Source organism: Anastrepha obliqua, chromosome 1 (assembly GCF_027943255.1).
Source record: "Anastrepha obliqua isolate idAnaObli1 chromosome 1, idAnaObli1_1.0, whole genome shotgun sequence".
Lineage (NCBI taxonomy): Eukaryota > Metazoa > Arthropoda > Insecta > Diptera > Tephritidae > Anastrepha > Anastrepha obliqua.
Genome location: NC_072892.1, coordinates 75,593,741 through 75,737,919, shown reverse-complemented (window position 1 = coordinate 75,737,919; position 144,179 = coordinate 75,593,741). Strand labels below are relative to the sequence as shown.

General features: G+C 37.6%; 2 protein-coding genes across 3 annotated transcripts; both read right to left on the bottom strand.

Annotated features, from left to right (window-relative positions):
• Positions 1–38,401: 38,401 nt before the first annotated feature.
• Positions 38,402–40,301, bottom strand: LOC129250140 (protein distal antenna-related). Its single transcript, XM_054889784.1, has 3 exons — positions 40,128–40,301; positions 39,743–40,068; positions 38,402–39,667 (listed from the first exon to the last, which is right to left on the bottom strand). Exons 2-3 carry the CDS (start codon positions 40,035–40,037, stop codon positions 38,646–38,648), a joined length of 1,317 nt encoding a protein of 438 aa, XP_054745759.1. The 5' UTR covers positions 40,038–40,068; positions 40,128–40,301; the 3' UTR covers positions 38,402–38,645.
• Positions 40,302–70,580: 30,279 nt separating this feature from the next.
• LOC129245756 (uncharacterized) lies at positions 70,581–126,643 on the bottom strand. 2 transcript variants are annotated; one of them, XM_054884127.1, is made up of 12 exons: positions 126,370–126,643; positions 126,176–126,274; positions 114,351–114,721; positions 108,947–109,680; positions 97,832–98,004; positions 96,859–97,205; positions 96,638–96,799; positions 96,390–96,578; positions 96,206–96,335; positions 86,015–86,113; positions 78,915–79,065; positions 70,581–70,781 (listed from the first exon to the last, which is right to left on the bottom strand). In XM_054884127.1, exons 3-12 carry the CDS (start codon positions 114,623–114,625, stop codon positions 70,654–70,656), a joined length of 2,388 nt encoding a protein of 795 aa, XP_054740102.1. In that variant the 5' UTR covers positions 114,626–114,721; positions 126,176–126,274; positions 126,370–126,643; the 3' UTR covers positions 70,581–70,653. The 2 variants fall into 2 exon arrangements, with proteins under 2 accessions (XP_054740102.1, XP_054740110.1); XM_054884135.1 differs by having other exon boundaries at positions 126,546–126,626.
• Between the last annotated feature and the right edge of the window lie 17,536 nt (positions 126,644–144,179).

Here is a 144,179-nt window from a genome sequence, read left to right as displayed (position 1 = left end):
ATCTTATTTGGGCTCTTATTGTTTGACCGTTTCAGGAATCTATTAGGAAAAATTTGTAAATGAGCTAGAATAACTAACCATTTACATATTTACACTGTGTTTGGGAGTGCCAAAGGATTGCTCTTTTCTCTTAGCTGCTTCCGCACAGTTTTTTTATTTCCTTCACTTTCACTAGAACTAGTTATAAAAACAAAGTCGTATCCATGATTATATTTTAGTTGTATTTATTAAATTTTACAGCATTTGACAGTTTCATATCATTGTAACCTAAAAATACGATCCAAAGCATTGTGGAACTTGAAAATTATTGTGAATTGAAAACAAGTTACGATCAGTTTACGTTCGTTGGTTTGATTGCGATTCAGCTTATGTGATTCACGTATCACGAATTTTTCTTTCGTATGGTTGTTGATCGTTGCACGGTGCGTACATATATATAATATATCTGCATATAAACATATTATATATGTATAATACATATTATTATAGTATTGGTGCAGCACTCGTCGTCGCCAACGTCCGAAGGTCCACAAATTTTCCGTAGAATCTTTCTCTCAAACACTCCAAGCGTTGCTTCATCGGATGTTGCCATCGTCCTCGCTTCTGCGCCATACGTTAGGACGGGCATGTTGGGAGCCTTGTAGAATGTTAGTTTTGTTCGTCATGTGATATATCGCTGGATAGAGGATCCTTGGTCATTAGTGTGAATACATTAATTATTGCAAGAATTTTTGTTCTTGTCGGAAAAAGGACTCGTGCAGATTGGTGTAAAGAAATGCTGAGGTGTTGCAAAGTACGTCAATGATATGAGCCAGAAATATCTCCTTTTTTTAAATCCATAAATTCATTCCTAACTTATAGTTTGAATAAAAATATTTTGAAACATTTGAAATTATTTTTTAGAAAATAAAAATATGACTTATATTCTTTTTCATAAAAAGCCTGTACCCTAAACGAGCCAGGTATACAAGGATCTAAAAAAATGTTTATGGTGTTGAAATTTCTCAACATAAGCTTTAAGCAATGGACTTTGTTTCGACCCTGTCTAGTATACACGTTATTTTTTATATCCTTGTTCACTATGCTCGGGAGTACAAGGCCTCAACAAGACTCTTCCATGGTACACAGTTCTATGTTGTTGTTTTTGGCGGTCCCATGTGAGATCGCACAACATCGCCAAAGGATCTTTACTCCTTACATGCAATTACGAATAAAATGCCTATTTTATATTTAAGGGATTCCCCAATTTCAGAATTACTTGAGATCAGTGTAAACTACATTCAAATAATTGTAACGTTTATTGTTGATGTTATAGAGCTATTTGGGTTTGTTCACGTTTTAGAGTAGTCAATGCAAAAAAATTTCTGTTCACGTTTTAGGGTGTTCACGCTTTACAGCGTTCACGTTATCGAGCGTGCGCTGTATATGTATAAAGAAAAAATTTAAAAATATTTGAAAAAATGCTGCTTTTTTTATTATTTAAATCAAAATTAAAAAATAAAAGCACCTGTCATATGCGTAGTTACCATAGGTACATTTCGTCTCACATTTTGCTACAGCTTAAAAACATAAGCGTTGGCGAACTACATAGGGAATGCCAATATTAAACGAAATCGTCTGGAGGTGATCGTTAATGGAGTAGTAGTATCACTACTACAATAAATTCTAAACCAGTTCAGACCACCTGAAAAGATTTTTACAGGTTTAGCCAGCATCAGATCGTTTACCGGCTCCCAGATAATTTTACAGAATCAGCTGATGGGTTGACGTGGCTGGAGTTATGAATCGGTATGTTTACGAAAAAACTAAGATTATGTTTCTTATATACCTTGCTTCGTTTCCGTCTGAATAACGACATAGATAATAGGATGCGAGACTCTCACCAGAAAAAGAGTTTCTCATCTAGTTATCTATGACAATGATTGAACAAATGGGTGAAATGAGCGAGTCAAATTCGGCTGCCGAGTACCCTGTGGCGTGGAACCCGAAGTTGTTAAGATATGTATTTCATCGAAGTTAATGGCATTTATATGAAACATTGGAAAGAGTATGCCAAAATTGGACTAAGCGGATGGACCATTTAAAGCGCAGTCGCGGTCAACATTTGCATGAGATAATCTTGAAACATTAAATTATATGGACTGCACTATCGATTTAAATAAAAATTTCATGCATTTTTCTGAATTTTACGTATGTTTTTTTGAAGAACTTTCCTATAGCTCTTCAAAAATCACCCTTTAGTTCCCCGCTGTCGAGTTGAGCGAGGTGAAAAAGTCTTCGCGGTTTCACTTCATTTTTGACAATTCACACTACTCGTATTCGTAGCTCATGAGACTTCTCTATACATTAACGTTCTCTGTTTAATAAGTATCAGTAAGACCCCGAAACTAAAGCAATTGCAAGCAAGGGAGTTGCCGTGTATGCATGCGATTGCCAACACCAAAAGAGAATTCGCAAAGTTGAAGCAACAAAAGTAGCCCTGTATGAAAGCGATCTAATGAGACTTGTCTAATATCAGAAAAGAGGATTGACTGCATTGAATATAGTAGTTATACCTCTTTTACGAGGTATAACCATACTCTCTAGTAGCGAATCTTCGTGAGTGACCAGAGAAATGGCGAATCGAAGACACATATTGTTTTTCATGATGAAAATCAAAAATTTTAGATATTAGCGTCATGCACCCAGGAATGCTTCCAACCACAATCAGTGAGATTATGGAAGGAGTTCTGGTATTACTCAGCAATTGGGCCACGGACTGTGGTTTAAGTGTAAACCCGAGAAAAACTGAACTGATGCTATTCACCAAGAAAACCAAGGTGCCAAAGTTTAATCTCCCAAAACGGCGTCAGCCTCACGCTAACCAAACAGGCAAAATACCTAGGGGTTATCCTGGACCCCAAACTCAGCTGGAAGTCCAACGTAGAGTACAAGGTAAAGAAAGCGAATATAGCACTTAACACATGTAAGAGAATGTTGGGAAAAAAATGGGGTCTCCAACCAAAATTATCCAACTGGTCCTACACAGCCATTGTAAGGCCAATACTAACATATGCGGCACTAGTTTGGTGGCCTGCAACAGAAAGGAAATACAACAAAACTAAGCTGAACAAGATACAAAGAACAGCGTGTATCTTAACTACAGAAGCGCTTAGCATCAGTCCTACTGAAGCGCTCAATGTACTAACACATCTATTGCCATTAGATGTACACATTAAAACAATAGCTACTTGCAGCGCGGTGAGACTCAGAGACATAGGAAGCTGGACAACAAGGTCGTACGGTCACAGTAAGATCCTCCTACAGGGACCCCCGCTGCTCAAAAACGGATCAGACTACACAGTCCCCGACCTCAACTTCAAGAAAGGCTTTACGGTACGTTTTCCACCGAGAGCCGAGTGGAGCAAAGGAGAGGTGATTTGAAGACGCGATATCGAAATTTATACCGATGGTTCTAAGATGAGCTGTGGTGTGGGAGCTGGCTTTCATTCGGAGCCACTCAACCTATCTCAATCAATTCGTCTTCCTGATTATGCCACCGTGTTCCAGGCAGAACTTTTAGCGATCAGAGAAGCATGCAAATCCCTAGAACTCTACAAGGAAGTTGGTGCAAGAGTAGCTATCTTCTCAGACAGTCAAGCAGCTATTAAGGCCTTAGACTCCAACTACATTTCATCCAAACTGGTCCTACAGTGTAGAGAGGAGCTGAAACTGCTCAGCCATTGGCTTGAAATTACCCTGATATGGGTTCCCGGTCATAGGAACATACGGGGCAATGAGATAGCGGATGAGCTAGCAAGAAAGGGCTCGACACTAGACATAGCAGAGGCGGTGGCAGTCTCCACCCCACTGAACACACTAAAAGCATCCATTGCTTCATACTATCATGCTTTAGCCGAAAGAAGATGGAAGCAAATACCTGCATGTATTATAACAAAAAACACATGGCCGTCATACAAAATCCAAAGGACGAATGACCTGCTAGGATGTTCTCGGCCAAACATTTCACGTATCACTGCAACCCTTACAGGACATTGGAAAGTAGGGGATCATGCAGCTAGACTCAATCTACCCTTCAATCCTATCTGTAGAAGCTGTCAAGCGGAAGGGGCGAAGGAAAGTCTGTTCCACTATTTATGTGAATGTCCGGGACTTGCCAGGGCACGACTCCGATCCTTCGGTAAGCCTTTCTTACAGCAAATTAAAGAAATCTCAGACATAGAGATAAAGGATTTGCTGCTATACTTGGACCTCACTAAATGGATCTGACTTGGAAACAAAAAAAAAAAAATAACAACATCATCTTCACACGGGATAGTGGTAGTAAAACGGTGCTGGTCACTAATTTGGAGCATTTCAGCTCAGAAATGTTCAACCACCTCAACAACAACAACAACATGCACCCGACACGCACACATATAAGCTGCTGGACAGCAAATGCATGTGAGTGGCGCCGAAGCATAACGATGGCTTAATATAGAAAAGGCGTATCTACACTTTTCGTTACTTTTCAGGAGAAGGAAAAAACTGAATAAAACTTTAAAAACTTAAGATGCAAAAAACATTTCTATTGCAATTTTTATTCAAAACAGGTAACAAACTCAATTCTGGTATAATTTTGTTATTATTTTTAATTTCTTTGAAGTTATTTGAGATAGGGCTTTTTGTTATTATTTTTCTTGAAAATAAATTTAAGTTAGGGCTTTTTGTTGTAAGTTAAAATTTGGACTATTATAATTATTTTGGACTATATTAATTATAACTATTATAATAATTCATGTTTGAAGTAAAATAAATAAATAATTAAAACTGCACATAGTCCGGATTCAGCATTTTTGATATCGTTTTGCTTTTCTACACGCATTTTTCCGATTTCTTCTCTATTTTTTTCGTATTGCTCATCGGAAACATTATTAGCTTTATGTGATACGCATAAATTGCACTGATATTTTCTTGGCTTAAAAATAGAATAATTTAATTCCTTTCTTAATTGCGTAAATATTGGGTACGACAATTTTAGGCCTCCATTTTCTTTTTCGGATTCACACTCGTTGACATAAAGCTTGTAAATCGCCTGATATGAGGAAAAATCCGATTCGAAGTAAAACTTTTTGCTATCTTTTCGACAATAATGTGACTCCATTTTTGGCAACTCCTCTAGCCATTTTTTTAGAAAGTCACGTCGGTTTTTGTTGCGCTGACCTATAATTGATCGTTTAGAATTTTTGCGCAAAATTAAAGCTTTATCGGGACTGCATTTAATACCTTGTTTACCGCCACTGCTAATCCAATTTCGAACCATCTTTTCCTTTACTCCTAGTGTTGAATAAAACATTTCATGGCACACTTGTAATCGCTTTGAATTATGACTCAAGAAATATGATATGGACTGATTCCGTCTCGAATTTTCAAACGTTTTCCTTTTTGCTTCAGAAAAGCTTGTAAGACCTGCAACATACTGCCTCTTTTGCTCCCAGGACATCTCCCAAAACAAACTAAAAAATTCTTTTCGGGTGGACTCATTAAACGTCGAACACTTTCTCACCGCACTTTTTACACAAAATCGTGATGAACATGGCTCTCCTAATTGCCTAGAAGGTTTTTGATAAAGTTCTTTTTTTGATATACCCAAATATTCCACGCCTTCCATTTTTTTTTTATTTACATTTTGTTTCCATTCGGATTTGTTAGCAGTATTTTTCCTTTTTGGAACACCATCTGAATCAGAATTTTCTTTTGCACAATTCATGTTATAAACTTTCAATAAAAAAACTGTTTCCAACACAAAAACGCACCGACGAACGCAACGTAGCACAGAAAATATTCTTGTGCTAGACAAACTCGGGAAATCCCTTTTTCTTTTAAAGTAAATACAAAAGCAAAACAATAAGAATATACACACAATCAAGGCAACAAAAGAATTCGCCAAGCAAAAACCAATTTCTGTTGTGGCTTTGATTGTGTGTCTATTTTAAATTCAACTTTAAGTGACTTAGGGCTTTTTTCTTTCAAAAAAAACTTCGAATGAGTTAGGGCTTTTTTTATATACACTATAAATCCGTTATTTGCGATCATAGCTCACTAATTTTTTAAGGGGAGGTGTATTTGACAGTGGTCTACCAGAATACATTAAAAACGCGATTTCGAAAAAAATGTAGATACGCCTTTTCTATATTAAGCCATCGATAAGTAGGCATATAAAACCGAAGTATACAAATTAAATATTCCACTACTTACTTATTTGCGCATACCTATCGCACTCTAGTTTTAAGTATGTACATAAATCTGCAACAAGTATTAAGTAGTAATGGAAAAAATAAAACAAGTGTTAATTGGCATCGAAAATCCGTCTCATGCACTTAAATTTTGAGACAGGCAACTCGTTGAAGAACGAAATTTTGGTGTGTTAAGAAACTATAAAATATACATGTATTTTAAAACACGCAAAACCAAATACATATTTTTAAAAGAGCAGTTACCAGGAAATTCTCCTCCACAATTGCCGCTCATTCTATTCTATTCCAGTTGCTATTATGTCATCAGTCAACGTACCAGTTACGAAACTGCCGCTATTGCGCTTCCCATCTACCGCTTAATTTATTATACGTTGTTGTTGTTGCTACTTTCTGCTGGATTTAAAGGTTGTTGGATGTCTGTTGCATCATTGCCTGACGTGGAAATGAAGAGTAGCTGCCTACTATGCAGGAAAACCGCTATGAAATGAGTACGAGTAATAAAAGGTGTCACCTTTCTGCCAAAGAAGCGTCTTCAAAGCTTAAGTAGGATTTAATTGCCTATTCTCATTAAGTTTTTTTAAAGTTCTTTCTTGTGCCTTAACTAATCTTTCTCTAAATACATTTACATGATAGATTTACCAGTTAAGCCATTAACTTCGATGAAATACATATCTTAACAACTTCGGGTTCCACGGCAGCCGAATTTGACTCGCTCATTTCACCCATTTATTCAATCATTGTCATAGATAACTAGATGAGAAACTCTTTTTCTGGTGAGAGTCTCGCATCCTATTATCTATGTCGTTATTCAGACGGAAACGAAGCAAGGTATATAAGAAACATAATCTTAGTTTTTTCGTAAACATACCGATTCATAACTCCAGCCACGTCAACCCATCAGCTGATTCTGTAAAATTATCTGGGAGCCGGTAAACGATCTGATGCTGGCTAAACCTGTAAAAATCTTTTCAGGTGGTCTGAACTGGTTTAGAATTTATTGTAGTAGTGATACTACTACTCCATTAACGATCACCTCCAGACGATTTCGTTTAATATTGGCATTCCCTATGTAGTTCGCCAACGCTTATGTTTTTAAGCTGTAGCAAAATGTGAGACGAAATGTACCTATGGTAACTACGCATATGACAGGTGCTTTTATTTTTTAATTTTGATTTAAATAATAAAAAAAGCAGAATTTTTTCAAATATTTTTAAATTTTTTCTTTATACATATACAGCGCACGCTCGATAACGTGAACGCTGTAAAACGTGAACACCCTAAAACGTGAACAGAAATTTTTTTGCATTGACTACTCTAAAACGTGAACAAACCCAAATAGCTCTATAACATCAACAATAAACGTTACAATTATTTGAATGTAGTTTACACTGATCTCAAGTAATTCTGAAATTGGGGAGTCCCTTAAATATAAAATAGGCATTTTATTCGTAATTGCGTGTAAAGAGTAAAATATTTCAGTCGCGGTTTTGGTTTTGCAAAGATTGTTTCGTCTTATGTTTTCTGGTGAAAATGAATGCTCTAATGTTGAAAGAAGAGGCAAAAACACTGAATGCAAAATTTAAAGAAAATGAAGCAAACTTCTTCGCTAGTGATGGATGGCTCCAAGGATTCAAGAAGAGGTACGGTATTCGTCTTCTTAAAATTTCAGGCGAAAAACTGTCTTCGCAACCTCAGCTAGTGGATCCGTTTAAAGAAAAATTTAAAGCTAAAATGACCGAGTTGGAGTTGTGCAACAAGCAGTTATATAATGCTGATGAGTCGGGGTTATTCTGGAGACTTTTGCTAGAGAAAACGTACGCATCAAGTTTGGAGAAGAGACCCCCAGGGGTAAAATCCGAGAAGCAGCGAATCACTTTTTTATGCTGTTCAACGCCACTGGATCCCACAAGATTAAGCTTTTGGTAATTGGAAAGGCGAAGAATCCAAGCTGCTTTAAAAACTTTCAGTGTCCCACCGACTATAAGAGCTCGAAATCCGCCTGGATGACGTCGGCTATTTTCAAGCAATGCTTTCATGAGCCATTTGTTCCACAGGTGAATATGCTTTTTAAGTTTTGTCCGATTTTGAAGGTTAACTGTTTGTTTTTTAAAGAAAGCCTTACCAATTAAAGCTCTCCTCCTAATCGTCAACGCTCCTTCTCACCCAAATAAAGCTGAACTGACAACGGAGAATGGGCAAATTTTCGACAATGTTTATGCCACCAAACGTTACTCCCCTCATTCAACCGATACATCAGAATGCAATAAAAATCACTAAGTTACATTACAGAAAAAGCCTTCTAGCTTCAATAACAGCGACAAAATCTGATTTGCTCGAGTCGTTGAAAAAATTAAAAAAATAATGATGATCCCGAAGATAATGTTCCGTTGGCGGTGTTAAAAGAAAAATGGGAAGCTCAACTTCGCACCTTGATGAGCAACACCGTCGATCTCCTTAGTAATTTAAATCCTGAGGTTCGTTCGTGTTCGCAGATATGCTTAAACATATGTATGTGGTTTATTGAAAAAACTTTTTTTTATTAAAAATTTCAGATTGAATTCGCGTCACCAGCGATTCATGAATGGAACGAAGATATCGAAGAGGGCAATGCAGAAGACGATCATCAACAAGAGGACGAGCCCGATGATGACAGTGTATCAGAGCAACTGGAGAAAATTAAGCCGACTGAAGCAGTTGAAATTTTCAACAAGGCCTTAATATGGGCTGGTCATGAAGACGTCAATCAAAATGATATGAGTGTGCTAAGACAGTTAAGGGAGAAAGCCATGCTTCAAGTTTTAGAACAGAAGATACAAACAAAGATGATTGATTTTTTTAAATAAAATCATCGTATGACTTAATTTTCAATTAATATATAACGAAAACAAGATTACAATGTGAATTTAAATGTGAAACAATACATATTTACTTAGTCCTTTTGGGCATTCCAAAACGTGAACACTTTTCTTAACGTGAATTGCCTTGGTTTGAATTAGTTCGCGTTATCGAGCGTGCGCTGTAATCGTTTATTTACATTCGTGTGTTCTTGTTTTAATTATTAGTATTTTTATGCCTGTGAAAATTATTGATAATAGTGTCTTTTTTGGTGGTGCTGTTATAGATGGTGTTGTGGGTGTAGCTATTTCAAGCACGGCTCCCCTCAGTAGACTACGCTCGATGGACTTCTTTAGACAGAGACGGACTATTTCTGTTTACATTGAGTGACAGAATAAACTGCCGGCGACGGTGCTGAAATTTCTTTGGCTGCCAGCTATCTCCTGTTTAGTTTGACTTTTAAGGTCAGCCCAAATCTATGGATAAAAAGCTACACAAAAGAAACATTACATATATTCATGTATATTAATAAATGACGAATTCGTTACCGAAAGTAACAGATATTATCCAGCTCGTACCAGGCGCATACTCACCTTTTTCCTTTCAACTGCACTTTTTGCGGAGGTTGAAACGCATTTCAGCTCCGAATATAGGAACGCCTCTTGTCAGATTTGGTTTAGCCTCCAATTCTGTAACTAGCATCTTAAACTATATGCTAATGGGTTTTTTAACACTGAGAGAAGGACAATTACCACAAGACAAATATTTCTTGAAATTTTTGTTCTTTTAAAGAGTTTTTCATATCAAATATAACGATAGCAAAATTGTTTTCGTTTGAATTCGTTTCGAATTCGGAAATGTTATATTCTTACGCACGCAATAACCAGCTGTTTCCGTCTGCTTTCTTGTTCGAATTGCGGAATACAAACATACGAATGATACGACTCTGACACGAACCGAACGTTCGCTTCGCAATAGAGAATAATGGTTAAGGTGTACAATCTTAGTTAACTTTCCTTGTTATTTAATATAATGAGATATTTTTATTACTGTTGATTGAAATCTTTCAATCTGGCCATTACTTTCACTATAAACGGTAGAGGAAAAAATGTTTCTATTGAAAAATTAATTCTTAATAAAGATTTAATTACATTGATTCTTATTTCTGAAACAATAAGCTTTGTATTTTGAAATGTTATAACTGAAATAAAGTAGTTCCTACCTGCAATGAAAATATCAAGTTGGATAATTTCGCCTGGGTAGTTAGGGACTGGCGTTTTACCAATTTTCAATTACAATTTACTATCCGACTTTTTTGATATTTATAAAACATATTCATTAAAAATGGGAGGATGGTTCCATGTGTAGAAGTCCACGCAAGTGGGGAAAGTTACTGATCGCCATTCACTTGGGAATGGCCAGGACGATTCTTCTGCATATGGTTCAAGCAGCTCACAACGGCCGGGATTAGCCCACGTATCCTCTGGGTAGCTTCCGAACACCCGTTCGGGAGTGAGCTAAAGTGAGAAGGCGAAACATTCCAGGATAGCTGGTTGTGCGTTGGGTTTGGGACCCGCCACTTAAAAATCCCCCCCAATGAAAACTTTAAAAAAGCCTCGGATGAGACCTCCCTATACTGATGACGACCCCTGCAAACGAACTAAGGACTATGATTTGAGGGCATGCACCTGGAATGTCCGGTCCCTTAATGGGGAAGGTGCCTCTGCCCGGCTGGTTGATGTCCTCGTGAGAGTAAAGGCTGACATCACTGCCATCCAAGAGATGCGATGGACGGGGCAAGGAAAGAAAACCATAGGGCCTTGCGACGTCTACTACAGCTGCCATGTAAAGGAGCGCAAATTCGGTGTCGGATTTGTTGTGGGAGAGAGACTTCGTCGCCAAGTACTGTCGTTCACTCCGGTGGACGAGCGTCTCGCAACAATCCGCATCAAAGCACGTTTTTTTAACATATCGCTAATTTGCGCCCACGCCCCGACGGAAAAGAAGGACGATGCGACCAAAGATTCTTTCTACGAGCGCCTGGAACGTTCCTATGAGCGCTGCCCCCGCCACGACATAAAAATCGTGCTTGGCGACTTCAACGCCAGGGTGGGCAAGGAGGGAATTTTTGGTCCCACAGTCGGAAAATTCAGCCTGCACAACGAAACATCCGATAACGGACAGAGGCTGATCGACTTCGCCGGGGCCCGAAACATGGTAGTCTGTAGCACCAGATTCCAGCATAAGAAGATTCACCAAGCCACCTGGCTGTCTCCTGATCGAAAAACACGAAACCAGATCGATCATGTTGTGATAGATGGAAGACACGCTTCTAGTGTATTAGATGTACGTACGATCCGAGGACCCAACATTGACTCGGATCACTACCTTGTTGCAGCCAAACTGCGCACACGCCTCTGTGCAGCAAAAAACGTACATCTACCTACGCAAAGAATGTTCGACATCGAAAAGCTGCAATCACAACAGACAGCCAGAAGATTCGCCACTCGACTCTCACTCCTGCTCTCGGAGAGCACTGCCCAACAAACCGGCATCCACGAACAATGGAGCAACATTTCTCGTTCTCTACGTACCGCCGCCGAAGAAGAAATCGGATTCCGGCGAGCCCGAAAAAACAATTGGTACGACGAGGAATGTCATGCTGCCGCAGAAAGAAAGGATGCCGCCTATAGAGCCACGCTGCGATCGGGCGCAACGCGAGCCATGTGGGATCGCTACAGAGAGCTGAAAAAGGAAGAGAGACGTATTATCCGACAGAAGAAACGAGAGGCCGAAATACGTGAGTGCGAAGAGCTTGAGATGCTGGCCAACAGGAACAACGCCCGAAAATTCTACCAGAAAGTTCGGCGGCTTACAGAAGGTTTCAAGACCGGGGCGTTTTCCTGTAAGAACAAAGACGGCGAACTGGTGACTGACGTACAGAGCAATCTTAAATTATGGAGGGAACACTTCTCGAACCTGTTGAACAGTGACAGCTGCGCATGTCACCGAGAAAGTGAAGATCCCGATACCCCAATCGTTGACGACGGAATTGTCGTTCCGCTACCCGATCATGACGAGGTGAGAATAGCGATAATGCGGCAAAAAAACAACAAAGCCGCGGGCGCCGACGGACTACCGGGTGAGCTATTCAAACATGGCGGCGAGGAGCTGGTAAGGTGCATGCATCAGCTTCTATGCAAAATATGGTCGGATGAAAGCATGCCTGCCGATTGGAATTTAAGTGTGCTCTGCCCAATCCATAAGAAGGGCGATCCTGCAATTTGTGCCAATTACCGCGGGATTAGTCTTCTAAATATCGCCTATAAGGTTCTAGCGAGCGTATTGTGTGAAAGGCTGAAGCCCACCGTCAACCAACTGATTGGACCTTATCAGTGTGGCTTCAGACCTGGAAAGTCTACCATCGACCAAATATTCTCAATACGCCAAATCTTGGAAAAGACCCATGAAAGGAGAATCGACACACACCACCTTTTCGTCGATTTCAAAGCTGCATTCGACAGTACGGAAAGGAGTTACCTGTATGCCGCGATGTCTGAATTTGGTATCCCCGCAAAACTAATACGGCTATGTAAGATGACGTTGCTCAACACCAGTAGCGCCGTCAGAATTGGGAAGGACCTCTCCGAGCCGTTTGATACCAAACGAGGTTTCAGACAGGGTGACTCGCTGTCGTGTGACTTCTTTAACCTGATGTTGGAGAGCATCGTACGAGCCGCAGAACTTAATCGCTCAGGCACAATTTTTTATAAGAGCGTACAATTGTTGGCGTATGCCGATGATATTGACATCATCGGCCTTAACAACCGCGCTGTTAGTTCTGCCTTCTCCAAACTGGATAAAGAGGCAAAGCGAATGGGTTTGGTGGTGAACGAGGACAAAACGAAGTACCTCCTGTCTTCAAACAAACAGTCGGCGCACTCGCGTATCGGCACCCACGTCACTGTAGACAGTTATAATTTCGAGGTTGTAAAAGACTTCGTCTATTTAGGAACCAGCATTAACACCGATAACAATGTCAGCCTTGAAATCCAACGTAGAATCTCTCTTGCCAACAAGTGCTACTTTGGACTAAGTAGGCAACTGAGTAGTAAAGTCCTCTCTCGACGAACAAAACTAACACTCTACAAGACTCTCATCATGCCCGTCCTAACGTATGGCGCAGAAGCTTGGACGATGACAACATCCGATGAAGCGACGCTTGGAGTGTTCGAGAGAAAGATTCTGCGTAAGATTTTTGGACCTTTGCACGTTGGCAACGGCGAATATCGCAGACGATGGAACGATGAGCTGTATGAGCTTTACAACGACATAGACATAGCGCAGCGAATAAAGATCCAGCGGCTACGTTGGCTGGGTCATGTCGTCCGAATGGATACAAACGCTCCGGCTTTGAAAGTATTCGATGCGGTACCAGCTGGTGGTAGCAGAGGAAGAGGGCGGCCTCCACTGCGTTGGAAAGATCAGGTGGAGAAGGACTTGGCTTCACTTGGTGTGTCCAACTGGCGCCGGTTAGCACGAGAAAGAAACGACTGGCGCGCTTTGTTAAACTCGGCCAAAATCGCGTAAGCGGTTATAGCGCCAATTAAGAAGAAGAAGAAGAGATTCATTAAAAATGTGGTTGAAGTCCTTTAGGAAGCAACGGTGAGCATTGCGAAACAGTTGGAATTAATAATTTTCTGTTTGTTTTTGAGAACACAGTGGAGTGCATTATTAGTATTTACATTAGAGTGTCCCTTACATAACAAACAATTTTTTTTTTCTAATTTCGAAATGCATACCCTCCACATTTTTTACTTATGCTATATGCTCAAATATGGAATTTCATCTTGCAAGCATAATTGCAACCAGCGCCGACCGAGCTTCAAAGTTTAGTAATAATGGTGTTTTGCAATAAATTAAGTGAATAAAAGTAAAAATTAAATGAAATGGACATTAATATTTAATTAAAAACATAAAGTAATAGCAATCAGTCACCGTAACTTCTTTTTAGAGTAGTTGTTTCTGAAGTCCGGATACAATTTTCTATGTTCCAGGGCACGAGAGCGGTTTTTGGTCTTATTCGGCCGTAATAAGTCTGTTAAAATCTTGCATTAATTTAACAACTCTTTCAGCAGTATTAACTCACAACTCTCAAATGACTTATTCGTAATTTATAGAAAAGCAGCATTATTATCTCAAGAAGATACATCTTCCTCTATAAAGCTGTCGTCGATCTGCAGTCGTGACAGAAATTGTTTGCTCTTCTCCGATACAAAATCATCCAGAGCTTTGTCTGAAAATAAAAATAAATTAAAATTAAATTAAAATAAAATATCACAAAAATTTAATTTAACTTACCAAAAAACTTCTGAGTCAGTTCTTCTTTCGCTTTAGAAATTGTTGCATTCACTTTTTCGTATTGTACTATTTTAACATCTACAAGAAGCGTAAATCTTGGTTAGGTGCAGCATCACGACAAATAAGCAAACAACTTGTAGTACCTTTTTGCCCTTCGCAATCATTCTGCATGGTGACTGAAGGAAACATATTTTTAAAGAATAGATCGCTCTCACCATCCAGCGTGCCTTATGCATAGCTCTGGGGGACCTTAGTTTCAATTTTTCCTCTGTGTCTCCTCCCAAAAATATTAGGCTCAATTCGACCCATCCGCGGTAGTCATCTATTATAAAACATTTGTCAATTCTGTCTTATAAAAACATTAGCAAAGCTTAAACATCTGTCTCGGCGACACATTCTTTTATAAGAGATTAATTAAGAGATTGTTCAGTGTTACTAGAATCGATGTTTTTCCAATTTTCCCTGAACTTTTTAAGCATAAACTGCTTAATCTTGGTTTCAAAGACAATTTTTAGAAACAATTCATAAGCATGATGATGACAGGCGAAAAACAGCAATTCTCTTCCTCAAAAGTTTGCTCCAAAATAGCTCAATTGAAACGGTCAGTATTTATACTTTATCGTGAAAGTTCCAGTCAAAGAGATCTGTTGAGACGGTCGTAGCTTGATGTTTTCCAGAATAACTGTCTAGGTTTGGATCTGCAAGAAGCTATTCTCTATCGTCAAAAGAAGAAATAACTAGCAAGCGTTCTTCTTTTGAACTTCATACATCCAACCCATGTAATAGTTTTACCTCTCCATGGACTCTTGACTACTTCGAGTGCATTGTTCTGGAAGTCAGATTTTATAGATTCTGCTCTTGATTTTCTAGTTTCAGTACGAATTCGCTGAATCGAGGAAATCATCACTACTTAAACCAAGCGCTTCTAACACCGCATTAAGAATGTAAACGGAGTATCTAATGTTTAACTGGCATCGATCTAAAGCTGCAACTAGTTTAGGTGTTATGATTACATTTTTTTGCCTACACTACCTAAGCATCCATGGGGACCTGGCTCTCTCTGTTTCGTTAAAAATAATGTATCTTCCTCTATTTTCATTCACTCGAAAACATCAGCATGTGCAATATTAAACAATTTATCAAGATCAATTTTCAAATTGTTCTCACGTCTCTTGAACGTAACCTGAGTTTTCGTAAAATTTTTTTGTAACTCTCCCCAAACATGATATAACAATCAAGTTTCTTTACGCAGTTAGGAAATGCCCTTGTTGGAAAATAAAACATATATTTAGTTACAAGTCACAGCGCAGTACTCATGCAACTTGTATGGAGAAGTTCAAATCGCAAGTCGGCACGGGTTATCGTTTTTAAATCGATCTAATATTGTTTCTAGACAATCTAGGGTAATTACGTAACTTTTCAGAAGGTATGCGTAAAAAAATATTGAACTTGAAATTTAAGGGACACCCCAGTTTAGATACATACATATATTAATTGCAGTTTCAAGACATCATATTTAATTCACAAAATGTTTTGAAAGAAATTTAGTGGCGAAAATAATTTTGAAAAATAACTCTTGTGATTTCATTTCCCTTTTAATAAAACAAGTTGGTTTTTTAATTGGTTTGAATAGAAATTAACAGTTTTAATAACGTTAGGAAAGGTTTTTCGCTATACACTGTGTTCACTGAGAAACTGAGATTATAGATGAATTTCCGCGAAAGCCCATCAGCCATTATAATCCTTTTTCCTGGTTTAAAATAGTAAGTTGGTAAAAACTCTTCTATAAACGCCCGCTATCGATAAGCACTCATTTTTGTTTTAGAATTCTTCTCTGAAATTGAAAAAAGAGATATTGATTGTCGTAAAAATGTTGATATCTCTAAAGCTGTATAAGTAATGGCGCCGAGGTTTTAGTCTCTACACCCCCTATCATGTCACACTCATCCATGCCATAATCTTGACAACACGGCTCCCGAACAGCAAACGATTTCAATGAGGAGCTTTTTCATGGCAGAAATGCACTCGGGGGTTTGCTATTGTTCATGCACAGAGATACGAAACTACGCACTCCCGAATGGTAGTCGGCTACGGTGGCCGAGTGGTATAGTCGGTTTTATTAAATTATCGATACAAAAGATAATTTGGTCGTGAAGAAAAAAGGATATACCTGTTGGTCGCTTAATTGTAAAATCACTCCAGACTTTAACGTACCTTAAAAAGCTTAAGAGCAACCTTGGAAAATGGAAAACATATATAAATGATTACTCCAGATTTAATAAACTTAGTAGATTACGTAAATTGAGAGCAGTGAGAAAATTATGATACCATATGGTTGATTTCTTTTTAATTCAATAAGCTTTTAAAATTTTGATACGATATTAATTTTTTCCATAAATTTATTTAATGTGTCATCTTTAAAAAATACATATGAAGTATGTTGTAAAGTTATTATGCCCGGGCTAATTGTGAACGATGGGTTTACCATAATTGTGTATCTTTTAAGGTATTGCTTAGCTGCGGAAGAACTAAAAGTAAGAATGACTTTTTGTTAGGAGTATTTATCGAGCTCAATGAAACTGAGAGGTAAAAAACATATGAAAAAATTGGATGCTCTTACTTATTTGGCATGAAGCTGTATACGAAAGCTGATTTGACAGCTTGAGTAAAGATCTTTAAGTTTTTACTTAACGTAACGCCTACAGTAATTACACTCTACAGTGCATTATATTTTTTTCAAACACTTTATACATTGTAAAGGAAACGACATACATAAATATAGACATATGTACTCGTATATTTAAATATCTTCAAAATGTTCAGAATAGTGGGAGGAGTCGATTTGGACATGTCTGTCAGCCCATCTATTATTATTATTATTATTTATTAAAATATAATTAAAATTATAGATTAATCTAAGATAAAAGTCTAGCTACCAGGGCTATCGGCTTTCAGCCCATCTAGTCGTGAGCTATATTTCGAGCAAAAAGTAATATGCATTTGTACTCGTATTTCAATGAAAAGAGGTGAGCTCGGCAATAATAATAACAATAATTTGACTAATTCCTAGGTAAAAGTGATAAACCCAAAAACAAGAAAACGACTTAATCAAAACTTAGTGTTCTCGACTTCCTTTAGATCCGACAAAAATATTATTGAGATCGGATGAAAACCGCAATAACGTTTTCTTTCCTGATATAAATGTTGAATTCTGTTCTTCATATGGTTAAGTGTTCAAAAAATTGAAAAAGAGTCCAAATTAAATTGATAATGATAATGATTCTTGATAATGTTCCTTTCGGACTGATTTTAGCGCTTCGTTACTTAGTTGTTTTCATAAACAAATAATGGTTTTGTTGAAAAAAACTTAGGTATTTGCATTGGGACATATGCCTGGGCAAGCTGAAAAACTGCCGGCTGATCTATTCAAATATGGCGGCGAGGAACTGGTAAGGTGCATGCATCAGCTCCTATGCAAAATATCGTCGGATGAATGCATATCTGCCGATTGTAATTTAAGTGTGCTCTGCCCAATCCATAAGAAGGGTGATACTGTAACCTGTGCCAATTACCGTGGGATTAGTATTCTAAATATTGTTTATAAGGCCTTAGCGAGCGTATTGTGTAAAAGGCTGCAGCCCACCATCAACCAATTTACTGGACCTTATCAGTGTGGCTTTAGACCTGGAAAATCCACAATCGACCAGATATTCACAATACGCCAAGTCTTGGAAAAAGCCCATTAAAGGAGAATCAATACACACCATACGAAAAGACATTGCCTATATGCTGCGATGTCTGAATTTGTTATCCCTGTAAAACTAATACGGCTATGCAAAATGATGTTGCTGAATATTAACAGCGCCGTCAGAATCGGCGCAGAAGCTTGGACTATGACAACATCCGATTATGCGTACCTTGCAGTGTTTGAGAGAAAGATTGAAAATGGAATTAAAACTTTTCGACCTTTGCACGTTAGCGACGGCGAGTATTGTAGGCGATGGAACAATGAGCTCTATGAATTTTACGACGACATGAACATAGTACAGCGAATAAAGATCCAGCGGCTTCATTAGCTGCGAATGGATACAAGCGCTCCGGTTCTGAAAGTATTCGATGCGGTACTAGTTGGTGGTAGCAAAGGAAGAGGAAGGCCTCCTCCGCGTTGAAGAAATCAAATACAAAAAGACTTGGCTTCAAGTGGTGTTTCCAACTGGCGCCGGTTAGTACGAGAAAGAAACGAATGATGCTTTGTTAAACTGGGTCAAAATCGCGTAAGTGGTTATCGCACCACTCAAGAAGAAGGATTCATTTACGACAAAGGAGGTATTCACGATTACTTGACCTTCGGCAGGAATTGTCATGGAACATAGAAATTTCGGCTTTTGCTGAAACTAAATATGTAAACGAACACGTCTGATCAAAATTTGTAATAATGTTTAAGAATTCGTTCTAACCATTTGCCGCGTAAATGCGTTTATAGTAGAAGAGATATCACTAAATCCGACTACTGCGTATGTAAATGTATAATAGATATTGCAGTAAATGAATGTGTAGGTATAGTTGCATCTAGTCAACGAACGCTATTTCTTAACCAATTTTTTCACCAGTTCAAAGTTCGATTTCATGTCGGTCAGTACACTTGGTTTTAAACGATCCCGTAGGAAAGCATCGTTATACGAGTACATCAAATCTTGGAAAATATAGATTTCCATCAATTGTGTGTATCTTTATTGCACTTTCTCACCAAACCTCCAGAAGTTATCGCAAGCATTGTTAAGGGTATACTTTAATACATCTAAACATGAAATAACTCTTTTGCATCGATTTTCTGTTACGATCGATTTTTTGTTACTAATTAGCGATTCAAACATTATTGACGTATCCGCCTTGCCTACTTGTCCGTAACTCCTTCAGCTGACAGAAGGTAATGCGGAATCGAGTACTGGAGTAAAGGCAATTTGATCCTCAGTCAAAATATCTTGTCTGACTTAAATTGATGCGCACAAAGGCAATGGGAGCGATGCAATGAATGCTATGTCAGCTGCGTAATCATCATAATTTTCGTGATGCAAAGGCAACATGAAGTCGAATGGGAATTACCAACACGCGAAGTTTAATTTTCCACATTCAAACACTCTCTGAGCTTTTACATACAAACAAGTCCGCTCTATAGGCATGCATGTAGATATGTATGTATGTATATTTATTTACTGCTGTTGTCTTCAGTTGTTCCCCTTTTTATACCGATGTTCCAATTTCTCATGACTTCTGTTGCGTGTTGACGTAATTTCAAACTATTAAGTTTCTTTTCTGCGTGTTATCTTGCGGTTAGACAGCAAGTTCATATACTATATCTGAAGTACGTGTATACATATATGTATATTTATGGACGTATATATCGTATGTATAGCTATATATAATATGCATAAAGATCAAAAACTCATTACAATTCCCGTATATACTCGTACATATTAACATAATGTCACAAAAATCGCATTCTCAGAAAACTTGTTCACCCAAAAAAAGTTTCTTAGCGGTTTCTTTTACCGAAAAATGTTGCTATTTTTTGCTCTCGCGTTGAGCTGCGGAATGGGCATATTACTTAATCCGATTGTGGGTGTTTTTTCCCAATATTTTGTGCTTCTATGATCATATCTCTTAACTGTAAAATTGTTTCTATTACCATTAATGCAAACAAAATCATAATCAGGCTTGCCGCTGAGTCCAACTCGCTATGGAAGCGAAGAAAATGATTTCCCTGAATCCGTATGAATTTGAAACGTTGTTGCTCTTTTGACTAATTGTCGTTGATTTGCGTTAATGTTTAGTTATTTTTGTTTATAAATTTATTCTATGGCGTATGCGGATGGATACGGTAATAAAACAACTGATTTTGGATTCGAACCACCGAGCACCTTTCAAACGCCTACCCGGAAATCCAATTGGATGCGAAATCAATTCCGAGTGGAATCTGTAGCGAGAACAGTTGTAATATTTATAAACTTCCTCTCGCAATCAAAGAGGGAAATTTTCTCTGAAGCTCTACTTCGTTTCCCATGACAAAATACTTTGTTTAAAGGGTGATTTTTTGAGAGCGTGAGAACTTAAAAGGATAATTCAAAACAGATATATTATTGGAATGATTTTTTTTTATTATATTCTGGTAGATAGTTTCATGGCATTTATTTCTTGAATATGATATCCGGCGGATATACGCCGCGACTACACGTTACATGGTCCTTTCGATCAACCAAATAACTTGGTCGTATGGTGGCAACGATCGTTTGACTATGGCAATAAATCGATTTTCAAGTTGTTCCATCTTATTAAAACTAAACGTCGATGTTTAGCTGATTTTGGAAACAATTTTTGGCCGGATAACACTCAAGATTTACCATAACGGCGGCTCTTTCCTCATTTTGAAAGATATAACGACCGATGATACCGCCAGTACTCTTGAACCTCGCGAAAAGATTTATTTTTTCAAAGTAAATTTTCACAATTTAGAAGCGCTGTTCTGGCGTTAAACGAAATCTTAACACACTTTGTCATCCTCAGCTGTCAAACCATAATTATCGATATCGATTGTTCTCATGGAGCTAAAGAAACACTCTTCTATACTGCACTTTTTACGCCTTCTTATAATTACATTATGTTGCAGTGCTAAGATTGTCAGCAGAGGGCGGTTATTAACATAGCGCTGGAATTTATAATTGCGTAGATACCAATAAATTTATATTTATTTAAAAAAATCTGTCGAAAATTTTCCATCTCAGATATGCAAAAATTAGATTACCTGAAAATGAGCGATCAGAAAAAGCGAAAGGCAAGGATTCTACTCAAAATATAAGTTTCCGGTGTAAATTTGTATGTAGATGAAGTACAATTAAAGTTATTTCACTTGAAAAAATTATTTTTGTTTTATAATCGGGAATGATATTTCAGTGTCAACGCCAGGATTGCTTATAGGTATGATTATTACGCGGTAACAAAACGAATATAATATCTTGATACCAAAAACACGTTTTCCACAAATGGAATCCTAAAATTACAATATTTACAAATCTTTCTTTTGTTTATTTACCTGAAGTGATAACGTAATCGGTTTCCAAAATCGGGAAATATAAAGTAGCGATTATCGGAAGGCGCCACCTTCCGTATTCTGTATACAGTTGTATTTTTAATGTATAATATATTTTGCTTAAAATACTTACGAAAATCTATCGGTAAATTAAAAAACAATCCGAGAATATGTTAGGTTAGGTTTGGCGGCCGCATCGCACATAGAGATAACGATGCCACTTAGACCACGAAATGGGTCCGTTGTTAGCCGCGGGGCCTGGGCTACATTTCCCTCTCTATATTGAACCATCCTGAGCTTTTGACAAAGCGTAAAAGGTTGTTGATACCTAAGGTGTCACACATAATACTTATACAAGAACCATGGGTATGTCACAAGCGTATCTGTGGTCTAAGTGCTATGTCGTGGGGACAAATACTTCATTGTGAAGGGAATGTGAGACCGCGAGCATGTATTATCATGCCGAGGTTGATCGAACACACGATGTTAAAAGAGCTATGCTCTGGAGATATCGTTGCTGCAAAAATAAAGTACTGGAAAAGTGGGAACAGTGTCGAAGCTATCATAGTTTCGGCCTACCTACCCTATGACTCTGTACAGCCACCTCCTTCGAGGGAGCTAAGAGAAGTGGTCAAGTACGCAGAATCCAATAATCTGGGGCTAATAGTGGGCTGTGACGCAAATTCACAGAACATTGTGTGGGGAAGCAGCAAATGCAACTCCAGAGGTCTCAAGTTACTGGATTTTATCCTGTCATCCGATTTGGTCATCCAAAACACTGGTAACAAACAAACTTTTGTGACCAGAAGGAGACAAGAGGTGATTGATTTAACACTTACCAATAGGTCAGTTGGAAATCAAATCAACCGATGGCGAGTTTTGGAAGAGGACTCTCTTTCTGATCATCGTCTTATCGAATTCCGACTGGGAATTGACACAATATCAATACCTTCCGGTAGGAATCCTCGAAATGTGGACTGGGACAGGTATGGTGAGCTTGTAACAGAGCGATTACCAAACCTGAAAAAACTCAAATCAGCAGAAATGATTGAAGATGCTACTAAGAAATTAGAAGGTACTTTAATCAATTGCTTTGAGGAACTGTGTCCACTCAGGCAAAGCAGACAGGGGAAAGCGGTTCCTTGGTGGAACCCTGAACTGTCGAAGCTTCGTGTACGGTCCAGGAAACTTCTTAATAAGGCCTTGAAGACCAAAACGGAAGAGGACTGGGCCAATCATCGACTTACACAGAGAGAATATAAGAAAAAAGTACGGCAAGCCAAACTTGAATCCTATAGAAATTTCTGCAGTAGCGTCGAAGAAATGAGGGAAACAGCGAGACTTTGTAAGGTCCTTCATTTAGACCGCTCAGTAAGGCTGGATTCCATTCGAAAACCTGATGGTTCATACACCATTTCCAAATCGGAAACGTTTAATGCTCTACTCGAAACCCATTTTCCGGGTAGTAGAACTCTCTCTGAAGCTGAGAGTGGCATGAACAATGACGGTGGCAACGGTGGAACCCTAGGTACAGCTGGTATATTGCTAGTCGGATAGTGACAAGGGAATCGATAAGGTTTTCCTTATCTTCCTTTGACAACTTTAAGTCCCCTGGACCTGGCGGAATATATCCAGTAATGCTTAAAAAAGGAGGAGACAGGCTGATTGAGGCCCTGAAAAGGATATTCACAGCCTGTCTTGCATTTGGTTATATACCATCCCAATGGCGACGCGTAAGAGTAGTATTTATTCCAAAACCAAGAAAAGATGACTATTCCCTAGCAAAAAGTTTCAGACCAATCAGTTTGACATCGTTCATGTTGAAAAGTCTGGAACTAGTGGTGGAGAAACATATTCGAGGGGGGGTATTGCCGAGAAGTCCACTTAGTAGAAATCAACACGCTTACCAGAGTGGAAAATCATGTCAATCGGCCTTACACGATCTTGTTAGCAAGATTGAAGATGGGCTGGAAGCTGACGAATACACAATGGGCGTGTTCGTGGACATTGAGGGGGCTTTTGATAATGTCACTTTCGGCTCGATATGTTCTTCTGCCGAACGACACGGAGTTAATCAAGCCATTATAAAATGGATATACTCCATGCTCTCTGAGAGGCTGTTAACCGCTGGTGGGAGCGACGACGAGCAAATCACAGTCAGGGTCAAGCAAGGATGTCCCCAAGGGGGTGTTCTTTCTCCGCTGCTGTGGTGCTTCGTCGTAGACTCCCTATTAGCGGAGATGCAGGAACTCGGCTTTCACGTCCAAGCATATGCGGACGACGTCTGTGCGCTAACATCGGATAAATCCTTAAGGAGGCTTTGCACGAAAGTACAGAGGATCCTTGACAAAATCGATGATTGGTGCATGAGACAAGGTCTTTCCGTTAATCCAAACAAAACAACCATAGTCTTGTTTACGAAAAAACGGAAATTGGATGGACTCAGTCTTCCAACACTGAAAGGTGTGACACTTGGTCTTTCCAACGAAGTTAAATATCTAGGAGTAATCTTGGATAAGAAGCTGACCTGGGAGACACACGTTTCACTGAAGGTGAATCGTGCATTGAAGATTTTTCAGCAATGCCATAGAGCCTTTGGCAAAACTTGGGGTCTGAAACCTGCTGTGGTCCTATGGATATTCACGGCACTTATCAGACCAATCATCACTTACGCTTCTGTGGTCTGGTGGCGACGGAGCATGGTTAAGCCCACAATCCGGGAACTATACAGGCTGCAAAGAAGTGTATGTTTATGCATCACGGGTGCCATGAGTACAACCTCTGGTGATGCCCTAAATGCTATGCTGGCACGAAGATGGAACTTCGGGACACAGAGAAATCTTTAAGTTGCTGTCGGAGCAGTATCCACTGTTTTTGGCACCTAAAGATGACCTGATACCCACAGTTTCGTTCGGAAGGAAATTTGATGTCAGATTGTGAGCAATGGAGCAATCCAGAATGCATGCAGGGAGGTTTGACGGATATTTTCTTTACCGATGGGTCCAAGACTGAAATAGGGTCTGGAGCCGGATGGTACTTAAACGATAGTAATAAGTATCACTATGCTATGGGGGAAATGGCAACTGTTTTTCAAACAGAAGTTTTTGCCATCCTAAAAGTAGCCGAATGGATAATCGAGAGGAGATGGAGCGGGAAACAGATTGGAGTCTTCAGTGACAGTCAGGCTGCATTGAAGGCCCTGGAGAACGCGAAGCAAACCTCGAAGATTGTTCAAGAATGTAAGAGGAAGCTTAATTCTGTCGCAAGACAAAACAAGCTTGTACTTATATGGGTTCCGGGACACTCCGGTGTTCAAGGAAAAGTAATTGCCGACGAATTGGCCAACCGTGGATCAGCGGTGCCCCCACAGGGGCCAGAGCCAATAATCGGAATCAGTCCCGCAGGAATCAAGAATTGGATCAACGATTATGTAGGCAATCTACATAAAGAGCGATGGTCCGGTCTAGAACGCTGCAGAACTGCAAAGTGTTTTGTGACAAGTCCGAACAGAAAACTGTCAAACTTTCTACTATAACTTAGAAGGAAAGACATTCGGTTGATGGTCGGCATCATTACAGGACACAACCCATGGGGTCAGCATATGACCACCATTGGAATCATCGAGGACCCGGTATGCCTGTCCTGCTTGGAGGAGGCGGATAGCACTGAGCACTTTCTCTGTGAGTGTCCTGCCTTTGCTAGAGCGCGACTACGGGTATTGGGTTCCGATGTCATGGGAATGAGTAATATTCGTTCTCTCAAACTGGAGGATATTTACAGATTTGCCAAAGAATCTGGAAAATTCTCACAGGACTAACTATCTCTATCTCTGTCTCTACTCTTTCCTATCTCTTTCTCTGATACTTTTCTCCCTCCCTCCTTAACTATCTACCCCCTTTCCAGAGCTTTAAATACAATGGGATTTTTAGCCTGAGTGTTTTAGGAGCCACCAAATCTCCTGGTGCTCCTTGGCTCGACCTCTTCAAATTCAAATTCAAGGTGTATGGATTATCTATATTCGTTAAGAAGTAGGATTTTAAAAATCGGTTCCCGTTGCCTCTCATATCGGATCAAATTGCTAGACTCCGCTTTGCAAGATATTTCTCATGTGTAGATATGGTCAGCGGATTTTACCAAATTCCAGTACATGTGGATTCGATTGAGCGAACTACATGTGTAACGCCTGAAAGTCAATATGAGTTTTTGACTATGCCTTTCGGTCTTAAAAATTCACCGTCTGTTTTCCAGCGGGCTATAATAAAAGCATTGGGAACATTAGCGAATACTTTTGCCATTGTATACATCGATGATGTTTTGATTATAGCTGAAACCAAAGAAGAACCATTAAACCGGTTGCAGATTGTGCTAGAAACTTTAAGTAAAGCTGGATTTTCCTTTAATATAATCAAATGTTCATTTCTCAAAACTAGTATCGAGTAACTTGGGTTTGAAATTAGTGACGGAGAAATTAGGCCAAACGCTCGTAAAATTCAGGCATTAATAGGGTTACCACCGCCGCAATCTGTGGCACAGTTAAGGAAATTTATCGGTTTGCCTTCCTACTTCCGGCAATTCGTTCCCAAATTTTCCGAGATATTACAACTCTTGTACCACTCCATTAAAATTTTGTTTGCAAATCAGAGCATGAGCAAAATAATATCGATACTAACACAAGCTCCACTATTAATCATATTCGATCCTAAGTTCTCAAAAGCGTTGCATACAGATGCGGTTTCAATTGGCTATGGAGCAATATTGCTGTATAAAATTGACAATAAGCCTCATGTAGTTGAATATTTCAGCAAATGTACATCGCCCACTGAATCTAGATACCATTCGTATGAAATAAAAACATTAACCGTAGTTGACGGTATCAAACATTTCCGTCATTATTTACAGAGACGTAAATTTGTTGTTTATACGGACTGTAATTCTTTGAAATCAAGTCGTACAAAATTGGATTTAATTCCGAGAGTACATAGATGGTGGGCGCTTCTACAATCATTTGACTTTGATTTAGAGTACAGGAAAGGCGAACAAAAGGCGCACGCCGACTTTCTATCACGAAATCAAGTGTCAGAAAAAAATAGAAACGTAATCAAAGTATCAGAAATACGAATTAATTTGACGGAGGTAACCGATAATTGGTTGGTATCAGAACAACAGCGTGACAGTGAAATACTAAACATATTAACGAGACTCAAAAACAATAAAAATTTAGACAAGAGCTATGAATTGCGAAAAGGAATATTGCACAGAAAAATACAGAGAAATGGTAAAACAAAATGCTTACCGGCAATTCCAAGGAGTTGTAGATGGGCAGTCATAAATCACGTACACGAATCTATTATGCACCTCGGGTAGAAGAAAACGTTAGACAAGGTCTATAGTTAGGATTGGTTCGAAAATATGTCAAAATACGTGCGACGATTTGTAGACAATTGCATCAGCTGTAAAGTATCACAGCCACCTGTAGGAAAGTTGCAAGCGGAGCTGCATCCAATTCCCAAGATAGAAATTCCGTGATATAACTGGTAAACTAAGCGGGAAAAACGTTTTGAAAGAGTACGTCATAGTACTAATAAAGGGTTTTTCAGTAAGAGCGCTTCAACTTTTGAACTTTTTTGAATAAAACACAAACGGTTTGACTTTTTTAACTAATCTTTTTTTTTATCGAGTTTGAACATATACATTTAAGTATGAAATTCGATTTCTTTTGCATGACCACCGCGTGCACGGTTTACGAAGTCCAATCGTTGAACCCAATTTTCGACCACTCTTTTGCATAAATCGGCCGAAATTCCAGCAATTTCGCGTTCAATATTGGCTCTGAGCTCACAAATCGTCGCCGGCTTGTTACTGTAGACCAATGACTTCACATAACCCCAAAACGGGACGGCTTGTTAAATGGACCGTAAAATGGCCGTAATGCTCTTAAAGTAGCAGCAACAGAACGATTATTTTCATAAAAAATTTGCACGATTTGCAATCGTTGCTCAAGTGTGTAGCGTTCCATGATGAAATGTATACTAATGAAGTTTACAAATAACAAGCGAAAAATAAAAAATATTGCGTCGTTCGCCCTCCCTATCAGAAAAAAGTTGAAGCGCACCTATTGAACAACCCTATAGATTCCTTTACAAAGTTTGTGTATTTCTACCACACTTTGAATATAGATACTGAAAGTTGTATCAAGGCAGGAAAATCAGTTGTGTCAATATTCGGTTTACCCACAAAGATAATCGCGGATCAAGGTCGCTGTTTTGCGAGTTCAGGTTTTCGCGAATTCTGTTCTTCTCAAACGATTAAATTGCATTTAATTGCAACGGGAAATGAGCTTCATCAGAAAAGAAGAAGACTCACCACTTTGGAAATAGGTTTTCAATATTTCCCAATATTGTTCAAGTGTATAGCGTCCCATTTCGTAAATGTCAAACCTTTAAGTAAATTATGAACACATTTAACATGTCATTTGTGTTACCATTCTCAAAAAAATAGGTGGTTCAAAAAGCAAACGCTATATGGTCCACCCCATATGTTACATATGTTGTATGCTAAAATAGGGTTTTCCAAACAGAGGTGTAATTTTGATATTCAAAGAAAAATGCTATTTTTTAATATAAATGATCGGATGTGTATTTCATTGTAAAGAGGAAGGTATGCCGTTAATAGTGGAAAATAACATCAGACAAATGACAAATTGACATTTACGAAATGGGACGCTATACGCTTGAAAAAAATTGGAAAATATTGAAAACCTATTTCGAAAGTGGTGAGTCTTTTTCTTTTCTGATGAAGCTCATTTTCACATCGGTTCCTACGTCAATAAGAAAAATTCTCGGATTTGGGACTCTGAAAATCCACACGTTACTGTAGAGAAGCAAATGCATCCACAACGAGTCACTGTTTGGTGCGGTTTTTGGTCTGGCGGCATCATCGGGCCATTTTTTTTCGAAAATGAGCGAGGAGTCGCGGTTACAGTAAATGGCGAGCGTTACCGTGACATGCTCAACAAGTTTTTGCTTCCAAAAATTGAAGAGGATGACATGGACGACATTTGGTTTCAACAGGATGGTGCAACTTGTCACACTGCCAAAGTTACACTCGAACTTTTGGCTACCGTTTTTGAAAACCGATTAATCAGCCGCAATTCCGATATCAATTGGCCGCCTCGGAGCTGTGATTTAAGCTCGTTGGACTATTTTTTGTGGGAGCCGTTAAGGACAAATGCTATGCGAACCATCCAGAGACGATTGATTCTTTAAAACACGAAATCGAAGTTGCCATTCATGAAATTGGAGCCCAAACAATCGAAAATGTGCTTAAAAATTGGGTTGATCGAATGGCCTACTGTAAAGCCAGTCGTGGCAGTCATTTGAATGATATTATTTTTCATTCATAAATGACAATGTTCAATCCTCAAAATAAAAAATAAAGTTTGAAAAAATATTGATTCGTTTTTTTATAGCTGATTAAAAAGGCAAATTTTACATGGTCCACCCTATATATGAGATTTATATGAAAATTGCGCCACATATTGGAAACAATTTATGATTGTATTTTTTATTTATTTTTATTTATGTTTTTAAAAGCTTACGTGATAATAAAATTATTAAGAAACTCAAGAAAACGCAACGCTAGCAGCAGAGGCTTTCGGCTGATTGTATTAGACTTGGTTTTGATGGATAATGTACTATATTTTCATATACATATGTATACATACATGAAAATTGCGCCAAATATTGTTATTATCACATAACAATAATAAAATAAAACAAATAAAAATTACCATAAATTTCTTCCTTCATATATAATAACAAATTAATAATAAAAATCTTAAAATAACTGGTATTATTAACAACTTGTCGTCACTAATTAAAATTCAGTAAGGATGAAGATTAAAGCTGTGAGAGTGATGCAAATGCATGCTGCATGCATATTTTGCATGTTTCGTCCATAAAAGCCTATTTCGATTTAAAATGTATGTTTGCATATTTTTTGAGTTATATTATTTAAAGAAATTTAAATCATTATTTTAACCAAAACATCAAGAAAAACAATTCGTAGCTAAACTTTCGTTTAAAGAACAGATCTATAACCATTTACCCCGTCTGTTTCAAAATTTTCTCCAATGAGGCGACCCATTTTTTTTTTGTAAAAATGAGACTCGAAAACTTCCACGAAATGAGTTTGGCGCAATTATTGGATACTATGATTTGTGAAGAGAGCACAACGACAAGTGCTATGCGTCACTTGTGTAAGTATGAAAAGCATAGTAAACGCAATAAGTTACATCATATTCTTCCCAGTTATTGCATGGTATTTGAAGCAATCGGTTGATTGAAAATTGGGTTAAGATGCCAAAAGATAGAAAAGAAACGCCGGGTGAATTTATTGTGCGTATGAAAAACTAAATTCCCAATGTTTTTCGGTGGGGCAAATCAGTTTTATTTTGTTCACATTGCAATTGTTTGCTTTCTGCGAAAAAAATATTTCAAGTTGTCTCGTTCGATGGTCTAAAACAACATCTTGTTTTGACTTGCAACAATGAATTACTATAAATATATGGCTAACTGAAATAAAAATGTTTACTAGCCCGGGAGAAAAAACTGCCTTTTTTTGCATTTTCGGTATTTTTTGAGAGATTTTCGAATATTATTTTGGGCATTTTTTGCATGTTTTCATACATATTTCCGTGCATATTTTGTCTTTTGTTTTGCATTTTTTCGTGCATATTCCAGAGTTTTTCATGCAAGCATATTTTTTGGCCTTTTATTTTGCATGACTATCACAACTCTAATGATATTGATACATACCAGGTTTTATTTTAAATTCTTCAAGTATATCACATTAATAATCCTCATAGAGAAATGATTCAGGCACACAGGAAGACGGCATATGAGAATACAAATATGTAAATTTACTATATACTATATGTACATATGCGGCCGCGTGCACTTCCCACAGAAAAAATATTACGATTCGCAAAAAATGTCCAAGGATTTCAGCGCGCATTCATAGGCACAGCATTATTAACAGAGTTGAACAGTTCACAGAAGCTTCAATATAAAATATTTGGCACTTTGGGCTTCATCCGAATATATACAGTAACATCCAAGTAAGTCGCACTCCTCTTTTAGTGTAAGTTTCTAACTTTCCGGCTTTATACATATGTATGTTTTTGTGCACTTTTTATCAATTGAAGAACTACATACGCAAAGTAAAATACTAATTAACTATTTACCTATCAGAGAACATAAAATAATTGTTTGGAAATTTACTTCTAGTATTGAAATGTCCGACACAGAACTTTTTTATAAGCTATGATACATTGGGGTAGTAAATTACTGCCATCACTAACAGGTAAAGAAACAGTAGACCGACTTCCTGTTATTCTTTCAAATTGCAGTGCTGATCAACTTCTTGGTGTACCTGCATTGCAATCAGGGAGTGGAAAAGAACAGGCAACAGCTGTTTGCGAAACCCTTGCGGAATGGGGCCTTCAGGACTACGTAAAAGCATTGGTTTTTGACACTACTGCCTCTAATACGGGCGCCTTTAATGGTGCGTGTGTTTTGATTGAAAGCTTTCTAGAAAAGGATCTATTATATTTGCCTTGCCGCCATCATATATACGAAATCATTTTAAAAGCCGTTTTCGAGGAGAAGATGGATAAAACTACCGACCCAACCGTACCAATCTTAAAAAAGTTCCAAACTGCTTGGCCTAAAATAAATGTTAATAATTTTACAACCGGAATCGTGAATAAGAAGATCAGAAAACATTTGGATCCGGTCGATGTTTCCCGAGATCTTGATTTTATACGAAGCACGTTGCAAGAACAACAACCGAGAGAGGATTATCGAGAATTTTTAAAATTGGCTGCTATTTTTCTTGGCGAAATACCATCTCGTGGAGTATCCTTCCGAGCTCCAGGAGCTATCCATCGTGCAAGGAGGATGGCTAAGGCTATTTATTGCTTTAAGATATTCATGTTTCGCGCTGAATTTAAATTATCACCGCGTGAGGAAAATGCAATTTGTGATATTTGCATTTTCCTTTACAGTATATATATCGAAGCGTGGTTTTGTGCACCTTCTGTAGCCAAAGCACGATTTTTGGATTTCAGTGTTCTTTCCAAAATTTATAAATACCAGACAGTTGACGAAGACATCTCTCGTGTGACTTTACAAAAAATCAAAAATCATTTGTGGAATTTATCACCTGAATCCATCGCCTTGGCCTTCTTTGACCCAAATGTGACGGCAGAATCAAAAATTAAAATGGTAAAGGCGTTGAATCGTGAAATTGATGCTGAATGTGAAAAAAGTATTAAAAGGATAACCGTAAAAACAAGCAAAGTTCCTGAATTATTAAACCAAGGACTTGAACAATTTGTCTCCAAAACAAAACGATTCTTTGCAAGATTTCACATAAATGACGAATTCCTATGCACAGATCCTGCCCGGTGGCACAAACATAAAGATTTCGTCCAAGCTTTAAAAGTATTTAATAAACTTAAAGTAACAAATGATACGGCGGAGAGAGGTGTTAAACTAGTACTCGTAGAGGATTTTAATAAGTTATATACAAAAAACGAGCGACAAATGCAGTACGTGCTCCAAGTTGTAAGTGACTATCGACAGAAGTTCCCAGACTGCAATAAACAAACTATATCTAAAAATAAAGATTTTTAATTCATTTGTATTTTATTTTCTTCAATGAGTTATTTCTTTTTTTTAGTTTTTTTTATATGTTATTATTAAACTAAATTGCAATGAAGTAAGCGTCATATGGAACTATATATGCTAAATACTGTATGGATAATAATTTCCTTCTTCAATTTATATATGTATAATTTAATATACTTTACCAATTAAATTCTTTTACTACTTATTTTAGCTGTATATATACTCATGTAAAATAAAAAACACACTTTTAATGAAATTAAAATTTTTTGTCATTTGGGGGTAAATTTTGCATATTGAAAGGCTCGGGGGCACACCTTTCCCTATCCGATTGGCACCAAATTTCACAGAGGTCATTTTTATATAGAATGAAACCAAACTTGAGGGTAGCCCGCGAAAAAATATTGTATATATAATAAAAAAACAGGTCAAATAACTGCCACGCTAATGTATACATATATAAACATACATTATCCATCAAAACCAAGTCTAATACAATCAGCCGAAAGCCTCTGCTGCTAGTGCTGCGTTTTTTTGAGTTTATTTATAATTTTATTATCACGTAAGCTTTTAAAAACATACATAAATAAAAATAAATAAAAAATGCAATCATAAATTGTTTCCAGTATGTGGCGCAATTTTCATATAAATCTCATATATAGGGTGGTGGACCATGTAAAATTTGCTTTTTGAATCAGCTATAAAAAAAACGAATCAATATTTTTTCAAACTTTTTTTTTTATTTTGAAGATTGAACATTGGCTTTACAGTAGGCCATTCGATGAATGGCAACTTCGATTTCGTGTTTTAAAGCATCAATCGTCTCTGGATGGTTCGCATAGTATTTGCCCTTAACAGCTCCCCACAAAAAATAGTCCAACGGGCTTAAATCACTGCTCCGAGGCGCCCAATTGATATTGGAATTTCGGCTGATCATTCGGTTTTCAAAAACGGTAGCCAAAAGTTCGAGTGTAACTTTGGCAGTGTGACAAGTTGCACCGTCCTGTTGAAACCAAATGCCGTCAAGGTCATCCTCTTCAATTTTTGGAAACAAAAACTTGTTGAGCATGTCACGGTAAGGCTCGCTATTTACTGTAACCGCGGAAGAAGAAGAAGACTCACCACTTTGGAAATAGGTTTTCAATATTTCCCAATATTGTTCAAGCGTATAGCGTCCCATTTCGTAAATGTCAAACCTTTAAGTAAATTATGAACACATTTGACATGTCATTTGTGTTACCATTCTCAAAAAAATAGGTGGTTCAAAAAGCACAGCTGCGCCTTTTAATTCACATGCGCAGCGTAGCGACCATGGTGCTTTATAGTTGCCATGGTGCTGAACAGTCTGAAATAGTCGCGGCGGCGCCGAACAGTTTCAACTATTGTACTATTCAACAAAAACTCATCATCAAAAAATGCATTGATAAATTCGAGCTCTTTACTTTCGAGCAAAGTACTTTCATTCATAAAACGAGGCGCCCATATGCCAATTTTCTCGACCGTTCGAAATAGTCAATATTGGAATATTTCTTGTAGAACTATTTGCCAATATTTGGTAAATCTTGATTTTTTGCCATGTCGAATGGTCGCAGCTCGTTTGCACCCATATATGTATGTAAATATGCCTTCTAAACGCTCGTTAACCGCAGCTGCTGTGCGTCAAGTGCGCGCATGAGCATACAGTAAGTTGTAGAAAACAGCAAGAAGTATCTTATAAAAAAGTTCTGTTTCGGACATTTCAATACTAGGAGAAAATTTCGAAATAATTATTTTATGTTCTCTGATAGTAGGAAAATAGTTGATTAGTATATTACTTTACGCATTAGGTTCTTCAACTGATAAAAAATGCACAAAAACATATGCATATATCTGCAAGTTTAGAAATCTGAAGTATTTGAAGGATACTGTATACATTTGAAGGTTACTGTTCATATTTGAAGGTTACTGTACATACAATGCTGTGCCTATAAATGGCCTACGAATATGCATTGCAACATTGGATTTCTTGAGAAGTTTTACCGCAATATTTTTTGCTGTGGCAAGTACACATACATACACACATCATATATAGTTATATGCGCATATGTATATAAATTCACAAATTTAAATTTGCATATGACATCCTCCTGTGTGCCCATGATTCAATTATAGAAGGTTAGTTAAGTAAGCAGCTTTCTCGCTCCCTCTTGACAAATCGGATCCCTTATTTGAAAACATGTTGTTTCTTTACAAATATACGTATGTACATGTTTTATGAAAGAACCACCGGCTTGGGAATTTTCATACACGTAAGCCCAGATCAGACATTTGTGAAAATTCTTATTATACTTTTTCAGTCATAGGTTTGTAGAACAGCGTTTTACATATAATACATAAACCACAGTTAGTAAGTTCTGTTAGAATATTTGCTATTAAATTGCAAGCAAGTGCAACGAAAGGTGTGTGTTGAAGAGCTAGGCGGCACAACTATTGTGGTTTTTAGAAACAAAGGCAAGTAAGCGCGTATTTCTACCATTATCACATGTGGTTCTACGGACAATTTCATAGATGACATTGAACGTGCTGTGTATGATGGTGCAAATACCTAGTTAAGTGTTTGACATGTGACGGTCTAGTGCTGCTACCACTGAAATCAAATTTGACTTCCGAATTGGCTGTCCACGTCGATATCTTACCCGGTCTAGATCAATATGCTGTGCGTAGATGCATGCGCAACACCTACACCAGCAAGTCCTCTCGCTTTACGTCTACAATTACACGTAAGTTGTAGTGATATATTTGTGAGTTAACAATTTTTAAGATTTTTTGTTTACAGGGTTTTGATTTCTGCCCGAACAAGTGCAGCGTTCCAACACCTATACGAGCAAGTGCGCCCACTTTCTTCATATTTCCGCTCCGGTTCATTACTGCGACGCGTTGTACGAGTATTGATATACGTAAATTTACAAACAATCACAATTACTAATCTACTATCAATATATGAAATTTTTCGATGTTTTAGTTTTAGACCATACGAATGCACTTTTTCCTAACTCTTACTAATTTTAAGGACGCTAATTATTTTAATGTAGACAAATTTTAGACTATAAACTAGTAAATTTGTTGCCAACAATTTTAACTCTTCTACCTCCAATTTTTTTCTTATGTTTGAAAATGATCGACTGAAGTTCTGCTTTCGCAACGTCTTTACGGTAGCATATGTACATGTATTATTATGCACGAAGTACGAAATTAAACTTTCTGTTTTATCCCATTCCTGTCGTTTAAGTTTATTTTGACCTTTGGTGTATTAAAGGACTTGTAGTATTATAGAATTTTATATTCTTGTAGTAAATTTAATACATTATATTCCTTTATTATCACTACATCTTATTCTTTCTCACAAAATATACACAAATCTATTGTGAGATTAGATTCTTAAAATGTTCCTCGGAAATATTGCTGGTTATTTTTAAAGTATGATATCATGGCAGCCGAATCTGTGGTTTAACAAGTTACTCTTTCAATGCATAATATACATACATATAAAGGATGCTAAAAGTCAGTATTTATTTCAGGAATAAAAAAATGTGAAAACAAAGCAAAGGTTACTACGAGTAAACATGGCTTTGTATGCATAAGAGTGAACTAATTTTCCAAAATATTTTTGTTTACTAGCAGCATTTCCTTTTTAATGTAATGAAAGTACTCCGTTAGAGACTCCATTTTTTTACTTTTGTCTCGTTTCATATCTAACTAATTTTTTGTTTTCCAACTACGAACTAACTTGAAACACATACAGTTGCGATCACTGAAATAGTAGTGCCCACTAGCGAAATGCAGAATTATATTAAAATCGCAAATTATGTGATATCGATATTGATTTTTTTTTTAATTATCATCTCTAGTATATGCTTTAATGTATATATAAAATATAATCCGTTCAACAGCAACGGTTTAAGTTTTAAAAAAGCAATCTCTGCAGAATTTAAGGCGAGCAGTGAAATAGTAGCGCAGAGCAAATAGTGTCATAAAATTTAATTTCTTGAAAAAATAATTAATTTTTTCTAACAATAAGTAAGTTTGATCACGTTATTTATTATATAATATGTTTAGCGGGAATAGCAAAAAACAAAATTGTTTACAACTTTTAGTGGGACGAGGTGTGCATTGCACTCACGAGAAACACGAAATTATCAAAGCCCTTATTAAAAATGGGAAAACGTACAAAGAAGTGGAAAAAACTGTTGGTTGCTCGGCCACCATGATACGACACGCCATTACACATCAAAATAAACCGGAAAAAAGGAGCGGCAAGCATAAATTATCAACGACTACCACACGTCAAATTATTAAATATTCGAAGACTCATCCCACAATGTCAGCTGTCGAAATTTTACGCGACCTGAAGTTACCATGTAGTGTGCATACAGTAAGGATACGGCTTCGAGAACATAACCTCTATGCTAGAAGTCCACGTAAGGTTCCGCTTTTAAAAAAAAATCATGTGGTACCTAGATTAGATTTTGCCAAAAAAACATCTTGATTGGCCTATTTCAAAGTGGAGGAAAATAATGAAGGATGTTAAGCTCCCATTCGTTGAGGAAGAAATGCCACTCAAATGGGTACTGCAGCAAGATAACGACCCGAAGCATACAAGTAAGTTGGCAAAGTTGTGGTTTCAAGACAATGCAATTGAGGTCATGGAGTGGCCAGCTCAATCTCCTGACCTTAATCCCATAGAAAACCTTTGGACAGATCTTAAAAAAGCTGTGTGGGATGCAAAACCAAAAAATAACAGTGATTTATGGGATGTAGTGCTCCGCGCATGGCAATCAATACCACAGCAGAGATGTCAACATCTTGTAGACTCTATGAGAAACCGATGTGTAGCAGTGATTAAAAATAACGGTCATGCTACCAAATACTAAATATTTATGCTAAGTCTTAGCAATAATATTAACAATTTAAACCATATTTAATAATTTTACTAACTTACTACTATTTTACTGCTCGCGGTAATTTGCATGAAAACACATCTTACGTGAAATTGTTTTTGTTATAGCTTATATATGAACAATTTCTTTCCCCCTACACGTACTCATGAATTTGTCCTTTAGTTTTGCAATAAAATTAATACAAATATTTATTACTTTGGTTTACTTGTAATTTCAAGAAATATTAGCCGTACGTTCGCACTACTATTTCAGTGCTCGCAGCTGTACATAAGTAACATCACATAGTTCTGCATTCAAAATATTCTAAATAAATATTATATTTGCTTTTAAAAAAAGAATAATTTTTCTGTTGTTTGGTTTTAATGTAGATTAAATAACCAATATACTTAGCTTTTCTCTTATTATAGGACTAATTAGCTACTTTACGTACTTTTTTACTACCTTTGGGCAAAAAGGGGAAAGCATTTTTTCCTCTTTCTCCATTCTTCGTAAATGCAGCCCTAAAATAAGGCAGTATCAAAGCGCCCTTATCATTACTTAACTAACCTTGTATAATTGAATCATGCTGTGTGCCTAGTAATGAATGAGTTCTCTATGTATAGAATTATGGATAATTTGGAAAAAATTCAAATATATAGGCCATATTAAAAAGCTACCTTAACATTCTTTGCTTCTAATCACTAACAAATTCTTATCGACTGCTGCTAAATTTACATACATAATTCAGTCCACTACTGTTAACTTTTGGTGAAATAGTGTCTGTGGTGATTAGTCTTCGCGAAACGAGTACCCCTCAAAATTCCATATGTTTCAATCATTGAGAGATTAACGTTCTCTGGACGAAGAGTAGACGAAAGCAATGGAAACAACCAAGCACAAAAAGTAACACACACGCACACACACATTTTCTTGCCATGACGAAAAGAAACTCTTCCAAATGCAGTTAATTAATTAATGATTTCATAATTTAAAACGCTGTGCTTCGTTTCATCAATTTGTGTCACAAATCATAATATTATCCAGCCATTCACTAAATTTACGCAAAACATGCAATTTTTGTTTGCTTTGTATTGGTAAGGGACGTCAGGGAAGACGCTACCTATAGTACTCAATTCGCCTTGGAATATTAGAGTACAAGATTGCGTCTTCCGAATTCACTGCGTCGGCCACTGAAAAACAAATAAATAAAATGAAGAGAAATTACTTGTTTGTGAAGAAAAAAAGTAGGCGAAAGCAGTAGAACTCCCCAAATACAAGATATACACATACATACTCATACACCCACAATTTATTTATTTCGTTTATTCAAGTTAAAAAACGCTGCAACTAACTTAATAGTGCCCTTTATTTTGACTGATTGCCCGCCAAAAAATTTACATCAATTGTATCAACTTGTTTGCGCAGGTGGAACTATTTTACAAATGATTCAAATATCGATGTAATAGCAACTAGGATGATTGAAAAAGTACAATCATTAAAATTCTTATAATAAAATGTATTAAGATTATGCATCAGCATCACTTTGTGTGGAAGAACTAGATGCGGTACTTTTAGCTGGACTTTGGGACCGTTTATTTATGGACGTAGATATTTTAAACTCTGCTGAGCGTATGGAAAGGTCTTCCGGTTCACTTTCATAATAACTATCATTCGACATTTCATTTTGAGTAGGAGATGTTCTTAATCCGAAAGCTGATGTTGAGGCTTCTGCATCGCCTTTTTTTTCCAGTTTTATATTCGATGTATCGTCAGGAGTGCCTTGCAAATAAATAACCGGAGTTTGCAATGTCGCAGTACTTGCCATCAAAGCTAATAAATTCAAACTTGCATTAAAAATTTTACACCACTGAAGCAATGTTGTTTCAGTGGTACGATAAATATCATTATTCATGGTATTGTTTTCTACACAAGTATTCTTATTTAAACTTTCAATATACGCGCCTTGCCCTAGTTTTGCGAAATTGTTATTAATATCACCTCCACAGTTAAAGTCCAATATGTTGCGTCCATTTACCTCCATCTTGTGACCACTTGTGTAACTAGACTCAGTATTACTATGTTCTGGAGAATTTTTAGTTCGATGAGGCAAAACTGCACTAAATTTTTTATTAAAAATTGACTCCGTGTTTGGCGTTTTGTCAAAATCTTGATCCATGGAATATGTGGCACGTTGTGTATCGTGCGGTTGACTAGTTTCTGCAACACGATTGATTTTTTTTTGACTCGTCCATTTATAAGAATTTACATCTAACATTGACAATAGACTTGGATTTAATGAAGACACACAATTCAAATCATTATGCATAAAACTGGATTGATTATAGTTTGCCGATGAAGGTATTAATGAAAAAGCTCTGCTTAAAGAGCATGGTGAAGCACCAAAAGAAGATTTTATGTCTCCTGTGACCGAAGTTCGTTTAGTTTGTGACTCCGAGGTTGGCAGTCGAGTTTTCTTCATAAACTCAGTTATTGTCATTTCCCCAAGCATTGGCCCATCGTGATTGCTATTAGCATTAATGATGAAATCTAAACTTTTTAAATGAGGCACATCATTATATTCGGAAAAATTTTGTATACTATATATTCCCTTCCTGAACTTACTTTGTTCAAACTTATTTCTTTTCTCAGCTGGCTGGAAATTCTCCAGCCCAGAATTTGGCAGCTTTTCAATTGCAGTCATTTGACGACACATAAAGCGTAATTTTTGCTCATTTTTACACCAACCACGAAGGGTTGACTCTGGTACACCAATGTCGCGCGAAACGGATGCTTTCGTCTCGCCGTTATGAATGCGTTGAATAGCTCGAACTTTGTCATTAGGAGTTAGATTTCGAAGCGGCCGCTTGCCACGTGTACTCATACGGATATTCAAGTGTTGATATGCAGATATGTCCATTTCCGCCTATACCGTCGCAATTATCGAGTTACTAAAAGAAAACGGAAAATGCAATTTTATCCGAAAGACATAAAAAAGTGCAATGCTCACAAAGTATGTAGGACTGAATAAAAATTGCACACAATTTAAAACGAAACTTATTAGTTTTTAATAGTATTCAAGCTTCCAGAAGCAATTAGTGAATGCAAATTAAAAATCCAATACAAAAAAATCTTTGTATTTTCGCGTGTCTAATTTTTTCAGAAGTGACGATGAAAGCTTGTAGTTTTGATAAAACTGAATTGACGCTTACGAAAAATTTTTCTTGATTTTTTATTTTCACTCCACGATATCGCGTATTGAGCACAGTACTTTTTGAGAGTAGCTAAGTGCAATTAAATTTGGAAGATGGTCACGTAAAATGTTTTGCTTGAGCCATATCGTATGCTCATATCACTTAGCCAAAGTAGCAACATGCACACACGTGGACTTCTCTTTGGACAGCGTCAACGATGTTAACCACTCGACAAAACAAAAGAATTTGTGTCTCGTGTTGTAAGCAAAAGCCCTTGATGCTCAAAGCTACCTAAAATGTTACAGAATTCTAAATTAAGAGAAATACCCACAAAGAGTTAATATTTCATTAAAATTACTCTTCTGATGTCAGGATAATAAAAGAGAAAATGAAAAACGTTCAATGGGTGCCAAGCAGGGTAGTGAATGTTTACATATACAATGGTTCATACTTTGCATGTGAAGACGAGAAATCTTTAAATTTTTTTCTATTTTATAATTGTTATAATTTATTTATACATTATTTCACAAGTTACTAAAACTTAAGTTTAATACTACATAAATTAATCAGAAAATCTTAAAAGTAAAAGTTATTTTTCATATAAACTTAACAATACAAAAAAATCAGAATTCATTGCTCACGAAATTATTTTGCTTTCGACTAGTAGTGGTATATAACTACATATATAATATATATTATATAAAAGAAAGTCATGTTAGTTACACTATTTATAACTCGAGAACGGCTGAACCGATTTGGCTGAAAATTGGTGGAAAGGTAGCTTAGAACCAGGAGACGGACATAGGATACTTTTTATCCCATTCGAACGCGTTTCCGTGAAGTCACTGTAAAATGTGGTATGACAAAAACGCATCTGATATGGAATAACAAAACACAAATGACAGCTAAACGTAATTTTGTCTATGGTTAAGTAGAAAATTTGATAATATAAATTTTGTCAGAAATATATAATCACAGTAATTTGTATTCTCTTGGAATCATCATTATCAATGCCGCGACCAAGACGATTGAATCTTTCCCGACAAAGCCGTAATGCAAGGATACGAAAAATTGCGAATAAAACGACTGAAGAAGCACAAGAATTGCCCGTGAAGAGCGCCGGGTTAATATGGCTCGACTTCGTGCTTCTCAACCACAAGAGCAAAGCGAGGCAACCCGTAAAACGGCTCGGTTGGTAATGCGGAATCGTCGAGCGAATAACAGAGAAGTTCAAGGAGATCATTTTCGACGCACAAGAAGAGAATTGTCAAGTGCTGATTTGAATCGAGCAGCGTTTCGATATGATTGCAACACTGATTACTCGTACTGCTTGCATCCTAGCATTTGCATTGGGCCAATGAACGTTGTTTGCGAGTATTGTGGCGCATTGAAGTTTTTCGGAGAAACGCCCGGATTGTGCTGCCTTAGTGGAAGAGTGAAATTGCCAATATTGAGTTTTTTGGAGGCGCAATGATTTTAATTTCTGGCGAGTTCCGCCAAACACTGCCTGTTATTCCAAGATCAACGGCTGCTGGCGAAATAAACGCTTGCCTCAAATCATCGAATCTATGGCCCTATGTGAAGAAACTTCAGCTGACAACAAACATGAGAGTTGCATTACTTAATGATACATCTACTGAAGATTTCTCTGAGCATTTACTGACTATCGGTAATGGTCGAGTACCTGTCGACGAATTGAGCGGATTGATTTCATTTCCTCAGAATTTCTTTAACTTTGTCTCATCGAAAGACGAACTTATCAATAAAGTATTCCCAAACATCATTAATAAATACAAACATAATGAATGGTTGAGTGAGCGAGCAATTTTTGCGGCTAAGAATAAAGATGTGGAGGACTTAAACTACATAATTCAAAATGATATCATTGGAATAATGCATTCATTCAAATCCATTGACTGTGTAACAAATGAAGATGAAGCCACCAACTATCCAATTGAATTTTTAAACTCCTTGGATGTGCCTGGCTTACCACCGCACAATTTACGCCTAAAAGTTGGCTTCGTAGTAATCATGCTTCGAAACATAACCCCACCAAAACTTTGCAACGGTACGCGTTTGGTGGTAAATAAATTGATGAACAATGAGATTTACGCGACGATACTCAAAGGAAAATTCGAAGGTGAAGAAGTTCTCATTCTGAGGATCCCGATGATCCCAACCGATCTTCCGTTTGAGTTTCAAAGACTTCAATTTCCGATCCGTCTTTGATTCGCCATGACCATTAACAAATCACAAGGCCAATCCTTGAAAGTTTGTGGTCTGAATCTAGAAAATCAATGATTCTCACATGGTCAATTATATGTGGCAATCCACGGGTCGGAAAACCATCTTCGTTGTTTGTTCTTGCACCTGATAATAACACAAAAAATGTCGTGTATCACAAGGTGCTTAACTGAAGAGTGCAATCTATTAAAGCTTCATTGAAATACTTGATTCATAAAAAACTTAACTTAATAAAATCAAAAATCTGCTTTTTTATTGCCTGTAGGGCGGGACAAAGTTCGCCGGGTCAGCTAGTAATTATATAAAAAAGCCTTCAGAGTTTTGGAAACAAGCCACTTTTTCAAACGAAAAAGTGGGAAAAGAGGTCACCAAATTGTTTTGCGCAAATGAGGCACTGCTCTTGAGAAGCAAAACATGGGGGTGGTTAGGTTGCGGGACTCCAAATGGTGTGTTTCAGTTGGAATTTATTGAATCGGCAATGGCTACATGGAGGTATTTGAAAAATTTTCTAAAATCTTGTCTTATCAAGAACGTTTTGGTTCCAACAAACAACACAGCCGAGTTTGTTAAGCTTTGGCTCTTTTACAATGCTTCAAATTTGCTCAAAATTAATATTATGGAGTGTCGCCGGATCACAATCCTATTGAGATTTGTTGGATCTACATGTTGCTGCAATTACTTACCGTTATGTAAGAAATGAGGTGAAGAGTCTTGTTATTTTTTACTTTTGTGAATTAAGTATGTAATGAAGAACTAAATAAAATTAAATATGTTTTGAACTATAAGTTTATGGGTATGAGCATGCTATTTAATATTTCGCATGATAACCATTATTTTTGACTAGACTCTGTTAGTCTTCTACAAAATTCGGCAGGTATTTTCTCCCATTTCTCAAGCAAACCAACCTTAAAGTCACTTTATCTTTGGGCTTACATATATTAGGTCTATCTGAAGGTGGTTCCAAATATTTTATATATCCACATTTTAGCACCGTAAGCTCCATGTTTTGGATCGCTATGTCCATGAGAACGCGCAAATAAAGCCCATTTTCCAGACCCCAACCATAGTTGGTAGAAACTCGGCCATGCTCAACAGTGGATTTGCTTCTGTAAGGTTTCTAATTCGCCACTCTTCACTTGATTTCTGATGTACCATTCGAGGACCATCTGGCCCAAAAATTATATACTTGCTTTTGTCACTAAAGGTTACCGTTTTCCAAAACTTACAACGTTTTCTTTATTCATATAATATTTATATAACCAACGATTTCCGTGGATATTGTAACTGCTGTGTACTTTACGCACTGTCTCATCGGATACTTGGGCGAAGTGCTGTGGGTTTGATATATTATATGTATGTGGGTTTTCACAATTTTATTTAAATATTTGGCGATCTTATCTGACTTTCAACTCACGTGTTATACATATTTTCTAAACCGCGTTCTGGACACTTTTTTATTTTATTTTTTTTTCTGTTTGGCGATACCCCTTGCCATTTTCGATATGCACAGTGCACAATTACAAACGTAATGAATCAAAATTAAGAGTATTTCAAAGCACACGCCTAGATGTTGTTTTAAAATAAAGCATGTACAAATTTAAATTCTTTCAGGTTTCACTATTTTTGCTCCAAATACGGCTCTTAATAATTATATATGAAAAATGGCGTTATTTAAATATCCACCATGAGCAGGTCTACAGATTGTCATAAGAGAATTAAAGTTTTCAAAGACTTGTTCATGCATAATCACATTGAGTTCAGCAACCTCGATCCGAATGTTGTGTTTCAGCTCTGGTATCCTTTTTGGGCTATTCACATGCACTTTAATTTTGGAAAAAAACCCAGGCTGGTCTGCTAGTTCGTTTTCTATCCTCGACACAACCAGTGTCTTTAATTTATTTCACCAACCTCTGTATTGCCGTCTCATTTGGATGATTATTTCCATCAAAAATCATTTCAGATTCTTTAGGATATGAGCAACAATTAGTACACGCGTTAGGAAAAGTAAATTCGTCTGCTTAATATTGCATAAAAAATTTAAAATTTGTATATACAAGAGTCCATGAAAAATATTTCTGAGAGGCACTGTGTTTACAATTTACGATTATATTATGTACGCATAATCATATGCGTATACGAGTATACGAGTACAATTCATACGTACTAATAAAGGGTTTTCCAATAACAGGTGTTATTTTGAATAGCCCGCTATTTCGGTAGATGTCACTTTTGAGGCTGTAAGTTTTTGATATTTGACAAGTAGAAACTACGCCATTAACAAAAATTATTAAAATTCACTATAAAAATGGTGAAAATTTGGCAGAGACCGTAATACAGAAATTGGTGAAAAAATTCGAGATGTTGAGATAAGTTAGTGATGTGAAGAATTAAACCCGTGCACCTCGCTCAAGAACAGCCGAAAATATTGCTGTTTTAGTCGAAACTGTTGAAGAAAACCCAAGTTTGTCCATTCCTTTGTCAGGAATTTCACAAACGTCATTACACCGTATTTTGCATAACGCTTATAAAGTCCAGGTAACACAAGAACTCAAACCGGCTGATCATCAACAACGTCGTGTCTTTGCTGATTGGGTCGTTGGGTCGGAATTTCATCGAAAAATCATCTTGAGTGATGAGGGCCATTGTCACCTCGCTGGCTTCGTCATCAAGCAAAATTGTCGGATCTGAGGCTCAGAAAATCCAAGAGTTATTGTTGAAAACCCTATCTATCCTGTTTCACTGTTTGGTGCTGTTTATGGTCCGGCGGAGTCATTGGACCTTAAATTTTCGAAAATGAAGCTGAAGCAACAGTTACGGTGAATGGGTTGCGCTATCGAGAGGTGATTAAAGGTTTTTTATGGCCGGAATTGGATTGAATTGATCTGGGGAACGTTTATTTTCAACAAGACGGCGCTACGTGTCACACAAGCAACGAAACCATTGATCTTTTATGGGAATAACACCTCTTATTGGAAAACCCTTTAGAATGAATAATCTATCTTAAGGCTGGAACAAAAAATCCTAAAGCTTGAATAAATTGATCGGCATATTATGACACTAGCAACATTATTGAAATGTTCGGTACAAACAAAATATTTATAAATATATCTACATATATTTTTCCTGATGAATTTTTGGCTTGGATCTAAATATTGATGTTTTGGACTGGACTGGATTTTTGACAATGAAATGAAATACAATTGAAAGCATGTGGGCAATTGTAAAGAGTGGTCTTAATGACAAAAATTCGCGAAATATTGATGACAAGTTTCAGTTGGTGCAGCAAAAGACTCACCAATGTTAAAATAAAGACTATCCAACAAAATATCAGAAAATGTGTCCGTTTTGTCTAAACCATCGGCTCTAACTGCCTGACCAAACTTAAAAATTGTATTACTGTCGTGGATTTTTTAAGTTAAGCTCAATAATAATTTGTTATTTTACTTTTTTAAAATTTTACTTCCTGGTTTTAATGTGGTGAAATAATGCGAAAATGTATTCGAAAATATATTATATTACATGTGCTGCAAATTATAAGGCCACTCTACATATACCCAATTGGTCTATTAGCCCTTACACCGCGTTACACACATTCTGTCCTATGAACCAAATATCCTTTTTGGGAAAGGGGATAAAAAATAAAAATACACGTGTATCGATTTTCATGTACCCGTCACAATTTTTTTTTTTTTGTATTTTATAACTTAACGAGCAGTTCTTGTATGCATATCTGTATAGCCACACGATCTCAGGATTAGCTTAACGGATTTGAATGAAATTGGGCACACAGATAGTGTATCACATTTCTAGACTTTTCACCTAGGTGTTGCCACTGACAATGTTCCACAGGGTTGCCACCTGTTCGAAATTTAAAAAAAAAATTGCATGAGATATGCCGATGTGGGTGTCAAAAGAAAGGTATTTCACTCCGCATTACAATAGAGATATAAAACCCCGAATTTTTTTATTAATTTTATTATATTAAAATTAAAAATTGTTACATTGAAAATCGTGCAATTTAAAAAATTCGTCATATGGAATACTGCTACGTCGATCACGAGCGGCTGTTATTTTCAAATCAGCCGCCACTATATTCCACTGCTTAAAGCGTGATGCAAAGAGTTCGGCTGTTCTCTTTGACAAATTTCCTTCTCGTACAAGGTCATTAAAGTCGGCTTCCGTTACTAAATGTGGCACTGCAGTCCCAAGTTCACTGGGTGTTGGTACAAATTCCGATACTTCTGGTTCCCCGCATCTCGCATTCGATGCAAGAAATGTTGATAGCATTGTTGGTGTTACTGTTGGTTCTCCATCCCTTAATTCGGGAACATCGCCAAAAATCTCCATTGAAGCCGCTATACGTTCTTCTGGTGAGTACAGAACCGCTGGAATAACCGATTCTACATTAGCGTAGCGAATTTTGTTGCGGCGAAAGTATTGGTACCCTTTAGTTTGAGTAAAAGTTACGCAAAAGTAGCACAGTTCACTGCAGTGCTCCGTACGTTGGTACAGAGTACTTTATTGTTGACCTTCCATCAGTAAACTTGCATAAATTTCTATAGCAATAGTCGCACACGACTTCCGGAGTATACCACAAGTAAGGAACATAAGCAGTCTTGAATATTTTCTGAAACGAATTAACCACTGTTTTCGTAATATTTTTTAAATTTTTACTTGGTGCGAATAAATCACAAACGTAACAAAAGTTATAGAATTAATAAATTTTTTTTTTTAATTTTACATAATAAAAACATCTCCACGAGTCTGCCTGCAGAAATTCAGCGCGATTGGATCACGGAAAAAGGGTTAAAAATTGATCCAAAGTTTTTCACACAGGTGGACTACGAGCTCTATATTTTATACATAAAAAAAAAATTCTGACGGGTACATGAAAATCGCCGATACACGTGTATTTTTATTTTTTCTCCCCTTTCCGAAAAAGTATATTTGGTTCATAAGACAGAAAAAAAGTTCGTTTTTGTAACGCAGTGTAATTAAGAAAAATATTGAGCAGTACGAAGATTTCAATTTAAGTACAGAAATATTCCAAGCCACAACTGTAACAATTAAAAGAGAAAACCAACCACTGCTATATATTTCCCATCAAGATACAATACATACATACATATATATAATATATCCTCCGACGAATACAAGAAACTCATCAACATGCTCAAATTTAAGTTCGTAATTGGTGGAGATTTTAACGAAAAAAATATTTATTTGGGGTCACGTTTATCCACAGTTAAAGGGCGTGAGTTGTGCAAAGCAGCGCGAGAAACTGGATGTGACTTCATTTCAACGGCGAAACCAACATACTGGCCAACTGATGTCAATAAAACTCCAGACCTGATCGAATTTTTCATTGCAAAAAAACTGTCAACGAATTTTATGCAAATAGCCGAAGATTCTGATCTCAATTCTGATCATTCACCAATATTTTTAACTATCAGTGAAACAATAATCGAGAAAGAAATAGTTCCGACGGTTCCTAATAAAAATACTGGCTGGAAATCCTTGGCAAAAATTCTTCAAAATATTCAAGAAAATGATTTCTTAGTAACCACCAAAGAAGAAGTGCAAAGGTTGTCCAAGAAATTAAAAAAGCCGCCTGGTTGAGTACATCCAATTTCAAAAGGAAAAAAACTGGAGCTAACTAAAAAAAAATAAATAAATAATTGGCGCGTACACTTCTGTTAGGTGTTTGGCCGAGCTCCTTCTCCTATTTGTGGTGTGCGTCTTGATGTTGTTGCACAAATGAAGGGGCCTACAGTTTCAAGCCGACTCCGAACGGCAGATATTTTTATGAGGAGCTTTTCCATGGCAGAAATACACTCGGAGGTTTGCCATTGCCTGCCCAGGGGCGACCGCTATTAGAAAAAATGTTTTTATTAATTTTACTTTCACCGGAATTCGAACCAACGACCTCTCTGTGAATTCCGAATGGTAATCACGCACCAACCCATTCGGCTACGGCGGCCGCCTGGAGCTTACTACCCCAAAGAAATTAAGCAGCTCATCACAAATAAAAGAAAATTACGCGGAAAATGGCAACAAACTCGTTCCCCCAGTGACAAAACCAAACTTAACAAAGCATCACAAGAATTAAATAGGGAAATAAATTTTATTAAAAATGAATCAATATATGTATAATTACATTTCAAGCTTAAAACCTGATAAAAGAAATATACTAAATACATATTTGAAAAGACCAAACTGTCATGTTCCTCCAATCAAAAAAGATAATAACACATGAGCAAAAGTGACAAAGACAAGGCAATAGATTTTGCAAAACACTTAACAAAAACCTTCCAACCCAACGAAAATCAATGTGACAATGACTCTTATTGTGAACGAAAACAACCCTACCTCCTTCATTACCATAAAAGAACTCAAAAAACAAAAAAAAAAATAATACAACTAAAAGATAAAAAAGCGTTCGGATTCGATTTAACTACAGCTGAGGTGTTAAAAAAGTTACCCTACATAAGTTTAGTTAAATTAGTAAAGTTGTTTAATCATTCAATTCCTCTACACTATGTTCCAACCCTGTGGAAAGTTACAGAAATGCTAATGATTCCGAAACCGGGAAAAGATTTACATCTACAGGGTGGGCCATATAGCGTTTGCTTTTTGAACCACCTATTTTTTTGAGAATGGTTACACAAAGGACATGTCAAATGTGTTCATAATTTACTTAAAGGTTTGACATTTACGAAATGGGACACGATACGCTTGAACAAAATTGGGAAATATTGAAAACCTATTTCCAAAGTTGTGAGTCTTCTTCATCTTTTTTGATGAAGCTCATTTTCAAATCGGTGGCTACGTCAATAAGCAAAATGGTCGGATTTGGGGCTCTACACGTTACTGTAGAGAAGCAAATGCATCGACAACGAGTCGCTGTTTGCTGTGGTTTTTGGTCTGGCGGCATCATCGGGCCATTTTTTTTTCGAAAATGATTGAGGAGCTGCGGTTACAGTAAATGGCGAGCGTTACCATGGCATGCTCAACGAATTGTTTCCAAAAATTTAAGAGGATGGCATGGATAATATTTGGTTTCAACAGGACGGTGCAACCTGTCACACTGCCAAAGTTGCTCTCGAACTTTTGGCTACCGTTTTTGAAAACCGAACAATCAGCCGAAATGCCAATATCAATTGGGCGCCTCGGAGCTGTGATTTAAGCCCGTTGGACTATTTTTTGTGAGAAGCCGTTAAGGACAAATGCTATGCGAACCATCCAGAGACGATTGATGCTTTAAAACACGAAATCGAAGTTGCCATTCATGAAATTGGAGCCCAAACAATCGAAAATGTGCTTAAAAATTGGGTTGATCGATTGGCCTACTGTAAAGCCAGTCGTGGCAGTCATTTTAACGATATTATTTTTCATTCATAAATGACAATGTTCAATCTTCAAAATAAAAAAAAACAGTTTGAAAAAATATTGATTAGTTTTTTTTATAGCTGATTCAAAAAGCAAATTTTACATGGCCCACTCTATAGTTTCCTCATACCGACCAATCTCGTTGCTGCCTCAAATTAGTTAGCTATTTGAAAAGCTCATTCTAAATTGATTGACGCCAATTATCGACTCTAAAAAATTGTTACCTTCGCATCAACTTGGCTTTCGCAGTAAGCATTCAACCATCGATCAGGTGCACAGAATCAGAGCTGAAATAGAAAAGTCTTTTGAACAGAATAACGTGTGTTCAGCAGTATTCCTGGACGTAGCACAAGCTTTCGACAAGGTTTGGCATGTCGGTTTAAATAACAACTAAATACCTAACTTCCAAGTGATTTTGCGCCCTCCTAAAATCGTGTCTGAGCAAACGCTGCTTTCGCGTTAAACAAGGAAACGAATACTTGAAGAAGTAAATGCTGGTGCGCCGCAAGGAAACATTCTTGGCCCGCTCTTATACCTTCTACATACCAGAGATTTGCCGATACCCCCGAATTTCTTAATCGCCACTTTTGCCGACGACACTGCTATCCTAGCAATTGGAAAAAGTGTTGAAAAAGCTGCAGCAAAACTTCAAATTGCAAGAAACGCTATTGAAGAATGGACGAAGACCTGGCGCATAAATTTGAACAATGCCAAGTTAGTTCATGTAAACTTCACCAACAGTAAAGTGAATCAGTCTCCAATAATACTGCTAGATGCCGCAATACCACATGCAAACTCTGCAAAATACCTTGGTGTAACGCTCGATGCTAAGCTTCGATGGAAGGAGCATATAAAACTTAAACGGCATGAAATCCATCTGAAGATAATAAAAATGAAATGGCTATCAAATTTATCCTTATATAGTAAAACAAAATATCTATATATAAACAAATTATAAAGCCTGTGTGGTCCTATGGCGCGCAACTATGGCGTTGTGCCAGTCAAAGTATCATAATGTAAATATACTTCAACGACTCCAGAATAAAATCCTTCGAAATATTCTCAACTCAACTTGGTTCGTTCGCAACGAAGATATTCATCGTGACCTCAAAATGCCTACAGTCGCTGAAGAAATTAAAAAACAAGCAGAAGCCCACTCCCTCAGGCTTCAAAGGCACGTGAATGAAGAAGCTAACAAACTCCTCAGGACCCAGGCCTAACCCGACGACTCCATTGAATCAAACAACATGGCATGATGGCAGTTAACTTAAGGAAGGGATTATGAAAATCCTTCACAAATTCTCTTTATGTTACTGAAATTGTTCTGCTCGTTAGTTTATGTGTATTCAGTTGCAGTGTCAACATTTTATATTGTATCTATGTTTGTATTAAAAAAAATAAAATAAAAATAAAAAAAGAGAAATAAAATAAAAAAATGTTTTTTTTTTGCTTAACTTATATACATAATAACTAGTTATTTACATATATATATATATATAATTGGCGCGTACACCCTTTTTTGGGTGTTTGGCCGAGCTCCTCCTCCTATTTGCGGTGTACGTCTTGATGTTGTTCCACAAATGAAGGGACCTACAGTTTCAAGCCGACTCCGAACGGCAAATATTTTTATGAGGAGCTTTTTCATGGCAGAATACACTCGGAGGTTTGCCATTGCCTGTCGAGGAGCGACCACTATTAGAAAAAACTTTTTCTTAATTTTGGTGTTTCACCGTGATTGGAACCTACGTTCTCTCTATGAGTTCCGAATGGAAGTCGCGCACCAACTCATTCGGCTACGGCGACCGAAGTAGTTTTAAATTACAGCGCTAGCAACAGAGGCCATCAGCTATCTGAATACTTATGAAATACGAATTGAGAGAAAGAAGTTTTAGAGCCGTCTGTAAAAAGTAAATTCCAACCTGAATTCAGCAATTTATCGCGTTCGAATGCAAATTTTGTTCTGTATTCATCTCTAGATGTTTTTCCTTACAGAGTTGCATAGTCCTGATTGCAAGAGAGATGATTTTAATTGCCAAACCCGGGTATGCTTCTGTTTGATGAAATTTTGTTTAAGGAGGTATATCAAGTTGTTTAAAGAAACAGAGACATTGATTCTGACCTTACACTTTCTATTAGAAAGGAAATTTTTTACAATTGTCCTAATTCTAGGACCTATTTCCCATATATCTAATTGGCACATTATAATATGAATTCCGATTCGATCAAAAGCTTTCTGGAAATCAATTGAGAGTAACGATATATGATTTCGCGAAGAGAATGCATTTGAAATGAAGTGGTCAATGTGTAGAAGACAGTCAGTGGGACCGTGATGTTTTCTATATGCAGATTGGTTTGGGCTCAGGAATTTTGTATTATTAGCACACCACATGAGTCTAATGATTTTTTCAATCAATTTACCACGACAAGATAATAGCGAGATTGGAATAAGCTATAAACATCCGATACTGTTTTATTGGGTTTTAGAATAGGAACGATGCATGCTAATTTCCAAGATTGAGGAAAAGAGCTTCGCGAATGCTACATTTGACTATTACTCAGATTTTAAGAATTTCTTTGGCTTGAAGAAATTTTGGGCAGCTGTTAGCATTTGATGGATGGTAACCTGAACAGTTTGCGCACATTGTTCTGGAATATTCGATGTTCATATGAGGAGACAGATTATAGGTGGTGCAAGTTTTGAGATTTTTGCAATGCTTCCACCACGGTACGTCGATTTTTTCGGGGAGAAAGTGTGAGTCGAAATTTAGCAATAGGGCTCCTGTAGAACATACGGTGTAGTTAATTTTCCTTTGAAATTTGTATGCGGAAATTATTCCATGTGGCTTTAAACCTTCAACGATTTCAGATTCTGAGAAAAGGTGCAAATATTGTACCTTTGACATAATTGAGATTGACGTGACATGAACATTCAATGTGGCAAATGCCAGGAAGATTTTTCGTGTTCAAGAATTTTTCTGCAATCCTTTTGATTTTTGTAAGAACTAAAAGACTTCCATCGCGATTCTTGGGGTTTATAAATTCTTTTTCGTTTTGATTGCGGACTAGGGGAAAGAAGCGCATCTCTTCTCCCCTAGGTAAGTAGCCCCAGAGGTCAATTTGAAAAAACCTCACTCTTATCACAATACAGGGTATACTTGAATAACTTTTGTGAAAAGAAAGACACGTGGAGCGTTAAGTTGGATATTATAGCAAAAAATTAGCTCAGAGAAAAATAGCGACCGCACTAGAAAACTACGAATGGCCGTACGCAGAGAGACTGTGTGGTTAAAATTTGAAATGAATAGATGAAGCAACTGGTATAAATGAACATATTTTTGGTAACGCTGCCTTAAATTACGTGATAATAAAGGGTGGTTAAATTTTAAGGGCCGAAGTTGAATGTGAACCACACCTAAACGTCAAGTTTTTTTCCGCATTTTATTTGACATTTTTCAATTCCAGACTAACTCAATTGGAACCATGGAAAGATACATAATCGATCAATGCGTTAAAGTTATTCAGGCTTATTATGAAAACGGGCGTTCAAATCAAAATGCATATCGCGAACTTCATCTTCAGTGATGAGGCACATTTTCACCACAGTGGATTCGTCAATAAGCAGAATTGCCGCATTTGGGCGAATGATTATCCAAGAGTGATTGCCGAAAAACCAATGCACCCATAAAGAGTGACTGTTTGGTTTCATGTTGCAGAAATCTTTGCTTTTAATGCGATCTTGTAAGCCAAAATAGTTATTTGACCGCGTAATATGAAAAAACAACGAAAACCAAAACGCGTCACATTCTCCTTTGTTTGAGACAACTGTTTTCACAACTCGAAGAAACATGAACAAATACCAGAACTTAACGGAATACTATGTTTGTTTCATAATTTTGGTTATTGCTGCATTTAAAATGGATGGGTTAGGTAGTTATAAGTGATTCATATTGTTCATTCTTCTTCTTCATTCGCGCGATAATCGCTTACACGAATTTGGCCAAATTTAACAAAGCCAAAGCCAGTTGGGCACACCAAGTGAAGCCAAGTTCTTTTCCATCTGATCTTTCCAGATAGAGACTTTCCTCTTCCTCTGCTACTACCAGCTGGTACCGCTGGACCTTTATTCGTTGCACTATGTCTATAGTAGTAAAGCTCATACAGCTCATTGTTTCGTCACTAACGTGCAAAGGTCGAAAAATCCTCCACAGAATCTTTCTCTCAAACACTCCAAGGGACGAGTTTATAAGAATGTGAGAGTGAAAGCTAAATCAGCAAAGGAAATGGCTGATATGTTTCTTATTGGTTTAAAGACAGTCTACCACATTATAAATCGCGAAGTAAACGAAAATCGGTTAGAGTTAAAACCCTCCTGTGGCAAGTCAAAGCAGCTCACACCGAGGATGGAAATGTCAGTAGTGGTACAAATTGACGAAAAACCGAAATGCAGAAAGGTACAAAATGCACAATATACACATATGCATATACATACAACCGCATACACACGCCACTCTTTTTATTCCTGCAGAGAACGTTAATGTATATAGAAGTTTAACCGGCTACGAATAGAATGAATTTTCAAAAATAAAGTCCAACCACCGCCGGGGTGTGGTGAAACTTTTAACAGAGCTGATTACAGCGAATTCTCTCTTTAGTATGATATATAGGCTCTGCACAGTCTTTGGCTTCTGTAGGATATCAAATTGACGAATAGCCGACGGCATTTTGCAAAGAATTTGCTTGTGCATTTCTATGTATGTATGTTCATTTAATAAACGAAAATTTATTCAATTTATATTTTCAAACAAACTTAAATGATTGATGAATGAATGAATATAATGATTTGAATATTGATTATATGCGCCAACATTTAAAATCAAAGTAACTTTAATGTTAGTTGATTTAATTTACAAAAAAGAATTTAAACAAACTACATTATAAAACGACCTCACATTTAGGTGATTGTGGGTTTTAGTAAATTTAAGACTATACAAATTTATAAAAAATTTTGACAAATTTTTTGAGTCGAAATTAATTTTAGACGATAATTCATAGAGCGCATACAAGTGTTTTGGATATAGTTATATATAGGTATGTATACACATACATATATTATGTTAGTTATATTTCTGCAAAAGTTCAATTGCATCTTCAATTCTTATAGTGTTACATATGTAAGGCATACGCACTGCAGCAACCCTGACCTATCTCACGACGCATCGCCTTATCATATTTACATTTGAATATGCATTTATTTGTTCCTGTAGCAAACGAAATTCTTTTCGATTTACATTTTATTACAGGGAATAAAATACATATGTATTAATTTTCTAGATAGTATAAAACTTTGAAATTTAAAATAAAAGAAAACTTCAAAGAAACGTATTTGCATATATGGGGCAACTAAGTTGAATTGCAACGTTATTAAATATAGTATGGCACGCATATGTATGTACTGAAGCAACCATGACCTACCTCACGCGCAACGCTTTATATTTCATGCAATAATTAGAGAGTAAATATCCTAATGATCGAATTCGTGCTTAACAAATGCTAAAACAATTATATTTTGCATATGCATCTACACATTTGTATGTGCGTATGCACACTTGACGCCCTAGCCTATGTACGTACATATGGCTATGTGTTTTGAAATACAGGGTGGGCCATATAGCGTTTGCTTTTTGAACCACCTATTTTTTTGAGAATGGTAACACAAATTACATATGGCTATGTGTTTTGAAATACAGGGTGGGCCATATAGCGTTTGCTTTTTGAACCACCTATTTTTTTGAGAATGGTAACACAAATGACATGTCAAATGTGTTCATAATTTACTTAAAGGTTTGACATTTACGAAATGGGACGCTATACGCTTGAACAAAATTGGGAAATATTGAAAACCTTTTTGGTGGTTGGTCGTGGCAGTCATTTGAACGATATTATTTTTCATTCATAAATGACAATGTTCAATCTTCAAAATAAAAAAAAAGTTTGAAAACATATTGATTAGTTTTTTTTTATAACAGATTCAAAAAGCAAGTTTTACAGGGCCCCCCCGATATATTAGACTATGAAAATTGCCCAAAGTATATGGTTCCTGCGGTAATTTCTCAGCAAGAATATCGAAGTTGAATAGCTTTGTGGATTTTCTGAGTCCCAACTCCGACAATTTTGCTTATTGACGTAGCCACCGATGTGAAAATGAGCTTCATCAGAAAATAAGAAGAAGACTCACCACTTTGGAAATAGGTTTTCAATATTTCCCAATTTTGTTCAAGCGTATAGCGTCCCATTTCGTAAATGTCAAACCTTTAAGTAAATTATGAACACATTTGACATGTCATTTGTGTTACCATTCTCAAAAAAATAGGTGGTTCAAAAAGCAAACGCTATATGGCCCACCCTGTAGAAGTAAATTTCGAAACAATTATTTAATGTTCTCTGATAATAGGTAAATAGTTAATTAGTATATTACGTTACATATGTAGTTCTTGAATTGAGAAAAAGTGAACAAAAACATATGCATATATCTGCAAGGGTAGAAATTTACTCTGAAATCACAGTATTTGAAGTACATACAATGCTGTGCCTATGAATGTCCGCTGGATTTCTAGAGAAGTTTTACCGTAATATTTTTTGCTGTGGCAAGTGCACATACATACACACATCATATATATATATATATATGCGCATATGTATATAAATTCACATATTTAAATCTGCATACGCCATCTTCCGGTGTAACTGGTAATGAAGCATTTTCCATAGAGAATTTTGATTTGGTTGACATATTTACATTTATTCTTTACATTAGGTCAAAAAATCCAATCTCGATAACTCCTCCATGGTTTTGCACTTATTGCAATTTTATTTGTTATTTTAGATAAAAAACTTCGAAAAGTATACACAAATTTTAGAAAATACGTCACACAATATACATAAAGTTACACAATCACATAAAATATATATAATATTAACACAGTAAAGTATCCAAACTATGTTGGTAATGACTGCGCACCGCTACGTCTTGCTTCTTCGACAATGAAAACTGAACATACTGCTTTTCAAAATGTTTAACCATATTGGTTTCAAAAATGTTCTCGAACATACCGCAGGTATAAAAAATTAGGAAGACCGACCCTTTCGCTTACCTTTCAAATTTAATCCACCTGGCCTTCACAAAAACAAGAAATTTAGGGTGCAGCTGCCTGCGTTTTATACCTGATATAGGAGTACGAAAATTGCTGTATATACATAATATTATTGATGTATTCAGTTAGAAATATGTTCTTACAACATAAATAAATAAATATTTATCGAATGTATACAACTATTTCGGGATATAGAGGATTTATACTCGACGGGCTACCCGGCTACCCGTAGTATGTAGTATGTAGGTGTTTTTGGGTGGCAACACAAGGGCTAATAAAGATGCAATTGAACTTAGTTGTCCCATATATGCAAATACGTTTCTTTGAAGTTTTCTTTTATTTATTTTAAATTTCAATGTTTTATACTATCTAGAAAATGCATACATACCTATATTATTCCCTGTAATAAAATGTAAATTAAGAAAAATTGAACATATAAATGCATATTCAAATGTAAATATGATACGGCGATGCGTCGTGAGATAGGTCATGGTCATGGTTGCTGCAGTGCGTATTCTTATGTATGTATGTATATATACATATGTAACACTATAAGAATTGAAGATGCAATTGAACTTTTGCACAAACATAACATATGTATATATGGATATATGTACATACATATTAGGCCGGGTCGATTTGTGGGGAGGCAAAAAAATCGCCCATTTCTCTGTGAAAATCATATTCTAGGGATCAAAATAAGAAACTTTGCCGAAGGAACCATACCTCTAAAACGAGTTCTGATGTCCCCTAATTTGGGTCGAACTTTTCAGTTTCTTTTCTCATGTAAAGGCCAAAAATGGTGATATTTTGAAATGATTGTATGGGGAACCCCTAGGGGAGTTCCAGGGGGTGTGCCACTGACATGGGTGGATCGGCCGTCCAAAGTTAGTGGGAGTCGGTCATACATTTGGACTCGATTGGAGCATTCTAAATAGGTCAAAGTGGGATTTTTCGTTCGACCCAAATTGGGGGACATCAGAATTGGTTTTAGAGGTATGGTTCCTTCGGTAAAGTTTCTTATTTTGATCCCTAGAATACGATTTTCACAGAGCAATGAGCGATTTTTAAATCGATCCGCCCCAATATATACACTGAAGGGGAAAACTGTAACAAAATGTAATACTTTCTATTTCAACACATTTTTTTTTTGGCATGTTTTAACGAATCAAATATTTTTTTTGCATAACTTTATTGGAATGTATGTACTATCTTTCTCTCAAACCGGTTTGGTGTCAATGCAACAGCAACAACACTAGTAGCAATCAATAATGCAAATAAAGACAAATGTTACAGTTTTAAATCATTTTTTTATTTCTTAGAATAAATAAAATACATATTAATACGTGAAGCTGGCGTTAGTTTTGTACAGCTTCTCGATTTAAAAAACTTCTCTTGTAAAAACTCTGCTGGAAAGAAGTATTGCGAAAGGTCGAAGCGATCATCAGCAATTTTTACTTAGTGTTTCACAAGTTACAGTCCATGCTGCTTGTTATAAATATTACTCAGATAAAAGAACAGATAAAGTAACACAACGTAGAAATAGTAGTGACAATACTTCTACTACGTTGTCAACTTCGTATTCCGTATCTGAAGTCCATACACCTATTTTTGATTTTTCCAATCTTTGCTTCATTTGCACTGATGCCATATCTAACGACCGGAACATCCGCGAAAAACGTAGGAATCGCATATCAGTCGTATCTAAGCCGACTTTCAAAACGTCACTTATTAATTTGCTTTCACAACGTACCGATCTCACTTCTATTGATATATTGAATCGTATCAAAGACATTCCAGACTTGGTTGCTATTGGTGCAAAGTACCACACGAATTGCAGCAAACGTTTGTGGAGGAAAGAAAAGTCAGTGATCAAGGCGATAAAATTAGCATCGCAATGGAGTATATTTATTCATATTTACGTAGTAATGCTGACGAATGCCAGTTTAAATTATCCGAATTAATGAAAAAAATTTAAACAGATTATATTCCAGAAAACCGGACCATAAAAGAACGTTTGCTTCATAAATATGGTAACGATATTTCAATTTGGAATTTATCAACGCGAGAAACAATCATATGTTTCCGCAATACTGGCTATGAAACTTTATGAAAGTCATTGAACATGACGACCTTGACTTATCACCCATCGACATACAGGTAGGACCTGACATTGACATTGACATGGACGATCCAGAACCTAGACCATCAAAAAAAAAAAAATTTGTGGATTAGGCCTACAGGGGGGCCACATAAAAAAAACGCGCTGCAGACTCTACCTCTTAGGTGGTGCGGAAAGGAGTCTCAATAATTTATATAAAATATGAATATAATTGCATACAAAATTAACAATACAATAATACATAATAACATCACTAAGAAAAGTAGATAAATGCAATGTATATGATATTCGTATACGCTTATAGGCTTCGCTAATGTATTGGTTGCTCCGCTTAGCAGCTCGAAATCATAAGACTAAATAAAGATAGCGGAAAAAACTTATAGACAAAAATGTTCACAAAATAATCTATATCTATAAAAATGAGATGATGTTCGTTTGTACACATTTTTTTGGGCCGACACGAGGCCAATTTTATTCGTTCTTTTTTCATATTATAGGGATCCACTAGGGGAAGGTTTTTAGCAAAAAAAAATTTCTTTTAAATATTTTCTTCATATAAAAAAAAGAAAAAATCAAAATATTGTACAAAACAAAACTTGCTCGATTCTTAGATTAAAGTAAGTTTCGAATCGACATTCATTTTATGTGTACAACTTTTTTTGAATTTTTCGTTATTGTATACAGAAATTTCAAATGATTCGAATGAAAATTTTTTTTTTTTTTTATTTCTTCCATAAAATATTACACCTGTCGTTAGACAATAAGTAATTTGATTTACAAAAAGATGGAATGAGAGTGATATTGAAGGGCCAATGCCCCCAAGCTCATTTAGAAGAAATATATACATATTATTTAAAAACAAGTGGTTAACAAACAATGACATATACGATTAGTTGACAATTGATTACAAGGATTTTGCAAGATCTGTTGGTGTTTGACGGTTAAGCCGACTTTGGGTAGATTTTTCTTTATTTGGTAGTCTTCTCATCATAGGATTTGTATGCGTTAATAGTCTATTTATGTGTCTTCTGCTAGCGCTTTGTATTGTTTCATCAATAGTATCGATGTCAAGGTCGCGATGAATATCTCCGTTAGGAGATTGGAAAATTTAAAATGAATGGTGCTTCATTGGAAAAATTCAAAGGTAAAAGAACATACACAAGATAAAGTTAGAATTTGAATTTTTAGATTTATTTTGTTTATTTCTCATTTTTTCAGAAGTACACCACACAACAACTCATTCCAACTCTGATTTTGAAATCCTGTTGGAATTGGTGATCGATAATTTTGTCACTATAATGGTCAATGGAAATTTGCGTATATCAGACCCTGCATATTATTTACCATATCAACTTTTTATGCAACATATGGACCAAATGAACACAAAAAAATAATTTAGTTTTGTTTTGATTTTTTGCAACATTTTGGTTTTCAGTTAATACAATAAAAACAATACTGTTTTTTCGTGAACACAAAATTCTAAATTTATTACGTTGTTTGTTTAGATTTTTTTTAGAAAAAAAGTAAATTTTTTGGTTTTGAGGAAATTTGTTTATTGTTGCTATTTGTGAAAGCGTAGATATTTGTAAGTATTTGACTATAATCCTAAAAGTTAATGGAATACTACTATGACACATAGAAAACATTTTTTCAAAGGGGTGTTTTTTGAAAATTATAAAAAAAATCTTTTTCAAAAATTTTGAAGAAATAAAGTAAAATAAAAAAATTTCGAAAGCATGAAATTTTTTCAAAACCAAATTTTCCTCAAAAAGATAAGAGAAATTTCTTCGAAGAGGTGTTTTTCTAAAATTACAAAAAAAATCTTTTTCAAAAATTTTGAAGAAATAAAGTAAAATAAAAAAATTTCGAAAGCATGAAATTTTTTCAAAACCAAATTTTCCTCAAAAAGATAAAAGAAGTTTCTTCGAAGAGGTGTTTTTCTAAAATTACAAAAAAAAAATTTCAAAATTTTTAAACAAATAAAATAAAACTTTTTCAAGGGTATGAAATTTTTTCTAAACAAAATTTTCTGAAAACCAAACAAAATTTAAAAAAAAAATGGTGTTTTCAAAGCATTTCATATTCCACTATTAATAGAGAATACATTTTTGGAGGGGGTGTTTTTCAAAGCGGAAAAAAATCTTTTTTAACAAATCAATTTAAACTTTTACAAAAGTATGAAATTTTTTCAAGAACAAAATTTTCTCAAAAACGTTAAATTAAAAAAAAATAGTTTTTTCAAAATATTTAATTTTCAGCAATTAACTGAGAAGAAATTTGTTAGAGCGAAGTGTTTTTCAAAACTTCAAAAAACACTTTTTAACCAAAAAAAATAAACCTTTTTTCAAAAACAACAGGAATGATAACATTGCCTAACAATTTCTGCACTTTTGCATAGTCTAAAGAGGCATTGATACAGAGTGTATTTCCAAACATAGTTCAACATTACAAAAACCATGATTGACTCAGCGAAAGAGCAATTTTAGCTGGGAAAAATAAGGACGTCAATGATATAAATTCAGCTATTTTAGATGAAATACCTGGTGACATAGTTGCGTATAAGTCAATGGACACTATTACTGATCAAGATGAGGTCGTAAATTATCCAACTGAATTCTTAAACTCACTCGATTTTCCAGGCTTACCACCTCATAATTTACGATTAAAAATTGGAGCACCGATTATTATGCTGCGCAATAGTAATGTGTCCCGACTTTGCAACGGTACCAGACTCGCTGTGAAGAAGCTAATGGGTAACGTTATCGAAGCAACAATTTTGAAAGGGAAGTACAAAGGAGAAGACATTTTGATACCCTGAATTCCACTGATTCCGGCGGATTTACCATTCGATTTCAAACGTTTGCAGTTCCCTATTCGCCTTGCCTTCGCTATGAGAATTAATAAGGCGCAAGGACAGTCTCTACAAATGTGCGGTATTAATTTAGAATACCCAATTTTTTCTCATGGACAATTGTATGTAGCTTGCTCACGAGTTGGCAAACCATCGTCATTATTCACGCGAAAGATGAAAAAACCAAAAACGTTGTCTACCAAAAAGTGTTACAATAAAGTTCGAATGAAATTGTATCAAAGAATTTGCTTTGTTTCGTATTAATTTTATTCTCTTTCAGCAAATCATTGAATTTATCGTCTAGCGAAGCGGGCGAGGGTACGCTAGTGCTCTATAAAAAAGCTCCGATGTATATTTTCCATAAAATCAATAAAAAAAAGTTATTACGCTTTAAAACAATTCATCCCTTAATTTTTCGCGTAATTTTGTTTAAAACTTCTTTATTATTAATTTTACAATACAAAATGTTCGTAACTTTCGGAATTCACGAGATAAACGCAAAAAACCAGTTGCACCCTTATTTTTAAGATGATAGCCGCGGGACACAACCCCCGACCCCGAAAACTCAAACTTAAGTTCACAGTGATGGGTTTTACATAATAAAACCATAAACTCGCATACTCCTAAAATTACTTACTTAAATCTTCTTTTGACGGAACTAAATATGTTTGCATACATATATGTATTTGTCTATTTGCTTTTGAATTTTTTATATGTAGATACATATGAGCTGTGTTTTGAGGCAGGTCAAGATTTTTTTCTGCCCACATGAATATGGATGGTAGATGTTATACTGTGAGCGTCAAAATAAAGTGTACAAAGCATTTTGTTATAATATGGATTTTATTTCAGTCTTTTATAACAAAACAATATATTTTAATATCTGTTTTTTAAGTTAGTATTTGATTCTCTACTAATTACTAGAAAACAACAAAACAATAAATTACAACAACAAAAGTTGTAAGAAAAAAACAAAATTTAGTGCATATTTGGTGTTTCACCGAGATTCGAATCTGCATTCTCTCTGAATTCCGAATGGTAGTCACGCACCAACCCATTCGGCTATGGCGGCCGCCATTCAGCACAAACTATTAAACTTAAAATAATTGAAAAGTGAAGTGCATTAAAACTAAATAATTCATGTGCGAGCGGAATTGTAGTGCTATCAATATAAGAAAAAACAAAGATTATCACCAATTGGAATTGTTAACAAATTCTGGAAAAAGGTGTATATAATCCTTAATCAAAGCAATTTTATTTTCAAGTGTTCTAATACCTATGTTTATACATACAAACCTGTATAAATACCTGAAAAGAAAAATTAAAACTATAAAAATACTAGTAAAGTGAACAGGGGTCTTACCCACATCTTTACTACTGCCTACTCTGCAGCACGGAAGTTGACGCTAGAAACGAGCCCGTGCACAAACACCAGTAGTATAATTCACTAGCCTTAAACGATTTGACAATTGTTATTTTTGGCTACAATATTTGCCGTTTGCACTAACAATTGTGCTATTCACAAACTTTTTTCTTCTCTTTATTCAAACTGATAGAGAGTGGCAAACACAAACACAAAGACGAATATCAAAAACGACTAAAATATGCATTCTAGTCAAGCTGTTAAATTCGACGTTGAGTGTTTTCTTCAATTAAATCTATTTGCGTAAAGTAAGTAAAATAAAATATCTATTTTTAATGTTGAATGTGATGAATGAATGTTTACTTTACTTCGTACACTGATTTAGGATGGCATGGACAGATCCTACAATAATTCGTGCCACATCGGAGCAACTCATCCAAAAATGTATTTTGCAGCTTGCCGCTCTATTTAGAACATAGGACACCGCACTTTTGCGCAAAGCATGGAACGGTTGATTGCATCTGCTACGCAATGTACTATACGTTGCTACGGCTCAATACGCGATGTGGATACATTTAGTGGAGTGATCGCGAGGCAGGTGCTTATAAAAGGCACCTTTTTTTGAACAAGCGTAGTCTTCAAATTTAAAATTTTCAATTCACAAAATTCCAAAAACATATTCAGAGTTTCACGTTCCCACAAAGCCAACGAATTGCTTTTACTGCAACTCGCTCTCATTATGTTGGCATCCTTGCCGCGGGGATAAGGCTTAAGTAGTAGTTTAACTCCCATATCATGAGGGTTAACTCATCACGAACTAAGATATAAGCTCCATATGGGTATTGATATGGGTATTGGCTAGCCATCCATCTGCAGAACGGCAATGGCCATTCCATCACCATGCGGATATTACCGTACCGACGACGATTCCACTGTTATTCCTTAGCTTGGTATCCCATCATGTCTCTCCTAATTCCAGCTCCATCACTTCAGGAACTGCCGCTACGGCAGCGAGGCCTCTTACTGGCCACACGTATTAATAAGCGCAAAAATACGTAATCTGCGGAGGCGAACGAAGTTGCGACGTGGAGAACATGGTACTAGACAGCAAGACCCACTTCTCCGACAGATGAAAATATGTTTACTCACTCAAACAACAGTTCTGGCGACTGTGGTCGAAGAATTACCTACTAGAATTGCAATAGCGCAACAATTCCTCCAACCGCAGTCAAACGTCGAATAAGAAGATCTCGTCGTAGTACATGACAACAACACCTCTCGACATCAATGAGGAATCAAAGGACAGTACAGCCAAGTGAAAGTGGTAGCCTTCCACTAGATTTGGACATACTGGCATTACTTCAAGAAAATTCTACAAAATTACAAAAATAATGCAGCACAAATAGTTAATAAGGAACAATTAGATAGTGAAGTTCAAAATTTTACGTCCAACGTGCAACTTTCCGCATGGAAAAGTACTCCAACTATTAAAAAACCGCAGTCATTACTCAATAAAGAGACAACTTCGCAGTAAGTGGCATCAAACACGAGCACTAATAGATAAAACTAGGCTAAACAAAATGACCCACGACCTTAGTCGGAAAATAAAGAAATTTAAAAATGATGGTTTTTCTCGTTACTTGCATTCATTGTCCAACGATCGTCGTGTGGATTACTCTTTATGGAAATGCACAAAGTACTTAAAAAGGCCACAAATGCACTGTCCTTCTCTCAAGATAAAAGAAGGAAAATGGGCTAATAACAATTCCCAGAATGCAGAACTATATGCAGATTATCTAGCTGATATTTTTACACCTCATGAGGCAACATCCGAAAGCCTGCCTACACCCGTGCTCCAAGAGTTTGAAGAAATTCCACGAGTCACGAGCGCCGAACTAAAAAGAAAAATTAAAATGCTAAAAAATAAAAAATCCTCTGGTTAGAAAAAAATACTGCAGAAATACTCAAGCAGCTTCCACCTAAAAGCATCCAAATTCTCACTAGCGTAATGAATGCATCTTTTAAGTTTCATTACGTTCCTATTCTCTGGAAAACTGCGGAGGTTATTATGCTCCAAAAACCAGGCAAACCTGGACACGAAGTTTCATGGTATAGACCTATATCACTCCTACCAGTGATCTCAAAGCTGTTTGAAAAGCTGTTGATTAAAAGACTCAATAAAATAATAGAACGAAGAAAAATAATTCCAACACATCAGTGTGGTTTTCGAAGTAAACATTGTACAATCGACCAGGTACATAGGATCACGCACGAAATAGACAAAGGACTCGAAAATAAAAAAGTATGTTCTGGCGTATTCCTCGATGCGGCAAAGCCATTCGATAAAGTTTGTCACACAGGTTTGCTTTTTAAACTAAAATTAATACTTCCTAAGCAATACTACGAAATCTTGGAGTCGTACTTATCAGATCGCTATTTTCGAGTCAAGCAAGATGATGCTTATTCAAGTCTTCGACAAATAAATGCAGGAATACCTCAAGGCAGCGTTCTTGGGCCTCTGCTGTACCTCATCCTTACACTTGACCTAACGTCTGATCCTAATTACGTCATAGCAACGCTTGCAGATGACACCGCCTTGATTGCAGTTGGTGAAAACATGCAATGGCTCATGCGTAGCAGATCAGCTCTCACGATAGAAAACAAGCTGTTAATTTACAAGCAGATACTAAGGCCAGTATGGAGTTATGGTGCGCAGCTGTGGGGGTGCGCCAGTCAAAGTAAGAAAAACCAAATCCAACACTTTCAAAATAAGGTCCTTAGGTGCATTGTCAAAACACCATGGTACTGCAGAAGTTCCGACATTGAGCGCGACCTTAAAGACTAATAAACCACATCAATGAAGAAGCACTTAATTTAATTGAAACCAACGGATTAATACGAAGGCTTAGACGCACTAAACCTAGCGATCTCATACCTCCATAGAAATGCTTTATGCGTTGTAGAGTGAAAATTGTGTTATGTTATCATAATTTAGTTGCTTGTTAGTCATTTGTAAATATTTATGAACTAGTTGCAATAAAAAAAAAACTTACCGTAAACTGGTTTTAAGTACAGAAATCTGCCCTGGAGTAAATATCAAGCCGTTAGAAGTGAAATAGGTAAAAGTAAAAAAAAAATGATAAAATACAATATTGTGGTTTTCCAAGTGCAGTGACGTGAGTACAGATAATAAATAAACAAAAAGATTGCATGTATTGGAAAAATTAAAACAAGAGGCCTGCGTTATTCGAAACATCGGTATTATGATAAAGTAGGCATCTATTTAGGTTAAAAAAGCATCGATGTTCCAACCAGTGACTGTTTTGAAAAAAAAAAAACTGAATACAGAAATGCTAATTAATTAACTATCTCTTACATTTTTTTTTTTTTTATTATTTCTTCCATAAAATATTACACCTGTCGTTAGACAATAAGTAATTTGATTTACAAAAAGATGGAATGAGAGTGAGAGTGAAGGGCCAATGCCCCCAAGCTCATTTAGAAGAAATATATACATATTATTTAAAAACAAGTGGTTAACAATGACATATACGATTAGTTGACAATTGATTACATGGATTTTGCAAGATCTGTTGGTGTTTGACGGTTAGGCCGACTTTGGGTAGATTTTTCTTTATTTGGTAGTCTTTTCATCATAGGATTTGTGTGCGTATTTATGTGTCTTCTGCTAGCGCTTTGTATTGTTTCATCAATAGTATCGATGTCAAGGTCCCGATGAATATCTGCGTTAGGTATGTACCAAGGTGCATTAGTTAAGGTCCTAAGTATTTTAGACTGGACTCGTTGAAGTATACTTAGATTACTTTTTGCAGCAGTGCCCCAAATCTCAATTCCATATTTCCAGATTGGAGCAATTATCGTTCGATAAATAAGTACTTTATTTTGCAATGATAGATTGGACTGAGGTCCAAGTAGCCAGTACAATTTCTTAAAACGATTTTTAACTTCATTTCGCTTTTTCTTTATATGCTCCTGGCAGTTTAATTTCGAGTCGATCGTAATACCCAGGTATTTCGCTTTGGTGTCAATATTCACGTCAGAATTACCAACGCTAACTGGTTCAATGGTTGTCCTTCGGTTTGTGTAGTTTACTTGTATTGTTTTGTCAGCGTTAATTTCGATGTTCCATTTTTTGAACCAGTTTAATGTCACATTTAATTCGTTTTGTAAATTTTGTTTTGCGACTTTTGTATCTTTATGAGATACCATGAGGACTGTGTCATCTGCAAATGTTGCAATCATGCTGTTTTCTGACTTCGGTTCCGGTAGATCAGCCGTGTACCATAGATACAATGTTGGTCCTAAGACACTGCCTTGGGGAATGCCTGCGTTCATAGGTTGAATGTCTGAACATGCGTCGTTATATTTAACATAGAGTTTCCTGCCTTAGATGTAACTCTTACGCATAAGGTAAAAGTCATTAGGTAGTTGTGTTTTTAATTTATGGAGTAACCCAGGGTGCCACACTTTGTCAAAAGCTTCAGCTACGTCGAGGTATATGGACATGCACACTCTTTTTTTATTCAGGTCGTCATTAATTTTGTGAACTACTCTATGAATCTGTTGGATTGTTGAATGGTTTTTCCTAAATCCAAATTGGTGTTGGGGTATCAGATTCATGCTTGTTATAAGAGGATTTATCTGGTCCAATAATATTTTCTCGAAAATTTTTGATATTGTCGGTAGTAGGCTGATTGGTCGATATGATGTCGCTAGTGTAGCATTTTTGTTAGGTTTCGGGATCGCTATAATTTCAGCTACTTTCCAGGTACTAGGGAAATATTTGAGACTTATAGCAGCGTTGAAAATATTTCTTACATAAATTATTGCCTTGTCAGGCATATGCTTCATAATTGTTCCCGAAATTTGATCGTATCCAGGCGATTTATTGTTCTTTAGAGTTTTTATTAATTGTTTTATCTCCGTAAGTGTGATTTTTTTAATTTGCTGCTTATTCTCGTTTGCTGCATAAGTAAGATTTATGTCGTTATTATTATTTTCAAAAGTATCTTTAAAATGTTGAGCTAAGACCGTTGCTTTTTCTGAAGAGGTTCGGGCCCATTTCTCTTTAGTTGTTTTTATTGGTGGTAAACGTATTGTGGCGCCCACCACTTTTTTCGTCGCCTTCCAAAGTGTGTAGTTTGAGGATTTTGTTGCGTCAATATTTTTGAGATAATTGCTAAGTTGTTTGTCTTTTTCCTTTTGAAGTAGGTCTCTTATATCTTTCCCCAATTTGTTTAGCTTTTTCTTGTCGTCTGGAAATCTTGTTGTCTGCCATTTCTTCCTTAGCTTTCTCTTTTGTTTTAGTTTCTTTTTTATCGTATCAGGTATGTAGTAATTTTTTACTTTAGTTGGTGGAGAGGGTGTAGATTTACTAACTGCCTTAATAGTTTTGTCGTTAAAAAAAGCTATAGCTGTCTCAATTTCATCGCCTGTTTTCAAAGATACTTTTGTGTCTAAATATGATTCCAAAAGCTCAGTAAACGCATTCCAGTCTGTACGATGATTGTAAAGTGGTGGATTTAAGTTTTGTTGCGGTGGTTGTTGGGTTCTTAGTATAATTGGCGAGTGATCAGGAGAGAGCTCAAGACAAGATTCAATTGTCAGTACGTTTGAATTAATTGATTTCATGATAAAAAAGTCAAGTAAGTCAGGTACTTTCTTAATGTCAGAGGGCCAATAAGTGGGTTCTCCGGTACTTATATAATTACAATTACGCGCTCTGATGGCGTTAAGTAATGCTTTTCCTTTCGTGTTTGTTAATCTTTAACCCCACATCATATTTTTTGCGTTATAATCTCCTCCGGCAATAAATCTACTTCCAAGTGTTTCAAGGTAGTTAGCGTATTGTGTTGTTTTGTTGTTGTGTTTCGGAGGGCAGTAAACAACTGATATGGTAAGCTGGCCTAGAGTGTCATTTATTTGTATCGTCGTTGCTTGCAGATGGTCCATTTGATATTCTTCCATTTTGTTAAACATAATATTTTGTCTCAGTATAATAGCTGTTCCGCCGTGTGCTCTGTTGTCAGGGTGGTTGGTGCATATTATTTTGTAGCCGGGTATACTAACGTAGCTTTTGTCATTAAAATGAGTTTCTGACACCAATAGTATGTCAATGTTGTATTGGTCTATAAAAGTTTTAGTTTCAAGAATATGTTGATTTAGTCCGTTTGCATTCCATAAGGCTATTGTCATTTTACTTTGCCTGTCCATCGAATTTGGTGACCAGTAGTGTGATTATATTCATCATGTTAGTCATTTGATTGATGAATACAGAAATGCTAATTAATTAACTATCTCTTACATAATGCACGAAAAAACTGTATATTTTTTGAAACTTTCATCTTTACTTTGGGAACAAAAAGTAACAATTTGTTCATAAACAAATATTAGATGTGCAATGTGAAATCATTGTGGAAAATATACAATTACGCATAGCCACAAAGAGACAGCGAAATTTTTACAATATTTATAATGTTTTTCAAGCTAACCTTTTTTATAATAATAGAGTATAAAAAATAAATAAAAAAATATAAACCAGTACTTTAAACCTTGTAAAAAATTTAAAAAGATGTCCATCCGATTTCAAATTACGTAATCAGAGTTTCAATGTTAGTATCGGGTCTTCTGCTAGTTGCCCTATTCTTATCCAATTTTTAGAAGCGCTGTACTATCGCACCTAGTATATGTTATAGTATATGGATGAAAGGATATTAATAAGCGATTATTATTTGAGTGCTTAAATTGTTTTAAGAAGCTGGATGCTGCATTGCTGACATGCTTTTAGTCGTTCTTTGTTAGCTATGGCAAATTGCTTCGTTACTTCAGTCACAGTTGGTATGCCAAGATCACGATGAAGTTCGCTATTCCTTATACAGCATTAGAAAGAAGTGCGGGGTGAGAGCAGTACTTGTTCGGTGGAGACTTTGCTTTACCTAAATGGCTTTTTTCGTCAGTTTTTTTATGACTAAATAATTTTTATGGCTTATATTTTTATATGACTAAGATATTTGTTGTATTTGAATTTCGCATCAAAATAAAATATTATTTGCGCACGAAGTACGAAGTTATAAATTATGAGGGCAATTATGCTGAACTGTGAAAAGGTATATTTATAAAGGTGTAAATAATGGCGTTATTAATCATGATATTGTATTTAGAGAAATGCATACAAACATGATTACAATTGAAATTTCAATTACTAATAACTTATAGATAGTGATCCTGTTTGTCCGATGCAGCGTCCTTCATCATCAAATGTCGCCAACGTCAATCGAGACAATTTGTTGCAAAGCACACCAGTTCCATTGTTTTGTATGGGGTACGGTTCTGTAAATAATCGTGATTTTTTGAATGTCAATGGTTCAATGAATATGAAATCGTGTTATATATATTTATATGTATTCTATTCTGAAATTTTAAATAAGAGCATGGTATTGTAAGACAATACACATTTTTTTTATTATAGCTGTATATAAAAACTACATACAATGTACATTATGTTATACCCACAGTTATTACAAAACTTAAATATTTTTCGTAAAGATTTTCATTTCAAGTGGAATAATTACACTGTTATATTTCGGGTATAATCCTTTTTCATTCTTGTTATAGTAAAATAAATTTCTGTTCTGATCTAACCTAAATTTTTTTGAACTACGACCTTGATCAAAAGGTTCCCGAAACAACCGCTAGGTGACGCTCTAAGTCAACGTTTTTGAGTTCAATTTTTGTTTTTTGTTAGGTTTCCAATGACGTCTTGAATAAATCTACTACTGCACGCGTTTTCGTATTTTTGCGGTTTTAAAAATGGATTTGAATTTGCAACAACGTTATTGTATTAAATTTTGCGTTGAAAATGAATTCAGTAGAGCGAAAACGCTGGCATTTACGAGTGCCACGCACGCTTCATGAAAAAGACCCAACATTCATCAGACACATTATTACTGGAGACGAGACGTAGGCTTATGAGTACAACGGTATTGTACACCACGAATTTTTGCCAGAAGGTCAGACAACAGATAAGAACTCTTATTTAAGCGTTATGTGACGTTTACGTGAACGCATTCGCCAAAAAAGAAAGGTTTTGTGGGAAAACAAGTCGCGGATTTTTCACCATGATAACGCACCGTCGCATAATACCATCATACCCTGTGAATTTTGACCAATAACGAAACGAATACCATCCAACAGCCACAGCTCTCTGCGATTTTTGTTTTATTTCTCGTTTCAACAGCCGAAAGAAAGTACTGGAAAAATCGAAGACGCCTCTGATGGCTATACCGAAAAAAGAGTTCCAGAAATGTCTCAAGAGCTGGATCAAACCCAGGCATAAGTGCGTTGCAGTTGATGGAGAGTACTTTGAAGGCGATAATATCACCTTTGTGAAATAAACTTGTATTTTGACTTTTTGAATATATTCTGGAAACTTTTTGAACAAAGTGGTATGTATTTACCTCCAACTTTTGACGCGACGTACAGCTGTTGTCATTTTAATACAAAGTAGTATGACAAGTTTTCAACAGTTGGCAACTCACTTATTGAATTTGAAGCTGATTTCAAAGATTTCGGGTTAACGGAGCAAAATCAAACGGTTTTAAAAATTCAAAACGGACAAGCATCGAATGACGAAAGTTATAATGAGTTTTAGTGCAGTTAAGAAGCACATTTTCATGGAAGCGATAGGAAATCTCTCTTCTAAAGTCTGAAAAATATAATATTAGTTTTCCGAATCTTCATTCATTACCAAGGTAGATAAGGAAAAATAATTTTTTTTTTTTTGAAAAACCATAATAAAAAACAATTATTAATTAATCCATTCCCATCATAATTTCTGTATCAAATTTATAATAGTATTGATTCACAATATGGAAGTTTCCAGTTGTTTCATGAACTTTTATATCATGATACATATATATATTATCATGATACATATTACAAAATGATATATCATAATATTGGTAAAATAGTATGATTAATTTTACCTGCACCTATTCACTTATGTATCTATTTTAATACATTGAGCAAACCGTCTCCAAATATGCTATCCATTGGTATAAGTTTCAACTTTTTTCTCTGACTAAATACTAAAAAAAGGTAGGACAAAATTTTGCTCTCCGCATTAATATATAGATTACTCTAATTTGAAACTGCTTAAGTCAAAATTATTATCTCGCGACCAAAACCTTGATCCGCCCTGTGCTTACCTATGGTTGCGAACTATGGATGCTAAAAACTACTCACATCAATCAGCAAATCTTGTATTCTATCATTCACGAAAGAATGAGCGCAAATTCCGCCGGACCATTAAACAAATAGTTACCCCCTGCAAGTAAGTAAGTTTCAGCTTCTGCTAAAAATTGCATTGTGCCCCTTTACCAATAAATTAATTTTTTCTACTGGATTATTATTTTTTCTTTGATGCGGAATTCTCTAGCTAGCAGAGAAATACTCCTCGATGTAATGTCGATAGCGCGGTTTCCGCCCTGTTGCCCATTCATCCTTTCGATGACTTCTGGAGGCTGGTTGCAGGTCAGTACCACTTGCGACATGATGAAACAGAAACATAATGTGTGTAAAATTGGTCGACTGACAAAGTTGCACTCTTGTGTTTAATGAAACCCTACCAGATAATTAAGCCAGTGCCAATGTGCTCGAGCGACTTATTGCCGCTGCGATGGTTGCATGCCACTGAAGATGGGTCCGGAGGAGAGAATATGTGGACGGCGACAGAAGCTGCACCATAGGTCCGAAGATACTGCACGGAAATCATCCTTCCATATAGCTTTGCTTGAACAGTGGTTGATGGTGGTACTGCGCCTGCTGCAGTCCTTGGTTGTGTTTTGGTTGACATTGCCGGCTGGTGTGCATTTGTCTAATACGCAAATATGGTCATCCGGACCTCCATGTACCTTTTTGTATTTGTGTATGACGACCGAACGATGACAGAGTTACGGTTGTGTTAACCGCTTCATGGAGCTGATGAAGTTAATTAGTTACGTCACGTAGAAGTCACTTACGCCGTTCTTTCTTTTCCTTTCTTGATTAAATGAGGATGTTTTATTTCGCTGGATCTCCATTTTTAGCTCCTTTCTAAGATACTTGAAATTTGCTAGCCTATTTTCGTGATCCGCAGTATTCCTGCGCCTTTGGCGGATCTTTCTCGCTCTGAAGCACTTCGCTCTTAGCTCCTTGATGGTATCATTCCACCAGTAAACTTGCTTCCCAGGCTATTACCATGCTTTGCACAAGCCTGTTTTCTGCCTTTGTTGCTGATTCCTTCTCTTGTTCGCACTCTACGACCTCATCTAAAACAAATTGGAATAAAGGTTTGTCGAGGGTTGTCTGTCTCCATTCTTGGTGCATCGATTTACTAGCGGAAATGTAATCCTTTGCTCGTTTTCCTAATGGCAAGTCTATAACAATCGCCTGATGATCGCTGTGGGTATAGTGCTCACTGACTTCCCATTTCACGCTTCTTGCCAAGAAGCTACTCGTAAGATTGATATTGATGATGGATTCTTTATTATCACGATGAAAGGTGACTGTTCTTCCATCGTTGGCTACAATCAAATCGGAGCGAAAACCTCCAATAAGGCAGCGCCCCTGGCGCTCGTTTTTCTACTACCCGATTCTACCGCCCACGCACTAAAGTCGCCGGCTATGATGACCGGGTGACGGCCGCTCGCAGTCTCTACAATATGGTCGAGGAACCCTTTGTATTCTTGGATTGTCCAGCTGGGGGGAGCATTGCAGCTGCAAATATGGCAACTTTTAATCAGGGCCTTAACGAAGCCCTTCCCCGCATCTACTGGATCTGCTAGCTGTAACGGATGGGTACCACATGTCCATATTGCTGTTTTTGGGTCATGTCTGCCGCCCAATCATTGCGCGAAGGAATCTTGTAAGGCTCTGAGATTATTGCCACGTCAGCCTTTATGTCTAACACCGTCTGCTTCAGTAAATCTTGGGCCGTCTGTCAGTGGTTTAAGATTAGTTGAATTACCTTCTTATTATTACTTTGGCTAGTGCTCTTTTGTAGGATGGACACCTGCTACTACCAGATATATGGTCGGATGACTCTTCCTTCGCCTACTGACACAGAACGCATTTTGGCCCATTGGTACAATCCTTTATTACATGTCCTTCAGTTCCGCATCTCCTACACAGGTCTATGTACAGTCCTGGATCTATCGCAATTTGTGCAGCTTTTCACTATATGGCCAAAATCTAAGCAACGGAAACATCGTGTAGGTTGTATTACCTTCCGCAGGCGGCAGACCAACCAGCCAACTTTTAGTTTTCCTTTAGAAAGGAGCAAATTTGCGGCGCTTACCGGAAGTCTTAATGTCGCTATTTGTGTGTTTCCGTACGCTTTACGCTAATGAAAGCATCTGGTCTGGCCCAAATTCGCTGCTTTTCACCCCATTGACGCACTATTTCCGAGAAGCTACCGTTTCTGTTTTCTGGCGCTGCCGATGATTGCGCAGGTGTTGTGCGGCGCTTAGGTCGGCGTACTTCCATCCACCCTTCAGTATCATTGGGTATCGATTTATTTGTTCTTGGCTGCCTGTCATTGGTTCCTTGTTTGCCTTCCAAATGTGACGCTTGCATGCTAAGGGAAATGCTTCTCGTACGCTTTCCTATTGGTTGCAGGGAATTTTCAGTCGTGGAATTCCCGCTATAATATCTCTTCCCATTAGCTTTAGTGTTTTCGATCGACGGCGTTTGAGAACATTTTTCGGCATTGAATTTGGCTTTGCTTTTGTTGTTGATGTTTTCCTCTCCTCCTTTACCTTTTTGTGCAGTGCAGAGACTGATAAGACAACACATCTCATCTGATGATTTACGTATCTCTGCAGCACCATCATTTTTGCTAGCTCTTCAATCTTGGAGCCCAGCATACTAACAGCGTCACCGTTATCAGGAGAGATGAACGCAGGGAGAAAGAGCGATGCACTCACCGCTTCTCTTTGCTGAACTGGGAAATTGTTAGCCATTGGCTGTTGTGTTGTCCTTATTTCTTTCATATGCGATTTTTTCGCATTTGCCCAGATCAGCGCTGCGTATCTATTCACGGATGTGTTGACAAGTGGAAGCAACTGTCGTTTTTCTTATCTAGGTCCTCTTATATTTGGCATAAGTCTAGAAAAGGCACCGTGTACTAGCTCCGCTTTTTTGCTGACTGCCTCAAAATTATCCTTGATTACGGCTACTTCTGCTTGAAATACACTACAGTGGTTCGGTAACCTGAACTTGAATTCGATAGCGTGCTTCTCGCTGTATACTCCTCTGCCAACCCTTCCTTCCAACTTCGAGCTGTCCGTGAACTTATTTATTATGCCCGGTCTCCAAATGCTGCACACTGCACATTCCCCCCTTGATGGAGTGTCCAGCTTGGACTAAGCGAGGATGTACGTTGATCAGTCGGCAAGACAAGCTAAAAATTTTGAAGTATACTTGAGTGTGCGTAAGTGCGGTCAAGCCTGTAGCCCGAGCCTTTCAGAATGGATTGCGCTATCGAAAGATGATTAACGATTTGTTATAGTCGCAATTGGATGGTATTGATCTGGGCAACGTTTATTTTCAATAAGACGGCGCTACGTGTCTCACAAGCAAAGAAACCATTGATCTTTTACTGGAAAAGTGTCCGGACCGTGTTATCTCTCGAAGAGGTGATCACAATTGGCCACCGAGATCATGTGATTTAACAACTTGTGACTTTCTTCTTTGGGGTCACGTGAAAGAGAAGGTCTACGCCAACGACAATTCTGTCGTCACCGATTGGGCTATCGGAATCTTCACATTCTCTGTGACATGAGCAGCTGTTACTGTTTAACAGGTTCGAGAAGTGATCCCTCCATAATTTAAGATTGATCTGTACGTCAGTCACCAAATCGCCGACTTTCTTTTTACGCCGCCGAACTTTCTGGTAGAATTTTCGGGCGTTGTTCCTGTTGGCCAGCATCTCAAGCTCTTCGCACTCACGTATTTCGGCCTCTCGTTTCTTCTTTCGGATAATACGTCTCTCTTCCTTTTTTAGCGCTCTGTAGCGGTCCCACATAGCTCTAATACACTAGAAGCGTGTCTTCCATCTATCACAACATGATCGATCTGGTTTCGTGTTTTTCGATCAGGAGACAGCCAGGTGACTTGGTGAATCCTCTTATGCTGGAATCTAGTGCTGCAGACTACCATGTTTCGGGCCCCGGTGAAGTCGATCAGCCTCTGTCCGATACCGGATGTTTCGTTGTGCAGGCTGAATTTTCCGACTGTGGAACCAAAAATTCTCTCCTTGCCCACCCTGGTGTTGAAGTCGCCAAGCACGATGTTTATGTCGTGGCGGGGGCGGCGCTAATAAGAACGTTCCAAGCCCTCAAAGGAGGAACCTTTGGTCGCATCGTCCTTCTCTTCCATCGGGGCGTGGGCGCAAATTAGCGACATGTTAAAAAAACGGACTTTGATGCGGATTGTTGCGAGACGTCCCCCGGAGTGAACGACAGTACTTGGCGACGAAGTCTCTCTCCCACAACAAATCCAACACCGAATTTGCGCTCCTTTACATGACAGCTGGAGTAGGGTCACAAGGTCCTACGCTTTTCTTGCCTTGTCCCGTTCATCGCATCTCTTGAATGGCAGTCATGTCAGTCTTTACTCTTACGAGGACATCAACCAACCGTGCAGAGGCACCTTACCCATTAAGAGACCGGACATTCCAGGTGCATGCCCTCAAATCGTAATACTTATTTCGTTTGTAGTGGTCGTCATCAGTATAGGGAGGTCTTATCCGAGGCTTTTTTAATATTTTCATTGGGGGGATTTTTAAGTGGCGGGTCCCAAACCCAGCGCACAACCAGCTATCCTGGAATGTTTCGCCTTCTCACGTTAACTCACTCCCGAACGGGTGTTCGGAAGCTACCCAGAGGATACGTGGGCTAATCCCGGACGTTGTGAACTGCTTGAACCATATACTTGCTAATTATATATTTGATTTTAATTGGAAGTCGTACGACGTACTGACATTGTTTTCCCCAAATCGTTGTCTTCACTAGCTTTATCATCGAGTGTAGTGATAGGACTCCCAAACCTTGTAGTTGAGAATTAAGATATTCGTTAGATACATATACATATGTTCAATTTGAGCCACACATCTTCTAATGATCTTTTATAAATCGTTAGGATATGGACAGTTCATAAATGCTTGCAAATTTACTACTATCAGCCCTACATACAAAGCTGGAAATAAAAACCAAATTGCGAACTACAGGCCTATTTCCAAACTTTCTACGGTTTCAATGCAATATACTCAATAAAACAAAAAGTATACCTCGCTGTAAAACGTAATATTTCTATGAATCAACATGGTTTTATGGCTGGTAGGTCAACTGTCACTAATCCTGCGGTTTTTCTTAATTTTTTACGTCGACTTTCAACAATGTCCTTCAAGCTGATGCGGTTTATACGGATTTTTTCTAGGTTTTCAATAACGTCTTCAAACTAATAATTTTGGGGTTTCAGTCTCCTTATATTTTCTACTTTTCCAACGTAAATGTGTAGTCGTTGTGGATAACGTATATTCTTATTATTTTATTGCCTCTTCTGGTGTACCTCAGAGCAGTACTTTGAACCCTTTCTTTTTGTAATTTTTGTTAATGACATATTCGAATATTATGCAGACGGCATAAACAAACGAAAGGAAGGGAAATTACTTCTTTGTGAAGAGGTAGGTACCAATAGAAACTACCAAGCACAAATTATAATATATACCTACACACACACACACCTTCTTGCCACGACGTCATCCGCATAAAACGTAGAAAAAATTGCATTTGGAAGTATTTTTATAATTCGTTCTTTCACAATTTATCATCTAGCACTTCGTTTTCATTAGTTTCTTGAGTTTCAGTTATAAATCATAATATTATCAAACCATTCACTGAATTTTCACAAACATGTAAGTTCTCATCCTTCTGTTTGTTTTCTATTATTATAGAGCATGATGTCAAAATGGGATGTCAAAATCACGAAAAATAAAGTAACGGTTTACAGAAAGCACCACCTTCAGTATTCTATTCACCCAGGCCGACGTGTCAATTGAATTGACTTTCGCAATTTTCTTCAGATGTCCAAACATAGAAATCTATACTCAATATCAGATCTTTAAGGCAGCCTTTCGAAATATGAAAAGAGTTTTCAAAATATTTGCTAGTTTCAAGCCGCACTAGAGAAATGTTGAGCCTTCAAAAGTCTGTATGGACAGTTGCCATTTAGGAAACTATGTAGCCGAAGGTGTTTACACTAGTGCTCCATTTAAATGTAAAGTAGTGGATCTCCACTACTTTTCTTATATATAATAATAATAATAGGAAACTATGTATAACCCTTCATCTTTCAATATTTTAGAGTGAAAGAATTCGTTAACTTTCCCCATTCAATATATTTCATAAAGTTATATACAAATACCTTCAGGATGTTGATCAGCCATGTTTCCGTTCAATTTAAGCTTTCGAATTTGTTCGGCAAAATGTGAAATAAGAGCATCTATCATGCCAGCTTGCTTGGAAAAAATTTGCATAAGCTTCGAAACTTGTATCCCGTTTTCCATTGCATCGAACTGTGAAAAAAAACATTAAAAATATTACTTATGTTATGCATGTGTATGTAACAGTTTACAATATATTGGGTGTAACTACACTTGTACACTTTGTATATAACTCTGTGGAGTAAATGAGTACAAGAGCCCTGGGTCTTTAGGGGCCGCGTCTGCGATAATTTCGCCTCCGTCCTTTAATAATTACAATTGCTGTATGCCTACGCCTATGACCAGTTTTTCAACACTATCACCCTGTTGTAGTGGAAAAACAATCAGCTGCTACAGAAAGCTAGAAGGCACTCGAATTGCCATATAATGACTTCGTTTTCATTTCCGTCGTCCCGAAGGGTCTAATACGTCTAACAATAGTTAGAAACAAGAAACAAATGATAGAAACAAGATTGCGCCCATCACAGAGTGCGTGACTTCACTTTTCCCAAGTTGTGCAGTGTTGCCAACCATTTGCTCTTCACAATAAATTTAGTGCTTTTTTATACCCAAAATGTGAAAAATTTTAAGTTTGGTGTTTGTTTCTTTTTGTTTTTTATTTAAAGCTATCGAAACTGTAAGTTAAAAAAACTGTATTATTAAACAAAGAATGTTAAAAAAGGTCACTTTTTTAGATTTAGTGCTAATGCAAATTTGTTGATTCTTATAAAATTTGATAGTTTGAAAGTGTAAATTTAATTTTTTGCTCCTTTTAAGGTTATGCACGAATATAAAATGTTCCTCTCTCAACTCTTCTTATCATTGAAAACCTATTTACATATTTTAAAAAGCGTTTCAATTTACTGAATGCGAATTAAAACAACGTGGTGATGTAATTGTTTCTTCCGGTCCTCAATCCTTAGTAGGACATAGGGCATCAAGAGGTATATTCATAGTAAAAATAAGTCACAAAATACCAGAAAATACTGAAGAAACCAGACTGACATTTTTACAAAAAGAGTACCTTATCTTGTTACATAACCTCCAATATAGCAAATAAGTCGTTCCCTTAACAAAAGAGTTTCTTTAAACAAAAAAGCTCATAAATTAAATTGTACATATCCATAACACATTTATTTAAAAAAACGCACATTCTAAAGACAATTTGGCACGCATACAAAGTTTTTTAAGTAATTCAGTGAAAATTTGGTGTTTTATTTTCTTTAAATGGGCATTTTAGTGCGTTTTTCTATCCAAAGGTGGGCAATACTGCAGTAGCGAGAGAGAGATTTGACTGCTGAGAGCAGAAGAACAGCAACAACAACTGCAATCGCGGGCAATGCCACCAGATGTTAAAACAAGGAAGAGCTACATAAAACTGAGTGAATTATTGAACTATTTTTTAAAAAATGTATAGTTTACAAAATTATAAACATTACGTTTTAATTAGAACAGGCTAGAAAAATGTCATGAAGAAAGAACTAAAACTCCGAGCCTAAGAGCTAAATCAAGTTACGAAAATGGTAATCTGGCCATACTGGTGCTAAAACGCCGTAATTCATTGTCAAATTCACTGAGAGCAAAGTAACGGTACTATGATAAGCGCCATCTCATTATTCTTTCCATCATGAGTTTTGCCCAATATTTCGGGGAATGCATGGTAAAGTACCTTTTGCCCTTTGCTACTTAGGTGAAAAATCTAGCAACATTCGTACAAGCAGCGAAAGAACAACAACACAGCTGGTTACGAGGTTATGGTCGCGAGTGGACGTGAATGTGAAATTGGTGCTTTAATTTTTAAATTTTCAATGGTTTTAAACGCTGAAATTAAAGAAATAATGGTGCGAATGTTCATCTAAGTATGCATTAGCGAGCTAGCTAAAATATGGAAACAAAATAAGCTAAGCATAATAAATATCTTTTTATATTACTTTGCCATTTGTTTCCTCTAAATTGTTTTTGTATTGAAATGTTATCTATTTCAATTCGTCAAAGCCTTCGCTCAGCCTGTCAGAGCTTGCATAACGGTGGAAAATAACGGCGGCAAAACAAAAAACAAACAAAAAAAAAAACAATTAAGCGGTCACTTCTATTCCTATTCACTCCTCTCGCTGAACCTGGCAGTAGCAAAATTTGTTATTGTTTGCCTCAACGTCATTTTTTGTTCTTATTGGGCAGTCAATGTTACTATTGGTGTTACTGTGTAGTCAGTGTTGTATTTGTAATGTCAATTTCTCACGTTTAGGTTTTGGCTGTTCGTCCTTGTTCGCGTCCATATACATATGTTAGAATTATTATACGTACGCTCCCAAACAGTATGAGAACCAAAGAGAGCTTGTATTATTTCATGATTTGTTTGCCTTGTACACCCACCCGTGCATACGTAAATATGTTTATATAAAGGGTTTTTCAATTGGCGCGGGTCGATTTTGGCGCCCTGTGGCAGCCATTTTGTTTTGGTGACATCTGTCAAATCTTAATGATAGTTTTCTAACGTCCTGTTATGTTAACAAATCACACGAAATTTATCTAATTAGCTATTATTTACAATAATTTATCTAAGAAAATTTATATAATCGATGGTCTTCTCGATGAGGATTTGTTACAAATGAATTCCTTTATAAATCAGTTATGTAGAGTCTCAGATCTACTTGTCTGAATTTGTTTGCCCAATTTCTGAGCTAGATATGCTTTGATTATTATCATATCTTTTTAAGAAAATCTTCATGGAGTTCATTTCAACTCACCAAAAAAGTTTATATTTTACCGTGGCATACTAAGGATCGAAGCTAAATTTTCGTTTGATTTTAAGTTATGCGATTTTTTGAAACTGAACTATCTTTTGCTGAACATTAACTGGGACTCCCTGTTTCAACATCTTGCCGTTTCCAGATTTTTAGAACCACTGTGGTAGTCGTTTGTAAAAGTGTAATTCCTCCTGTAACTAAAAAACAATGTAAAGTACGCGGCACAATGCTGTGTTGATTAAACTTCGAAATAAGAGAAACAAATTTCTTCTTCTTTTAAAAAAATGTAAAAATTCTAATTTCTTTGCTCTGTATAAAGAGTAGGATAAGAAATTCACTGTTTGGATAAATTTTTACACAGAAACTACGTTCTATGCTTCGAAGAAAGTTTAAAATCTAATCCAAAAGCGTTTTGGAATTTTGTAAATTCGAAGAAGTCTGTTTCCAATATTCCGTCCGCTCTTTTTTTCGGTGACAAATCTGCTAATACTTCAGCTGATGACGCTAATCTCTTCGCTGGGTTCTTTAAGTCTCATTTCGCATCGGCCTCTGTCAGTGAGAAAAATGTTTTCTTCAATATACAACCATCTATTGACTTCGGCAAGCTAGTATTGTCCACTGAAGATGTCTTTAGAGGCATTACTCGTCTTAAATCTTCTTCAAATACTGATGTTGATGGTTTGTCTGGTGTTATTCAAGAAGTGTGATTCTTTACTTTACCCTGTGTTGTTAATATTTAACAAATCACTAACTTCGGCTACTTTTATTGATGCCTGGAAATTGACTTTCATTTTACCCATTTTCAAGAGTGGTGATAAAAACGATATTGGTAACTATAGGCCTATTTCAAAGCTTTCCGCCACTGCAAAGCTTTTTGAATCCATGATCAAGGACAAATTGCTTTTTGCTGTCAAGAACATGTTGCGCCCGGAACAGCATGGGCCGCTCAACATTGTCTAATTTAGCAGTATTTTCGGATGATTGTATCGCTGCCTTCCAATCAGGGCTCCATATAATACTAATAAAAAAAATTAGCCTGTAATGGCTTCAACTCAGCCTTCTTAAGTTGGATCTCATCTTACTTGCAGAATCGCCATTGCATGGTCGTCGTCGACAACGTTAGGTCTCTTCACTTCGTTGCTTGCTCTTGCAATGATACTTACTCTTGTTTTTCGTCAGCAAGATTCCTGCTTTGTGCAGAAGACGTTAAGATTTATTCGACGATTACTAGCTCTCTCGACTCTGAATTGATGCAAATTGATTTAGATAATTTCAGCAACAGGTGTATCAAAAATCGTCTATTGCTCAACATAAATATGTAAGTGCTTCCAAATTACATATCGAGAACACCCTTGTCACGTGTAAGTGAAATTAAAGACTTGGGTATAATATTTGATTCGAAGCTTATTTTTACTAGTCATATAAATTTAATTACTACCAAATCTTACGCCATGCTTGCTTTTGTAAGCGTCATAGCTCTGAATTCTACGACCCTTATATGCTGAAGCTTTTGTATACGGCGTTTGTCCGTTCCAAACTGGAGTATGCATCCTTCATTTGGTCCCCGTATTATTCGTGCCATGCTGATAGAATTGAACGAATCCAGAAAGTTTTCTTACATTTCGCTTTGGGTAATTTACGCTTTTCGGATCCTATCCTTACATATGAAGCGCGATGCTTATTGATCAACTTAAAATCATTGCAAATCATCCTATCTTTATCTTTCATTTTCGACTAAATCCGTGCGGCTGCTGACTGTCCGATGCTTCTTGAGAGGTTTTTTAATATTCCGCCCAGAGCTCTGCGGAGGTCGGAGCTCTTCTATAGTGGTCTTTCAAAGTCCCTTTATGCTCAGAATGCTCCTATTTCCAGAACCTTAATTGAGTTTAATAAAATCTCTAAATTTGTTGCGATAGATTTTTCATTTTCAAAAACCACCTATTAAAATCTTTGAATATTTATTATAGATAGTTTAATTGTACTTTCTTGTTTTTATTGCCTATTAACCAAACCTTGGTTAAGTGGTCCGAATGTATTTTTGCCATGAAAAAGTTCGTCATAAAATTATCAGCCATTCGGAGTCGACTTAAAACTGCAGGTCCCCCATTGGTGAAAAAACATCAATACGCACACCACAAATAGGGGGAGGAGCTCGGCCAAACACCCAAAAACGAGTTTAACCACCAATTGTATATATATATATATATATATATATATATGATGTATATATATATTTACTTATATTGCTCACCAACTTGTATCAAGTAAATGTAATATTTAAGAAAAATAATTTTAAAGAAAAATCAGTACACAAATATTCAATTCATTCTAAACCATTTTATTGATTTTGTTTAATTCCAAAAAATCGGTTGAACGGGACAGAAGTTGCTACTCTGCCACCTGATGGCGAGTGGCAGCAATGAGCATATTCTACAAACCTTCTCCGTGGAAAAATACATACCTACATATACCTATATACCAATTTTTAAAATAATCGGTCCAGTAGCTTTTGAGTTCATCGAGGACATACAGACAAACATTAAATTTTATATATAAAGACAAGCAAATATTAAGGGGGGACTCTACTGTAAAACTTAAAAAAAATCGATTTTTTACTTTTTGTTGAAACATACTCAGAAACAACTCCAGAATGTTCCATGAAAATCTTAAAAAGAAATCTTGAATAGTTTTCAAGTTATAAAAGTTTTAGCAAAGCAGGTATAAACTGAGCGCTCGAGAGGTTTACGGTCATATGCGTGTTTTTCTCGAAACCACGTTTTCAAAATTGCCCACATCACAGCTCCGTGAAAAATTAACATATCAAGCTCAAACTTTGATAGTATATTTTTAACAATATTTACTAGTTTTTAAAGCTATGGTGGGGAAAAATTTATCATTTATAACCCCTTTTTTAATAACAAAATGACAACAAAAAAATGTCGATTTTTTAAAAAACTTCAAAAATTTTACAAAAAAATTTTTTTTTTGCAAGTAATAGGCTTAACAACTAAAAATAATGATATATAATAAAAAAAATTTGGGTTTTTTGATTTCAGATTTTTTTTAAATGCGCGACAGTGTGGGCAGATTTCAAAAGGCGTTTCGGGGGAGCGGCTGCACAGCTGCCATTTTGAAATGAAAATAAATTTAAAAATTTTTTTTGTACACTCAAGACCTGTGTTTATGTAACCCTAAACTTTTTTTTACTAATTAAATTAATACAAGTATGAAAACAAAATCCATGAAAATTTGATTTTTACAGTAGAATCCCCCCTTAATATTCCTGCTTGATGGAGTTGCCATAGGGGGTGCTTTGGGCAACACTCTTTTCTGTTCCAAATGAATGCGGCTACACTCGTTAAGGAACCAAATTCAGATTGGACGTCTTTGTTTTTTGTTCTGAATTGTATTACAAAGGATGGTTAAGTTTCAAGAGCCGGTGTTGATTTTGAATAAAATAAAATTAAAAAAAAATTATTGTCATTTCTCTTTATTATGATAATATTGGTATGGCTCAATTACGTATGGAACAAAATATCGGCCAAATGGCCGCCGCGGCCTCGGCGGCACACCTCCATCCGATAATACAAATTTTCGATGGTGGCATAATTGAGGTTCTATGCCGTTAATGTTGGTCACTCACTGTTGCCATTTCCTGCCACCATTCTAACCATTGACGACGCTTGAAATGGTCAAAAAACTTTAGTTCTTGAGTCAATTGCATCTTGTAAGCGTGTAAATAATGCAAGTCTTTATGCATAATGTTCATCAACGACGAGCGTCAGAGGTGCAATTGTTGGGCACGACGACGAGTTGAGGTGGACGGTTCCTCAACCACACTATCGCGAACAGCAGCAATATTTTCTGCAGTACACGTTGTACGAGCATGCACTGGTGTTTTCACATCTCCTACAGACCCGGTTTGCTCAAACTTTTGCACAATTTTTCCGATTGTACGCACATTAGATTAAATTGACCGAAAAAATTACGAAGTGCGCGATATGCATTTTGATTTGAACGCCCGTTTTCATAATGAGCCTGAATAACTTTAACGCGTTGCTGGATTGTGTATCTTTCCATGGTTCAAATTGAGTTAGTCCGAAACTGAAAAATGTCAAATGTAATGTAGAAAAGAACTTGATGTTTAGGTGTGATTTACAGCCAACATCGGCCCTTGAAATTTTACCACCCTTTACATAGTAGATGGATTTAGACAATATAAATGTACTTATATTTGTGTAAATATGCATATATTTATATATATATATATATATATATATTTTATTTTTACTTACTTGAATAAATATACATGTCAGGCACTCGGAATCATTATTCACACTAGGCTTGGCGAAGTCCCATGACAAATCCTCGTACCTCAATCCTAATAGCAAAGTCTGTTAATCATAAAAAATAAAATTAGATTTTTTTGAAAAAACCCACGTAAAGATACAATGAAGGCATTACAGATATTCTTATGTTACTGAGTGACAGTGAATACTAGGTTGTTCAATAAGTTGCTAATAGCCTAAATTTTTTGTGTTATGTTGGTACACCTTTATACTCGTATGAACGTACATAAGTGAAGTTTCCTTTCAATCTGTCAATTCATTTTTGTTGATAAGCTATAGGGTGGGCCATATAAAATTTGCTTTTTGAATCGGCTATAAAAAAAAAACTAATCAATAACACTGGTTTACAGCCAAAATGCACCAGAGACGCCGTTATGAAATTCCTATGTAAAATCACCGTCTGATTCCGAAAATCAAGGTTATTTTTTATTCTATGGTAACGTTTTTGAGATATTTACGAATTACCGTTATTTCAAAAAAACAAAAAATTCGGCCCACTTAATCATATATATCTCGAAAACGAATTGAGCGATTCCAAAACCGTTTAAAGCTTTTAAAAGGTAATAAAATTTCCTATAAACTGTGTGTAAAACACTTTTTGCTAGGCCCTGCAGATTCAAAGATAACGAACTATCATAACGGATTTTTTAAATTTTTTTAGTAAAAATATAAAAAAAATTGTACTTTGAGAGAAAGGATCTCGAAAACTTTTTACTTTTTCGTGTATTTTTTGTTTTCACTCTAAGCTCTGTTTTATTACAAAAAAAATAAACTTTGATTAAACAAAATCGATGAACTAATACAAAAGTTACAAGCATTCAAGTAAATATATCCATATAGTAAAACTTAAGTATCCTACAAATAATAGCATATGTACTGTATGTATTCTGTCTTAACTCTATGATCTTATTTTATAATTGAAAAAGTTATGTGTCTTGTTTTGACGCTTATTTATATAAGGATCGGTTTCTCTTATGAGAAACCAACAGTAGTCACCCATCATAGCGACATCCCAGAATCCTTGATACCGACTTTCAATCATTTTCATTTGCTGGTGAAACCTTTCGCCATGCTCGTCACTTTCGTCGCCAAGATTTTGCGGGAAAAAATTTAAATGGGAGTGCATAAAATGAATTTTTAAAGACATATTTACTCCTGAAAGAAAATTAAAAAAGGAATTAGATAAATACGTAAGTGACACATTAGCATATAATTTTCTTAGGCTGGGTTAATCTTCCAATTCAGAACAAATTTTGGTCGTTCTTGTTTGTTCGGAGCAGGGCAATAAATTTAGATTAAGAGCTATATATTCTCATGTAAATTTAAAAATTTGCTTTAAAATTTTTTGTTTAGTTTTAAAGTTAACTGAGAAAACGGTCTTATATACATATATATATATATTGTATATATAACGGTCTTATATGTGTTTTTTATTTACCCATTTCCGCATTGTTTTTGATTAAATCGTTCTCTATCAGCTCGAAGGACTTTTGTGTTTGCCTAAAAAAGAAGTAACGACCTTTTCAAAAGAGTCCCACGCCGCTGCCTCCACTGGTGACAATAGTTCTTTGAAATGGGTGTTGACCATTATTTTCCTTATTTGCGGCCCCACAAAAATCCCTTCCTTTATTTTTGCTTCTGAAATCTGTGGAAAGATTGTTTTCAAATAATGAAAAGCTTCGCCTTCTTTGTCCAAAGCCTTGACAAAGTTTTTGATAAGGCCGATCTTGATGTGGAGCGGAGTATGAGTATTTTATGTTATCCACCCCAACTTGAAACGCGATTCGTTCTGGCCAATCCTTTATGATGTAGTGGTCTTGACGTGCTCGGCTATCTCATTTGCATAGAAAGCAACAGTATTTTGTGTATCCAGGTTGTAGACCACATAGCTTTCCAACGACTTTTAGATCGGTACATATTTTTCAATCATGTTCTTCGTATTTAATTAATTCAAGCAATTTTTGCATTGTCTCATATGTTTCCTTCGCATTTACTGCATGCGCGATCGGGATAGATGGCTTTTGGTTGCCAATATGCAATAATACGGCCTTTAAACTTAATTAATTGCCGTCTATGAACAATCGCCACTCTTTTGAATCATATGGTTCACCAAACTGTTTAAATAGACCAGCAATGTTTTTGCAATAACAAACACTGTCCTTCTTCGTATAGTACTGGGAGAATTGTTCGTGACGAGTCATATAATATGTTACCTTAACACCGGATGAAACAAATTTAAATTGTTGCATACGAGAGGCGTGTAGTTTGGCCTTTTCTTTTGACAATTCCAAATCCCTTATCCAATCATTGAGTTGTGCTTGTGACAAAGGGTTTCTTTCGTTTTCCGTTTGCAATTCAGTACAACATGATGCCGCGTAATCAGATAGTGCTGTTGACAATGAAACTGGAGCCGAAACTAAAGTTAAATTTGATTCTGGCAATGTAGCTTCCGTTGAATTTAGTTCTGGTAATGACACTGTAGATACGCTCGCATAGGTTACTTTTTTTGACTTCCCAACCCCAAATACTTTTGTAGTACAAATATAGCAGTCCGTTGAATGGCAAGTTGGTTCCCTCCTCTTCATTGGTGTAATAAATTTCATATGTCGCCTAAATAGATAGTTTAAGAATCATATGTACATATGACAGAATCATATGTACATATGCTACTATTTGTAGGGTACTTAAGTTTTACTATATGGATATATTTACTTGAATGCTTGTAACTTTTGTATTAGTTCATCGAATTTGTTTAATCAAAGTTTATTTTGTTTGTAATAAAACAGAGCTTAGAATGAAAACAAAAAATACACGAAAAAGTAAAAAGTTTTCGAGATCCTTTCTCTCAAAGTACAAATTTTTTTATATTTTTACTAAAAAAATTTAAAAAATCCGTTATGATAGTTCGTTATCTTTGAATCTGCAGGGCCTAGCAAAAAGTGTTTTACACACAGTTTATAGGAAATTTTATTACCTTTTAAAAGCTTTAAACGGTTTTGGAATCGCTTAATTCGTTTTCGAGATATATATGATTAAGTGGGCCGAATTTTTTGTTTTTTTGAAATAACGGTAATTCGTAAATATCTCAAAAACGTTACCATAGAATAAAAAATAACCTTGATTTTCGGAATCAAACGGTGATTTTACATAGGAATTTCATAACGGCGTCTCTGGTGCAGAAAAAAAGTTGAAATTTGTGATCCAGTGTAATTATTCAAAGCTTTTTTTTTATTTTGAAGATTGAACATTGTCATTTATGAATAAAAAATAATATCGTTCAAATGACTGCCACGACTGGCTTTACAGTAGGCCATTCGATCAACCCAATTTTTAAGCACATTTTCGATTGTTTGGGCTCCAATTTCATGAATGGCAACTTCGATTTCGTGTTTTAAAGCATCAATCGTCTCTGGATGGTTCGCATAGCATTTGTCCTTAACGGCTTCTCACAAAAAATAGTCGAACGGGCTTAAATCACAGCTCCGAGGCGCCCAATTGATATCGGAATTTCGGCTGGTTATTCGGCTTTCAAAAACGGTAGCCAAAAGTTCGAGTGTAACTTTGGCAGAGTGACAAGTTGCACCGTCCTGTTGAAACCAAATGTCGTCCATGTCATCCTCTTCAATTTTTGGAAACAACTCGTTGAGCATGTCACGGTAACGCTCGCCATTTACTGTAACCGCGTCTCCTCGCTCATTTTCGAAAGAAAAATGGCCCGATGATGTCGCGAGAACAAAAACCGCACCAAACAGTGACTCGTTGTGGATGCATTTGCTTCTCTACAGTAACGTGTGGATTTTCTGAGCCACAAATGCGACAATTTTGCTTATTGACGTAGCCATGTGAAAATCAGAAAAGAAGAAGAAGACTCACCACTTTGGAAATAGATTTTCAATATTTCCCAATTTTGTTCAAGCATATATACATCGTAAATGTCAAACCTTTAAGTAAATTATGAACACATTTGACATGTCATTTGTGTTACCATTTAAAAAAAAAATAGGTGGTTCAAAAAGCAAACGCTATGTGGCCCACCCTGTATTTAGTATCGACATGTCACAATATTTTCTACAATGGAAAATATCAAGTATCGTGCAGTGGTTAAATTTTTATTTGCGGAAGGTTTAAAAGCAACGGAAATTTATGAACGAATGTTGAAAGTGGATAAGGACTTTTTGCCATCAATTATTACAGTAGAAAGATAGGTTGCTGAATTTTAACGTAGTCGTACAAGCCTTGAAAACGACCCACGCCAAGGGCATCCAGCAGTAACTACACCAGAAATCGTAAAAAAATATGGGATATCGTATTGGAAAATCCTCGATTGACTGAAAGAGATTTAGTAAAAGTCCTGGGCATCTTATTTGACAGTGTAAGCAATATTTTGACTGAAGTATTTGGTTTCAGAAAACTGTACGCACAATGGGTGCCGCATTTGCTAACAATGGAGCAAAAACACATCTGAGTGCGATTTTCTCAGACACATTTAAATCGTTTTCGAAAGGATAAAATAAATTTTGTGAACCGATTCATCTCTATGGATGATATTGGCTGCATCACCGTGACTCTAAGTCAATACAAGAGGCTAAAGGGTTGAGTGAACATACATCTTTGTCTAGGAAACGAGTTCGTGTCCAGAAATCGGCCAAGAAGCTGCTAGCATCAGTTTTTTGGGATGCGAAAAGAATTTTGTTTGTGGATTACTTGCAAACTGGTAAAACAATCAATTCTGAATATTATTGTAATCTTTTAGACCAGCTGCATGGGAAGCGTTTTTCGTCAAATGGTGAGGTAATAACAGCTGTGTTCAGGGAGACTATACTGAATTATAAAGTGTATTACAAACCATAAAATTATGGGGCTTCGTGATGGACTCTCTTAATGATCTGCAGGAAATTGGACACATCCGAGCCTACGCAGACGGTGTGTGCGTATTAATCCCAGGACGATCACTTGAAGTTATATGCAATAAAATGCAGGAGCACTAAATAAGATTGAGTATTGGTGCGAATTGCATGGTCTTTCGGTGAATCCTACGAAACGTATCTTAGTGTTTTTCACTAGGAAACGCAATATGGAAGGCCTGTTACTACCCACCTTGAATGGGGTAACACTGCCACTATCTTCTGAGGTTAAATATTTAGGAGTAACCCTAGATAGTAAACTTACCGGGAAAAAGCACGTCGAGCAGAAGGTCTCTCGAACACTAAAAGTCTTCTGACAGTGTAAAAGAACCTTTGGCAACACATGGGGTCTAAGACCGGCGATAGTACACTGGCTGTACATCACCCTGATCAGACCCATTATTACATACGCCTCTGTAGTATGGTGGAAAGCCACAATGGTTAATTCGAGAGTAAAACCCGTAAACAGGCTACAAAGAAGTGTGTGCTTGAGTACAACATCTGATGAGAGAACCTATTAACGGGATATCAGCACACTTTCTACACTGACGGATCCAAAACCAGTGATGGAAGCGGATCTGGATGGTACTTAGACGAAGACACTAAGTACTCCTATGCCACAGGACAGATGGCCACGGTATTCCTTACGGAACCATCTTGAATGTGGCGTACTGGCTAATTGAGAAAAAGTGGCGTGCCTGGACATTTTGGTATTGCAGAGAACGAGTTAGATGATAAATTGGCAAATGAAGGCTCCGAAAGTATGCCATTAGGGCCTGAACCCTTTCTAGGTGCCAATTCCGCATCGATTCAACTATGGATTGAGGACTTCATGAGGCCTACCCACAGAGGTCGTTCGTCTGAGTTGAACTCATGCAGAGTAGCCAACTGCTTTGTGAAAAACCAAACAGGAAAACAGCGACCTTTCTCCTAAAACTCTGCAGGAAGGACCTGAGAGTACTGGTGGGTGTAATCACAGGGCACAATGCCTGTGGCCAGCATATGCCTATCCTGTCTTGAGAATGACGACACTGCAGAGCATTTTCTATGTAGCTGTCCTGCATTTTCCAGAATCAGACTTAAGATCTTGGGTTGCGACACACTGAGTATGGACAAAGTTCATATTCTTTCTCTTCCTGATCTCTTAAAATTCATCCATGAATCCAAGAGATTTGTGGAAGAGTGACCTCAAACTAATTTATCCGTTTTTACCATCCACCTTTTATCTTTCCTATCTCTATTCTTTCTACTGATATCTATCCGGGTGTAGTACAATGGTCTACTGACTGAGTGCTTGGGCTTGTCCAGCCCCCCACAAATCTAATCTAATCTAGTGCACACTTGATGCCCTAGCCTATTTACGTACCATGATGGAAAGAATAATGAGATGGCACCTTTCGTGGTACCGTTACTTTGTTCTCAGTGAATTTGACAAAAAGTTACGTCGTTTTAGCACCAGTATGGCCAGATTACCATTTTCGCAACTTGATTTAGGATTTTTTTTCTTATTTAGTCTCAGAGTCTTGGTTCTTTCTTCATCACATTTTTCTAGCCTGTTCTAATTAAAACGTAATGTTTATAATTTTGTAAAATATACATTTTTTAAAAATTAGTTCAATAATTCACTCAGTTTTATTTAGCTTTACTTTTTTTAACATCTGGTAACATTGCCCGCGATTGCAGTTGTTGTTGCTGTTCTTCTGCTCTCAGCAGTCAAATTTCTCTCTCGCTACTGCAGTATTGCCCACCTTTGGGTATAAAAACGCACTAAAATGCCCATTTAAAGAAAATAAAACACCAAATTTTTATTGACTTACTTAGAACTTTGTATGCGTGACAAATTGTCTTCAGACAATTGTTTAATAAATGTGTTATGCTTATGTACAATTTAATTTATGAGTTTTTTTGTTAAGCGAGATTCTTCCGTTAAGGGAACGACCTATTTGCTATATTGGAGGTTATGTAACTAGATAAGGTACTCTTTTTGTAAAAATGTCAGCATGGTTTCTTTGGTATTTTCTGGTATTTTGTGGCTTATTTTTACAATGAATACCACTTGACGCCCTAAATCCCACTAAAGATTGATGCAAAAAATTGACTTTTCACTTTGAAAATAGCAAATTTTATAAGAATCAACAAATTTGCATTGGCACTAAAATCTTCTCAGAGTGACCTTTTTCAACATTTTTTTGTTTAATAATGCAGTTTTTTTTAACTTACAGTTGCGGTAGCTTTAAATTAAAAACAGAAAGAAACAAACACTAAACTTAAAAAATTTTGCATTTTGGGTATAAAATAGCACTCAATTTATTGCGAAGAGTAAATGGTTGGCAACACTGCACAACTGGGCAAACGTGACGTCACGCAGTCTCTGATGGGCGCAATCTTGTTTCTATCATTATTGTTTACGTACATATTTGTATGTACATACAACCGCACACACAGGCCACTCATTTTATTACTCTAAATACGTATGTCGTTCAAAGCTAAAATTCTATACCTAGAAGCTACAAGGACAAAATGCATTACATGAATGAACAATCTAAAATAGTTGCGGCGCCGCTGAACAGTTTCAACTATTGCATATATATAGGGTTATTCAATAAGTGCGCTTCAACTTGTTTCCGATAGGGAGGGCGAACGACGCAATATTTTTTATTTTTCGCTTGTCATTTGTAAACTTCATTAGTATACATTTCATCATGGAACGCTACACACTTGAGCAGCGATTGCAAATCGTGCAAATTTTGTATGAAAATAATCGTTCTGTTGCTGCTACTTTAAGAGCATTACGGCCAGTTTACGGTCCATTTAACAAGCCGTCCCCTTATGGGGTTATGTGAAGTCATTGGTCTACAGTAACAAGCCGGCGACGATTTGTGAGCTCAGAGCCAATATTGAACGCGAAATTGCTGGAATTTCGGTCGATTTATGCAAAAGAGTGGTCGAAAATTGGGTTCAACGATTGGACTTCGTAAAACGTGCACGCAGTGGTCATGCAAAAGAAATCGAATTTCATACTTAAATGTATATGTTCAAACTCGATAATAAAAAAAGTCAAACCGTTTGTGTTTTATTCAAAAAAGTTCAAAAGTTGAAGCGCTCTTACTGAAAACCCCTTTAGGTATACCTACAAATGATGAACCTAACTTTTTAAAAAGTTAGTTTAAACAGCTGACGCACGTTTCGTATTTTGTTTCACTGTCAAACATCTTGAGTATAGTCTATAATCATTGAATTTTATTATAAAAATGTGTGTTCTGTTAAGAAAGTTTATCGCGCGCTTCTTCCATTTTATGGTCAGTTTAATCGACCCACTGAAGCAGCTATTCGAGCTATTGTGACTAAATTTAGAACCAAATTTACATTGTTGGACATCAAACCACCAACACGCTTACGTAGAACTGAAGAAAATATCGCAACTGTATCGGCCAGTGTTAATGAGGACCATCAATTATCGATTCGTCGCCTTTCGCAGCAATTGGGCCTTCGTTGCTCAAAAACGTGGAAAATTTTGCGAAAGGATTTAGGTGCCTTTCAAAATACAACTGGTGCAAGAATTGAAGCCGAACGACCTACCGCAACGCAGAATTCTTGGTGAATGTGCTCATGAAAAGTTGGCCGAAAATCCACTTTTTTTCGAAAAATTGTGCTCAGTGACGAAGTTCATTTTTAGATCAATGGGTACGTAAATAAGCAGAATTGTCAATTTTGGAGTGATGATCGGCCAAAAGAATTGCAAGAGCTACCAATGTATCCAGAAAAGGTCACAGTTTGGTGCGGCTTATGGGCTGGAGGTATCATTGGACCGTACTTCTTCAAAGATGCTGCGAATCATACCGTAAGTGTGAATGGTGAGCGCTACCGTGAAATGATATCCAACTTTTTTTTTGCCCAAAATGCAAGAGCTTGACTTGCATGACATGTGGTTTCAGCAAGACGGTGCCACATGCCACACAGCACGCGTAACAATGGATTGGTGAGAGACGAGTTCGGTGAACATTTTATTTCACGTTCGGGACCTGTCAATTGGCCACCTAGATCGTGCGATATAACGCCTTTAGATTATTTTTTGTGGGACTATGTTAAAGCTCATGTCTATTCAGACAAGCCCGCATTGGAAGACAACATTAAAGCATTTATATATGAGATACCGGCGAAAACATTGGAAAGAGTATGCCAAAATTGGACTAAGCGGATGGACCATTTAAAGCGCAGTCGCGGGCAACATTTGCATGAAATAATCTTCAAACATTAAATTATATGGACTGTACTATCGATTTAAATAAAAAAATCATGCATTTTTCTGAATTTTATGTGGATTTTTTTAAAACTTTCCTATAGCTCTTAAAAAATCAGTTAGTTATTGAAACTAAATGGTGCGCGGGTATGTAAACTTCAGTCCGAACTGAATTCAGCCTGTCTCACCAATTCTTATTTGATATTTATTTTAGTACATAGCAATGTAAGAAAAGACAAGAATCCTATATAGCAATTATCAAAGAAATAAGAAGAGCTGTACAATTTTGGATCACCTACCGTTTTGTACCTAAACTTCAATATTTTGTTTTGCAGTGTATTGAAGCTGTCCTTATATGATCTCTGGTAGATTTAAATTATTTGAATAAACTCAAATAAAACGACACTTGCCATAAGTCAAAATAGTCACTAATTTGTTTCTAACACTAAACAGAACTTCCTTAAGTATACATAATAAATAAAGTAAGATGCTTCATAAAAATAAATTATTATGGCAAATAAATTTTGTTACAGATCCTTAAGTCTTATTTATGGCGAATGTGTGTGGCTTTTTACGAGTTTCTTCAAACAATTTAGATCAATTTGAGAAGAAATTAGGTAAACTTCCATACACCGTAAAAAACATTTCGACGTTTAGGGGGAAAACGGGAAAATTCTACAGCTCCTCCTCTTTCTTGTATGTTTTGGTTACTGCGTAATTAGTAATTAGTACAACTTTTATCGCGCTCCCTACAGGCCCAAGAAAGGGGAAATCCGATGAAACCAAATTGCATTTTCATACGTAATTCAGCTCGTCAAATTACGTATAAATTGTTCTCATATGTATGCTGGGTACCTAAAGTATACTGGCGCTTATAAAATTGAGTTATTGTTATTAATAGTACAATACTGCATGCAGGAATGATTTGATGAAAGTTGTTACTATTTTATTCTTGTTGTAAAAGCATGCAATTCTTATTATTTTTTTACTTACGCATTCTAGAGTATCGACAACAAAAATACCACGTTCATTAACTGCTATCATTACTTCTACATCTTTATGGCTAACAAAACTCATAAGACCACGTACAGGTTGTTCCACTTGACCATGAAAAAAAGCAGCCCTAAAAAATACATATATAACTTTATATGATGCTTAGTTACCACAAATAATTCACCCATAAAACGGAAGAGCCCAACAAAATTCTAAATATTTGCGTATAAGCTTTTTTGTAGTCGCAGTTTGAGGAACGCGCTTGAATTGCTCAAGAAGCTTAACTTCAGCCGAGTTTTTTCGACTAACTGGCAGCCACGACCAATTTGTACTTTTTGCAACATGATGTGGGAGAAATCTTAACTGGTTTTCTCTGGAATTTACTTTTATTAAGAATAACTGAAGTAATTTCCAATCTTAAAATAATTATACCTTAAAAAACTAATAGTGTGTGTATGAGAATTATATGGTCCCAATTCGATTCGTGCTTGTATGCCACCAAGCATTAAAGCATGAACTGGCTCCATTACGTATCTACCAGATAGCACGTTATATTTCGCTTCTTCGTACAATAATTCTAAAATTCGATGATCCCTAGAAGACAAATAAATACTGCTGAAATATTGCATAAATAACTAAAAGTAAAAACATACTTTATTCTCTCTTCATCACGTTTCGAGAAGAATACGTTTCGTTTAAGCATAATCATTGGTTCGTCATACTTCTTTTCAATTGGATTACCGCTGCTAAATTTGTCTAGTAGAGACTGCCACGCTACTCTTACTATATAAGGACGATGGTGTGACTTCAGCTGAATATCCAAAAGTCCACTGGTCATCCATAATCCAAATATACTTTGAGCTAGTAATTTGTTCGCGATTCCCAACTCTTCACACCCCAAGGCAGCGGCAAGCATAACTTGCGCAGGACAATGCGCTGTGCCCTCAATCTCCATATGAACAGCAATTCGAGACATCAAATACACGCAAGTTGGTATCACCTAAAATAATGAAATTATTAGTTATTATGACATTGACGTTATGACGTTTTTTATTCAAATTCATTTATTTTATAATATGTAATAGGGAAAACATCATTTGGATACCGTCTACGCTTGCCAAAACTTAGTTATCCTAAAAAAAAGAAAAAATACTCCTTGGATCATTCGATAAAACAAAGCGAATAACAAAATCTGTTTGACAAAACGGAGGATTCTACAGTTTAATGCCACTACCAACAGCAGATTGGACTCGGAGGTTTGATTTTGTCTTCGCTAACTGTTGCCATAGTTATTACAAAAAATAAAGCTTTGTTAAACTCGGCCAAAATCGCGTAAGCGGCTATCGCGCCAATTAAGAAGAACAATACCAAATTTTTAAAAATAAGCAATATTTTCTATAAAAAGCTTCGCGGAATGTATTCAGATTCAATGTATAAGTTGAAAAGGTAAAATTTTAAACAACGTCTATAATTTTTATTAAAATACGTCTTACAGTTTCTATCAATTAAATTTTTAAAGACACTACCCTTGCTTTGAACATTTTTTCAAACTTATTTTGGATTCCAAAGTGTCTTACTTCTCACACCACTAATGTATTTATATATTTTATGTATGTATTTACTCACATTTTGCAATGGCCTTGGCATTGAAGATGACGGTTTCAGTCCTTTTGAGTTATTTATACTATTTGCATTACTATAAGTAACATTTTGTAGCTTAGATGTGGAGTGGTTATTATCCGACGCATAGCAGAGTTTTTGTGCATTTTGCGGCAAAACGTTTATGTTTGTTCCAACAGCTGTAAAACAATAAAATTATCACAGACTGACACTAAAAGTAATTTTACGACATTTTGAATGAAATATTTATATACACATTAGACTAGGTGAAATTGTAAAGATGGGCACTATTTTTACAACTTGATCTGCGAAAATGATAGCACTGGGTTAATATCGTCGGAATATTAATAATATCATCATAAACATTTTAAGCATTTTTTTTAATTTACCAGATTTTTAATTAAAATTTTTTTTAACTGGACAGCTTGACGCCCTATTTTCAGTTTACTAACAATACCAATATAAAAAAAAAATATGCTCTAGATATATTAGGTATATTTTTTTTTTTTTTTTTATTATGAATAAATTTTATTTGCAATCTATCAGTTAACAATCAGCAAATTCTTTAAATATATTATAAGAATTGCTGAAATACTACTGTGGGCAAAAAGGTGAATTTATTTGTCAAATTTCGCGGGATTAAAATTTCGCTCTAGTTATTTTTTTCATGACTTGGCAGCACTGTTAATAACATCTGGACCAACTTTCATGTGAATGTCATTATCAGTAATATATTTACGCTTGTGTTTACCAAACGACCAAGAGTGCATTTTTCGATTTTTGCAATGTCTGATTTGATTGAGCAGAGAAGTGCCATCAAATTTTGTTTGCGGTATGAAATTTCGGCTGCGGAAACGTTTAGCATGTTGCAGAAGGCATTTGGTGATTCGACCATGTGGCAGAAAATTGTTTATAAGTGGTACAAAGACTTCAAAGAGGGTCGAGAACATGTTGATGACTTGGAGCGCTCCGGACGATCATCGGCGCCAACCGATGACCAACACGTCAATAAAGTGAAGGAGTTAGTGCTCAAAAATCGTCGGTTGACTGTTAAAGACCTTACTGATATGATCGGAATATCATAAGGATCTGTGAAAACCATTTAGAAATACCATTTTTTTCGTTCAGTACCGAACACTCTCAATTTCTTGGAAAAAAGTCGTCGCGTTGATGTGTGTGAAACTATGCTTTCAGACTATTAGGACAAGCTCAAATGCATCATTACGGGAGATGAGACTTCGATTTATGCTTACGACCCTGAAACAACCGACCAATCAAGCGAATATCGAGCTAAAGGCGAGGCCAGAACGAAAAGAGCACGTCAAAGTCGTTCAAAAATAAAGGTCATGATGGCAGTTTTTTTCGATTTTCGTGGTGTGGTGCACTATGAATTGCTTCCACCTGGCCAAACTGTTAATAAGGAATATTATTTGAGCGTCGTGCGTCGTTTACGTGAAGCAATTCGTCTAAAAAGACCAGAATTATGGGCCAACAACTCTTGTTTATTGCATCACGATAATGCATCGTCTCACACTGCACTCGTTCTTCGTGACCATTTCGCCAAAAATTCCACGCATATCGTTCCGCAACCACCACATTCGCCTGATTTGGCTCCGTGTGACTTCTGGCTATTCCTAAAACTCAAGAGACCACTCCGGGGAACGCGTGTCGAGTCGATTGAGGAGATAAAAGCTGAATCGAAGAAGGTGCTGATGGCTATACCGGAAATGGACTATTTGGCATGTTTCGGGGATTTGAAAAATCGTTGGAATAAGTGTATTTCATCGAGAGGGGATTATTTTGAAGAGGATGAAATTGATTTACAAGAATAAAAAAAGATTTTTCATTTTACAACCAAATTCACCTTACTTTTTGCCCACAGTAGTACCATTAAATTCACCTTACTTTTTGCCCACAGAGAGAAGTTCACACTTATTCAAGAACCATGTGTCACAAAAGATCTAGTCTGCGGGTTTGACGATGAGGAGTACGAACTAGCCTATGTCACCTATTAAGTCCAGTGCATGAATACTGGAAAAGGACAAAAAAAATTAGCGATGTTGATAACGTCGCAATTGCTCAACAAATGCAAACAAAAGCCCTCAATCTTTTAATTAATAATGAGCATCACTCTACAGATTATCAATACGGATGGTATACGCACGTTTGTAGCAAATACGGGGATCATGCGATTATATATGCATTTAAATATTTATTACTGTTTAAATTGTTAATTATTATACTAATTAAGGTATTTACCACTGTTCAACGATTCTATGTACTGTTCAGTTCTTTTTGTATGTTACAAAAATTGTTATTTCAGAAATTGTAAAAGAAAATTAATATGATATATCAAAAAAATAAAAAATATTCACTCAACAGTAAACGTATGATATTGAAAACTTTTTTTATAAACGTTAATAAATATTACTGGCGCATACGACATCGGTTCTGCTCAAAAATAACCTGAAGGGTACTAACAGAAATATATATATAATATTCTTAGTCCTGCCATAAGTTCTGTTAGAAGTTAAGTTCGTTATAGATATGAGTTTATAATATTTCTTTTAATGAAGTTAGTTTTATTTACTAATTTAAATATTAAAAAAAACATTACGTTTTATTCGAAATGGTCACCATTTGCTTTTACACAAGCCTTCAAACGATTAGACCATTCAGCTATTGCAGCACGCATGGTTTTCTTGATGTCGCTCCTCGAACCAAAGACTGTTTGAGAATCTCCAAATATCTGTGAGGTCTTCGAAAAGCCATGTTCTCCAATTCTGACCACAAACTGTTGCCCAATGGATTCAGATCTGAACTCCCAGACGGCCAATCTTCTTCGCTTATTCAGTGAAAATTTTCTCATCGTGAAAAAATATTTTCACGGCCGTTGACCGCATGCCAATGCTTGCATCTGTCGAGTATAATTTTTTTCAAGCGCGTTGTCAAAAGATGATCAGTTGAGCGACGGAAAGCTTTCATGTGAAGATCATCTCTTATTAGTTTGGACATGATTTTCTGCTTTCTTAATAAGCGTAATTTGCCACGCAATGCATACGAACAAAAGCAAAAATATCGGATGCTTTTTCTGCGAATTTGTTCTCGCCGTATACATTGTAAAATTTTTCACAGAATTTATGGCAAGACGAAGTGTATAAAATATACTTATATAATTGGTGTTACACCCTTTTTGGGTGTTTGACTGAGCGCCTCCTCCTATTTGAGGTGTGCATCTTTATGTTATTCCACAAATGGAGGGGCTGAAAGTTTTAAGTCTGCAGAAAGACGACGACTATTAGCACTTTTCGGTGGACAGAACAGCAAACTAAACTATCTTGGACAGTGTAAAATCTAATCCCGAATAATTTGAGGTAATATTTTTACATTTTTCACTATAATAAGAATGCTAAATATTGCTAGAAACCAACTGCCGAAACATTTTATGATCGCATTACGGAAAATTCACCAAACTTACAATGCATCAAATGGAACATTATGCACACAAAAACCAGACATCTAAAAGCAAGTTTTTCGTCAGCACTTAAATAGAAAAGTGGGCCGGGAGCAGTACTACTGTAGAGTGCAGATGTAAAAAGTGTAGAAGAATACATCAAAAAAAAGATGTCCTTTTTATGATGGCCAGCAAGCAATATTTGAACGGCGAGTAAATATCCAACCGCCGGCCATCTGTCAGTCTACAAACCCAGTGTCGAGAAGTCTCACGAGCTACGAATAGTGTGAATTCTCAAAAATAAAGTGAAATCGCGAAGACTTTTTCACTTCGCTCAACTCGACAGCGGGGAACTTCTTAACAGAACTAATTACAGTGAATTATGTACAAGTACATTGGCTCTGCTCAGTGTTTGGTTTCTGTATGAAATCAAATTGACGAATGCCGACGGCATTTTGCAAGGGATTTGCTTGTGCATTTCTATATTCCCTTGATAAACGAAAATTTATTCAATTAATATTTTCAAACAAATAAAATGCAAATAAAGATTTGAAATTGTGCGCCAACATTGAAAATCATATTTATGTACATTTGAATATGCATTCATTTGTTCCTTTGCCAAACGAAATTTTTTTTCAATTTACTTTTATTACAGGGAATAATATATGTATGCATTTTATAGATGGTATAAAACGTATTTGCATATATGGGACAACTAAGTTCTATTGCATCTTTAATAAATAGAGTGTTGCACGCATATGTATGCACTGAAGCAACATGACCTACCTCACGAGCATCGCCTTATCATATTTCATGCAATAATTAGGGAGTAAATATCGTAATGATCAAATTCCTGCCTAACAAATGCTAAACCAATTCTCTTCTGCATATGCACCTATGTACATATTTGCATGTGCGTATACGCACACTTGATGCCCTAGCCTTTGTACGTACATATTTGTGTTCTGAACTTAAAGCAAAACAATGCTTATTAATATACACGTACATATGGATGTACCTATGTCGTTCAAAGCTAAAATTATATGCATAGCGACTACAGGAACAAAATGCATTCATAGGCGCAGGCATAGCGGCCATCATTCTAGCGGCCATCATTCTAGTGGCCATCATTCTAGTTGCCATGGTGCTGAACAGCCGAAAATAGTCGCGGCGGCGCTGAACAGTTTCAACAAAAACTCATCATCAAATAATTCATTGATAAATTCGAGCTCATATTTCTACGAGCAAAGTACTTTCATTCATAAAACAAGCCGCCATATGCCAATTTTCTCGACCATTCGAAAATAGTCAATATTGGAATATTTCGCGTAGAATTATTTGCCAATATTTGGGAAAACTTGAATTTTTATCAAGTCGACCGGCCGCGGCTCTGTACATACATATGTATGCATCAATATATGTATGTAAATATGTCTTTCTCAATGCTCGACAGCCGCAGCTGCTGTGCGTCAAGTGCGCGCATAAGCATACAGTAACTTGCAGAGAACAGCATAAGTAACTTATAAAAAAGTTCTGTGTCGGACATTTCAATACTAAAAGTAAATTTCCACACAATTATTTTATGTTCTCTGATAGGTAAATAGTTAATTAGTATATTACTTTGCGTATGTAGTTCTTCAATTGATAAAAAGTGCACAAAACATATGCGTATATCTGCAAAGTTAGAAACTTATTGTTATAGTCTTACTTTTTTATAAGCTGCTTATGTATGTTTTCTACAAGTTACTGTATGCTTATGCGCGCACTTGACGCAAAGCAGCTGCGGTTGTCGAGCATTTAGAAAGACATACATATTTACATACACATATTGATGCATACATATGTATGTATGTACAGAGCCGCGGCCGGTCGGCTTGATAAAAATTCAAGTTTTCCCAAATATTGGCAAATAATTCTACGCGAAATATTCCAATATTGACTATTTTCGAATGGTCGAGAAAATTGGCATATGGCGGCTTGTTTTATGAATGAAAGTACTTTGCTCGTAGAAATATGAGCTCGAATTTATAAATGAATTATTTGATGATGAGTTTTTGTTGAAACTGTTCAGCGCCGCCGCGACTATTTTCGGCTGTTCAGCACCATGGCAACTAGAATGATGGCCGCTACGCCTGCGCCTATGAATGCATTTTGTTCTTGCAGTCGCTAGGCATAGAATTTTAGCTTTGAACGACATACAAATGTACGTATTTAGAGGAATAAATTTATATAATAATTTATATAATAACGTGACCGCCACTCTTCTTGCTGGTGAAGTAGGTCATGTTGCTTCAGTGCATACATATGCGTGCAACACTATATTTAATAACGATAATTGTACTTAGTTGTCCCATATATGCAAATACGTTTCTTTGAAGTTTTCCTTTATTTATTTCAAAGTTTTATACTATCTAGAAAATGCATGCATACAAATGTATGTACATATATTATTCCCTGTAATAAAGTGTAAATTGAAAAAAATTTGGTTTGCCAAAGAAACAAATAAATGCATATTCAAATGTAGATATGATAAGGCGATAGGTCATGGTTCCTGCAGTGCGTATGCACATATGTATGTACATATGTAACACTATAAGAATTGAAGATCCAATTGCACTTTTGCACAAACATAACTAACATAATATATGTACTACTGTGGGCAAAAAGTAAGGTGAATTTGATGTTGTAAAATGAAAAATCTTTATTTATTATTGTAAATCAACTTCATCCCCTTCAAAATAATCTCCTCTCGATGAAATACACTTATGCCAACGATTTTTAAAATCTCCGAAACATGCCAAATAATCCATTTCCGGTATAGCCATCAGCACCTTCTTCGATTCAGCTTTTATCTCCTCAATCGACTCGAAACGCGTTCCCCGGAGTGGTCTCTTGAGTTTTGGGAATAGCCAGAAGTCACACGGAGCCAAATCAGGCGAATACGGTGGGTGCGGAACGATATGCGTGGAGTTTTTGGCGAAATGGTCACGAAAAACGAGTGCAGTGTGAGACGGTGCATTATCGTGATGCAAAAACCAAGAGTTGTTGGCCCATAATTCTGGTCTTTTTAGACGAACTACTTCACGTAAACGACGCATAACGCTCAAATATTATTCCTTATTAACAGTTTGGCCAGGTGGAAGGAATTCATAGTGCACCAGACCACGAAAATCGAAAAAACTGCCATCATGACCTTTATTTTTGAACACTTTGAAGTGCTCATTTCGGTCTGGCCTCGCCTTTAGCACGATATTCGCTTGATTGGTCGGTTGTTTCAGGGTCGTAAGCATAAATTCAAGTCTCATCTTCCGTAATGATGAATTTGAGCTTGTCCTGATAGTCTGAAAGCATTGTTTCACACACATCAACGCGACGACTTTTTTTCCAAGAAATTGAGAGTTTTCGGTACCAACCGAGATTTGACTTTTCGTAGGCCCAAATGGTCTTTCAAAATGGTTTTCACAGATCCTTCTGATATTCCGATCATATCAGTAAGGTCTTTAACAGTCAACCGACGATTTTTGAGCACTAACTCCTTCACTTTATTGACGTGTTGGTCATCTGTTGACGTCGATGGTCGTCCAGAGCGCTCCAAGTCATCAACACGTTCTCGAACGTCTTTGAAGTCTTTGTACCACTTATAAACATTTTTCTGCGACATGGTCGAATCACCAAATGCCTTCTGCAACATTCTAAACGTTTCCGCAGCCGAAATTTCATTCCGCAAACAAAATTTGATGGCACTTCTTTGCTCAATCAAATCAGACATTGTAAAAATCGAAAAATGCACTCTTGGTCGTTTGGTAAACACAAGCGTAAATATATTACATGAAAGTTATTCCAGATGTTATTAACAGTGCTGCCAACTCATGGAAAAAATAACTAGAGCGAAATTTTAATCCCGCGAAGTTTAACAAATAAATGCACCTTACTTTTTGCCCACAGTAGTACTACGACACGTACGCCCAACACGGCGCATTTCAACTGCCTTTCGAGTTGTTCTCTCCTTGGGTACTCAACACGTGTCCAAGCCATCTTATCCTCTGAGATTTTGTAAATCTTATCACAGTTTCGTGTTTTGCTAAAAGTTCCAGCTCATGATTATATCTTATTTCGATAAATACCGTCGTTGCAGTCTTATTGGTCCATAAATGTATCGTAAAACTTTTCTTTAGTGTGCATAGTTCGCAACCACACGTAAGCACAGGGCGGATCAAGGTTTTGTATTTTCTTAACTTTTGGTCGCGAGATAATAATTTTGACTTAAGCAGTTTCAAATTAGAGTAATAAAATAATAACTCTGTCACTAAATTCTTGCACATTCTCGAATGCGTAGTATCCGATCAGCAGGTCATCATGTCTTAAACTTTTTTCTAGTTTTTTAAACGCACTCTGTAATTCACTCCTGCTTTTCACCATGATAAATATATCATCTGCATATGCACAAACATGGAACGGCTTGTTGTGTAAAATCCCATTTGGATTTAGTTCGGTAATTGCTCCCTGTTTAACTTCCAATACAATGGGAAGTGATTGAGAACACTCCCCTTGCACCTTCGCCGTGGTATTTGTAAGCGTCATAATAGAAAGCTCAATTAGCTTAAGCGGGATGCCTATAGACTGCAGTTAAATGCTGTTAAATAGTAACAGCAAAAGTCTCAAATGCTCAACTGCTCAAATTTAACAGCAGCTTTTACATCGGAAGATTTCTAATTTTTGCAAATGGCGTCGTACATCAATCATACCTGAACTAGACAGCTGCAGTATACTTCTACAAACAGGCTAGTAATGGAGTCCATAAAAGTAAAATAAAAAATCTCCTTCACTCAAAATCATTTTTTTATTTAGTAAAAAAGTTATTTAAAAAAAAAATAAAAAGGGATGATTAATTTTGTGCTAAATTACACTGTTATGCGCGCTCTAAACGCTTTTCAAAGGAGTGTTTCAGGTCATTGACCGGAATGTCCTTCAGGATGTATGTAGCCTTTTGGATGACCTCAACGGACACAAAACGTTTTACTTTCAAGGTAAAAGTCCCAAAGAGCCATATCAGGCGAATACGGTGAGTGATTGATGGTTAGAATGCGATTTCTAGTCAAAAAATCAGTCACAAGAGTGGATCGACGAGATGGTGCATTATCATGCAATAAGCGGCAACAAATTCGACAAATGTGATGCAACAAACGCTTCAAAGCGCCTAGATAGAAAATTGCAGTTGGGCCCGTTGGCTTGAGCTCGTTGTGGATCGACTTGATTTTTGACTTCTCCAAACGCGATTTTTTAGGTGGTGGCTCGTCTGGGTATTTCCATTCAACACTTTGTGGCTTAGTTTCAGGTTCATGTTAGACACACCACGTTTCATCACCAGTTACAATGTAGTAAAGTAAGTTCTCGTCGTAATGAGGTCTTTCGAATGTTGAATTCTGAGTAATTGTTGGTCCTCAATTAACTTGTGTGGAATGAAACGTGCTCAGACCGTTCGTAAGCCTAAATGATCAGTTAAAATGCAACAAATCGATGTTTTGGAGATACTCCGATTCCATGAATTTCAACGATGGTTCATTTTTGATAGCTTTACGAACAATTTCGATGGAGTTTTCGGTGATTACTGATTTTGTGTGGCTCGTATGTTCATTGTCGTTTATGTCCTCAAAACCATCTCTGAAACGTGTAAATCACACATGAACTCTGGCACGAGATAGACAATCATCGCCATACACTTTTTGCATCCACTGAACCGAATGTCACCAAGTTTTCATTGGAAGTCAGCTAGGGATATAACTTCCAACGCACCAACTTAGTAAAAAGATGGCGCCATCAAAAACATTTTTATGACGCCAGTTTTGTTTATTTTAGACTTAACTTTTTAGACATCGTTGCATGAAGTCGACTAGAGTTTTGGATACATCTCCTGCAATACATTCCCATATCTTTTCAATGGCTGATCATAAGGAATTTTTATAACTAATCTGCCGATTGCTTAATTCTGTTTGAATGTATTCCCACAAGTGCTCAATGGGATTCAGATCTGGGTGTGAGCATTATTACTTAAATAAACGGAGTTACCGTTAATATTAAAACAACAATTATGCATGTTGAATAGTTAAAAATGAAATATATTCAATGCAACGAATTTTTGAAAAATCTGTGAATAGTTTCTTTATTTATACAAATTTTAATTTTTCGAATATTAGTGTCCCAGTTTCTTTTTGGTTCACTGTATATACATTTTGTCAAAAAATATCGGGAATTGTTCATTTAGTAAGTGCGCGTTACACATATGACTAATTTTTTTTGCTGGAATATTGGTACAACTGTCCTCTATAGTGTAGCAGAGTTTGAGCGTGATCTGTTTATTAGCTTGTTTTTGTTATTTAATTATATCAGTCAACCGCAGATGTGCTTTCCGATTTTAATTATGAATATTAATATTGAACAAAAAGATGTTTGTATTTTGACCTGGATTTCGTGTGCCGAATCGTTGAAAATTTTGCAGAAAGCCTATGGCGAATGTGCGTTATCAAAAACACGGGTCAACGAGTGGTATAAGGCTTTTGCAGAGGGCCGAGAAGTCGTGGAAGATTTGCCCCCATCTGGTCGCCCATCAACGTCTTCAACGGATGAAAACGTCGACAAAGTCAAGAGAATGGTGCTGGAAAACCATCATTTAAGTTTGAGGGAGGTAGTTCGTGACCTTAGCGTGTCTCACGAATCATTTCGCAACATTTTACACCATCAATTGGACATGAGACGCGTGGCTGCTCGACTCCTTCCAAGAGAGTTGAATTTCAAAAAATTCATCGGAAGAAGGTGGCTGAAGACATGCTTGAAGAACTAAATTCGGACCCAACGTTTATCCAGCGTATCATAACAGGTGATGGGACGCAGGTATATGACTTTGAAATGCAAACCAGTCAACAGGTGGCTGTGCATGGTGCTGTGCACTCGGAATATTATTTGGAAGTTATGCGACGTTTGAGAGAGAATCTGGGTAGGAATAGTGTAGTAAGAAGACTCATGGATCTTGCACCACGGTAACACACCGTCTCATAAAGCTCATATTGTGAACACTTTTTTGATCAAAAACTCGACCAATATCATCGAACAACTACCGTATTCACCGGATTTAGCCTCCTATGACTTTTTCACAAAACTTAAATTGCCACTCCGCAGGCGCCGCTTTAAGTCGATAGAGGAGAATTCGCTGAAGGAACTTAAAAAGATCTCTTCAAACGCGTTTAAAAGGTTCTTTGATGACTGATAATATGACCAAAAATTATTAAACAAAAGTGACACTTTTCCACACAAAAACAAACTATTTGTGGACCAACTATACCGAGCTGGTGCTCGAAATATTTGTTTATCACCAACGCCTGAAACGCCTTTAAAAAGTAGGAAATTTTACTACTATCAAACGTTCTTGGCGATTCGGACTTCAATTCTGGTTTCGAGGCATAAGCGGTGTACGCGGCAACGCTTAAAAGCAAAATTTTATACAGCTGTTTTTAAGAGCAACATGCACGGCATCACTACAGATCGTATAAGCCGTAGATTAGATATGAAAATCTACCAAGTAATTATTTTCATGATAATCTTAAAAAGTATGCAAACACATTGGAAGTATTGCATTGTCAATACGGACTGCATTTGCAATACTAAGATCTTACCTGATGATTGTTGTGAGTCCCCAACACCTGTTTCATTTACTAGGTTACTATTAGAAATGACGTTAGAGTTTTCCTCCATATTATTCAAATGGCTTCCTGGGTTAACAGTGCAGCCATTTACATTTAAAATGCAATTTCCATTCAGTGTTGTTAAACTTGCTGCCAATGGTGCAGCCATGCTCTCATCTTCATTTCGTAGAGCGCTGACAACGCTTGAAACGCTAGAAGAAGTGTATGTGTTCCCTAGGGCCGTTTGGATTTGTGCTGTAGTAACCACACGATGTACTGTATACATCATATGCGATGAAGCCACCGTGGTAGCCAATGACCCACTACTAGAATCAACTGACGTTGCTGAAGGTAGAGAAGCAATTGGTTCATAATTGTTACTAGTCTGATTTCCACAATATTGAGTTTGAGTGGAAACTGCTGGCGATCGCTCTTTGATGTCATTTCTTTGACCACAATCAAATATTTCATCACTGACGTCAATGACTGCATTTGAATTACAAACTGGCTTGTGGTGGAGATGCAGTTGGCCTAGAGAATTGTGTGTAGCCTGTAGTTGGTGTTGCGGTGTCGACTGCATTTTTTGACTCACTGAAGTAAGATAGTGTTGTCCTTCTAACTGTAATGCCGGTGAAATAGATGCGGTACCCAATCTTCCGTTTCCACCAGTAGAAAAAATACCATCTTGGCACTTGTATTCAGACGCGTTGTAATACATCCTTGACCTATAAATACAGTGATAATGATTAAAGTATTATAATATTCTCTATTTTTTTTTTTGTTTTTGTTGGCAATAATTTATATTTATGCTACCAAAGACCATGGGCATATTTTTTATGAAATAATTCATAACAATGGCGATAATCTTAATTAATGACTTAATTTGGATTTGTCTCAGGAATTAAGTGAAACTTATGCAGATTGACAGCTAGCCTTAATTCTCATAATTTAAGCAGATTAGAGGAATATTCGGTGGCAACATTGCCGAAAAATTACAGTTAATATTTATTGTGAATGAAAAATAATGAAACTTTTAAAGAGAATAACAAGAAATATTGAAAACAATCTTGGGAGCATTAAAATTCTGGAACAATATGATGAGCACAACAGGAGTAAGTATGATATTTTATAGCATTTTGAATTTATTTCTTAGTTTAAAAATGCATTTTTCCAATTTCAGATGGCAAGCAGAAAGAAACGTTCGACCAGGTCGGAGGGGAACGCGCAAATGATTTGCGGAGGGCAAAAAGAAATTCCCACATATTCCATGACATTGCTGTCATAACGGTAAGCAAGTACAGCCCGGTGGTGATCCAATAAAATAAAAATCTTGATGAAGAAATATAAGTGCAGGAATACGCGACAAAGATTGAGCGTTAAGCGCGTTTGGCGTATATGGCGTATATGGCAAGGAAACGGCAGATTACGGGGAAAGCATTAGGCCTTCATAAAAGGCATACGAGATCTGGACACGAAACTGGTAGGATACTCACCACCAAAGGGGATGTTTGCTAAGACAGCGTATTTTCAACTGAAACAGGAAGCAGCAGCTCTCTGGAACAAGCCAGTGCACAAAGTCCATCGGGTTGAAGTTGAAGAGCCTACCACGAAGAAACCTCGAGGAAGGTAATAAGAGAGTCCTTTCCTCAATTTACATGACCCAGAAGCTCGGATTTAAAGTACAAAAAAATTATGAAATTTTCAATCTTCAATGAATCGACTATTAGTTGGATTACAATATTTTTGGGTATTACAGATCTGGAATATTTAATTTTAATATTCGTATTTGTTTTTCAATGGGCTGCAATACAAAGTTTATTAAGAAATATGGAAAACTCTGAATTAAAAGTAGACAAATTCCGAAATTAGCAAAACAAGAAAACATTTTTTTTTTTGTTCAAAATTAGCTTTATTCATCAACGTAATTTGCATCAAAAAGGCATCAGTTTCAGCGATAGCCTCTTCATTCGAGCGGAATTTCTTACCGGCGAGCATTTTTTTATGTCTGTCCAGCAGTTGGTGGGAGCCAAATCTGACGAATATGGTGGATATGGGAGCAGTTCGAAATTCAATTCATGTAAAGGATTTTTCAATAAGGGCGGGTAGATGTTGAAATGGAATAAAATGGCGTTTGCTGTGTGGCACGTAGCGCCGTCCTGCTGGAACCACATGTCGTCTAGGTCCACATGGTTCAATATTGGCCATAAGAAATTGGAAGGGCCACCACGTCTACCGAAAAATGGGCGCAATGCGCGCAACGTTTGCGTTAATGAACACTCATTTTGATAATAAAGTTTTATCATTTGAACGTGCTGTTCAATCGTGTAACTTGCCATGATGATTTGGCATAAACAACTGAATAATAAACAAAAGATTTGACAGATGTTACCAAAACAAAATGGCTGCTACAGGGCGCCAAAATCGACCCGTGCCAATTGAAAACCCCTATAGTTTTGCCATTGTTCAGAATCATCAAGACGTTCTTGTTTTTAGTTAACAGTGAGTAAATGCGGCACCCACTTTGAACAGAGCTTTCTCATAGTCAAATACTCATGCAATATAAATCCAACACATTCATTTGAAATCTATACGCTGTCAGCTAACTCACGCAACTTCACTGTTCGATAATTCAAACCGATTTTGTGTATTTTTTTATGTTTTCTGGTGTTACCGGCTTATTTGGACGTCCACTGCGTTGTGCATCATCGATGTCTCTACGATTACGTTTGAATCAGCTAACTATCGTTTTATTATTGTTTCTGAAGGAGAGAAGTCCCTATAACACCTTTCAACCCATTGCTTCGCTTGAACATTATTTTTCCCATCAAGAAGCAGTGTAAACTTAAAACACCAAATTCTTTTTGATCCATTGTTTTAACAAAAGTATGTAGTGACACTCTTAGCACAATAACTCATGAACTAATGAATAGAATATCATGTAATTTTAATAGTTGTCTTTTCAAGGTTAGTATAATACTAATTGAAAAATAGGTGCCAAAACTAGTGCCATCTTTGTGTTGGGCCCGGGATTTTTCAGCCCATGTGTTAATTGGCGCTTTCACTATTTTTTAGCGTTTGCCAGAGTTCCCCCTGGTGTGGTGTGCGCCTTGATGTTTTCCACAAACCCCTAGAAAAGCTACAGTTTTATGGCGCCTCCGAGGGGCAAATGGTTTTCAAGAAGAGCTTATTCATGGCAGAAATAAACTCGGAAGTTTGCCTTTATCTGCCGTGCGGTGAACGTTGTTAGAAAAAACTTTGTCTATCATTTCGTGTTTCGTCCCTGCTATTTCGAACCTATACACTTCCGAATGGAAGTCACGCACTAAGCAATATGACAGACTAAATTCCCAAGTAAAATAGATCGAAATTTACAACACGTCTCATTGCTATTTAATTCAAAGCTAGGAACAAATGCATTTTTAGCACTTGACCCTGGTTTCACTACGTTGAAAAATGACTGCTCTTAGAGGTTTATAAATAATAAATCGACTTTGGTTGTAGTGGATAAGAGATCAGCCACCTTAAAAAAAGATCTAAACAGATCTAAGTTTAATGCTGCAATCCTTAGATTGTAACTTCCAATGAACTGCACCATAGAAAGGCGCCCTAAGAGAGAAAGAAAAGGCAAGAAATGGTTTATAATTGTATTATGGAATAAAGAAACTATAATAAGTAAATGTAAGTTTTTAGATAGTTAGGATTATATGCTCATGGTGTGTACAGTTTGTCAAGAATGAGTTTTGACATAGAAACAAAAATCCAATTTTTCGACTTCAATAAGAATAGCACTCCTTATTTATCATTGACTTATTTTTTGTACGGATTCCCATTTACTCACAGCATTTAAAGGGAATTAATAAAAAAAAATTTCAAAATTTTTCGAAAAACTAAAGCAACACAAACAAATAACACACCATTTCGACACTGTAAATAAACTGTTTTTACAAACTTTAATACAGGCTTGTTTTATTATATACATAATGTGAATACGTCATTTTTTGATTAATTTAATGATAATCGTTAGTTTCAATAACATTTTGCAGGCGCTTTTTCATGGAATGGACCAATTTTTTTACGCCGGTACGTTCGGTGTATTCTACCATTCTTCATTATTGCAGCTTTTAATGCTGCTGCATTCTTTGTCTTTTATGAACTATTTTCTTTAAAGAGGCTCACAAGTTTTCAATCATGTTTGGCTTATTCTGAGTGATAAATCCAAATTTTTTAACACTGCCGACAAAGCTGATTTTTTAATATATTTAAATATTGTTTGGCGTCTATTGTGCCGTCAATAAATACCAAGTCTCCTACTCCTTTACTTGAAATGCACCACCAAACCATAACGGAATTTTTTTTAATTTAACCTTGGCAATTATATTTCGTTTTTGTAAAGCTGTCAGCGGCTTACGGTCCCTCGCTCTGATACAAAATATAACGTCGTCCCAATAATCTTCTGGTTCGGAAACGTGGTTCAAAGGAACGGAAGTTTTTCTTCATTCTGTGATTTCTTGCGTGCTGATCCCGATGAATATTTGTGTATACCACACTCCTTGTTAAGCTCCTTTGCAAGTGTTCTGAAGGAAATTCTCAGGCTGTAATCCAATTTTCGGATCATCAAGCGTTCTGCACGTCCATGTATTTTAGTGTTAGGCTCACCTGCACCCTTTTGCTCTAATATACCCTCTTTTTCCGCTCGATTTATAACATTATAAACTATCTGACTTGTTACCGAAAACATTTCAGACAATTCCTGAACACTTTCACAGGCATGTTGAAAACACAGTATTTAAATTTGAAGTCCGAATAAAGCAAAAAATTTTCACTGAATAATAAAACAAAAGCATCGAAATGATCATTGCAAAACAGAGATAACAGCAAATCGAAGTTAATCGAGCAAAACATTCTAAACAATATAAATAAGCAAAATGTAAAAACAGTCTATTGACAGTGTCGAAATAGTGTTTTATTTGCTTTAGTTTTTCCAACGAGTAACAATTTATTTTTATATTATTCCCTTTAAATGCCGTGAATAGGAATCAGGATAAAAAAGAAGTCATAGATAAAGAGTGGTATTTTTTGCTACTGAAGTCGAAAAATTTAATTTATGTTTCATATCAAAACTCATTCTTGTCAAAACACATAACTGGTTGTTTGGCCCACTTCCTCCTCCAATTTTTAGTATGTAGTTTATTGTTTCTCCACAAATGGAGGGATCTACACTTTTCTGCCGCCACCAAACGGCAGATGGTTTTGTATGAGAAACTTTTTCATGGCCGAAATACACTACCAAATGGTACTCACCCACCGTCATACCATGAGTATTGGTTAAATTACAGCTTAGAGATTTTGTATCCACACACCTAACGTGGTTTTTATAGTTTTATATGATACTTACTGAGAATATTCCTGCGGAGTCAAATTTCGGTGCTGATACTGCAAATTCCCTGCCGGCCCCTGCATAAAACTAATTTCATTGTCGGAATCGTTAGTGTTTTTTATTGTTCCATTAAGCTCTTTAATGCCGAGAACAGCCTTATTAGAAATATTTCTTGGTGTTGATGGTTCTGTGTAGCCAATTCCTTGAAGGGTTTCGTTAGTTCCGCTTTCGACGAATTCTTTATAATTGTTACATTGTGTTTCATTATTGCAATAAAACTTGTTTACTTTCATTCTTGAATTATAAAACGGATAATAAACTTTTCTGTTTATTAATACTCGTACTATAAATATAAATTGAACGTAATTTATTTCAGTGCCGGAGGGTTTCTGAAAAGAAAAAAACTTAATTAAGAATAAATTTTAACATAAAATCGATAGTACTCGTATAGCCAATACAGATTTTAATTAAAACATGAGATCATAAAGATGCTAAAGGTAATTAAATTCGCTAAATTTCTTTCATTCTACATTTTTCATTAAAATTAAACGTTTTTAACACACTTTTATTAGCTCGGGTTGTATGTATGTAACGGAATCTTTGAGCTTAATTTTCACTGGCTTCTAAAAATCTGATCGACTTGAAATTTTGCACACCTATCAAGGACCGATGACAATGCAATAATTTGATAAAAGTTTTCCATTATCCTTATTAGGATTGCCAGGATTAATATTTTCTTTTCTTACCTGTGGGCAAAAAGTAAGGTGAATTTGGTTGTAAAATGAAAAATCTTTATTTATTCTTGTAAATCAATTTCATCCCCTTCAAAACAATCCCCTCTCGATGAAATACACTTATGCCAACGATTTTTCTAATCTCCGAAACATGCCAAATAGTCCATTTCCGGATTCGATTCAGCTTTTATCTCCTCAATCGACTCGAAACGCGTTCCCCGGAGTGCTCCCTTGAGTTTCGGGAATAGCCAAATCAGGCGAATACGGTGGTTGCGGAACGATATGCGTGGAATTTTTGGCGAAATGGTCACGAAGAACGAGTGCAGTGTGAGACGGTGCATTATCGTGATGCAAAAACCAAGAGTTGTTGGCCCATAATTCTGGTCTTTTTAGACGAACTGCTTCAGGTAAACGACGCACGACGCTCAAATAATATTCCTTATTAACAGTTTGGCCAGGTGGAAGGAATTCATAGTGCACCACACCACGAAAATCGAAAAAAACTGACATCAGGACCTTTATTTTTGAACGACTTTGACGTGCTCTTTTCGGTCTGGCCTCGCCTTTAGCTCGATATTCGCTTGATTGGTCGGTTGTTTCAGAGTCGTAAGCATAAATCGAAATCTCATCTCCCGTAATGATGCATTTGAGCTTGTCCTAATAGTCTGAAAGCATAGTTTCACACACATCAACGCGACGACTTTTTTCCAAGAAATTGAGAGTGTTCGGTACCAAACGAGATTTGACTTTTCGTAGGGTATTTCTAAAAATGGTATTTCTAAATGGTTTTCACAGATCTTTCTGATATTCCGATCATATCAGTAAGGTCTTTAACAGTCAACCGACGAATTTTGAGCACTAACTCCTTCACTTTATTGACGTGTTGGTCATCGGTTGGCGCCGATGATCGTCCGGAGCGCTCCAAGTCATCAACACGTTCTCGACCCTCTTTGAAGTCTTTGTACCACTTATAAACAATTTTCTGCCACATGGTCGAATCACCAAATTCCTTCTGCAACATTCTAAACGTTTCCGCAGCCGACATTTCATTCCGCAAACAAAATTTGATGGCCCTTTGCTCAATCAAATCAGACATTGTAAAAATCGAAAAATGCACTCTTGGTCGTTTGGTAAACACAAGCGTAAATATATTACTGATAATGACATTCACATGAAAGTTGGCCCAAATGTTATTAACAGTGCTGCCAACTCATGAAAAAAATAACTACAGCGAAATTTTAATCCCGCGAACTTTGTCAAATAAATTCACCTTACTTTTTGCCCACAGTAGCAGATCTTCTGTAGAAGAGTAAGAAAGACAGAGCTGCGCATGCCTGCACTCTCCGAGTTACTCTTACTGATTTCGGGAGTCTAAGACTTACTCTTTCGAATTCGAACTTGCTCGGGCACGCGGTACTGCAGTACGAATAGAAGGCTAAAACGTTTTCAGGGTAGTTGCATTCTCACTTTGTATAGCCTTTACACATGCGTAGATACTATAAGTCTCATACACGCAAATTTACTCTATTCAATGTTCATACAAGATGAAATAATTTTCATATAAGATGTAATTTTGTTAATTACAATAAAATAATCAAAACATAAATTTTGAAATTATTTTACGGAACAAAATTTTGGCAAATAAAGAAGGAATTTATCATTACCATAATTTCATTTATAAAATTTTATCGATTAAAATACAATTCACAACAAAAATGAACTGAAAAAACCAAACTGGAACTTTACATCTCGTTTTGATTGTGTCAATATAATCCACGGTCTCCTTTTTCTGTGCTGAGAGTATCTATTCTGTGTTAAGGCCAATGCTGGTCTTTCTTTGGACATATAAGTAAGAAGAAGAAGAAATTAAATATATCACAATTAAATCGGACTATAAATCACTGACTAAATGAAAACAATAATTTTCATTCAGAAAAACAAGGCTCGACCTTCAATCAATGATCTATATGGGAAAAAGTATGTAACATATTGATTATGTCAGTATATTTTGTTGTTACCTCTCCATTTCAGGAGTGGGGTAGCCGTTTCTCAGGCTCCCTCCACGAAATAAGTTCTTCATCCCGATTACTTCTTTATCACGGCCGATAACTGCATAGCTTTAGACTCACAGTCGATAAGAAAGTAATTAAATATAACACGAATATATCGAATCATTAATTTTCATTCATAATAAAAAATAGTTAAAAAAAAAAACTAAAAAACACGCTTTTTTTCTAATCGAACTAAAAAGTAGAAAATAAAAAATAGTTTAAAAAAACTAAAAAACACGCTTTTATTGCTAATCGAACTAAAAAGTAGAAAATAAATTTTAATGACAAAGAGACCTATAATGAAGTAATAGCAAATCGAACGACCAGTCATAGTCAACTACCTCAGAGCAGAATTATAACAAAAATTAAGATACAAATAGAATAATTCAAATTAGAGTTAAAAGCGTGGCATGTCAAATGTGTTCATAATTTACTTAAGGATTTGACATTTACGAAATGGGACGCTATACGCTTGAACGAAATTGGGAAAAATTGAAAACCTATTTCCAAAGTGGTGAGTCTTCTACTCACACTGTGAAAAATTTGAAAACAAAATTCCAAAAAAAAGATTTGCCAACTGTAGCCGAAAATGTGCGTGAACATCCAACAACCTCAGCTCGTCATCGTTCTCAAGAATTGAACATTTCACGCACTTCTTTCAGGAGAATTTTGCATAAAGACCTCGGTATGAAGGCTTACAAAGTTCAATTGGTGCAAAAACTGAAGCCTAATGACCATCCAAAACGTTTTCGGTTCGCTCAATGGGCAGAAAATCGTTTGACGGAAGATGAGCATTTTTACCGAAAAATCATCTTTTCTGATGAAGCTCATTTTCACATTTCAATAAGCAAAACTGTCGGATTTGGGGCTCAAAAAATCCACACGTTACTGTAGAGAAGCAAATGCATCCACAACGAGTCACTGTTTGGTGCGGTTTTTGGTCTGGCGGCATCATCGGGACATTTTTTTTCGAAAATGAGCGAGGAGACGCGGTTACAGTAAATGGCGAGCGTTACCGTGACATGCTCAACGAGCTGTTTCCAAAAATTGAAGAGGATGACATGGACGACATTTGGTTTCAACAGGACAGTGCAACTTGTCACACTGCCAAAGTTACACTCGAACTTTTGGCTACCGTTTTTGAAAACCGAATAATCAGCCGAAATTCCGATATCAATTGGCCGCCTCGGAGCTGTGATTTAAACCCGTTGGAGTATTTTTTGTGGGGAGGCGTTAAGGACAAATGCTATGCGAACCATCCAGAGACGATGGATGCTTTAAAACTCGAAATCGAAGTTGCCATTCATCGTATGGCCTACTGTAAAGCCAATGTTCTATCTTCAAAATAAAAAAAAAAATTTGAAAAAATATTGATTAGTTTTTTTTTTGTAGCCGATTCAAAAAGCAAATTTTACATGGCCCACCCTATAGTAGTTCTCGAAGGGGTTCTCTTATGTCTTCTACAGCTTTTGATTCTAATATCCTTGTTTGCACGTATTTTGAGAATTTTTCTATTGCGGTTAAGACTAGGTTTCGTTTAGTCATTTATAGGTATGTCGATGTGAAGAGTATGTCCTGGGTATTCAGGTAACGGGGTTTTCTTTAGTTCGGGGTTAAAGGGATGACGGTCATACTTGTTTTCGTTGCATTTTGAGCATTCTCGTACGATATTTCTTATTATTTTCGACATAGAAGGGAAAAAGTAATTTTTTAGGATTTGAATTTAGTTTTCGCAGCTAATTCGTTGCACTCTTCGATGGGTCTTTATCATGATTTCTTGTTGCTCTTCGTCATTAGTAATATCCTGTACTTGGATTTGGGTGAATCTGATTTTGTAGCTTCTAAAGTGAATTGGATAAATATCTTGAATTTTTCCCTGTTTTTGTGCAGTTTATCACGGTAGGATTTAAATATCTTTTCAGGAGGTTTATAAGTTTTGTGGTATCATAATTCGTTTCTTCTATTATGTGCATATGGTACGTCGGAACAACTATTTTAAACTGGTATGTAGACGTTGGACCTATATTTAAAATAGTTTGATTTTTAAATATGTTAACGGGTACTTCGACACTAGGAATTCGGTCATGGGATGAACTGTCGCTACTATGGCAAGTAACTGTTGAGAGGGAATTACATCCTGTTTTTGGAGGCCTGGAGAGTGCGTCGGCAACTACGTTGGTTTTCCCTGGTTTATACTTTAGTTCATAGTTATATTCCTCAAGGACACATTTCCACCTTTTCATTTTTGCGTTGTTGTTTTTATTACTCAACGCAAACGTCAAAGGTTGATGAGCCGTAAAGATTACCACTTTCGGTGAACCGTATAAGTAGTTTCTAAACCTCTAAAGTGTCCATATTATTGCCAGCATTTCTTTTTCGTTTGCGGCAAAATTCTCTTCGACTTGGTTTATGAAATGGGTCTTCCTGACTGTTCGAGGACATCTCCTAATGCGTAGTTAGATACGTCACTAGGGAGGTCAAAGTCCTGTTTAAAGTTCGGGTATGTCAATACCACTTCTTATGAAACAAGAGAAGATTTTATTTTCTTAAAGGCTTGAAGTGCTGCACTATCAAACTTAATTAGTTTTCGTTTGGATGCGTTCTTGGACACGCGTCCATCCTTCTTCTTAATTGGCGCTATAACCGCTTACGCGATTTTGGTCGAGTTTAACAAAGCGCGCCAGTCGTTTCTTTCTCGTGCTAACCGGCGCCAATTGGACACACCAAGTGAAGCCAAGTCCTTATCCACCTGATCTTTCCAACGCAGAGGAGGCCGCCCTCTTCCTCTGCTACCACCAACTGGTACCGCATCGAATACTTTCAAAGCCGGAGCGCTTGTATCTATTCGGACGACATGACTCAGCCAACGTAGCCGCTGGATCTTTATTCGCTGCGCTATGTCTATGTCGTCGGAAAGCTCATACAGCTCATCGTTCCATCGTCTGCGATATTCGCCGTTGCCAACCTGCAAAGGTCCAAAAGTCTTGCGCAAAGTCAAACACTCCAAGCGTCGCTTCATCGGATATTGTCATCGTCCAAGCTTCTGCGCCATACGTTAGGACGGGCATGATGAGGACTTTACTGCTCAGTTGCCTACTTAGTCCAAAGTAGCACTTGCTGGCAAGAAAGATTCTACGTTGGATTTCAAGGCTGACATTGTTATCGGTGATAATGCTGGTTCCTAAGGTACTTCGTTTTGTCCTCGTTCACCTCCAGACCCATTCGCTTTGCCTCTTTATCCAGTTTGGAGAAGGCAGAACTAACAGCGAGTTTGTTAAGGACGATGATATCGATATCATCGGCATACGCCAACAATTGTACGCTCTTATAAAATATTGTGCCTGAGCGATTAAGTTCTGCGGCTCGTACGATGCTCTCCAACATCAGGTTAAAGAAGTCACACGACAGCGAGTCACCCTGTCTGAAACCTCGTTTGGTATCAAACGGCTCGGAGAGGTCCTTCCCAATTCTGACGGCGCTGCTGGTGTTGAGCAACGTCATCTTGCATAGCGGTATTAGTTTTGTGGGGATACCAAATTAAGACATCGTGGCATACAAGTAACTCCTTTTCGTACTGTCGAATGCAGCTTTGAAATCGACGAAAAGATGGTGTGTGTCGATTTTCCTTTCGTGGGTATTTTCCAAGATTTGGCGTACTGTAAATATTTGGTCGATGGTTACCTTTCCAGGTCTAAAGCCACTCTGATAAGGTCCAATTAGTTGATTGACGGTGGGCTTCCGCCTTTCACACAATACGCTCGCTAGAACCTTATAGGCGATATTTAGAAGACTAATCCCGCGGTAATTGGCACAGATTGCAGGATCACCCTTCTTATGGATTGGGCAGAGCACACTTAAATTCCAATCGGCATGTATGCTTCCATCCGACCATATTTTGTATAGGAGCTGATGCATGCACCTTACCAGCTCCTCACCGCCATGTTTGAATAGCTCAGCCGGCAGTCCGTCGGCGCCCGCGGCTTTGTTGTTCTTCAGCCGCGTTATCGCTATTCTCACCTCGTCATAGTCGGGTAGCGGAATGACAATTCCGTCGTCAACGATTGGGGTATCGGGATCTTCACATTCTCTGTGACATGAGCACCTGTTACTGTTTAACAGGCTCGAGAAGTGTTCCCTCCATAATTTAAGATTGATCTGTACGTCAGTCACCAGTTCGCCGTCTTTGTTCTTACAGGAGAACGCCCCGGTTTTAAAACCTTCTGTAAGCCGCCGAACTTTCTGGCAGAATTTTCGGGCGTTGTTCCTGTTGGCCAGCATCTCAAGCTCTTCGCATTCACGTATTTCGGCCTCTCGTTTCTTCTTTCGGATAATACGTCTCTTTTCCTTTTTTAGCTCTCTGTAGCGGTCCCACATGGCTCGCGTTGCGCCCGATCGCAGCGTGGCTCTATAGGTGGCATCCTTTCTTTCAGCGGCAGCTTGATATTCCTCGTCGTACCAACTGTTTTTTCGGGCTCGCCGGTATCCGATTTCTTCTTCGGCGGCGATACGTAGGGAACGAGAAATGTTACTCCATTGTTCGTGCATGCCGGTTTGATGGGCAGTGCTCTCTGAGAGCAGGAGTGAGAGTCGAGTGGCGAATTTTCTGGCTGTCTGTTGTGATTGCAGCATTTCGATGTTGAACATTCTTTGCGTAGGTAGATGTACGTTTTTTGCTGCACAGAGGCGGGTGCGCAGTTTGGCTGCAACAAGGTAGTGTGATCCGAGTCGATGTTGGGTCCTCCGATCGTACGTACATCTAATACACTAGAAGCGTGTCTTCCATCTATCACAACATGATCGATCTGGTTTCGCGTTTTTCGATCAGGAGACAGCCAGGTAGCTTGGTGTGTCTTTTTATGCTGGAATCTGGTACTACAGACTACCATGTTTCGGGCCCCGGCGAAGTCGATCAGGCTCTGTCCGTTACCGGATGTTTCGTTGTGCAGGCTGAATTTTCCGACTGTGGCACCAAAAATTCCCTCCTTGCCTACCCTTGCGTTGAAGTCCCCAAGCACGATTTTTATGTCGGGGGTTTTTAAGTGGCGAGTCCCAAACCCAGCGCACAACCAGCTATCCTGGAATGCTTCGCCTTCTCACGTTAGCTCACTCCCGAACGTGTGTTCGGAAGCTACCCAGAGGATACGTGGGCTAATCCCGGACGTTGTGAGCTGCTTGAACCATATGCAGAAGAATCGTCTTGGCCACTCCCAAGTGAATGGCGATCAGTAACTTTCCCCACTTGCGTGGACTTCTACACATGGAACCATCAACACGCGTTCATCCACCCCTCTTAAAAGCGAAGTCGGGGGTTTCGCTGGTTTAGCGTAATCCTTGATGAAGCGGTGATAGTAGCCGCAAAGTCTAAGGAAAGATCTTAAATCTTTCAAATTTTTCGGACATGGGAAATTTCGGGTTGCTTCAACTTTAGAAGGATTTGTTTTTATACCGTTTCTTCCTTCTCAAAAGAACTCGCATTTGTCCAGCTGCACTCTCAATATCGGATTCCTTTAAAGGAATTTGATGGAAGCCGCTTTTTAGATCTAATACAGAGAAATATTTATTATTTCCCAATTGCGCAATAATTTCGTTAATTTCTGGTATTGGGTATCTGTCAGTAATAGTTACGTGGTTTAATTTTCTATAGTCAATTACGAGTCTAAATTTTTTTTGTCCGGATGTGTTTAATTTCTTTGGAACTACCCATACAGGTGAATTGTATGGGAACCGCGATGGCCTTATAATGCCATCTTCTAGTAGTGTTTGAATTGTTGACAAACTCTCTCATTCCTACGGGACACGGATAGTATTTTGTATATACAGGGGTGTCTGAAGAAGTTCGTATCTCACCTATTACTGTTGTAGTGTAAGTTAACTTTTGATTTGGGTCGGTACATAGTTGTGTCGGTTGTGTGTAAATTGCTGCATTTTGAGCTTCTGGGAAGGTGTCATATGTTCAGTTCTAACGTCGATTTTGTTTACTGTACGGGAAAGCATTTGCTTTATTTTGATTTATTTGCCATTGCCAAGTTTGATGATGTCGTCATGAACATTAATGGTCGCATGAAGTTTTTGAGGCTATCGTTGCCGATAATACCATTAAATGATTTCAAACCCGGTAAAATAAAAAATTTAGATTTGTATTTCCGAACATGTTAATAATTGTATTGTGAGTGATCTCAATTTAGTCTGCTCTCGAATTTGCGAAAAAGGGTTTTTCGTTGGGGATGGGTTTTGCTACGAGCTGCGGTTGAATGTAGTTTTTACTTGATCCTGTGCCTATTTTTTAAAAAATCGCCTTTCTTCGTTTTAAATTCGATGTAAGGCCACGAAGAACTTTTTATCCTAAAAAATGTGTAGTCCTCTCGGTCTTCAGGATAATCTTGGGACTGCTGGTCGTATACCGTGCTCATAATGGCACTCGTCCAAGTCCGGAGTACAGTCTGTCCCGTATTTCCGGTCGTGCTGTACGACTCCAATGCGATATCGGCATTACCAACAATTTTGTTCCGGACAACGGACAGGATTCCGTAGTGTTTTGGGGTACCTCTAAGGGATTCATAAATTTTCAAAACCCTGTCAACACTTTTCTTCCAAGAGCTGAACTTTGCTGGATTCCCATTAAATTCTCGCAGGCTCCGCACTATGTCCGGTATTTTATCTAAGTCGGAAAGTTGTCCGCGGCTGAAGATATTGGCGTCCTTCATTCCTTAATACCCTAGTCACAATGCTGCTCGAAACTGGTCTGTCCAGGTTAGGAGCAGATGGCGAGGGTGTTTGGGAAGATGGGTTTCCCAGGATGCTTGGTCTAATTATTTTTAAATTTTTATTTTTTATTATTTTTTTTCTATATAAAATTTCTCTTGATTGTTTAAAAATTTGTTTTAAATCCTAGAAATTATTTAATAGGTTTTATTTTTATTCTTTATTTATTATTATTTGATATTAATGTAACCTCTTCTGGGAAGAGGGGCCTTTATACTCCGGAGGGTCCGTATAAGGATTCGCGGAATCAGAGTTTTGTTATAAGTTTGAGGATCTCTTAAGAGCCTCAACTTTGTTATATATTTTTATGGTTTTACAATGTGTTATCGCTTTATTATTCTTATCCTTATTTTATTTAAAAACTTTCATAATACCAGGATTTCCCTCAATCAAAGGCTATTTTAATTTATCTGGTTAGATTTGATGTAAATTCAGTTAATTTCTTTATTTTTAAAACTTAATTTCAAAGCTTAAGTTAATCCATTTAATAAAATTTTATTTTTTTCACTTAATCACTATAACTCTTTTCTCAAAAAATCAATATAATTAGTTTTCACCTTTTTTAATAAATTTTTTAAAACTGTTTAACACTTTTCCTTTTTTTATTGTTAACCCTAGAATCGTAAGATAGTTTTACCCTACGTTAATGCTAATATACGTAAATTTTACGTATAACACAAAAATTTAAAATAAATGTTCAACAAAAACTTATATATCTTCTGTTTTGATTTTATTTATTGAAAATACAAAGTTTTATGTTTCCTAAAGTGAATTATAAAAAAATGGATATGGACCTAGTTTATGTTTTATTTTAATAACAGTGTTTAAAAACATCCGCTTTTAATAATATTTACCTGGCCGAATATAAACCACATTCATAGCCATTGTTCTTCCGCTACTACGATACATTGGATTGCTACTCCAAACATGACCATTCCTTCCCAAAAGTGGATTAGAACTGGATACATCTTCAATGTTATTTAGTTGTAGGTGCACAGTTGGTGCTGACATCTGATTTTTTGCCGAGAGACCTTTATTTTTTTTTCAGATGCCATATTTTGAGCGGACTCCACGGCTTTCATCAGTTCCTCTCCAAAAGTATTTTCCTGGAATTCAGGAGAGTAGTCTGGATCCTCCAAACTATCGTCACTGTCAAAATCAACTTCCTCTTCAAGGTTGTCCTCAGTAAAGCTTACATCGCTGTCAATACTGTCCAGGAGGGCTTCTATTTCTGCATCCGCAAGGCAACGACTTGAGTTTTCCATTATTTTCTTTTATTTCTCCTGAAAACCGCACGGAACATAAATTTCATTTACAAATATTTATACGCTAATAACAAGACCACGTAAAACTTACGTACAAAAATTTATACGTTAATGCTAAGACCACGTAAAATTTACGTGCACACTTTTTTTTTAAAGAACGATTATAGCTAAACGCGAAGTAACCACTGATTTATGATTCACTTGTTAATGCAACAATAAAATAAAGGAAGCACTGCCAAGAGGTCGTAGCGATAGCGCCAAAAGGTAAAGTGTAACTGACTTTTTTTTGCGACATACACGTAAAATTTACGGATATTACGATTCTAGGGTTAAAGATACTTAGTATATAATCTTAACTTTATTGCTTATAATATTAATATGCGTCGTATCATTTTCGGATCCAGTCGGCTAGTACTCGGATACTTCCCTTTTGCAGTCGCTACTGCTACTGGGGGCCCTCTTTTACTGTTCCGTTTTCCTTGACCGGCTTTTCGCGTTGCTCCACGTTGACACTTCAGCTTTTTGTATTTTGTTACAAGGTGTCTGGCCACGATCACAAGTTAATCCAGTTAAAAGTCACTGTTTAAAGTTTTTCGTTTTTTATTGTTTAGAAACTTTTCTTTAGCGCGTACTAACTTTCGATTGAACTTCGAACGAACACGAACTTTAAACCGGTCCCTGCTCCGACACCAGTTAAAGTTTTATTTTATATTTTTAGTTTTTAAAAAATATTGCGTGGACAGGAAGTCCACGTCCTTCCCTTTATTGCATGTGCTGGGAAAATTCCTTAGTTTGGTTAATGCATCATCATCACTTTATAGTAGCGCATGTAGTCTCGTTTATCCGTGAGACACAACTTTGTGATAAGTTCACAATATGATATATGATATGTGGCCACACATTTTCTATGTTTGCAACGCTGAATGTGTTAACATGTATGTATGTATATTAGTATTGGTAAATATATACAACCAATTTTTCACTGTTAAACTAATATGTTTGTATGTACAGATATGCCTATGTATACTTACGTGCGCATTTTCGTTTCGATGAGTTTTATTTTGTTGGCTACTTCAATTTTAACCGTAATCTTGCAACACTGGAAATACTTGGTTCATCATATTAAATCACTACAAATTAATACATAATAAAAGTACGACTCAAATATATTTTGTACCCACAATTAATACATTCTGTTCAGAATATCAAAATTTATGGTTCTAACTTGCAAAAATATCAATCTGATATTAATTGTTACTGAGATGTTAAGCACTTGTGAATGTAAATATGTAGGTTTTAACACTTGAAACAAATGATCTATGTATATATTTACGTAGTATCATACGATTATATTATATTTTATTCAAAAGATATCTTCCTCTGTTATACACATACACACACACATTATTTTGTATATTTAATGCATCCCGTATGAAAGTAAATGAAATATGCTTTTAAGTATTTGAAAGTGATATGCGCAAATTTATATGTAACTAACCATTCTCATTGATTATATGTCCTTATTCGTATAATACTACACCTTATACATACATAGTATGTATATCGATTTTGCGCATATATTCGCATTTATAGTTACATCGAAGTAATCGTTTTATTCAATTTATCGACTCAAATTCCATTCACACATAGAGACCCGCAATTTCGAAATTTGTGAATCCGGTGTTATTGATTCCGAATGAAGTACAGCTTTGAGTTTTTCGTAATGTGATTTTGTATGAATACTTTACTTTGTCGGGGAAAGCATTAAATAATTAAAAATGTTATTAAATTGTACAACGAGAAGAAGTATACAAATTTCAATAAGTCTCGACTATCCACACACCACGGTCAATGTAAGAGGTTGGGTAATATTCTGCCGGCATTGCTACTTAGAATGAATTACGATAAATTTATTTGCATATTCTTATAAAAAGGGCAGGATGAGATTAATACTAAAAATCGCAGCTTGGACCAAGTGCATCCTGTTCTGCTCCGCACCACTCATGTTAAGTATTTAGTTGCATTGCTTTCAAAGCCTCCTGCCTGAAAGTATGCATCGAAAAGTTGTCATACACCTATCAGTATACATATTTAGTACATGTACATACATCTAATAAATGAGGCACCATGAACACATTTTGAAAAGACAATGTTTGAAAGTTCAAACTGCGCATTTAAGGCTCAGCATAAACGCCGCATAGGGTCATCTATGGCATTAGCCTACTGGTGGTCGAGGGTTACTTTGCACATGTTCCTTGTAAAGCGCGGCATACACGAAGAGTATTCTTCCAAATTTAATTGGGCTGTCACAATGGGTCCTTTGCGTCATTGCGTTTATAAACAAAAACGCAACATATTGTCGTGAAAGCAAATATCATATTTCGTAGTGTATAAACTGGTTTTGATAGGTCGTGAAATATATTATAAACTTAATGCTTATTGAAGCAAAAGATTGTTTTAAAAGAATTTACAACTACCGTATTGTTGTTGTTGTAGCAGTATAATAACTCTTTTACAAGAGTTCTGCAGGAGTGGTCTCTCGAAAGGATCTTGCTTAGCCTGGCAGAATCCTTCACGGGTTCAATGGATTCGCAGTACTCCTTCCAGGAGCTGCATTTCGTATATTTAATGGCTTTTTTGTATTCATTCAAAATTACTAGGTAATTTTTAAAGTTTTTAGTTTGAAAGCATACGTTAAAAACCCTCCTAACCTTCTTTTTCAAGTCGGGCAGCGTCTTGCTCCAGCAGGAAGGAAGGTCTTTCTTGCTAAAGGATACTGGACAAGCCACTTTGAAGGCCGTCTGATAGGATCGCTGCAAATGTTCCACCTGTTTGTCCAGTTGATCAGAGGATAAGTAGGAAAAAGTTCGCCTGTTCAATTTATTATTGAAAACCCTATTGAACAGAGACCAGTCAGTTCTTTTAGGGTTCCTTGGCTTCAGGTACCGCGTCCGTCGCAGACGGCCGAAGCTCGCCGAGCTGATTTGCTACTTCCCCTATTCCGTCCAGTTCGTCATCCGGAGGACCAGAACGCAGTTTGTGCTTCCTTTCCTCGAGCACCTTCAGGGACTCTTCAGAAATTAGCAGCAGTACCATGGAGCGGTTTTTCTGAGGTTCCTCCAACTTAATCGAAGACCAGTTGGTCATGGGAACCTCAGGGTTTTGAAGCTTGAGGCCTTGGAGGATCTTCGGACCCTCCAGATTGACCTTCGGTAGCCAAATACGGGCTCTGGGTCTTTTTGGGATCTCCGAGGCTGGGATGAGCTTAAGTGAGAGCCCCTCCCAGGCATTACTGACTACAGCAACGCACTCCTGGAGAACTCATCGCCACACTTCATCACCCTACAGCCACGGCAGATGTCTCCCGAGTCGAAAAGAGGTACTTGTCCTCGGTTTGCCATGAGGTATTCGACGATCATTTCTGACAGCCGTCCCTCAATGGCACCTCAATTGGCCAGCACCTCTCTACCACTATGGAATTTTGCATCTACGAAGGCAACTTGGAGGTGATCCCTGGCCACCTCGTGTTGTAGGGCCCGCAACTCCCGGAGTCGAGAAATGTTTAATTTTCTTGGCAGCTCGGCCGCTCACATCTTGCGATGGATTACGTTTAGCCGCTGGTTGCTTCTGAGGATTTGTATGTGAATGAAGGTCGGAAGTTTTCCTAGCGGCCATGGTTTCGTACTCCGAAACTACGGCCTCATATCTGACATTGCCCTCTGCGTCGCGAACAAGTGGTTTACCGGCTAATTCATTCTTAGCTATCTTAGCACACTCTCAGTTTTTGTTGTTTCCGTAGTGGTTTTTGTTTTATGTTCCATAATTCAAATTTTGGTCTCACGAGTATGCACGGAAGGAAATGTAATATTATGCACTGCTAGGTGGTTGAGCGCTCCAATGACGACAGTGTTCCCAACGTCACCAAGACTTTTCTATTTCGCTCAGCGACCTATTGTTGAGTTGACTCATAAACAACAGACTGAAGCGTGGTTTTTAGTCGCCTCTTACGACAGGCATCCGTTACCTCGGACAAATTCTAAACCCCCTAACCCGCGGGAGTTGTAGAGCTCCTAAGCATTTCATTCGGGTTCTAGCTAATCCAGGACAAGAATATAGAAGGTGTTCTAGAGTTTCGCTCTCTTCTAATTCATTGCAAAATCTACAGCTATCATTGTATATATACCTACGATAGTTCTGATTTCCTTCCTAGACAAGGCTAGAACGAATCTGGCATATTTATCTGCATTCTGTGTACACATGATTTTCATGTCCACAGCGATGCCATTGTACGAGTATACCGTATTTAAAGGTTTCAGTATGTTGTTTTCTTGTTCGAATTGTATGTAAACAGCGCTTTTAGCAATCTCATGTTGTTGTTCCAGCAGCAATACTCTAACTCATCTAAAGGTAGGCCAAGGAAACTTGTTGTTTCTACACGTTGGGTCCAGAGGAAGAGGGGTGTTGGATGAGTGGGTTTGATGGGGCGTGTGAAAAGCTAGTTAGTGTCGTGTAGGGTGCCTTCACATGCAGAACATATGTTTAGTATGACGGGGTCAATTCTGGATAAGTAGGAGTTAGCCTCCTACAATATCCAGAACGTAATTGTGCCAGTGTTTCGCGGGTATCACAGCCCTGGCGGGAGTGTCGACTGTAAAATATCATCTAGTAGCGTGGAATGGGTGACAGTAACGAAAGCCTTCTTCAAGTCCAACGCTACTAGGACCGTCCTCTCGCAGGGGCAGTTTTGGTTAAGCCCGCGGTTCATCTGGGTGTTTATTACGGTGGTGTTGCGGTGGTACTATGCACTCGTCGGAAGCCATGGATTTTGGTTGGAGCCGTTTATGGCATACGCAGCAATAGAATACTTCTGGCCCAGGGCTGGATTCAATACCAGCCCTAAGGAGGAGTATTTGGAGCAAGATTGCTGCATGGAACTGCTTCTATAACGATTGAGTTGGGATGATAAACGGTTCACTAAACAGGGCTAGTTTACTGGGGCAGCAGCCCTTGGCCGGGAAAAACCCGAATCATTCCGATAACGTAGAACCGGTTGCCATGTGAATGTTTGGCAATCTCATCTACAATTTCTTTTTCTGCAATGCTCTTATGTCAGGGTACCCAATAAATGCGTAACCGTCTGTCTGCGGCTAGTCTTTCTATGGCTTCCCTGGTCCTAAGAACGAAGAAATTTCATATGAGTTTATTGCCTTTATTGCCGCTTGACTGTCAACGTATATATTTATGTTGGAATTGCTCGATGTATTTGCTGGTGCAATTTTTGCAGCCTTTCCTACCGCAAAGATTTCTGCTTTAAAAATACTGCAGTGGTCACGGAGCTTATTTGGTCGCTTAATGTCTAGCTCTGCGCAATAAATCCCTGCACCTACTCCTTCTATCATTTTCGAGCCTTCAGTTTATATATTAAGTGTATTGGGGCTAGGTTTCATCCCTCCTCATACCTATTGAGCTATGCCCGAATGTTTTACAGGTAAATTCACCCGTTGCTTTAAGTCTAGCGGTAGATCTAGCTGCTAGTGTATTCTTTCAAGCGCTGCCATTAGAAAAGTTCTCAATGCAACTAACAGAGTGCACCAAGACTTTGCACAGGCTGAATACTTTCCATAGGTGTTTTGTGTGTCGGTTTTCTTAAAGCAGTCCACCACACCAGAGCATCGTAGAGTAATATTGGCCTTACTACAGCTGAGTAGGACCAATACATTATTGAAGAAGATAGAGTCCATGTAACTCCCAACATTCTTTTACATACATATATGGTAGTGCGTTACTGGCCTTTTTCTTCCTCTCCTAAATATTGTACTTCCATGATAGTTTGCTATCCAAAATTACGCAAAGGTCCTTTGCGTGGTCTTTAAGAATCAGTTCTACGCCGGTTAACTTCGGGGTTATAGATTCGGGATCTTGTACCTTCTAGTAAAAAGTAACATATCCATTTTATCGGCGTTTATCCTCAAACCTGTCTGAGTTGCCCATTGATGCACTGTTGCGAGAGTATTATTCATTATGTATTGGTATTTGCCTGTCACTACTACGGCTATGTCATCTGCATTTGCTATTGGTTTGGATGCAGTGCATTCAAATTTCGTTAATAGCTCATTATCTGCGACTAACCAGAGAAGTGGCGATAGAACGCCACCTTGTAACATACCGTTACATGCTAGTTTAGTGAATTTAGCTTCGTTCCATTCCTTACGTATTATTCTACAACCTAAAATGTTCTAAATTCATGAATAAAAAACGGGTTCTGTATGTTTTGTATCTAAGCCCCTTAAAATGGCTTCCCTCGATATATTGTTGAATGCACCACTAATGTCTAGAAATACTCCTAAAGCGTATTCTTTGTACTCACGAGCTTTCTCTATAACTAACACTAGTGTAACGCAGTCTCTATGGATTTGCCTTTAGTAAGTGCGTATTAAGCCTTAGACATAAAGTCTGACATCCTATTTTCTCTAATGTGGACGTCGACGATTTTCTCAAGCGTTTTCAGAAGGGATGAGGTCAAACTGATAAACACATCCCTTGCTTCTCTCCAGAGTACTGCCGCATAGTTAAACCTCAGGCATCCTGTGTATATCGGTTTTAGCCATGGTACCAAAGGTTAACCCATCCTTTGTAGCATGGCTGGAAAAATTCCGTCTAAACCTGGTAATTTAAATGGGTTATGAGTGCTTATTGCCTATTCTATTTTTTGCGTTATAATAATGTATTTCAGGATGTTTACTGCGTTATTTCTCACAGGCTCTTGACCTAGGTAGTCTATGCATCCTGGAAAATGCGTACTGACTAGATCTTGTAGTAATTTTTAACAACTATCAGTCCAATCTCCGACTGACGTATTAAGATAGGCGTTGTCGGGTGTTTTGATAACTGTTTCCTGAGGCTAGCCGCTTCGTTTGTGCTTTCTATGCTGCCACAGAAGTCATGACTCTCTCTTGGCTCTACGCACCTCTTTCTTGTATGTTCGTCGTAAATCATTATACTCTTCCCAGCAGGATACATTATTGGCTGCTCGAGCCAGCTTGTTCCACCAAGGTGGCTTTGATCTGCGTTGTAAGCTTAGGGGAGCGCATGCTGCGTGATATGCTGTATTAAGTGTCGTTGTTACCGTCCTAACGCTCTCTTCCAGTTCAACACATGAGCTGAACCTGCGAGCTCTCAAGGGTTTTTGCAACAGGACATTCCTAAACAGATCCCAGTTTGTGTTTATAGGATTTCTTATTTTAAATTGTATGTATTTGAGGTCGGAGAAAAATTGCGTTTTTAATACTCTTCAATCTTCCACCATCGTAGAGTTATTCGTAATGAGAGTTGAGTCTAGAACATTTTTGGAGGTGGGTCCAATAAATGTTGGTTCCTCACCTCGGTTTGCTATTTCTAGGCTAGTTTGTAAAATAAAGTTAAGTAGGTACTGTGCGGGTTAGGGGGTTAGAATTTGCCGCGGTAACGGATGCCTGTCGTAGGAGGCGACTAAAAACCACACCTCAGCCTGTTATTTGTGAGTCAACTCAACGACAGGAGGCTGAGCGAAACAGAAAAGTCTTGGTGACGATGGGAACACTGTCGTCATTGGTGCGTCCAACCACCTAACAGTGCATACTTTTAAATTTGCTTGTCGTGCTTGTATGTCAATCGGCAATTGGGGTCTGTGCAGGTGAATATAAGATAGCAGAGACTCAATCTGCTCTTATGCATATTCTTTTGGAGCCCAACCAAAACAAGGCTCTGTGGACCGAGTCAAGGCGGTATAACCTTGCCAGCACTCTAAGCTAAGGTGTTGAGGTACCCGTGCCGAGAGCTGCATGACTGGTAGTGCCTAAATAACCAGTCGTTGATGGTCCCCTCCGATGTCCAAGTAAGGCCGGTTGTAGCAAGTGTCTTACCGTGGTATGCCACGGCGGACCATTTCCTTCCGTGCATACTCGTGGGATTAATGGAAAATAAAACACTACGGAAACAACAAAAACTGGGAGTGTGCTGGCCCCACTCTCGGAAGACGAGCTGCTGACTTCTATCTAGGACACAGTGGACGGACCCAGCAAGTCGAGTGCTCAACGTAGCACTCCACTTCCGAAACCCAGCTGTCTAAAGCCTATAACTCAACAAACGCAATCCTCTTCTCCGGCAGCCTCTGGTAGGGAAAATAAAAAATTCTCTGGGTCGCTGCTCAAAGCGCGCTACCTGAGAGCAACCTGGATAAGATAGCTAAGAATGAATTGGTCGGTAGACCACATGACCGATGCAGGGGACAAGGTCAGATATGAGGCCGTAGTTTCGGGGTACGAAACCATGGCCGCTAGGAAAACTTGTCACCTCTACTCACATAAAAATCCTCAGAACCAACCAGCGGCTAAGCGTAATCGATCACAAGGTGTGAGCGGGCGAGCTGCCAAGAAAATTAAAAATTTCTCAACTCAGGGGGTTGAGGGCCCTACAACACGTGCGGTGGTTGCGGCTACTAGGGTTGCTCAAAGCGAGGTGGCCAGGGATCATTTCCAAGTTACCCTCGTAGACGCAAAATTCCATAGTGGTAGAGAGGTGCTGGCCAATTGGGGTGCCATCGAGGGACGGCTGTCAGAAATAATCATCGAATTCCTCATGGCAAACCAAGGACAACTACCTCTTTTCGACTCGGGAAAAGAGCCCGCATTTGGATACCGAATTGGACGGAATAGGGTAAGCAGCAAATCAGCTTGGTGAACTACGGCCTTCTGCGACGGACGCGGTACCCGAAGCCAAGAGCTCCATGAAATTCTCGGGGCTCGGCCATAAAACAGACTTGGGTGAGCATCCTGATCCAAGAACCCTGGGTTCGGCAGTCTAAGACCATGGGTCTCCAGAGCAGACACAGAGATCTTTTTTATGTCCAGTCGGATGGCAAGCCTAGGGCTTATATCCCCGTTAGGAATACTATTAATGCCTTTCTGACTTCTCATTTCAGCTCACCAGACATGACAGTAGCCCGTGTACAAGCATCTAGTGGTCGCTGCTACTATTTGGTTTCTGCATACATGGCCCACGAAAATGGAGCACCTCCTGAGGAAGTGAGGCGTTTTGTGGACTCACCTTCATTTAATAAAGAGGCCATCCTCATCGGCTGTGACGACAAAGCAAGACATACCATTTGGGGAAGCAGCGAGATAAATGATCGAGGTGAGTCCCTTTTTGATTTCATCATAAGTCGAAATCTCCTTATTTGGAACAAGGGCAATATATACTCGTATTTCCTGCATCGGAAACATCAAACGGTTGGGAAGAGGTATTGATATCACTCTCTCGACTGATTCGCCTGCCATTAGGGTTTATAATTGGAAGGTTTCTCAGAGAAATTCCTTTTCGGGTCACAGGTTGATCCTTTTCGAAATCAATTTCGCACGGGAAACCGTATATCCCCACAGGAACCCTAAAAGAACCGACTGGTCTCCATTCAATAAGGTTTTCAATTACAAATTGAGCTGCTGAACTTTTTTCTACTCTTCCACTGATCAACTGGACAAACAGGTGGAACACTTGCAGTGATCCTATCAGACGACCTTCAAAGTGTCTTGTCCAGTATCTTTTAGCAAGAAAGGCTTTCCACCCTGGTGGAGCAAGACGCTAACCAACTTGAAAAAGAAGGTGAGGAGAGTTTTTAACGAATGCCACCAATCTAAAAACTTTAAAAATTACCGAGTAATTTTGAATGAATACAAAAAAGCCATTAAATATGCGACACTATTTAGCAAGGTTTTCCACTACCCTCATAAAAACTGGGGAGATGGCGGGCTCTATGCTCTTCCATTCCTTCCTAGAGATAGCGCCGTCTTCCCTACCGCTGTCCATCACTCCGAGAATGATGGAGCCCGACTGTTTAGTGACTTCGCTAAACGATTTTGGCGGGCCACCACCTATCGTGAGCCTCTTTTCTTGGAAGACATACTCCTCTTGGGAGCGTTGCCTTTTCACTCCCAGATTCGATTGTGGCGCATTCGCTTCCACTCCCTTTCTGCTGCCCTCCTCTGCTTCACTGAGAACCTTCCTGGCCCACTCGAGCGTCTAGGAATGCTTCTCAGATAACTGAGAGTCATTTTGGCCGCCATAGCGCCCTAAGATCTTGGTAGCCATACGAAGATCAAAGAAGGACCGTTAACTCTGCCCTGCCTGCCGTTTAGATCAAGACCGAAGCCCCCGGAAAACTAGGGGAAAGCCCTTTACTAGTGTTGGCTCCTCCATCCAGCCCCACTAATCTAAGAATATCAGCCGGTTCTGTCTGTGATTCGCTACCTATCAAAGGTGGATTCCCATCTTTAAACCCGAATTCATGCTGGAAGTCGGTTCCGACTTTCCCTCAGTATCTCCCTTGGTCGCTGCGCGTCGATTCCGACGCATTACCTGCACTAGAGACTGCCCCCGGGGCAAAAATTTACGAGGAAGCTATTCGCTCCTCCTGCCCTGAGAGAGGGTAGCGAATTCGCGCTACCCCCTGATGTTTTCGATAGGGTTATTGTTTTGTTTGTTATGTTGTTCTTGTGTTTTTGTTGTTCATTATTTTATTAAATGGGTCCCCACTCGAAGCCGCTATCCAAACCCGTAGTGAGAGGTCATGCGAGGATTGACGCATGTTCCGGGGTGCACCACGCGGAGGCTATCTGCCTTACACCCCAAATTCTATAGATACTACATAAGTATTTTGCATGAAACGATTATGGGGTTTAGTAATCCAAGTGGGCCAAAAAAGTTATCAATTCGGGATAAAATAACTCTTTTTGTTGTTTTCTTCGCGATCGGTTTGCGGAATGTCAACGATGATAGAGTTGTCATTCCTGGCGAATTTTCATAAGGGAAAATCTCAGAGTTTCAGTAAACCTACAACTTGCTTTTTCAGTTGGATGACTTCTTCAGGGGTTGCACCACCTGTCATGATATTGTCGACATAAAAATATCGAGGCGTGACAAATGATCCAATTGGAACCGATTCTACATCGTCCTTTGCCGGGTGTTGAAGAGCGCTTATGTGAAGTAGGGTGCACTGCTTGTACACTTGCACACAAGATTTAGCTAAATCCCGCCACAAAATGCACTGACACGAAGAGTCACCAGAGTTAATTTGCACCTGGCGGTATATTTTGGCAATGTCAGCCACTAACACGAACATCGAAGCAGTATTGTAAACATATCATCCTGTAGGGTCGGACTGACGATGAATATATGATGACATTTCATTCGAAGTTCGATATGACACATCGAATACCACATGAAGTTTCGTGGTGCTGCTATCCGCCTTTGTGACACAGTATCCCACAATGTGTGTGTAATTCCATCCCACACCATTACGAGCTTGTTAATGGTTATTAATATAAATAATGACTTATACAATATATTTATATTAATATGGCGGCCGCCGTAGCCGTATGGGTTGGTGCCCGACTATCATTCGGAATTCACAGAGAGAATGTCGGTTCGAATCTCGGTGAAAACACCAAAATTAAGAAAAACATTTTTCTAATAGCGGTCGCCCTCGGCAGGCAATGGCAAACCTCCGAGTGTATTTCTGCCATGAAAAATCTCCTCATAAAAATATCTGCCGTTCGGAGTCGGCTTGAAACTGTAGGTCCCTCCATTTGTGAAACAACATCACGCACACCAGAAGTACGAGGAGAAGCTCGGCCAAATACCCAAAAAGGATGTACGAGCCAATTATATATATATATATATATAATATGGGGCATATCATATGATTTCCCTAGACTGCAAGGGTCTTCATTACACTCGAAGCGAAAAAGGAATTGGTTGGTTTTTGAACAGCTGGTGGTGGTTGTTTCGAAAAGATTTTCACAAGCTTGCTCTTCTGCCGAAAGTGAATTCGATGAATTAATGCGGTAGTCTTTCAGTGCTCAAAAGCTTTGCAGCAACTGATCTGGTTCTTCAGACCTCGTGAGAAAAGTTTTGTAAGCCGATGATGCCAAAGGTGATGAAGCTACAGGTAGAGATGAGTGAGTGTAGATGATATTGCGTAGCTTGATTTGACCGACGAGAGGCAAATCATAAAATAGCGCTGCACCAATAAGACAGTCGGCAGGCTCGTAGAACTGTTGATCTACCAATTTTATGTTGTTAGGCAAATTCCATTTTTCGATGCTAACGAGATTGCTCGGTTGACACGAAGTTATTGGAAAGTATGGCAAAGCATGTGCTATGTACATTTGTCTATGCAATGCAAGGGAGAGCTTTTCTAACGCGATCGTAGAATGCAATGTTTTTGTTTCAATAGTTAAATGACTAACGGCGCAGGCAAGGGTTGATAGGAAAGAAGTCCTTGAGAAACGAGTTGGTTGATAGCTTATAGATTCTTTTAGATTCTTTTCGAAAATAAGAAAAGAGAAGGTACGAAAACAGGAGCGTCGCTGAACATAGTTTTCAGTGGGGACGCGATCATTGTCCATAAGAGCACTTGCTTTTTTTCTGAAAAATGTTCTGCAGTAATCAGTGGTGAAGATGACGCGGAGTATTCTTTATAGAAAATATGCCCTGAGCTAGCCACAAACGTCCAACAAATCTATTTGATTTATCCGTGATTTTTCACGTTACTGAATGAGTTATTATAAGAGATTTATTTAAATGTTAACGTAAGAAAATTCGTAACAATTGTGCGTGGATTGTTAACTACTGGGAGCAAGGCAGGGTTACAAGTACGGCTGCGCGAGATCAGGCCATATTTGCGTCCTTATCATGACTTGTTTCAGCTTCCTTCTAGCGTCCTCAGTGTCCCGAGCTGGTATGACCGCCGCTATATCGTCCGTGTATCCCACTAGATATTTATGTAGATATGTATCTGGCATTTCTATGCTAAATCTCATCGTAGCTCAGATTCCAGAGATCAGAGCCAAGAATAGATCCTTGAGCTGCGCAATACGTTATCGCTTTTGTTTTCTGGCCATCCGATGCGTCGGTTACGCTCACTCAGGTAGCTCTGGAGAATCCTTAGCAGGTATTCAAAACTTTCTCGTAGTGTCTTTATAATGTCTATCCATCGTAGGCTGTTAAAGGCGTTTCGTACATCAAGCGTTGCGGTGATGCGGTTCGGGTAGTGGCGTTTGCCTTGAAGGCTGCTTGCCACATTCTCTATTGCGCCAAGGGTTGATTTCACGCGTCGAAAACCGTATTTCCTTCCTGATAATTCTCCTGCACTCTCAACAGACTCTGCAAGTCTGCGCTGTATGAGTTTCTTAAGCAATTTGCCGGCGCTGTCCAGCATGCAAAGAGGACGCCAAGCTGCCGGTTGCGCTGGGCCACCCTTACCCTTACTGATCAACATCAGTTTCTCTATTTTCCACAGCTTAGGGAAGATACCTTGAGCGATGCATGGTTAACATCGAGCATCACATCTGGTCGTTTGAGAGCCTCAGCTGGGATGCTATCTGGGCCTGGAGCTTTGTTTCTTTTGAGGCTTCTTGGCGCGGTTTTAAGCTCTTCCTCGGTGAAGGGTGGAAGCATCTCGTCACCTTGGGGGTCTCGGTCCCCACACAGCATAGGGTGCGTGGGGAACAATCTACCCACTATTTTGATAATAACATCACTGTCTAGATGTATGGTAGTGGAGTTGGCGTTTAGCTTCCCCGTTACAATTTTATAGCCCAGAACCCAAGGGTTGCTATTTAGATCCCTTCTAAGTTCTTCCGATTTTGCCTTCTTACTGGCGATGATTGCTTGCTTCAGCGCTTTTCGTGTTGCCTGAAATCAGCAGCTTCCGCCTTTGCTTCTCTGTTTCGTCTGGCTCTGGTGTACCTTCTTCTATTACGGAAGCAGGTTCTTCTGAGCTCTACGATTTCTGACGTCCAAAAGTACACAGGTCGCCTTCTTGAGCGTAACCCCGCGCGGGGTCACAACTTTTGGCAATGCGCTGCATCATGTCGCTTGCAAGCGAGCCGGCGTCACCCCTTATGTGCGGCATGGAATTTGCATCAAAGTGAGCTAGAAATGCTGCAGTGTTCACTTTAGCCATGTTCCATTTGCGAGCGCCCTTTGTTATAGGTGTTGGGGTAGGGTCAGTTCTCGCACTGATTCGGAATGTGATATATGTGATGATGGTCACTTCCAGTATATTCTTCCAGAACTTCCCACCCGTTGATTGCACCAGCCAGGCTATCAGTCACTAGGGTGATATCCGGCGTAGTGTGTTCACATCCTGGTCTCCTAAAAGTAGTGGCCTTTCCTGTGTTTGCCACTACAAGCCCAATTCTAGCAGCCATGTCAAGTACATTTCTTCCCCGTGTTCAATACTGTCGCTGGGGGTAAAGTACAAGCTCAGCATTGTGAAGCGTTTATTTTGAACGTATGTGTAGAAACAACCGGCTGAGTGCTGTGTGACCGCGACTGCGCCACCGCTTAGTAACCAGAGTGCGGCCGTTCCTGTTTCGTCCTCGAACCAGGTTCCCTTGGCAATCCGTCCGTACTGCTCGCTGATGATGATCGTATCTAGCTCCCTCTCGATAGCTATTTGTTCCAGCAGGTCATCTGCTATGCGACTTCTATGCATATTTGCCTGGAGTACTCTCATCACTTCTTAGCTAGAGGGCATCACCTTGAACCTGGCAGGTGGTCAGTGCGGTCGCGTTTCGCGTCTACGCAGTGAATGCAATTAGGGGCTGCTTTGCTTGCTTTTATTTTGTGCCCTGATTTCCCGCATCTGATGTACGTATCCCTTCTATCAGCAGCGATAGCATCTCTTTATTTGTTCGCATGGTCGCATCTTTACTCGGATCCAGCCGATTTTTATATCGCCGATCTTGATGAGCTGCACGGCCCTTTCTGCAGATAGCGTGAGGAAAGCACGTATTTACTCCCGCGCATTCGGCGCCGTTATCTTTGTTTGTATCTGTTCCCCGTGATTGGTAAGCAGTTTCTGGACTGCCGTTTCTACCTTCGCCTTGGTCGTCAAGGAGTCGAGATCTCGTATCTCAATCGTGGCGCTCGGCTTTAACTCCGCGATGAAAGCCGTGCCCTGCACAGTGCTTTTCAGCTGATGCACGAACTCTGGCGTGACTTTCTCTCCCCTACCAAACTCCAAAAGTATGGCCCCAGCCTTCGTTTTCCTGACGGACCTTATTTTGACTGACTCATCAGTCGTAATCTTCGCACGCAAGTTCTTCAGCACATCTGCATAGCTATGACCTTCTGCGGATTTTATCACAACAGCTTCAACTAGCTTATCCTTTGGCTTCTTTTGGTTTCCCCTCTTAATAGCTGTCTGTCAGCCTTCATCCGTTTTCTCAAGGGGACCTTGTTTGTTCCTTGTGGGTCCATTTGCCGGCTTTCTTGCAGCTCTCAGTGAACCGCTTCCAACTGCATTGAGGATTGGTGAGTTCTTTGCCCGCGGGGAACTTAGCAGTAAACTGCTTTTTCTGAGGGCTGCTCAACGCAGATCCAGTTGTCATTTCTGCCATTTCTGACTCCCTCATCTGTTCTTTCCTCGGAGGTTTGTTTTCTGTTTTGAGTGTTCATTTTCAATTCTTTTGAGTTGCGACTTCAGGCCGCTGTCCTTACACGAAAGTGCAGTTTCCCTAAGTGTCCCCATGGTTATCTATGCGAGCAGGGAGGCCATGCGAGGGTTGACTCAAAGCTTCATGGGCAATAGAGTTCAGAGCCAGGACAGGAATTAGTCAGGATTTCGCAACTGAGCCTGCACCACCAACTTAATGATGACGCGTGCGGAACGTACCCGAAGGCTTGCCAGAGTTTTAACAGGACGGAGCCGATTGTAGCATTAGCCTATCAGCTATTTCGATGACACCACCCTCCTGTACTGAGGTGATAGAATACTACTTTCACCAGCTCATAGACATCCTAATCTAAGAATATTTTTCAGTATACCGTAATCAGGATCTTACTGGTCTCGATCCTAATGAGCTTTTCAGCCCTGCCGTTGGAGGTACTCGGGGTATATGAGGCCTTTCGAACCGAGCCTCCTCTTCCTCTCCTCCCGGATTTTAGTCGCCTCTTACGACAGACATGCCTTACCGCGGATGTATTCTTTCCCCTGACCCGCTAGGGTAACCCACGTCACTGTTGACAGTTATGATCTCGAGGTTGTAAAATACTTCGTTATTTAGGAACCAGCATTAAGACCGATAACAATGTCAGCCTAGAAATCCAACGTACAATCTATGTTGTCAACAAGTACTACATTTGACTAAATACGTAACTGACGAACTCTCTCTTGACGAACAAAAATAACACTCTACAAGGCTCTCATCATGCCCGTCGTAACGTATGGCGCAGAAGCTTGGACGATGACAACTACATTACTTACGCCTAGTCGCCTGGTTTTTCCGATTCTGTGACTTGTCCAGAAAGAAGTCAACGTTCACTATCGCTTCTCATCGCCGATCGAATTGTGACGCATCTCACACTGCTTAATATGGAACCTTCAACAACACCATTGCTATGTCGACCTTCCGTTGATGCAGAAAAATCAATGTTAAAAAAGTAGTTTGAAATGTTTAACTCTATTTATACACTTCGAAAACACTGTGGCCGCATTATGATATAAACAGAACGCTTAAGGTGATGGGAATCCCCCGTCATTCAATTTCCAAACTCATTGCGGCGTTCACTGGTCACTGGGTGATCGGTACTCATGCGGAGAATCTTGGAATTCCATACAACCCCTATTGCAGAAGATGTGGGGATCCTGCAGAGGAAGAGACTGTTGAACACTTTCTCTGCAAATCTCCGGCTCTGGCGGCTAGGCGCTTGAGATTCCTTAGCGTGCCCTTTGGGGATGACTTGAAGAAAATTTCCAGCCTAGATCCCTTTTCCCTCCACTACATCAACAGCACTGGATAGCTGTAGAAGGTTTTCTCTTCCCAAAACTTTTCATTGCACAGGTAGTGGTCCATTTTATGGTATCAAAACGGCACGTAAGTGCTACTTAAGTGTGCCTGGGATACTCTTGCCATCTTACCTACCTACATACATACCTACACTTCGACAGTCTCATTTTTTGCAAAGAGCATGATAATACAGAGCATGATAATAAAGTTTGTAAAAACCCATCACCTTCACCGCAAATGCAAGGTAAAGTCCAAAATAAACAAGACTGGCGTCATAAAAATGTTTTTGATGGCGCCATCTTTCTAATGAGTTAGTGCGTTGGAAGTTACATCCCTAGCTGACTTCCAATGAAAGTTTGGCGACATTCGGTTCAGTGGAAGCGAAGTTATTGCGTTCAAAGTCGCAGTATGTCTGTATCATCGGTATAAAAATGAGTTTCGAAAAAAGAGCTAATATCACATTTTGTTTTAAGATCGGTAAAACGTTTACCGAAACATTTGAATTGATGAAAAAAGTTTATGGCGATGATTGTCTATCTCGTGCCAGAGTTCATGAGTGATTTACACGTTTCAGAGATGGTTTTGAGGACATAAATGAAAATGAAAATACTAGCCGCCAAAATCAGTAATCACCGGAATCTCCATCGAAATTATTCGTAAATTTATCAAAAATGACCCGAAATTGTCGTTGAAATTCAAAAAATTGGAGTTGAATATCTCCAAAACAACGATTTATACCATTTTAACTGATTGGACTTACAAAAGGTCTGTTACTTACAAGTCAACTGAGGACCAAACATTGCTCAGAATTTAACATTAGAAAGGCCTAATTAAAGAGGCGAGAAAAGACGAAGACTTCCTTTACAGCATTGTAACTGATAATGAAACGTGGTGTTTCCAACATGAACCTGAAACTAAGCGTCAAAGTGTCGAAGTACCCAGACGAGCTACCACCCAAAAAATTGCGTCGATAATCATTTGTTATCACGATTCCGAAAGAATTGTCCACAAAGAGTTCGTGCCAATGTACCAAGCCGTCAATGCAATTTTCTATTCTGGCGTTTTGAACCGTTTATTGTAACTGATTTTTTGACTAGAAATCGCATTTAAACCATCAATCACTCACCGTATTCGGCTGATATGGCTCCCTGTGACTTCTAGCTATTTGGAAAATTGCATTTGGCTATGGAAAGAAAACGTTTTGCATCCGTAGAGGCCATCCAAAAGGCTTGTACCGACATCCCGAAGAATATTCCGGTCAATGACCTGATGGCCTGAAACTTCTTCTTCTTAATTGGCGCGATAACCGCTTACGCGATTTTGGCCGAGTTTAACAAAGCGCGCCAATCGTTTCTTTCTCGTGCTAACCGGCGCCAGTTGGACAAACCAAGTGAAGCCAAGTCCTTCTCCACCTCATCTTTCCAACGCAGAGGAGACCTTCCTCCTCCTCTGCTACCACCAGTTGGTACCGCATCGAATACTTTCGTGCCGGAGTGTTTGTATCTATTCGGCCGACATGACTCAGCTAACGTAGCCGCTGGATCTTTATTCGCTGCGCTATGTCTGTGTCGTCGTACAGCTCACACAGCTGATCGCTCCATCGCCTGCAATATTCGCCGTTGCCAACGTGCAAAGGTCCAAAAATCTTACGCAAAATCTTTCTCTTAAACGCTCCAAGCGTCGCTTCATCGGATGTTGTCATCGTCCAAGCTTCTGCGCCATACGAGCCATAGACGGGCATGATGAGAGCCTTATAGAGTGTTAGTTTTGTTCGTCGCGAGAGGACTTTTCTGCTCAGTTGCCTACTTAGTCCAAAGTAGCACTTGTTTCAAGGGTGACGTTATCGGTGTTAATGCTGGTTCCTGAGGTACTTCGTTTTGTCCTCGTTCACCACCAGACCCATTCGCGTTGCCTCTTTATCCAGTTGCCTCTTTATCCAGAACTAACAGCGCGTTTGTTAAGGCCTATGATGTCAATATCATCGGCATACGCCAACAATTGTACGCTGTTATAAAATATTGTGCCTGAGCGATTAGATTCTGCGGCTCGTACGATGCTCTCCAACATCAGGTTAAAGAAGTCACCCGACAGCGAGTCATCCTGTATGAAACCTCGTTTGGTATCAAACGGCTCGGAGAGGTCCATCCCAATTCTGACGGCGCTGCTGGTGTTGAGCAAAGTCATCTTGCAAAGCCGTATTAGTTTT

What these genes read in the sequence shown, in the direction of transcription:
- LOC129250140 (XM_054889784.1), bottom strand. Translation starts at nt 40,037, where the DNA reads ATGGACATATCTGCATATCAACACTTGAATATCCGTATGAGTACACGT. An exon ending in AAGAAATAAGTTTGAACAAA is followed by an intron (nt 39,668 to 39,742) that starts GTAAGTTCAGGA and finishes TAAAAAGTTTAG; the next exon opens with ATTTCATCATTAATGCTAAT.
- LOC129245756 (XM_054884127.1), bottom strand. Translation starts at nt 114,625, where the DNA reads ATGAAAGTAAACAAGTTTTATTGCAATAATGAAACACAATGTAACAAT. An exon ending in ACTCCGCAGGAATATTCTCA is followed by an intron (nt 109,681 to 114,350) that starts GTAAGTATCATA and finishes CTGTATTTATAG; the next exon opens with GTCAAGGATGTATTACAACG. An exon ending in TTGTCGATACTCTAGAATGC is followed by an intron (nt 86,114 to 96,205) that starts GTAAGTAAAAAA and finishes TATGATTAACAG; the next exon opens with ACTTTGCTATTAGGATTGAG.